This window comes from Bos javanicus, chromosome X (assembly GCF_032452875.1).
Source record: "Bos javanicus breed banteng chromosome X, ARS-OSU_banteng_1.0, whole genome shotgun sequence".
NCBI lineage: Eukaryota > Metazoa > Chordata > Mammalia > Artiodactyla > Bovidae > Bos > Bos javanicus.
The window spans coordinates 85,317,184-85,461,362 of record NC_083897.1 but is presented as its reverse complement, the minus strand read 5'-3'; the positions used below and the strand labels follow the sequence as shown (position 1 = coordinate 85,461,362).

Here is a 144,179-nt window from a genome sequence, read left to right as displayed (position 1 = left end):
TGAGGCAACTGACAAAGAATTAAGCTCTAAAAGTATACAAATAACTCATGTGGCTCAATATCAAAAAACAAAACAACCCAAAGATCTAAATAGTTATTTCTTCAAAGAAGACAACCGGCACATGGAATGTTTGACTTTGCTAATTATTAGAGAAATACAAATAAAAAATGCAAAGAAATATCACCTCACACCGGTCAGACTGAAAATCATCAAAAAATTCACAAACAATAAATGCTTGAGAGGATGTGGAGAAAAAGGAACACATTTACACTGTTGGTGAGAATGTAAACTGATGCATCCACTATGAGAACAGTATGGCGATTCCTCAAGAATCTAGGAATAAAACTACCATATGACCCAGAAATTCCTCTACTGGGCATATACCCTGAGAAAACCACAAATCAAAAAGACACATGTACCCGCAATGTTCATTGCAGCACTATTTACAATAGCCAACACATGGGAGCAACTTAGATGTCCATCAATAGATGAAGGGATAAAGAAGTGTTCAGTTCAGTTCAGTTCAGTCACTCAGTCGTGTCCGACTCTTTGCGACCCCATGAATCACAGCACGCCAGGCCTCCTTGTCCATCACCAACTCCCGGAGTTCACTCAGACTCATGTCCATAGAGTCGGTGATGCCATCCAGCCATCTCATCCCCTGTCATCCCCTTCTCCTCCTGCCCCCAATCCCTCTAAGCATCAGAGTCTTTTCCAATGAGTCAACTCTTCGCATGAGGTGGCCAAAGTATTGGAGTTTCACTTCAGCATCAGTCCTTCCAATGAACACCCAGGGCTGATCTCCTTTAGGATGGACTGGCTGGATCTCCTTGCAGTCCAAGGGACTCTCAAGAGTCTTCTCCAACACCACAGTTCAAAGCATCAATTCTTCGGCGCTCAGCTTTCTTCACAGTCCAACTCTCACATCCATACATGACTACTGGAAAAACCATAGCTTTGACTGTATGGACCTTTGTCAGCAAAGTAATGTCTCTGCTTTTCAATATGCTATCTAGGTTAGTCATAACTTTTCTTCCAAGGAGTAAGCATCTTTTAATTTCATGGCTGCAGTCACCATCTGCAGTGATTTTGGAGCCCAGAAAAATAAAGTCTGACACTGTTTCTACTGCTTCCCCATCTATTTCCCATGAAGCGATGGGACCAGATTCCATGATCTTCGTTTTCTGAATGTTGAGCTTTAAGCCAACTTTTTCACTCTCCACTTTCACTTTCATCAAGAGGCTTTTCAGTTCCTCTTCACTTTCTGCCATAAAGGTGGTGTCATCTGCATATCTGAGGTTATTGATATTTCTCCCAGCAATCTTGATTCCAGCTTGTGCTTCTTCCAACCCAGTGTTTCTCATGATGTACTCTGCATATAAGTTAAATAAGCAGGGTGAGAATATACAGCCCTGACGTATTCCTTTTCCTATTTGGAACCAGTCTGTTGTTCCATGTCCAGTTCTAACTGTTGCTTCCTGACCTGCATATAGGTTTCTCAAGAGGCAGATCAGGTGGTCTGGTATTCCCATCTGTCTCATAATTTTCCACAGTTTATTGTGATCCACACATTCAAAGGCTTTGTCATAGTCAATAAAGCAGAAATAGATGTTTTTCTGGAACTCTCTTGCTTTTTCGATGATCCAAAGAAGTGTGGTACATATATAAAATTTAATATTACTCAGCCGTTAAAAGGAACAAAATCGTGCCATTTGCAGAGGTGTAGATAGAATTGGAAGCACTGCACTTTAAATGTATTATCTAATTTAATCTTCACAATTGCCCTAAGAGGTAAATTCTTTATTAACATCATTTTACAGTTGAGAACTTTAACGTATAGAGACTGAGAAATTTACTTAAGGCTACTCTTGCAGGATAAGAAGTAGAGCCTGGACTGTTTATTACAAAATTCCTCTTCTTAACAATGTTACTGTATGTTACCACAGAATAGCAATGTCTCTAATTAAGAAATACTATTTTCCCCTAGGTTTCTAGTTTGGGAGTAAACTCTACTTTGTTAATTCTTTTGGACATTCACAGGGCCATTTCATTTTTAGCTTTATTTTTAAATTTTTAATAGTGGATGACAGAAATGCTAGGAACAATTTAGAAAATTTCTGTCAGGATGCTCCAGTAATATACAAAATTTTCTTCTGTTCCTATACCTCCTGCCTCACCACAAATTCACCTAAATTTTAGACCTTGGCACAAATACTGGATCTACCTCTCCTTTCTGACTCTATTTCTACATCTATATACTGATAATAATTAACCTTCCTAATGATAAATGTTATACAATATCATGTTAAGGTAGAGGCTGGGGGAAGTTCATTCTTTTATTCACATCTTCCTCAACCCAAAGTGAAAGGTTGAATTAGAAACATGCTGAGGGACCCCTAACTGTTTGTTAGTTAGTGTTCCTCAAGCATTAAGGGTTTGTGTCACACTTCCAAAAATACAAGAATTTTGAATTATACACTTCAAAGACTTCAAATGGACATGAGTTTGGAAAAAACAAGATTTAGAAAACTGAAATGAAGCTTTTAATTTATCAAAGAATATAAACATATAAGTTGCACATATATGCTGCTGCTGCTGCTAAGTCGCTTCAGTCGTGTCCGACTCTGTGCGACCTCAGAGACAGCAGCCCACCAGGTTCCCCCGTCCCTGGGATTCTCCAGGCAAGAACACTGGATTGGGTTGCCATTTCCTTCTCCAGTGCCTGAAAGTGAAGTTGCTCAGTCGTGTCCGACTCTAGCGACCCCATGGACAGCAGTCCACCAGGCTCCCGGTCCCTGGGATTCTCCAGGCAAGAACACTGGAGTGGGTTGTCATTTCCTTCTCCAATGCATGAAAGTGAAAAGTGAAAGTGAAGCTGCTCAGTCGTGTCCGACTCCTAGCGACCCCATGGACTACAGCCTACCAGGCTCCTCCATCCATGGGATTTGCCAGGCAAGAGTACTGGAGTGGGTTGCCATTGTCTTCTCTGTGTACATATATATGTATATGTAAAATTAATAATTTTTATTCTGAAAGAAATATAAATATGAAAGAATAATAATTTCAAACAGTTATATAAATTTTTATTTTAACATGACTCTTGAGTCTTATTTTCCCTTGCTTTACCATTACAAAAATAGAGCATAAAACTACTCATTTGGTATTCAAGTTCACTAATTATATTATTCCTTTTCTGCTTTTAATGTATGGGAGAATCTGTCATCTTACTTTTTGGATAGGGCATTGAAAATTGCAGATGAACCATTATACATATTAAAGTGGTTGCATCTCATCCATGTTTCAGTATTTCAGTAGAAATATCACTCTCTTGACCATACTGTATAGAGTATACTTGTGTGAATAAGTTCAAATGTGCATGAGTAAAAGTACAACCTTTCATTGGAAATCATGACACTACACCATACATCTTCTATCTTATTCTCAGCAGGTAATAATTGCAAAAGCTAATACAAATTCTGTTTGGAAAACACACTTTGAAGTCTTGTCTCACAAAATTCACAATAAAGAGAAACTTATAAGAAACATGAGTTCTTGGTATTCAAAAAGCATGATAAAACTCAGAGGCATAACAGCTTTCAGAAGCAAGAGTCAGTAGAAAAAAACTATAGACACAAATTCACAAAGATCTTAGATTTACTAGAAATAAAGTGAGAAATAAGTAAATTTAAAATGTTTATAGAAATAAAAATATGATGTTAGAACAAAAGACTATCAAAAATGAACAGACATTATTAAAAGAAAATATAAGCTTGAAGGGGAATTATCCCCTAAAATGAGAAATCAAAGGACAAAACTAAGAAGAAAATTAGTTAACTAGAAGTCACATGAGAATTACCTAAAATACATCACAAAGACACTGTGAGATAAAACGTAAGTTTATTTTTTTTTATTTTATTTAACTTTACAATATTGTATTGGTTTTGCCATGTATCAAAATGAATCTGCCATAGGTATACATTTTTTCCCATCCTGAACCCTCCTCCCTCCTCCCTTCCCATACCATCCCTCTGGGTCGTCGGAGCGCACCAGCCCCAAGCATCCAGTATTGTGCATCAAACCTGGACTGGTGACTCGTTTCATATATGATATTATACATGTTTCAATGCCATTCTCCCAAATCATCCCACCCTCTCCCTCTCCCACAGAGTCCAAAAGACTGTTCTATACATCAGTGTCTCTTTTGCTGTCTCATATACAGAGTTATCCTTACCATCTTTCTAAATTCCATATATATGCGTTAGTATACTGTATTGGTGTTTTTCTTTCTGGCTTACTTCACTCTGTATAATAGGCTCCAGTTTCATCCACCTCATTAGAACTGATTCAAATGTATTCTTTTTAATGGCTGAGTAATACTCTATTGTGTATATGTACCACTGCTTTCTTATCCATTCATCTGCTGATGGACATCTAGGTTGCTTCCATGTCCTGGCTATTATAAACAGTGCTGCAATGAACAGTGGGGTACACATGTCTCTTTCAATTCTGGTTTCCTCAGTGTGTATGCCCAGCAGTGGGTTTGCTGGATCATAAGGCAGTTCTATTTCCAGTTTTTTAAGGAATCTCCACACTGTTCTCCATAGTGGCTGTACTAGTTTGCATTCCCACCAACAGTGTAAGAGGGTTCCCTTTTCTCCACACCCTCTCCAGCATTTATTGCTTGTAGACATTTGGATCGCAGCCATTCTGACTGGCATGAAATGGTACCTCATAGTGGTTTTGATTTGCATTTCTCTGATAATGAGTGATGTTGAGCATCTTTGCATGTGTTTGTTAGCCATCTGTATGTCTTCTTTGGAGAAATGTCTATTTAGTTCTTTGGCCCATTTTTTGATTGGGTCATTTATTTTTCTGGAATTGAGCTGTAGGAGTTGCTTGTATATTTTTGAGATTAGCTATTTGTCAGTTGCTTCATTTGCTATTATTTTATCCCATTCTGAAGGCTGTCTTTTCACCTTGCTTATAGTTTCCTTTGTTGTGCAGAAGCTTTTAAGTTTAATTAGGTCCCATTTGTTTATTTTTGCTTTTATTTCCAATATTCTGGGAGGTGGGTCATAGAGGATCCTGTTGTGATGTATGTCAGAGAGTGTTTTGCTTCTGTTCTCCTCTAGGAGTTTTATAGTTTCTGGTCTTATGTTTAGATCTTTAATCTATATTGAGTTTATTTTTGCGTATGGTGTTAGAAAGTGTTCTAGTTTCATTCTTTTACAAGTGGTTGACCAGTTTTCCCAGCACCACTTGTTAAAGAGATTGTCTTTAATCCATTGTATATTCTTGCCTCCTTTGTCAAAGATAAAGTGTCCATATGTGCGTGGATTTATCTCTGGGCTTTCTATTTTGTTCCATTGATCTATATTTCTGTCTTTGTGCCAGTACCATACTGTCTTGATGACTGTGGCTTTATAGTAGAGCCTGAAGTCAGGTAGGTTGATTCCTCCAGTTCCATTCTTCTTTCTCAAGATAGCTTTGGCTATTCAAGGTTTTTTGTTTTTCCATACAAATTGTGAAATTATTTGTTCTAGCTCTGTGAAGAATACCGTTGGTAGCTTGATAGGGATTGCATTGAATCTATAAATTGCTTTGGGTAGTATATTCATTTTCACTATATTGATTCTTTCAATCCATGAATATGGTACATTTCTCCATATACTGGTGTCCTCTTTGATTTCTTTCACCAGTGTTTTATACTTTTCTATATATAGGTCTTTAGTTTCTTTAGGTAGATATATTCCTAAGTATTTTATTCTTTCCGTTACAATGGTGAATGGAATTGTTTCCTTAATTTTTCTTTCTATTTTTTCATTATTAGTGTATAGGAATGCAAGGGATTTCTGTGTGTTGATTTTATATCCTGCAACTTTACTATATTCATTGATTAGTTCTAGTAATTTTCTGGTGGAGTCTTTAGGGTTTTCTGTGTAGAGGATCATGTCATCTGCAAACAGTGAGAGTTTTACTTCTTCTTTTCCAATTTGGATTTCTTTTATTTCTTTTTCTGCTCTGATTGCTGTGGCCAAAACTTCCAAAACTATGTTGAATAGTAGTGGTGAGAGTGGGCACCCTTGTCTTGTTCCTGACTTTAGAGGAAATGCTTTCCTTTTTTCACCATTGAGGATAATGTTTGCTATGGGTGTGTCATATATAGCTTTTATCATGTTGAGGTATGTTCCTTCTATTCCTGCTTTCTGGAGAGTTTTTATCATAAATGGATGTTGAATTTTGTCAAAGGCTTTCTCTGCATCTATTGAGATAATCATATGGTTTTTATTTTTCAATTTGCTAATGTGGTGCATTACATTGATTGATTTGCGGATATTGAAGAATGCTTGCATCCCTGGGATAAAGCCCACTTGGTCATGGTGTATGATCTTTTTAATGTGTTGTTGGATTCTGATTGCTAGAATTTTGTTAAGGATTTTTGCATCTATGTTCATCAGTGATATTGGCCTGTAGTTTTCTTTGTTTGTGGCATCTCTGTCAGGTTTTGGTATTAGGGTGATGGTGGCCTCATGGAATGAGTTTGGAAGTTTACCTTCCTCTGCAATTTTCTGGAAGAGTTTGAGTACGATAGGTGTTAGCTCTTCTCTAAATTTTTGGTAGAATTCAGCTGTGAAGCCGTCTGGACCTGGGCTTTTGTTTGCTGGAAGATTTCTGATTACAGGTTCAATTTCCGTGCTTGTGATGGGTCTGTTAAGGTTTTCTATTTCTTTCTGGTCCAGTTTTGGAAAGTTGTACTTTTCTAAGAATTTGTCCATTTCTTCCACGTTGTCCATTTTATTGGCATATATTTGTTGATAGTAGTCTCTTATGATCCTTTGTATTTCTGTGTTGTCTGTTGTGATCTCTCCATTTTCAGTTCTAATTTTACTGATTTGAGTTTTCTCCCTTTGTTTCTTGATGAGTCTGGCTAATGGTTTGTCAATTGTATTCATCCTTTCAAAGAACCAGCTTTTGGCTTTGTTGATTTTTGCTATGGTCTCTGTTGTTTCTTTTGCATTTATTTCTGCCCTAAATTTTAAGATTTCTTTCCTTCTACTAACCCTGGGGTTCTTCATTTCTTCCTTTTCTAGTTGCTTTAGGTGTAGAGTTAGATTATTTATTTGACTTTTTTTCTTGTTTCTTGAGGTATGCCTGTATTGCTATTAACTTTCCCCTTAGGACTGCTTTTACAGTGTCCCACAGGTTTTGGGTTGTTGTGTCTTTATTTTCATTCGTTTCTATGCAAATTTTGACTTCTTTTTTTATTTCTTCTGTGATTTGTTGGTAATTCAGCAGCGTGTTGTTCAGCCTCCATATGTTGGAATTTTTAATAGTTTTTCTCCTGTAATTGAGATCTAATCTTACTGCATTGTGGTTAGAAAAGATGCTTCGAATGATTTCAATTTTTTTGAATTTACCAAGGCTAGATTTATGGCCCAGGATGTGATCTATCCTGGAGAAGGTTCCATGTGCACTAGAGAAAAAGGTGAAATTCATTGTTTTGGGATGAAATGTCCTATAGATATCAATTAGGTCTAACTGGTCTATTGTATCGTTTAAGGTTTGTGTTTCCTTGTTAATTTTCTGTTTAGTTGATCTATCCATAGGTGTGAGTGGGGTATTAAAGTCTCCCACTATTATTGTGTTATTGTTGATTTCTCCTTTCATACTTGTTAGCATTTGTCTTACATATTGTGGTGCTCCTATGTTGGATGCATATATATTTATAATTGTTATATCTTCTTCTTGGATTGATCCTTTGATCATTATGTAGTGACCTTCTTTGTCTCTTTTCACAGCCTTTGTTTTAAAGTCTATTTCATCTGATATGAGTATTGCTACTCCTGCTTTCTTTTGGTCCCTATTTGCATGGAAAATCTTTTTCCAGCTCTTCACTTTAAGTCTGTATGTGTCCTCTGTTTTGAGGTGGGCCTCTTGTAGACAACATATGTAGGGGTCTTGTTTTTGTATCCATTCAACCAGTCTTTGTCTTTTGGTTGGGGCATTCAATCCATTTACGTTTAAGGTAATTATTGATAAGTATGATACTGTTGCCATTTACTTTATTGTTTTGGGTTCGAATTTATACACCATTTTTGTGTTTCTTGTCTAGAGAATATCCTTTAGTATTTGTTGGAGAGCTGGTTTGGTGGCGCTGAATTCTCTCAGCTTTCGCTTGTCTGTAAAGCTTTTGATTTCTCCTTCATATTTGAATGAGATCCTTGCTGGGTACAATAATCTGGGCTGTAGGTTATTTTCTTTCATCACTTTAAGTATGTCTTGCCATTCCCTCCTGGCTTGGAGAGTTTCTATTGAAAGATCAGCTGTTAGCCTTATGGGAATTCCCTTGTGTGTTATTTGTTGTTTTTCCCTTACTGCTTTTAATATTTGTTCTTTGTGCTTGATCTTTGTTAATTTTATTAATATGTTTCTTGGGGTGTTTTGCCTTGGGTTTATCCTGTTTGGGGCTCTCTGGGTTTCTTGGACTTGAGTGATTATTTGCTTCCTCATTTTAGGGAATTTTTCAACTATTATCTCCTCAAGTATTTTCTCATGGTCTTTCTTTTTGTCTTCTTCTGGGATCTCTATGATTCGAATGTTGTAGCATTTAATATTGTCCTGGAGGTGTCTGAGATTGTCCTCATTTCTTTTAATTTGTTTTTCTTTTTTCCTCTCTGATTCATTTATTTCTACCATTCTATCTTCTAATTCACTAATCCTATCTTCTGCCTTTGTTATTCTACTATTTATTGCCTCCAGAGTGTTTTTGATCTCATTTATTGCATTATTTATTATATATTGACTCTTTTTTACTTCTTCTAGGTCCTTGTTAAACCTTTCTTGAATCTTCTCAATCCTTGTCTCCAGGCTATTTTTCGGTGATTCCATTTTGATTTCAAGATTTTGGATCAATTTCACTATCATTATTCAGAATTCTTTATCAGGTAGATTCCCTATCTCTTCCTCTTTTGTTTGGTTTGGTGGACATTTATCCTGTTCCTTTACCTGCTGGGTAATCCTCTGTCTCTTCATCTTGTTTAAATTGCTGAGTTTGGGGTGTTTTTCTGTATTCTGGCAGTTTGTGGAGTTCTCTTTATTGTGGCGTTTCCTCACTGTGTGTGGGTTTGTACAGGTGGCTTGTCAAGGTTTCTTGGTTAGGGAAGCTTGTGTCTGTGTTCTGGTGGGTGGAGCTGAATTACTTCTTTCTGGAGTGCAATAAAGTGTCCAGTAATGTGTTATGAGATGTCTATGGTTTTGGGGTGACTTTGGGCAGCCTGTATATTGGAGATCAGGGCTGTGTTCCTGTGTTGCTGGAGAATTTGCTTGGTATGTCTTGCCCTGGAACTTGTTGGCCATTGTGTGGTGCTTGGTTTCAGTGTAGGTATGAAGGCCTTTGATGAGCTCCTGTCAATTAATGTTCCCCGGAGTCAGGGTTTGGACTTAAGCCTCCTGCTTCCAGTTATCGGTCTTATTTTTACAGTAGTCTCAAAACTTCTCCTTCTATACAGCACCACTGATAAAACATCTAGATTAAAGATGAAAAGTTTCTCCACCGTAAGGGTCACCAAGAGAGGTTCACAGTGTTACATGGAGAAGAGAAGAGGGAGGAGGGAGTTAGAGGTGACCCAAGTGAGATGAGGTGGAATCAATAGAGGAGACAGTGGGCTAACCAGTAATCCCTTCCTTATGTGCACTCCACAACTGGACCACTCAGAGATGTTCACAGAGTTATACAGAGAAGAGAAGAAGGAGGAAGGAGACAGAGGTGGCCAGGAGGATAAAAGGGGGAATGAAAAGGAGAGAGACAGATCCAGCCAGTAATCAGTTCCCTAAGTGTTCTCCACCGTCTGGAACACATAGAAATTCATGGAGTTGGGTAGAGTAGAAAGGGGTTAGGGAGGAGACACAGGCAACCTGGTGGAGAAAAAGGAGAGTCCGAAGGGGGAGAGAGCAGTGAAGCCAGTAATCTCGCTCCCTAGTAAAAAATGGGTACTGAAGATTGGGTTCTTAAAGGTACAAAATTGGTAACAAATACCAAAAAGCAAAAGTTAAAAATCTAGAGTAGAGTTTGGAATTTCAAAAATACAATGTTAAAGAAAAGAAGAAGAAAAAGAAAGAGAGAAAAAAAAACAAAGTCAAAAAGAATTATAAAGAAGATATAGGTACAAAATTGATAACAAATACCAAAAAGCATAAATTAAAAATCTAGAGTAGAGTTTGGAATTTCAGGAATACAATGTTAAAGAAAAGATGAAGAGAAAGAAAGAGAGAAAAAAAAGTCACAAAAGTTATAAAAAATATATAGGTACAAAATTGATAACAAATACCAAAAAGCTAAAATTAAAAATCTAAAGCAATGAACATTGGGGTACACGTGTCTCTTTCCCTTCTGGTTTCCTCAGTGTTCATCGCAGCACTGTTTATAATAGCCAGGACATGGAAGCAACCTAGATGTCCATCAGTAGATGAATGGATAAGAAAGCTATGGTACATATACACAATGGAGTATTACTCAGCCATTAAAAAGAATACATTTGAATCAGTTCTAATGAGGTGGATGAAACTGGAGCCTATTATACAGAGTGAAGTAAGCCAGAAGGATAAACACCAATACAGTATAGTAACGCATATATATGGAATTTAGAAAGATGGTAACGATAACCCTGTATACGAGACAGCAAAAGAGACACTGACGTATAGAATAGTCTTATGGACTCTGTGGGAGAGGGAGAGGGTGGGAAGATTTGGGAGAATGGCATTGAAACATGTAAAATATCATGTATGAAACGAGATGCCAGTCCAGGTTCAATGCAGGATACTGGATGCTTGGGGCTGGTGCACTGGGACGACCCAGAGGGATGGTATGGGGAGGGAGGAGGGAGGAGGGTTCAGGATGGGGAACACATGTATACCTGTGGTGGATTCATTTTGATATTTGGCAAAACTAATACAATTATGTAAAGTTTAAAAATAAAATAAAATTAATTAAAAAAAAAAAAGTCTGTCTTCAACCAAAAAAAAAAAAAAATCTAAAGCAGAGTTTGGAATTTCAAAAATACAATGTTAAAGAAAAGAAAAAAAAAGAAATAAAGAGAAAAAGAAAAGAAAAAAATGTCACAAAAGTTATAAAATATATATATATGAAATTTGCTTTTTTTTAAAAAAAAAGGGGTCTTTTTTTCCTTTTTTTTTTTTTTTTTTTGCAAAGTAATAGTAGGTTATAAAAGTGAAAATTAAAGGTGTAATAGAGGACTTAAAAATGTTAACAAAATTTTAAGAAAAAGAAAGAAAGAATGATCGTAAAAATAGGAAAAATATATATAAGACTTTCTCTCATGTTGTTGTGGGGTCAGTTCATTTTCGGCTAGTTCCTTGTTCCGGCATATATTTCTCAAGATCTATAGGCCCCTTCCTGTGTAGTCGGTACTAACCACGGGGTTTTAATCTATTGCCTGTCGCTTCCAAGGCGGTTCCCTCTGTTACAGCTTCTTCTGTTTGCTGGTCTCTTCAGTGTCTGATTTCCGCCCTGATACAAAGGGAGCGGTGGTGGACACTTTTTTTTTTTTTTTTAAGGCTCACTTGTTCAGTCGCGCTGTGGGGAGGGAGGGACACTGCAAACAAATAATACTGGCGTGTGCTCGCAGTGCCTCAGCCACACTGGGCCTGCCCCCGCTCATGGCGTGTGTAGCCTCCCTGCCCACACTCCTCAGGCTCTAGGTTGCTCCACCAGGAACCATCCGTGGCCGGCCCTGGGCTGCTTGCACCTCCCAAGTCTAAGCTGCTCAGGTTCAGGCACTCGGGTAGTCCTCAAAGGCACAGATTCGGTTGGGCCTGCATTTTGTGCCCTTCCCAGGTCCGAGCAGCTCAGGTAGTGAGATGTTTGGCGAGTGTAGTTGCTGCCACTTATCGCCTCCCTGACGCTCAGTTATCTGGGTGTACAACCAGTGCACCTTCTCAGGCGGATGTTGACTGTCCAGAACCCCCAGAAGTTTTAGTTAGCAAAGAAGCATGCTTACAGTTTTGTAGATAATGTCTCTCAGGGGCTGCGATTGCCCCCTTCTGGCTCTGGCTGCCTGTCACCGGAAGGGGACGCCGGCTATCTCTGTACAGTCCTTTGTTCCGTGCGCAGGCCTGGCAGTGTCTTAGGTTAGGGCTGGCTTTTCACATAGATATCCCACAGTCTGGTTTGCTACCCCAAATTATTTTGCTCAGGTAGCGCTCGGGGTATTCAGGCCAGATCCTTACTCTAAGCGAAGCAGCCCGCGCTGCACCTTCCTACCCAGACCCTGCTTGCTAAAGGCAGATGCAGGCGTCTGCACTGCTTTTCCACCGGGGGAGTTACCATAGGGCTTGTAATCTGTGGGTTTTAATTGTTTGTTTATTTTTCCTCCCTGTTATGTTGCCCTCTGTGCTTCCAAGGCTCAGCACAGACTCGGCACTGAGAATGTTTCCTGGTGTTTAGAAATGTCTCTTTTCAAGACTCCCTTCCCAAGATGGAGATCTGTCCCTCCCTCTTTTGTCTTTTTTTTTTTGTCTTTTGTATTTTTTCTGACCTCCTTTCGAAGACAATGGGTTGCTTTTCTGGGTGCCTGATGTCCTCTGCCAGCATTCAGAAGTTGTTTCGTGGAATTTACTTGGCATTTAAAAGTTCTTTTGATGAATTTGTGTGGGTGAAAGTGTTCTACCCGTCCTACTCCTCCGCCATCTTAGATCTTCACCCATAAGAGAAGTTTAAATGTATGGTGTATAGACTGAAAGGTCTAACATATTTAGTCATAATTCCAGGGTGAAAATAACACAGAAAATGAGGAAGTGACAATATTTGCAGAGATCATAATCAGGAAAATACCAAAGTTTATAAAAGATATCAATGCATAGAGTAAGAAACCCCCCAACAAACCCCCCTCCAAATTTTCAAATAAGATAAATAAGATAGACAAAAGTCACACTTAGAAATATTGTTATGAAAATAAAAAAGCTTTAAGAATAAAAATAAAATCTGAAAAACCTCCAAAGAGAAAAGGCAGATTACATAAAAAGTAATGACAATTAGACTTATAGCTCTTTTATTAAAACCAGCAAAGTAATCCACAAGAGAAGGCAAAAGAATATTGCCAATTTAGCATTACAAACCAAAAGAAACCTTGAAGAACAAAGGAGAAATAAAACCCTCCAATAAAGAAAGATGATCAGAGAATTAAGTCTGCATCCAAGAGGGTATGTTGAACCAAACAAGAATGATGAGGATTAATGGATAAAGAAGTTGTGGTACAATGTAACATTACACAGTTATAAAAATGAATGCATTTGGGTCAGGTCTAATGTGGTGGATAAAGCTAGAGCCTAGTACACAGAGTGAAGTAAGTCAGAAACAGAAAAACAACTATCGTATATTAACACACACATATATATACGGAATCTAGAAAGATGGTACTGATGAACCTATTTGCAGAGCAACAAAGGAGATACCAACACAAAGAGCAGACTTCTGGACAGTGGGGTAATGAGAGAGTAGGTTGAATTGAGAGTAGTATTGAAACATGTACATTATCTTATGTAAAACAAATAGCCAGCGGGAAATTGCTGGAAGATGCAGGGAGGTCAGATCCAGTGCTCTCTGACAATGTAGAGGAGTGAGATGGGGCAGGAGGTGCAAGGGAAATTGGAGATGGAGGGGACATATGTATACCTTCACTGAGTCATTTGGATGTATGGCAGAAACCAACACAATATTGTAAAGTAATTATTCTCCAAATAAAAACAAATAAATTTTTAAAAATAAAGAATAATGAGGAAAAATACTTTAAATGTCATAAATTTAAATAAACATTTATTCTATAGAGCAATATCATGATATCTAATACATTAATACAATTAATAAAAGAGAACTTAATTCAGAGACATTCACTTCAGTTCAGTTACTCAGTCTTGTCCGATTCTTTGCGACTCCATGAATTACAGCACGCCAGGCCTCCCTGTCCATCACCAACATCCAGACTCATGTCCATTGAGTCAGTGATGCCATCCAGCCATCTCACCCTCTGTCGTCCCTTTTTCCTCCTGCCCCCAATCCCTCCCAGCATCAGAGTTTTTCCAATGAGTCAACTCTTCGCATGAGGTGGACAAAGTACTGGAGTTTCAGCTTTAGCATCATTCCTTCCAAAGAAATCCCAGGGCTGATCTCCTTCAGAATGTTTCTCCCAGTCCTGTGGAAATCCTGTAATCAAATCCTGCTGGCCTTCAAAGGCAGATTCCCTCGGGATACCCAGTCCTTTTTCTCTGTATCCCCAGGTTGAGAAGGCTGACATAAGGCTCAGAATCTTCACAACAGCGGGAGAACTTTGGTATTTTTTTTCTCCAACTTGTGGGTCGCCCACCCAGCTGGTATAGGATTTGATTTTATTGTATTTGTTCCCCTCCTACCATCTTGTTTTGGCTTTTTCTTTGTCTTTGGATATGGGATATTTATTTAATGGGTTCCAGCATTCTGCTGTCAATAGTTGTTCAACAGCTAGTTGCAATTTTGGTGCTCTTGCAGGAGAAGATGAGCACAAGTCCTCCTACTCCATCATCTTGAACCCTAGGGATAGAAATCTTATGTATCTTATCTGTATCCATGTCAATATCATGGTTGTGATAATTATATGGCAATTTTTCAAGATGTTACCTTTGGGGAAACTGAGTAAAAGAAACTTGCAATGTCTGAGATTTCTTAAAACTGTATGTGAATATGTTATTATCTTTTAATAAAAAGTTCAATATATATAGCTTTTGAAAACATAAATTTTGTCATCTAAAGAAGATTTTTTGTAAAAGTGAAAATCCATTATTTTAAAAATTATACAACTTTACTGAAAAGAATTGCAGAAGATGTCAATAGACAGATGCATTTGTTGTGATAGCTGGTCATTGGTATTGAATTTGAGATGGAAGTTCTTTAGAGTATGCCAAATCTCTATAATTTAACATATGCATCAAATATAATTTCTGTAAAACTTCATTCAGTTATTTATATAAGCTGGTTGTATGACTTGACTTTACATAGAGAAATGATTGACCAAAAACAGACAAGATACTCCTCATGCAGTACAAAGTGGAGATATTAAGGCATGTTTGTAGGTGATGGAAATAATGAAGTGTGAAAGACCATGAGAAGTAGATATTGTTGCAAAAGGGAAGTTTTGTGAATGTTAAAGTGGAGCATAGGTGTAGGGTTTTACTTCTACCCAATGTAACAGCAGGAGGAAAGGCAAAGAGTGTGGATAGAGGGTAACCTAGGTGAGTCAGTTTGGTGGTGAGATGTGGAGGGCAAAGATAAGATGTGAGGACGGAGTTGCTGGATCTTTGAGGAGACAGAATTCTTGATTACACATGTCTGTCAATTATTTGTGCCCTCCACTACTCAGGAATCTCTATAAGAGCAGATGCAATATATGATGTATCTTAGAAGAAATTTGGTATATTAGTATGCAACTTACTGGTTATGTGACTTTCAACAAGTCATTCACCTCTCTAAGCCTCAACTTCCTCATTTTAAAAATTGCAATAAAACACGTGCCTCCTCATAGATTGTTCTGAGTATTAAATGAAACAATCTATGTTATGGTGCTTAAAAGGGTGCTTCTATGTATGCTAAGTCAGTTCAGTCATACCTGACTCTGTGTTAACCTATGAACTATAGCCCCCCATGCTCCTCTGTCCGTGGGGATTATCCAGACAAGAATACTGGAGTGGGTTGCCACGTTCTTCTCTAGTGGATCTTCCCAGCCTAGGGATCGAACCCACATCTCTTATGTCTCCTACATTGGCAGGTGGGTTCTTTACCACTAGTGCAACCTGGGAAGCCCAAAGTGGTGCTTAACACATGGTGAAAGTGACAGTGTTAGCCACTCAGTCGTGTTTGACTCTTTGCAACCCCATGAACTGTACACCACCAGGCTAGAGTGTCCAGGTAGACACCAGGCTACTCTGTCCATGGAATTCTCCAGGCTAGAATACTGGAGTGGGTAGCCATTCCTTTCTCCAGGGGATCTTCCTGACCCAGGGATTGAATCCAGGTATCCTGCTTTAAAAGCAGATTCTTTACCATCTGAGCCACCAGGGAAGCCCATTTGGCACATAGAAAGCATTCAGTTATTTTTAGTTATTTGTGCAGTGCAGGCTAGTTTTTACAGCATGACTGAATACATTAAATATGCTCAAGATCTCCAATTAGAACTGCCCTTAAGACAGGAGAAGTTTTAGCTTCAAGGATCTGGGTGCTAGAAAAATTATCCATAGTAAGTAAACAAGCTTAAACTCACTTTTTCCTACTCTCAGGCATAATGGGTCTGGATTCCAAAAGTTTTGGAGACATTCCTGAGCATACTCAGATCATGGAGTTCAGGAAATTAAGAAAGAATTCAGATAATGTCTCAAGCTCAGAATGAAGTGTCAGTAAGAAGTAGAACATCAGAAGTCTAAGTGAATTTTGTGAGGATAGTATCTGAGATTGGATTAACATCAGACAGCACCAGAAAGATACCATTTCTGGCACTGTATTCAGTGGACCAATAAGAATACATTTTAAATCATAAGCCTTTTCATTTTTTTATGTTATTGATTTCTTTTTAAATTTCTTTTATTTCTTTTTTTTACTTTTTTTTTTAAATTTCAATTGGAGGCTAATTACTTTACAATATTGTAGTGGTTTTGTCATACATTCACATGAATCAGCCATGGGTGTACCTGTGTTCCCCATCCTTAGTCTCCCTCCTGCCTCCCTCCCCATCTCATCCCTCAAGGTCATCCCAGTGCACCAGCCCTGAGCACCCTGTCTCATGCATCAAACCTGGACTGGCTATCCATTTCACATATAATAATATACATGTTTCTATGCTATTCTTTCAAATCATCCCACCCTTGCTTCCTCCCATAGAGTCCAAAAGTCTGTTCTTTACATCTGTGTCTCTTTTGCTGTCTCTCATATAGGGTCATTGTTACCATCTTTCTAAATTCCATATATATGTGTATTCATGTTTTTCTTTCTGACTTATTTCACTCTGTATAGTAGGCTCCAGTTTTACCCACCTCATTAGAACTGACTCAAATGCATTATTTTTAATACCTAAGTAATATTCCATTGTGTATATGTACGACAGCTTTCTTATCCATTCGTCTGCTGATGGACATCTACGTTGTTTCCATGTCCTGGCTATTGTAAACAGTGCTGCAATGAACGTTGGGGTACACGTGTCCCTCTTAGTTCTGGTTTCCTCGGTGTGTATGCCCAGCAGTGGGATTGCTGGGTCATATGGCAGTTCTATATCCAGTTTTTAAAGGAATCTCCACACTGTTCTCCATAGTGGCCGTACTAGTTTCCATTCCCAGCAACAGTGTAAGAGGGTTCCCTTTTCTCCACACCCTCTCCAGCATTTGTTGTTTGTAGGCTTTTTGATAGCAGCCATTCTGACTGGCATGAAATGCTACCTCACTGTGGTTTTGATTTGCATTTCTCTGATAATGAGTGATGTTGAGCATCTTTTCATGTCTTTGTTAGCCATCCGTATGTCCTCTTTGGAGAAATGTCTGTTTAGCTCTTTGGCCCATTTTTTAATTGGGTCATTTATTTTTCTGGAATTGAGCTGCAGGAGTTGCTTGTATATTTTTGAGATTAATTATTTGAAAGTTGCTTCATTTGCTATTATTTTCTCCTATTCTGAAGGTTGTATTTTCACCTTGCTTATACTTTCCTTATTGTACAAAAGCTTTGAAGTTTGATTAGGTCCTAGTTATTTATTTTTGCTTTTATTTCCATTACTCTGGGATGTGGGTCATAGAGGACCCTACTATGATTTACGTCAGAGAGTGTTTTGCCTGTTTTCCCCTAGGAGTTTTAGAGTTTCTGTCTTACATTTGGGTTTTTTATGTATGTTGAGCTTATTTTTGTGTATGGTGTTAGAAAGTGTTCTAGTTTCATTCTTTTACAAGTGGTTAACCAGTTTTCCCAGCACCACTTGTTAAAGAGATTGTCTTTTCTCCATTGTACATTCTTGCCTCCTTTGGCAAAGATAAGGTGTTCATAGGTGCGTGGATTTATCTCTGAGCTTTCTGTTTTGTTCCATTGATCTATATTTCTGTCTTTGTGCCAGTACCATACTGTCCTGATGAGTGTAGCTTTGTAGTATAGTCTGAAGTCAGGCAGGTTGATTCCTCCAGTTCCATTCTTCTTTCTCAAGATTGCTTTGACTATTTGAGTTTTTTTGTATTTCCATACAAATTGTGAAATTATTTATTCTAGTTCTCTGAAAAATACCACTGGTAGCTTGATAGGGATTGCATTGAATCTATATATTGCTTTGGGTAGTATACTAATTTTCACTATATTGATTCTTCCAATCCATAAACATGGTATATTTCTCCATCTATTTGTGTCCTCTTTGATTTCTTTCATCAGTGTTTTACAGTTTTCTATTCATAGGTCTTTTGTTTCTTTAGGTAGCTTTATTCCTAAATATTTTATTATTTTCATTGCAATGGTGAATGGAATTGTTTCCTTAATTTCTCTCTCTGTTTTCTCATTGTTAGTGTACAGGAATGCACGGGATTTCTGTGTGCTAATTTTATATCCTGAAACTTTACTATATTCACTGATTAGCTCTAGTAATTTTCTGGTGGAGTCTTTAGGGTTTTCTGTGTAGAGGATCATGTCATCTGCAAACAGTGAAAGTTTTACTTCTTCTTTTCCAATCTGGATTCCTTTTGTTTCTTTTTCTGCTCTGATTGCTGTGGCCAAAACTTCCAAAACTATGTTGAATAGTAGTGGTGAGAGTGGGCACCCTTGTCTTGTTCCTGACTTTAGGGGAAATGCTTTCAATTTTTCACCATTGAGGATTATGTTTGCTGTGGGTTTGTCATATATAGCTTTTATTATGTTGAGATATGTTCCTTTTATTCCTGCTTTCTGGAGGGTTTTTATCATAAATGGATATTGAATTTTGCCAAAGGCTTTCTCTGCATCTATTGAGATAATCATATGGTTTTTATTTTTCAATTTGTTAATGTGGTATATTACATTGATCAATTTGTGGATATTGAAGAAACCTTGCATCCCTGGGAGAAAGCCCACTTGATATGATGTATGATGTTTTTAATGTGTTGTTGGATTTTCTTTGCTAGAATTCTGTTAAGGGTTTTTGCATCTATGTTCATCAGTGATATTGGCCTGTAGTTTTCTTTGTTTGTGGCATCTTGGTCTGGTTTTGGTATTAGGGTGACAGTAGCTTCACAGAATAAGTTTAGAAGTTTATCTTCCTCTGCATTTTTCCGGAAGAGTTTGAGAAGGATAGGTGTTAGCTTTTCTCTAAATTTTTGGTAGAATTCAGCTATTAAGTCATTGGGTCCTGGGCTTTGTTTGTTGGAAGATTTCAGATTACAGTTTCGATTTCTGTGCTTGTGATGGGTCTGTTAAGATTTTCTATTTCTTCCTGGTTCAGTTTTGAAAGGTTATACTTTTCTAAGAATTTGTCAACTTCTTCCAAGTTGTCCATTTTATTGGCATATAGTTGCTTATAGTAGTCTCTTATGATCCTTTTTATTTCTGTGTTGTCTGTTGTGATCTCTCCATTGTCATTTCTAATTTTGTTGATTTGATTCTTCTCCCTTCTTTCCTTGATGAGTCTTGCTAATGGTTTGTCTATTTTATTTATCTTCTCAAAGAACCAGCTTTTAGCTTTGTTTATTTTGGCTATGGTCTCCTTTGCTTCTTTTGCATTTATTTCTGCCCTAATTTTTATTATTTCTTTCCTTCTACTAACCCTGAGGTGCTACATTTCTTCTTTTTCTAGTTGGTTTAGGTGTAGAATTAGGTTATTTATTTGATTTTTCTCCTGTTTCTTGAGGTAGACTTGTATTACTATGAACCTTCCCCTTAGCTCTGTGTTTACTGAATCCCATAGGTTTGGGGTTGTGTTTTCATTTTCACTCGTTTCTATCCATATTTTGGTTTCTTCTGTGATTTGCTGATTATTCAAAAGTGTGTTGTTTAGCCTCCATATGTTTGTATTTTTAATAGTTTTTTTTTTTTTCTGTAGTTGACATCTAATCTTATTTCATTGTGATCAGAAAAGATGCTTGATATGATTTTAATTTTTTTTTGAATTTACCAAGGCTAAATTTATGGCCCAGGGTGTGATCTATCTTGGAGAAGGTTCCATGTCCACTTAAGGGAAAGGTGAAATTCATTGTTTTAGGGTGAAATGTCCTATATATATCAATTAGGTCTAACTGATCCATTGTATCATTTAAAGTTTGTGTTTCCTTGCTAATTTTCTGTTTAAGTGATCTATCCATAGGTGTGAGTGGGGTATTAAAGTCTCCCACTATTATTGTGTTATTGTTAATTTCCCCTTTCATACTTGTTAGCATTTGCCTTTCATATTGTGGTGCTACTATGTTGGGTGCATATATATTTATAATTGTTATATCTTCTTAGATTGATCCTTTGATCATTGTGTGGTGTCCTTCTTTGTCTCTTCTCCTGGCCTTTATTTCAAAGTCTATTTTATCTCATATGAGTATTGCTACTCCTGTTTTCTTTTGATCTCCATTTGTGTGAAATATCTTTTCCCAGCCCTTCACTTTCAGTCTGTTATGTGTCCTTAGGTTTGAGGTGGGTCTCTTGTAGACAGCATATATAGGAGTCTTGTTTTTGTATCCATTCAGCCAGTCTTTATCTTTTGGTTGGGGCATTCAATCCATTTGCATTTAAGTAATTATTGATAAGTATGATCCCGTTGCCCTTTACTTTGTTGTTTTGGGTTCGGGTTTATAAACTTTTTCTGAGTTTCCTGTCTAGAGAAGATCCTTTAGCATTTGTTGAAGAGCTGGTTTTGTGGTGCTGAATTCTTTCAGCTTTTGCTTGTCTGTAAAGCTTTTGATTTCTCTTTCATATTTGAATGAGATCCTTGCTGGGTACAGTAATCTGGGTTGTAGGTTTTTCTCTTTCATCACTTTAAGTTTGTCCTGCCATTCCCTTCTTCTTGAAGAGTTTATATTGAAAGATCAGCTATTATCCTTATGGGAATCCCCTTGCAAGTTATTTTTGGTTTTCCCTTGCTGCTTTTAATATTTGTTCTTTGTGTTTGATCTTCATTAATTTGATTAATATGTGTCTTGTGTGTTTCACCTTGGGTTTATCTTGTTTGGGACTCTCTGGGTTTCTTGGACTTGGGTGGCTATTTCCTTCCCCATTTTAGGGAAGTTTTCAACTATTATCTCCTGAAGTATTTTCTCATGGTCTTTCTTTTTGTCTTCTTCTGGGACTCCTATAATTTGTATGTTGGGGTGTTTAACATTGTCCCAGAGGTCTCTGAGATTGTCCTCATTTCTTTTAATTCTTTTTTTTCTTTTTTCCTCTCTGCTTCATTTATTTCCACCATTGTATCTTCCACCGCACTTATCCTATCTTCTGCCTCATTTATTCTCCTTTTGGTTCCCTCCAGAGTGCTTTTAATCTCAGTTATTGCATTGTTCATTATTGATTGACTTTTTTATTTATTCTAGCTCCTTGTTAAATGTTAATTGCATCTTCTTAATCATTGTCTCCAGACTATCTGTAACTCCATTTTGTTTTAAAGATTTTGGATCATTTTTACTATCATTATTCTGAATTCTTTTTCAGGTAGACTCCCTATCTCCTCCTTGTTTGTTTGGTTTGGTCGGCTTTTATCATGCTCTTTTACCTGCTGAATATTTCTCTGCCTTTTTATCTTGTTTAGGATGCTGTGTTTGGGGTGGCCTTTCTGTATGCTGGAAGTTTGTGGTTTCTCTTTATTGTGGAAGTTCCTCCCTCTGGGTGGAGTTGGACGAGTGGTTTGTCAAGGTTTCCTGGTTAGGGAAGCTTACATTGGTGTTCTGGTGGGTGGAGCTGGATCTCTTCTCTCTGGAGTGCAATGAAGTGTGCAGTAGTGAGTTTTGGGGTGTCTCTGGGTTTGGTGTGATTTTTGGCCACCTGTATTGTTCCTGCGTTGTTGGAGAATTATCTTAGTATGTCTTGCTCTGAAACTTGTTGGCTTTTGGGTGGAGCTTGGTTTCAGTGTAGGTATGGAGGCTTTTAGATGAGATTTTGTCAATTAATGTTCCCTGGAATCAGGAGTTTTCTAGTGTTCTCAAGTTTTGGATTTAAGCCTCCTACCTCTGCTTTTCAGTCTTATTCTTACAGTAACATCAAGACTTCTCCTTCCATACAGCACCAATGATAAAACATCTAGGTTAATGGTGAAAATATTCTCCACGGTGAAGGGCACCCAGAGAGGTTCACAGAGTTACAGGGAGAGGAGAAGAGGGAGCAGGGAGATAGAGGTGACCAGGAGGAGAGGAGGGGGAGTCAAAAGGAGAGAGACTAATCTAGCCAGTGATCAGTTCCCTATGTGTTCTCCATAGCCTGGAAAACCCAAAGAGATTCACAAGGTTAAGTAGAGAAGAGAAGGGGAGGGAGGAAGAGAGGTGACCTGGGGAAGAAAAAGGAGCGTCAAAAGGGGAGAGAGCAATCAAGCCAGTCATCATACTCCTAAGTAAAAATGGGTACTGAAGATTGGATTCTTAAAGGTACAAAATTTATAACAAACACCAAAAAAAAAGAAAAAAAAAAGATTAAAAATCTAGAGTAAAAGTTAGACTCTCAAAAATACAATATTTAAAAAATTGCAAAAATTATAAAAATATATATATATATGAAATTTGATTTATAAACAGAATTTTTTTGCAAGGTAATAGTAGGCTTTAAAAATTAAAATTAAAGGAGTAATAAAGCTTAAAAATATTTTTTTTAATGATAATAGTAAAATATATCTAGGAATTTTTCTGGAGCTGTTGAGGGCAATGAGTGTTCATTTCAGTTTCAGATAGTTCTTGTTCCAGCTTATACTTCTTCTTAAGGTCTATAGGTCCCTTCCAATATAGCCAATACTAACTACAGGGTTTTGTTGTTGTTGTTATTTATTTATTTATTTTTACTTTACAATATTGTATTGGTTCAGGATGGGGAACACATGTACACCCGTGGTGGATGCATGTTGATGTATGTATAACTACAGGGTTTTAATCCTTTGCACCTGTCACTTCCAAAGCAGTTCTCTCTTCTTTGTTTATTTTGGCTTCCACTGTTTGCAAATCTCTTCAGTATGTAACTTCTGCCCTGACACAAGGGGGCAAAGGTGGTCATTTATTTAGGCTCACTTGTTCAATTGTGCTGTGGGGAGGGAGGAACACTGCAAACAAATATCACTGGCGTGTATGGGAGTGCTTGGAGTGCCTGGGCTGCACTGGGTTTTCCCCTCATTCATGGTGTGTGTGCTTTCCCATTCTACACTGCTCAGGCTCCAGTTTGCTCTGTAGGGGAACTCTCTAAAGTGGGCCCTGGGTTGCATGCACTTCCCAGGTCTAAGCCACTCAGGTTCAGGTTCTCAGGTACTCCACAAAGGCACAGACTCAGTTGGGCCTGCGTGTTGTGCCCTTCCTGTTTCCGAGCAGCTCAGGTGACCAGGTACTTGGCCAGCACACTCTCCCCAGGCAGGGCATTGCTTCTTATCACCTCCCCAGTCCCAGCCACTTGGTTTCCCGGGTGCACAGTGGGAGTGCTTTCTCAGGTGTGCCATGTGTCTCCTCTGGGGAGCTGATTTCTGGCTCTGACCCTCCTGGCAGATGTCAATAGTCCAGGATCCCAGGAAGACTTGGTTAGCAACTGGGAGCCTGCTGGCAGTTGGTAGAAGATGCCATTTCTGGGGCCGAGTTTGCCCCTTGCCTTCAGGCTCTGGCTGTCGCCCGCCTGCCTCCCTGCTTCCAGTGGGAGATAGGTTGGTCCACTGCTGGCTAGCTCTCCTCTAGTATTCACTCAGTCCTTTGTTCTGTGAATGAGCCCAGCAGTGTCTTAGGTTAGAACTTTTCATGGGAAAGTTCTCTCTCTCTCTCTCCTCATTTTTTTTCCTCTCTCTTTCTCTCTCTCTCTCTCTCTCTCTCTCTCTGGCTATCCCAGGGTTTGAGTTGCCAACTCACATTAGCTCCCTCAGATTGTCCTCAGGGCATTCAGGCCCGGTCCTTACCCTAAGCAATGCAGCCCGTGCCTCCCTGTTCAGCCCTTGCTTGCTGGTGGTGGACAGGAGCCTCTGGGCTACTTCTCTGCTGGGAGTTGCAGTTAGGCATGTAATCTGTGGGTTTTATTTATTTATTTTTTCTTCCCGGTTATGTTACCCTCTGAGATTCCAAAACTCCCCACAGACCCGCTGGTGAGAGGCTTTCCTGGTGTTTGGAAACTTCTCCTCTTTTATGACTCCCTCCCCAGGACAGGTCTCTGTCCCTAACTCTTTCGTCTCTCTTTTTATCTTTTATATTTTTTCCTACCTCCTTTTGAATACAATGTGCTGCCTTTTTGGGTGCCTGGTGTCCTCTGCCAGTGTTCAGAAGTTGTTTTGTGGTGTTTGCTCAGTGTTCAAATTATCTTTCGATGAATTTGTGGGGGAGAAAGTGGTCTCCCTGTCCTATTCCTCCACCATCTTAGGACCGTCCTTCATAAGCCTTTCAAAAGTGACAACTACTCAGTTTGGATTGGCTGTAACTATTCCCACTTGCTGAAATGAGATGTCCTGTGATTATGCAGAGGGAAGAGATGATAGTACTTTGGTTTAAGAATGGAAGAGGGAGAGAAATATATGTGGGAAGAAGGAGGCAAGATTCTGATGGATGAAAAAGAAAAAATTCAGTGTCTGCAGAAGGTCATTCAGACAACTACCATACCCTGAATAAGAGAGTCAGTGTGATGGGGCTCTGTTGATTTCTAGATAGCCAGGTTGCAACTGTTTTAATTGGGTGAGTAAATGAGTTTCTCTCTGGCACTGACATCCAGCAAGATGATTAGAATAGGTAATCAGTTTAGAAATTCCACTCTGTACAAAGAAATCATTTAGCTATATTATGACCTAAGCACAAAGGGCCCTTACCTCTTGTCATAGTGACTGTTGGTGGATTGGAACCACCCAAGACCACGGGGTAACCAGATGTCACAAGGATCCTGTGGGCAAGATTTTCAGTTTCAGAGCATCATTTCTGACTAGAATAATGGATTACACATCACCAGTATATTTCTCAGGCATTTCTATCTGTGCACCTTCAACAGAGGTACAGGGCAGTGAGAGAGAAGAAAAGAAGAAAGGAAACTAAGTGAATGCCTACTAAGTGCCAGGCACTTTCACATCTATGATTTAAACCTCACAGCTATATTTTGAAGACAGTATTATTTCTAATTTTTGTCTGGATTCTATCCTGTCTTGGAAACTCACAGCATATATTAGCACTTCAGAGGCTCTAATGTGTCCTACAATATATAAATACTTTTAACCTGGTTAAACTGTTTAATCACTCATCTGGTGATGGAACCCTTGTTGTTTCCCAGAGTACCCTTTGATATTTCAGTGAGCAAGTGCCTCTGCTTTCTTGGTCCTCAAATCTCTCATCTAAAATGTGTAGTGTGTAGTACTTTAGAAGCAATGTATGGTAACATATGTCATTTTACTTAGCCTGTAAAAATAATCCTGTGAGATGAGCATTTTTAACATACCCATTTCACACTTATGGAAGCCAAGATTTATTGAAGCTAAATGACAAGCCACAAGTTATACAGCTAGTCATTGATAGAGCCAAGACTTGAATCCAAGTCTTCCTTGTTCATTAAGTTGAATAAGTTTTTCATGAAGCTTTCAACTAACAATCTATGAATTTATGAGATGTATGGCCTTCAGCAAATTCTTTCCTTTCCTTTAGGCTATTTTCCCTGTGAAATGAGTAGATGAGATTTGTTAATTTCTACAGGTCTTATGTAGTCTCTCTTGGAGTTTAAGGTCCAACCATAAGTATCTCAGGTCAAGTTGAAATGGCATTCAAAAGTCTAGATTACCAAATCCAGGGGAGATGAAGACATTCATCACCATAAATATGGTGATAATTTTAGTCAGAAATATCATTAGGGCCTTAAATTCCTGGGAGGAATAAATTCCTGAATTTGGGCTCTCAGATAAGTTAGAGAAAGTTTCCCTGTGATCCTTATCATTCCCATTTAGCTAGTATCTCAAGAAAGGATAGCAACAACTGTCTTGTCAAAGAATCTTGATAGGCTTCTCAAGAGTGTGTATTGACCTGGGAGTATGGATGGTCCCACATATATTAATGACCTTTTGTCTTGCCAGTATAGAGCTAATTCACATGTTCATGTCTCATACCCTCATACACAAGTCTACTCTTACTCCTGAATCCTTCAGCTCCTCACTAGGGCCCATATTTCTAACCCCATCAACAAAGATTAGATCTCCAATATAGTCCAGTTCAGGGGGATTCCCAGAAAGTATGGAGTGTACTAAGCACACACTTCAGAGTGTGCTAAGCACAGGAGAGCTTGTAGCTTCATTGCAACGTCCCACCTAATACAAGAATCTCTTTCATAACACCCTAGTCAGATTCTTCTAAAGCAAAATGCAGAATATTTCTTCCTTCTTTTTTCACTGCTTTCTTCATTTTTTTCTATCCTTCCTTTCTTCTTTTTGTTCATTCATTATACAAAAATTTTGAAAGCCTGGATATCGTTTCAAATACTATAGACACAAAGAAGTGAGGCCAGGTACCTGCTCTCAGGAAGTTTATACTTCCCCCAAAACCTTGATATCTGAGGCTAAGCTTTTTGGACCCGATCTTTTCTGTTTTTGCAAAAGCTTCACTCAAGTGAATATTATTTTTCTTATACATCTTCATGCTTCTTTACTATAGATTCCTATCACTTGGCCTTGAAATATGGTTCAAGTCTGCTTCATCTTTAACATTTTCTGCATCCCATATCCCACTCCAGCTACTGCCTTATCTCTCCCCTTTTCTTCAAACCAAATCTTTTGAAGGAGTTGGTTGTACTTTTATAATGTCTATTTTCTTACCTCAAGCTCATTTCTCAACACACTCTGGGTTGGCATCAACTCACACCAATTCATTGAAATTTCTCTTGCTAAGATGACAAGTTATGTCCTGCTCAGTTTAGTCAATGAATGCTGCCCATCTTGTTCATCAATGTTCTCCCAGTAACTAGAACAGTGTCTGACACTAAGAAAGTGCCCAATATATTTATTGGGTGAATGACTACTGACTTTCCAGGCTTCATTTCAATAATTCTGGGATGATTTGAACACTTTGCCTTGCAATGTTTCCTTCCACTGGCTTCTCTGACATCACATTCTGTATTTTCTTATCTTTCTGGCTTCTGAAAGTTTTGAATACTGATGTCTCCTCTATTATCAACGTTTATAGCAGACATCCAGGACACTGCCTTATGCATTTTTTCTTTTCTGACTCTACACATTCTCCCTGGCAAACCTGTCAGTGGCCATGGCCTTTCTGTAATGATTCTTGTCCAATTGACTCCTCAAGTTCAGACCTTTCTCTTGAGTTTCAAACTGGTACATCTACCTGCCTAGTTAACATCACCACTGGATATTCTACAGTCATCCAAACTCAACATGCTTAAAATCAAAATCTTATAATCCATCACTCACCCCAAAATAAAGAAATCTATGTCATCTGTAATTCTCCTGGATTGGTAAATGCCACTTTTATCTCCCAAATGTTCAAACCAGAAATGTGGCTACTCTTTGCACTTAAAATTAAATTAAGCCTGAAAAACACTATTTTATCCAGAAGATCAACATCGACAGTAATGAGCTATATTAATAGTATGTATTTTTATATGATGTGTTAGAGATACCACTTTTTATTACCACTACTACTTTTCACCTAGAAAACTGTTAGTTATATTTCAAGTCTCAGCTTGTATGTCACCTCATTGAGGAAGCCATCCTTGACTCCACAGACTAAGTTAAATTTCCTCATTTTTTGTTTTTGTTTTTATAATACCAGATGATTTTTCTCAGAGAAGATTCTTAACTCCTGTAATGATGCACTCAACGTACATATCTCTCTGCTAGATTGTAAGTGCCTTATAGATGGAGACTTATTTCATAGGACTACACATTCCCCTGTACAACCAATATATTTCTTTAATCAATAAAAATGATAACACAAGCTAATTATTGCTTAGTAAATGTTCTTTATTAAAAAGAAAAATCATCTCAAAATGGGAGTAAAGCTAAATCCAAAACCTTTTTTAGAAGTGAGGAGGTTGGGAAAACATGGAAATAGGTAATCTCAAAGGTCCTTTCCAGTTCTTACTTGGTCCTATGATCTTATCTTATCCAACTTCTGAGAACAAAACAAACCTGCCTTTTATTTATTTATTTATTTATTTTGACTGTTACCTGAAGTTTTTTTAATATAAATTTATTTATTTTAATTGGAGGCTAATTACTTTATAATATTGTATTGGTTTTGCCATACATCAACATGAATTGCCTTTTAAAGGGCAAGAAATATTGTTGGAAAATTGGTGTAAGTGGAAAGAGAAGAAACCTTTAAAGTCAGAGGTACCAGAATCCAAATCCACCTTTGTTACTTTGGTGAGGTCATTCCAACTCATTTCACTTTCTCCAACACCATGCTGGAGATAAGCAGAGTCCTTAGATGATTTCCCTCTCTTCCCTAGTCTATCTCTCTCCCCCTACTATCCACTGTCATATAATTCTTCTATTGGCCAATGGCAGGTAGAACAAGAGGAAGTAGGGACCCACTTAATAAGCCAAACTTATAGTCTTTCTAATAGGCTTTATCTATTTTCTTGTAGCTCATACTGGCATTAGTAGCAGTACATGAGGTCATGGAAAAGGTACTGGTTTAAGAACTGGGAAGCCTAGATGAGTCCATTTCCATCTCTGTGAAATATGAAGTTGTTTGTACATGAACAGTGGACAAGCTAGCATTGAAAGAGATGGTTTATAATGTTTTTCTAGCAATATTTCATGGCTCAAAAGACTGGTGATCTATATCAATTAAGACTTGGGCACTGGAACCAGAGTATCCAATGAGAATTTCACTTCTCATTAATTTCACAGGACCAGTTCCTAGGCACTTCCTCCTTGAGAAGGAACTCTGCTCTGAATAATTCAGAACAAGAAGAGAGTAAATGAATTTGAAATAGTGATTTATTTAAAGCTTAAAAAAAAAAAAAACACACAGAGAGAAAATATTCAAACTGCTCTAGCTATTTCAGGAAAATAAAACTGCTTAGGATTTGTGTTTATCTGTCTGAAGTTATGGATGTTTGTTCCAGCTAAGAAGGATGCTGATGTGTATAAAATTCATGGTGATGTACTGCCATTCTCTCTGGCAACATGTGTTGCCAAGATCAATTTTATTACATGAGAAATTGTGTAAAGTTCAACAGGACCTTATTCCATGGAACTGTAAGCTTGAGGATACTAACAATAATAAAGATTTTTATCTAGGCATCTAGTGATCATTCACTTACAAAAGGTTGGATTTATTTTCTTTATTCCATTTAGCCACTCTTCTTTTTCCCTTTTCACAATCTCTACTTCTCCTTATCTCTTCATCTTCCTTTGTCTATGTGTCTTCTGCTTTCTTCTTTTATCTTTCTAGCCTTCTCTTCCTCTTCTATCTCCTCCCTTTCTTTTGTATTTTCCTCTCTTCCTTCTTTTCTCATGTCCTCTACTCCCTTCTAACTTCTTTTACTCCATTTTATCTTCATTTGTTCTTTTCTTCCTTATCTAATTAAAAATGATGTCAAGTTACAAACTTACTTATGGCAACTTTCCTCTTTCTAAGAGGACTGAGACTCCAACTAGACATATAGAAAGAAATTCCACAGACATAAAAAGGTTCAAGTAGCCACCCCAGTATATCCCACCAAATTATAGTCAGTACACTCCCACTAGCCATCTTTTTGCTTCCCATGTTATCCTTAATTCCTTCATTGCTTGTTATCCACTCACTATATGGCTGTTGTTACTATCAAATGTTCTATAATTAAGAACTAGCAGTGTGTGAGCTCTGTACCAAAATAATACTCAGGTCCCTTCACCTAGGCAACTTATAGGCCATGACAGAGAACACTTGATACAAGCAGATGAAAAGAAATAAAATGTTAAAATCTCAGAGCAGGAGACCACAAGTTTAAACATAAAAGTTTAAACTTCTCATGTTATGGTATTGGAAAGTAAGGAAGTATCCTACAGCCATCAGTGGTCATATCATGTAGGGACTGGTAAGCCTTAGCATGACTTAAGATTATGTTTTAACTGCAATGGTCAAACTGTTATTGGTCATACTTCTCTCAGCAAGAAACTAAGTCTCATTTATTTCTGTAATATAACATTTAGTTCAGTGCCCTCTCCTGTGAAAGTATTGATTGACCTCCAGTTTAGGGCAGAATGCTCAATTGCACTTCTAGAAACTTCTTTTTGCTCAAATTTAAAATAAGGTTAATAATAGTAACTCCTTCATGGAGTTAATGTGAGTATTTAATGAGATACTCTATGTAAAACATGGCTCATGAAGTCTAAAATATATACCATCTAGCCCTTTACAATAGACCATTTGCCCATGCCTAGCCTAAAAGAGTACTTAGCACATGATGTACCCTCAATAAATATTTTATGCCTGGCACATAAAAAAAAAAAAATTCTGTGTAATCTTTCACTATTATTATTAGCACATGTATTCCCAGAAGTGGTAGCTCAACTGTAGTTTTCTGAATAAGCCAAAAATCATGGAGCATATTGGGTAGTGTTAGGCCTATCTTGATCCTGGCCCTACGCCAAAATAAGATTTCTCAGGCTTTAGCACTATTGATAAATTTGTTGTCTGTGAGTGGGTAGATAGTGGGAGTGTTTTCCTGTGTGTTGTAGGATGTTTAGCAGTTCTCCATTCACCAGATGCTAATAGCACTCCCACCCCTTGTTTGGCAACCAAAAATGTCTCCAGGCATTACCAAATGTTCCTTGGGGGTGCAATATTGCTCCCATTATGAACCACTGATCAAAAGGGATAACAAAATACAATACAATGTGTTGGCCATTTGAACTCATGAGACCCAGAGAAGCTGATATTTTCATTTAGGTGTCAGTTTTGGGTGAGGAGGAGGGAGAATGTGAGGTTATGGAGTTTCCAGTTTAAATCTAAATTAGAATTCAGACAGATGTAGCATGTTTAGTAAACCAGTGGGCTGTCTTGTCAGAGGTCTATGTGCAACAGGGTCAAGGAGGCAGCTCAAATCACATTCAATCTAAAGGAAGAAGGTGGCAGTTTGGAAGAATTTGTGAAAGATCTCTTTTGCTGAAAACTAAATAAGTGTTCAGTAGTCCTGATTAGTGGCATTTTTGAAAATACAGAGCACAAAGGGAAGCACTTTCAAAACTCTTCTTTGACATAGGCCTTCTAGTAGCTCTGGCATAATGAGGGCTCCAGTGGTGTTGCATAGGAAAGGCTACAGGACCAGACATAATAGAGGTAGCAAAAGGAATAATGAACATAAATACATGTGAAACATATGAAAGCCTTAGAAATATTTAAAGGATAGCTTGCCAGAAATTGGAGTATTTAGTTATGTAGGGCCAAGAATCAGTATAAATAATATTCCTATATTCACCATGTGCCCTTATTTAATATCACAAGTTGGTGAAGACTAAAGAAATACAGGACACTGGCAAATATTGATCAGTAAAAAGTTGTTTAATGAAGTGATTAAACCCATTTGGATGGGTCTCCAGATGATGAGCTTCACAACACATCACTATGAATGTTTGGGAGTTAGGAAACCCTGCTTCCAATTCCTCTATTTGACCTTATAAAAGTCATTTCCCTTCACTTGGCCTCAGTTTCCTCATCTTTGAGGTAGGGAGGTTGGACTTGACTATCTTTCAGATTCTTTCTGTCCCTGACATTCTAAGCACCAATGATTATACAAACAGGTTTGGTTCAGTAAAAATACCCATTTCTTTTCTAGAACTTTCTCTGTAAACCAGATATGCTGAAGCAGAGAGGCATAGCCAGATCTTTAGCCCCCCTCTAGTCCTGATCCACAGCCCTGAAGTAGATGGGTTTCTATAACATATCCTTCTTTCTCTCTAATCTGCTTTTAAAGGCAAAATAACTCTATGCTTCCCATTTTACATCTTATGTCTATTGAGTATCATCCTATTGATGCTTAATGACTATATGATCTTTTATATGGTTAAAAAGGGTTTTCAAACTATTTTCTAAATTCTTTTATCAGACCATATACTTCAATATTTAGTCTCCCTAAAGATTTATTTTCCATCATTTTAAGACATACTTATTTTCCTCAGAATGCTTTCTAGTACTGGACTGTGACTGAATATTGGGGATTTAAGTCCTAACTCTTCTGCTATAACTTTCTGTGTTACTATGGGCATACTGTTTAAAAAAATTTTGGAGATATGATGCTAATTCCTTTACTTTCTATGGATTGGAAGGGAGCTTCCATATCTGAAAGACTCAGAATAGGCAGAAATGTCTAAATAATGACTTTGAAAGCAGCAGAGAATCAGAAAATATGTCATTCCCAAGAACTGAACATAAAATACCAATAATACAGTCAATCTGAAATGTAAAAATAAATTAAGGTATATCGACATAATGGAATGCTATCCAAAACTAAACACTAGATACAAAAGACCACTTATTGAATGGAGAGAGTAGCATGGAAGCATATACAATCTGTTCAGTTCAGTTGCTCAGTCGTCTCTGACTGTTTATGACACCATGGACCGCAGCACGCCAGGCATTCCTGTCCATCACCAACTCCCAGAGCTTGCTCAAACTCATGTCCATTGACTCGGTGATATCATCCAACCATCTCATCCTCTGTCATTCCCTTCTCCTCCTGCTCTCAATCTTTCCCAGCACCAGGGTATTTTACAATGAGTCAGTTCTTTACATCAGGTGGCCAAAGTATTGGAGTTGCAGTGTCAGCATCAGTCATTCCAATGAACATTCAGGATTGATTTCCTTTTGGATTTACGGGCTTGATCTCCTTGCAGCCCAAGGGACTCTCAAGAATCTGCTCCAACATCACAGTTCAAAAGCGTCCATTCTTCAACACTCAGCTTTCTTTATAGTCCTACTCTCACATCCATACATGACTACTGGAAAAAGCATGGCTTTGACTAGTCAGATCTTTGTCGGCAGTGATGTCTCTTCTTTTTAATATGCTGTCTAGGTTGTCATAGATTTTCTTCCAAGGAGTAAGTGATTTTTAATTTCATGGCTGCAGTCACAGTCTGCATTGATTTTGGAGCCCAAGAAAATAAAGTCTGTCACATTTCCATTGTTTCCATATCTATTTGCAATGGCGTGATGGGTCATGAAGATCTTTGTTGTATAGTTCTTTGTATTCTTGTCATCTCTTGTTAATATCTTCTTCTTCTGTTAGGCTCATAACATTTCTGTCCTTTATTTTGCCCCTCATTGCATGAAATGTTCCCTTGATATCTCTAATTTTCTTGAAGACATTTCTAGTCTTTTCCCATTCTACTCTTTTCCTTTATTTTTTTGCATTGATCACTGAGGAAGGCTTTCCTATTTCTCCTTGCTGTTCTTTGGAACTCTGTATTCAAATGGGTATACTTTTCCTTTTGTCCTTTGCCCTTCACTTGTCTTCTTTTCTCATATTTATAAGGCCTCCTCAGGCAACAATTTTTCCTATTGCATTTCTTTTTCTTGGGGGTGGTCTTGATCATCATCTCCTGTACAATTTCATGGACCTGTGTCCATTGTTCTTCAGGCATTCTGTCTATTAAATCTAATCTCTTGAATCTATTTGTCACTTCTTCTGTAAAATCATAAGGGATTTGATTTAGATCATACCTGGCAGAAAGAGAAGAGGAACTAACAGGCCTCTTGATGAAAGTGAAAGAGGAGAGTGAAAAGTTGGCTTAAAGCTCAACATTCGGAAAACGAAGATCATGGCATCTGGCCCCATCACTTCATGGGAAATAGATGGGAAACAGTGGAAACAGTGTCAGACTTTATTTTTGGGGGCTCCAAAATCACTGCAGATGGTGACTGAAACCGTGAAATTAAAAGACGCTCACTCCTTGGAAGAAAAGTTATGACCAACCTAGATAGCATATTGAAAAGCAGAGACATTACTTTGCCGACAAAGGTCCGTCTAGTCAAGGCTATGGTTTTTCCAGTGGTCATGTATGGATGTGAGAGTTGGACTGTGAAGAAAGCTGAGCACTGAAGAATTGATGCTTTTGAACTGTGGTGTTGGAGAAGACTCTTGAGAGTCCCTTGGACTGAAAGGAGATCCAACCAATCCATTCTGAAGGAGATCAGCCCTGGGATTTCTTTGGAAGGAATGATGCTGAAGCTGAAACTCCAGTACTTTGGCCACCTCATGCGAAAAGTTGACTCATTGGAAAAGACTCTGATGCTGGGAGGATTGGGGGCAGAAGCAAAAGGGGACGACAGAGGATGAGATGGCTGGATGGCATTGAAAGGTTGTTGTTGAATCACACGAATACACCGGGATTCTTGGCCCCCAGAGGAGAAGAATTCAATCCCGGGCCAGAGATGAGGCTTGATCACTCAGAGCTTTTGTGTAACAAAGTTTTATTAAAGTATAAAGGAGATACAGAAAGCTTCTGACATAGGCATCAGAAGGGGGCAGAAAGAGTACCCGCTTGCTAGTGTTAACAACGAAGTTATATAATCCAAAGATTGTCTGGAGGTTGTAAAGACCTCATCAGACCTACTCCCATAATTTACATTTTAAGATAACAGAAGGTTTAATCCAGATACTGTCCTTAGGCAGGATACATTATTGTTATATAATCCTAAGGAATGTGGAGAAAGAAAAAAAATTTGTCCTTTCTTCCTCCTTGAGAATTCCAGACCCCTCTCTCCTTGGGGACCCCTAGACTCCCTATCAACCTGCCTAGGAAATGACTCTCTCAGCATCACTGACTCAATGGACGTGAGTTTGAGAGAACTCCGGGAGTTGGTGATGGACAGGGAGGCCTGGCGTACTGTGATTCATGGGGTCGCAAAGGGTCGGACATGACTGAGTGTCTGAACTGAACTGAATGGGCTAGTGGTTTTCCCTACTTTCTTCAATTTAAGTCTGAATTTGTCAATAAGGAGTTCATTATCTGAGCCACAGTCAGCAGACCGTATAGAACTTCTCCATCTTTGGCTGCAAAGAATAAAATCAACCTGATTTCAATATTGGCCATCTGGTGATGTCCATGTGTAGAGTCTTCTCTCATGTTGTTGGAAGAGGGTGTTTACTATGACCAGTGCATTATCTTTGCAAAACTCTGTTAGCCTTTGCCCTGCTTCATTTTGTACTCCAAGGCCAAATTTGCCTGTTACTCCAAGTGTTTCTTGACTTCCTACTTTTGCATTCCAGTCCCCTATGATTAAAAAGTTCATCTTTTGGGATATTAGTTCTAGAAGGTCTTTTAGGTCTTCATAGAACCATTAAATTTCAGCTTCTTAAGTATTACTGGTTGGAGTATGACTTGGATTACTGTGATATTGAATACACTACCATATGTAAAATAGATAAACCAGGGCTGTGTAACAACCTAGATGGGTGGGAGGTGGGACAGCAGTTCACAATGGAGGGGACATATGTATTCCAATGGCTAATTCACGTTGATGTATGGCAGAAGTAAAATCAATATGGTAAAGCAATTATTTTTCAATTAAAAATAAATAAATTTTTTAAAAAAAATTTCAAAAAAGGCTTCTTATTTAAAGGTTTATTTTCATGAGATTTTAGAAAGGCAAAATTATTAGGAATGAAAACACATCATGGATTGTCAGAAGTTAGAAGTACAAGAATTGGCTGTCAAAAGTATAACACAAGAGGACTTTTGGGGTAATGGAGCTATTCTCTATGAAACTGTGATAGTAGACACTCAGTGCTATATATTAAGTTGGTGCAAATATAATTATAGTTTTGGACAGTGAATTTTAAATCAATGTAACTGGACTCAACCGTGTCTTTATTAATCAAAATAGGAGCCATTAAAATCAACAAACTTTTGCCAATGAGAAACAATTTTGCTTATTCTTGTAGCATAAAAATCTGTGTTTTGGTATTTGAAGAATTCTTACAAAGAATTTTTTGCATCCTGCTATTTGTGGAAGTGTTTTCCCTGCAAACATTTGTTGAGATGCTTGAGGAAGTGATAGTTGGTTGGTGAGAGGTCAAATGAATATGGCAGATGAGGCAAAACTTAGTAGTTCAATTTGTTTAACTTTTGAAGTGTTAGTTGTGCAATGTGCAGTCAAGCATTGTCCTAGAGAAGAATTGCACCTTTTCTGCTGACCAATGCTGGCTTGAAGGCAATGCAGTTTTGAGTGTATCTCATTGATTTGCTGAGCATACTTCTCAGATGTAATGGTTTCACTGCAATTCAGAAAGCTGTAGTGGATCAGACCAGCAGCAGACCAACAAAAAGTGACAATGAACTTTTTTTGGTGAACATTTGGCTTTGGGAAGTGCTTTGGAGCTTCTTCTTGGTCAAAACACTGAGCTGGTCATCACTGATTGTCATAATAAAATCCACTTTTTTGTAGTACATCACAATCCATTTGAGAAATGGTTCATTGTTGTTGTGTAGAATAAGAGAAGATAACACATCTAAATGACAACTTTTTTGTTTTTCATTCACCTCAGGAGGCACCCACTTATTGAGCTTTTTCACCTTTCCAATTTGCTTCAAATGCCAAAGGACCATAGAATGTTCGACACTGAGTTCTTTGGCAACTTCTCACATAGTCATAAGAAGATCAGCTTCCATGATGACTCTCAGTTGTCATTGTCAGCTTCCAATGGCCAGCCACTACACTGCTCCTCTTCAAGGCTCTCATCTACTTTGTAAAACTTCTTGAGTCTCCATGCACTGTTAGCAGTTCCTTGGCCAAATGCGTTATTGATGTTGTAAGTTGTCTCCACTGCTTTAACTTCCATTTGGAACTCAAATAAGAAAATCATTCAAATTTGCTTTCTGTCTAACATCATTTATATAGTCTAAAATAAATATAAAATAAACAAGTAACATATCATTAGCAAAAAACCTAAAGCAAGAAATGTGCATTAAAATGATGTGTGATATAACCACATTTATTTAGAATGTATTCCAATAGGAAATGGAAATTTCAACAATGCAAAAGCTGCAAATATTTTTGCATCAAACTAATAATTTCCAAAACCCACAGAATTGAGACTTATGGTCCATACAAGATGATGGCAGAATCTTGTCTTTACCTTCTCTTTCCCACTACCGTTGTTTTTTCCTTCAGTCACTCAGTCATATCTGACTCTCTGTGACGCTATGCACTACAGCAAGCCAGCCTTCTTTGTCCATCACCATCTCCCAGAGCCTGCTCAAACTCATGTCCACTGAGTCAAGGATGTCATCCAACAATCTTATCCTCTGTCATCACATTATTCTCTTGTTTTCAGTCTTTCCCAGCATCAGGCTCTTTTCCAATGAGTTAGTTCTTTGCATCAGGTGACCAAAGTATTGGAGCTTCACTTCAGCATCAGTCATTCCAATGATATTCAGGATTGATTTCCTTTAGGATTGACTGGTTTGATATCCTTGCACTCCAAGGGAGTCTCAAGAGTCTTATCTAATACCACAGTTTGAAAGCATCAATTATTTGGCACTCTTCCTTCTGTATGGTCCAATTCTCACATCCATACATGATTTCTGAAAAAAATCAGAGCTTTGACTAGACAGACCTTTGTCAGCAAAGTGATGTCTCTGCTTTTTAATATGCTGTCTAGGTTGGTCATAGCTTTTTTTCCAAGGAGCAAGTGTTCTTTAATTTCATGGCTCAGTCACCATCCATAGTGATTTTGGAACCCAAGAAAATAAAGCCTGTCACTGTTTCCCCATCCATTTGCCATGAAGTGGGGGGACTTTATACAATAACCTTTTTTTTTAAATGTTGAGGTTTAAGCCAGCTTTTTCACTTTCTTCTTTCACCTTAATCAAGAGGCTCTTTAGTGCCTCTTCACTTTCTGCCATAAAGGTGGTGTCATCAGCATATCTGAGGTTATTGATATTTTTCCTGGCAATCTTGATTCAAGCTTGTGCTTTATCCAGCCCAGCATTTTGCATGATGTACTCTGAACACAACCTAAATAAGCAGAGTGACAATATACAGCCTCATGTCCTCCTTTCCCAATTTTGAACCAGTCCCACTAAATAGAACTGTAAATCTTGGAAATAAGACACAGTAAAAAGAGGATGGTAAAAGCTTGAAAAAGGAAATAGAACTTGTTAGTGAACCCAGAATCAGAGGAAAACACATCAGCAGGGTATCTCACTTTCTCATTCAACAGAAGATGGTGACCCAGGCCTGGCATTTACCCCAAATTTAACAACAGATAGTGGCACAGGTAGGTATAACAACCCCCCTGATCTAAAGGGATTGTTACTTAAAAACACTAGGCAAGGTAAATCAATTGGAAGCCTTATTAATAATAAGGCAGTGTTCTCCTTATTGGGTTTGAGATACCCCTCTCCTTACCAAACATGAAAACTCATTCTCCACACAATTAACATACGGATGCTGTGGGTACCAGCAGAGGTGTTCTTACCACAAAAAGTGCCAAACTAGGAAGTGTTCTCCTTCCCTGCAGGTCCTGACATCCCCTCCCCCCAAATAGAAACACAAAAAAACTAGGTGCAAGGGCACAGAGTAAAATGGCATCAAAAGCAACATCAGCCAGGGAAACACTCTTTTTCTCTGCCAGACCTCATTCTCTCAGAGACACTGGTGCTGCGTGTGGAAGGAGTCATCTGCGAGGGACACAACATCAAAAAAGTGACCCTAATTCAGGAAAATCTCTCTATTCCCAAGTTACTGGGCAGCAACAACAATAACTGTCCAGCCTGGAAAAAAAAGCTTTATTTTCAATGGAAGAAGGCTCCTTTCCCCCATCTACAAGCACAACTTTGTGGAAGCTCCTTATACTTCATCAAGCAACATCAGTAGGAATCAATGTGAGACCTAAAAGTATGATATTAACCAAGCAGACCAAGGCTCAGATGATGAACTGCTTACTGCCAAATTCAGACTTAAATTGAAGAAAGTAGGGAAAACCACTAAACCTTTCAGGTATGACCTAAATCAAATCCCTTACTATTATACAGTGAAAGTCACAAATAGATTCAAGGTATTAGATCTGATAGACACAGTGGCTGAAGAACTATGGACGGAGGTTTGTGACACTGTACAGTAGACAAGGATCATCCCAAAGAAAAGATCATCCCCAAGAAAAATAAATGCAAAAAGGCAAAATGGTTGTCTGAGGAGGCCCTACAAATACTTGTGAAAATAAGAGAAGCAAAAGGCAAAGGAGAAAAGGAAAGTTAACCCATTTGAATGCAGAGTTCCAAAGAATAGCAAGGAGAGATAAGAAAGCCTTCCTCAGTAATCAATGCAGAGAAACAGAGGAAAACAATAGAATGGGAAACACTAGAGATCTCTTCAAGAAAATTAGACATACCAAGGGAATATTTTATGCAAAGATGGGCACAAGAAAGGAGAGAAATGGTATGGACCTAACAGAAGTGGAAGATATTAAGAAGAGGTGGGAAGAATACACAGAACTATACAAAACATATCTTCATGACCCAGATAACCACAATGGTGTGATCACTCTCCTAGAGCCAGACATCCTGGAGTGTGAAGTTAAGTGGGCCTTAAGAAGCATTACTACGAACAAAGTTAATGGAGGTGACAGAATTCCAGTTGAGCTATTTCAAATCCTAAAAGATGATGCTGTGAAAGTGCTGCACTCAATATGCCAGCAACTTTGGAAAACTCAGCAGTGGCCACAGGACTGGAAACAGTCAGCTTTCATTCCAATCTCAAAGAAAGGCAATGCCAAAGAATGCACAAACTACCACACAATTGCACTCATCTCACACACTAGTAAAGCAATGCTCAAAATTCTACAAGCAAGGCTTCAACACTACATAAACCAAGAATTTCCAGAAGTTCAAGCTGGATTTAGAAAAGGCAGAGGAACCAGTGATCATCAAATTGCCAACATTTGTTGGGTCATAGAAAAAGCAAGAGAATTCCAGAAAAACACCTACTTCTGCTTCACTTACTACACTAAAGCCACTGACTGCATGGATCACAACAAACTGTGGACCATTCTTCAAGAGATGGGAATACCAGACCACCTGACCTGCCTCCTGAGAAATCTCTATGCAGGTCAATAAGCAACAGTTAGAACTGGACATGAAACAACAGACTGGCTTTTAATAGGGAAAGGAGTACATCAAGGCTGTATATTGTTACCCTGCTTATTTAACTTATATGTAGTGTACCTCATGAGAAATGCCAGGCTGGATGAAAGAGAAGCTGGAATCAAGATTGCCAGCAGAAATATCAATGACCTCAGATATGCAAATGACACCACCCTTATGGCAGAAAGCAAAGAAGAACTAAAGAGCCTCTTGAAGAAAGTGAAAGAGGAGAGTGAAAAAGTTGGCTTAAAACTCAGCATTCAGGAAACTAAGATCATGGCATTTGGTCCCATCACTTCATGGCAAATAGATGGGTAAACAGTGGAAACAGTGACAGACTTTATTTTTTTTTTGGGCTCCAAAATCACTACAGATGGTGAATGCCACCATGAAGTTAAAAGAAGTTTCCTCCTTGGGAGAAAACTTTTGACCAACCTAGACAGCATATTAAAAAGCAGAGACATCACTTTGCCAACAAAGGTCCGTCTAGTCAAAGCTATGGTTTTTCCAGTAGTCATGTATGGACGTGACAGCTGGACTATAAAGCTAACTGAGCACCAAAGAATTGATGCTTTTGAATTGTGGTGTTGGAGAAGACTCTTGAGAGTCCCTGGACTGCAAGGAGATCCAACCAGTCCATCCTAAAGGAAATCAGCCCTGAATGTTCATTGGAAAGACTGATGCTGATGCTGAAACTCCAATACTTTAGCTACATGATGTGAAGAGCTGACTCATTGGAATAAACCCTGATGCTGGAAAAGACTGAAGGCAGGAGAAGGGGCTAACAGAGGATGAGATGGTTGGATGGCATTACCAACTTGATGGCCATGAGTTTGAGTAAACTCCAAGAGTTGGTCATGGACACACATAGTGACTGAACTGAACTGAATTGATGCAGACCAAAAAGCCATCATTAAGCTTCAGAAAAATTAGAATGTCATTGAAATACATCCCACAAGTAGGTTCAGGACCTGTGTGTTATACTTAAACAGGGTGGCTACTTTATAAAATGGAAGATTTACATAAGACTCAGGCTTCCCTGATAGCTCAGCTGGTAAAGAATCCACCTGCAATTTCAGAGACCTGGGTTTGATCTCTGGGTTGGGAAGATCCCCTGGTGAAGGAAACAGCTGCCCACTCCAGTATTCTGGCCCAGAGAATTAATTCCATGAACTCTGTAGCCCACAGGGTCACAAAGAGTCGGATATGACTGAGAGACTTTCACTTTCTCCTAGTATACTCAAATTGTACAGTATACAAAAAAATCATGCATTATAACAAAAAGCTGGAAAATTATAACTTGAATGCCAAGAGGCTCTTAATTGACACGAGTTTATCTGAGAGGATTAGATATTGGAATGACTTGACAGGAATTTCAACTCGGGCATCATATATGTTTAAATAAGAAATTACAAGTTCTCATGAAACATGTTCAAAAGTAGAAAATACCAACAAAGAACTAGAAGTTAAAATATGATCATTTGGAAATTAAAGAGCTAAAATATACAATAATTTCAATTTTTTAAATAGTCACTCGATAAGCTCAGTAATGTAGTAGATATAGGAAGGGACAGAATCAATGAATTTGAGGAAACAACAGTATTCAATCTGAACTACAGAGAAAAAAACATATTAATAAAATAGTGAACAAACATAAGGACCTGTAGGACAATAATAAACGATACAGCATTCATATGATCAGAGCCTAAGAAGGCAAGGAGGAACAGTGAGGCTCTAAGTGCTGAAAATTTCCCAAATTTAGTAAAATACAGAGGACTAAAGCCTGGGCTTCCCATGTGGCTCAGTGGTAAAAAATCCACCAGAAAACGCAGGAGACGTGGGCATGATCCCTGGATCAGGAAGATATCCTGGGGAAGGAAATAGCAACCCACTCCAGTATTTTTGACTGGAAAATCCCATGGACAGAGAAGCCTGATGGGTTACAGTCCATAGGATCATAAAGAGTCAGACACGACTGAGCGACTGAGCAACTTAGCATGCACAAAGTTTGAAGAAACTGAACAAACTCAAAATAGGACTAACTCAAATAAATACATATCTCTGTTCAGTTCAGTTCAGTAGCTTGGTCGTGTCCGACTCTTTGCAACCCCATGAATTGCAGCACACCAGGCCTCCCTATCCATCACCAACACCCAGAGTTCACTCAAACTCACATTCATCAAGTCGGTGATGCCATCCAGCCATCTCATCCTCTGTCATCCCCTTCTCCTCCTGCCCCCAATCCCTCCCAACATCAGAGTCTTTTCCAATGAGTTAATTCTTCACATGAGGTGGCCAGAGTATTGGAGTTTCAGCTTTAGCATCAGTCCGTCCAAAGAACACCCAGGACTGATCTCCTTTAGAATGGACTGATTGGATCTCCTTGCAGTCCAAGGGACTCTCAAGAGTCTTCTCCAACACCACAGTTCAAAAGCATCAATTCTTCAGTGCTCAGCTTTCTTCACAGTCCAACTCTCACATTCATTGCTGAGACTACTATCAGCAATTATATGCCAATAAAATGGACAACGTGGAAGAAATGAACAAATTCTTAGAAAAGTACAACTTTCCAAAACTGAACCAGGAAGAAATAGAAAATCTTAACAGACCCATCACAATCACGGAAATTGAAACTGTAATCAGAAGTCTTCCAGCAAACAAAAGCCCAGGTCCAGACGGCTTTACAGCTGAATTCTACCAAAAATTTAGCCAAGGGCTAACATTTATCCTACACAAACTCTTCCAGAAAATGGCAGAGGAAGGTAAACTTCCAAACTCATTCTATGAGACCATCATCACCCTAATACCAAAACCAGACCAAGATGCCACAAACAAAGAAAACTACAGGCCAATGTCACTGATGAACATAGATGCAAAAACCCTTAACAGATTTCTAGCAATGAAAATCCAACAACACATTAAAAAGATCATACATCATAACAAGTGGGCTTTCTCCCAGGGATGCAAGGTTTCTTCAGTATCCACAAACTGATCAATGTAATACACCACATTAACAAATTGAAAAATAAAAACCATTATGATTATCTCAATAGATGCAGAGAAAGCCTTTGGCAAAATTCAATATCCATTTATGATAAAAACCCTCCAGAAAGCAGGAATAGAAGGAACATATCTCAACATAATAAAAGCTATATATGACAAACCCACAGCAAACATAATCCTCAATGGTGAAAAATTGAAAGCATTTCCCCTAAAGTCAGGAACAAGACAAGGGTGCCCACTCTCACCACTACTATTCAACATAGTTTTGGAAGTTTTGGCCACAGCAATCAGAGCAGAAAAAGAAACAAAAGGAATCCAGATTGGAAAAGAAGAAGTAAACTCTCACTGTTTGCAGATGACATGATCCTCTACATAGAAAACCCTAAAGACTCCACCAGAAAATTACTAGAGGTAATCAATGAATACAGTAAAGTTTCAGAATATAAAATCAACACACAGAAATCCCTTGCATTCCTATACACTAATAATGAGAAAATAAAAAGAGAAATAAAGGAAATAATTCCATTCACCATTGCAACAAAAAGAGTAAAATACTTATAAATATATCTACCTAAAGAAACAAAAGACCTATATATAGAAAATTATAAAACACTGGTGAAAGAAATCAAAGAGGATACAAATAGATGGAGAAATATACCATGTTCATGGATCGGAAGAATCAATATAGTGAAAATAAATATACTACCCAAAGCAATCAATAGATTCAATGCAATCCCTATCAAGCTACCAATGGTATTCTTCACAGAGCTAGAACAAATAATTTCACAGTTTGTATGGAAATACGAAAAACCTCAAATAGCCAAAGCAATCTTGAGAAAGAAGAATGGAACTTGAGAAATCAACCAGCCTGACTTCAGGCTCTACTACAAAGCCACAGTCATCAAGACAGTATGGTACTGGCACAAAGACAGAAATATAGATCAATGGAACAAAACAGAAATCCCAGAGATATATCCACGCACCTATGGATACCTTATCTTTGACAAAGGAGGCAAGAATATAGAATGGAGAAAAGACAATCTCTTTAACACGTGGTTCCGGGAAAACTGGCAAAACCACTTGTAAAAGAATGCAATTAGAATACTTTCTAACAGCATACACAAAATAAACTCAAAATGGATTAAAGATCTAAACATAAGACCAGAAACTATAAAACTCCTACAGGAAAACAGAGGCAAAACACTCTCCAACATAAATCACAGCAGGATCGTCTATGACCCACCTCCCAGAATATTGGAAATAAAAACAAAAATAAACAAATGGGACCTAATTAAACTTAAAAGCTTCTGCACAACAAAGGAAACTATAAGCAAGGTGAAAAGACAGCCTTCAGAATGGGAGAAAATAATAGCAAATGAAGCAATGGACAAAGAATTAATCTCTAAAATATACAAGCAACTCCTGAAGCTGAATTCCAGAAAAATAAACCACCCAATCAAAAATGGACCAAAGAACTAAACAGACATTTCTCCAACCAAGACATACAGATGGCTAACAAGCATATGAAAAGAGGCTCAACATCACTCATTATCAGAGAAATGCAAATCAAAACCACTATGAGGTACCATTTCATGCCAGTCAGAATGGCTGCGATCCAAAAGTCTACAAGCAATAAATGCTGGAGAGGGTGTGGAGAAAAGGGAACCCTCTTACACTGTTGGTGGGAATGCAAACTAGTACAGCCACTATGGAGAACAGTGTGGAGATTCTTTAAAAAACTGGAAATAGAACTGCCATACGACCCAGCAATCCCACTGCTGAACATACACATCGAGGAAACCAGAATTGAAAGAGACACGTGTACCCCACTGTTCATCGCAGCACTGTTTATAATAGCCAGGACATGGAAGCAACCTAGATGTCCATCAGCAGATGAATCAATAAGAAAGCAGTGGTACATATACACAATAGAGTATTACTCAGCTATTAAAAAGAATACATTTGAATCAGTTCTAATGAGGTGGATGAAACTGGAGCCTATTATACAGAGTGAAGTAAGCCAGAAAGAAAATCACCAATACAGTAAAATAACACATATACATGGAATTTAGAAAGATGGTAAGGATAACTCTGTATATGAGACAGCAAAAGAGACACAGATGTATAGAACAGTCTTTTGGACTCTGTGGGAGAGGGAAAGAGTGGGATGGTTTGGGATAATGACATTGAAACATGTATATTATCATATGTGAAATGAATTGCCAGTCCAGGTTTTATGCATCATACAGAATGCTTGGGGCTGGTGCACTGGGATGACCCAGAGGGATAGTATGGGGAGGAGGTTTGAGGGGGGTTCAAGATGGGGAGCACATGTACACCCGTGGCAGATTCATGTTGATGTATGGCAAAACCAATACAATATTTTAATGTAATTAGCCTCCAATTAAAATAAATAAATTTATTTCAAAATTTAAAAAAAAATAACTTTTGTATATCAATGGAAACCATCGTCAAAATGAAAAGAAAACCTATAATATTGAAGAAGATATTTACAAATGATGTGACTCACAATAAGTTAATATCCAAATGTATATAAAATCTCATAAAACTTAATATCCAATAACAGAGCAACTCAATAAAAAATATGCAAAGTTCCTAAATAAGTATTTTTCCAAAGAAGACATAGACAGGGATAACAGGCACATGGAAATATGCTCAACACTGCTAATTGCTAGAGAAATTCAAATCAAACAACAAAGTATCACCTCTCACCTGTTAGGGTGGCTATCATCAAAAAGTCTACAAATAAAAGATGAAGAGAATGTGGAAAAAAGGGAACCCTTATATATTGTTGGTGGGACTTAAATTAGTGCAGTCACTATGGAAAACAGTACAGAGGTTTCCAAATTTTGTTTTTAAATAAAACTACCATATGATCCATAAATTTCACTTCTATGATTTTGGAAAATACAGAAACATTAATTTGAAAAGATACATGCACCAAAATACTCACAGAAACACTGTTTACAGTAGCCAAGACAACGGCAGCAAGTTAAGTGTCCATCAACAAATGAATGGATAGAAAAAATGTGGTATATATTTACAATGGAGTATTACTCAGTTATGGGCTCAGTTGGCAAAGAATCTGCCTGCAATGCAGGAGACCTGGGTTTGATTCCTGGACCTAGACGATACCTTGGAGAAGGAAATGACAACCCACTCCAGTATTCTTGCCTGGGAAATGCCACAGACAGGGGAGCCTGGCAGGCTATATAGTTAATAGGGTCTCAATGATTTGGACATTACTTAGTGATTAAACCACCATCACCACCATTACTCAAGCATAAAAAGATTTAAATTCTGCCATTTTCAGCAATATAGATGGACTTAGAGAATATCATGCAGAGTGAAATATGCCAAAGACAAATGTTGTATATCATTTATATGTAGAATACAAAAATAATATAAATGAATGTACATGGAAAACAGAAATAGACTCACAGATATACAGAACAATTTTGTGTTGGGGGAGCAGAATTCAGGGAATGGGATTAAAGATACAAACTCTATGCATAAAATAGATAAGGAAAAAGGTACATTTTATAGCAAAGGGAATTTTAGCCATTTTCTTGTAATAACTTATTATGCAGTATTAAAATGTTGGCTTAAAGCTCAACATTCAGGAAACGAAGATCATGGCATCCAATCCCATCACTTCATGGCAAATAGATGGGGAAACAGTACAAACAGTGGCTGACTTTATTTTGGGGGGCTCCAAAATCATTGCAGATGGTGATTGCAGCCATGAAATTAAAAGATGCTTAGAAAGAAAACCACCAATACTAACACATATATATGGAATTTAGAAAGATGGTAATGATAACCCTGTATGTGAGACAGCAAAAGAGACACAGATGTATAGAACAGTCTTTTGGACTCTGTGGGAGAGGGAGAGGGGGGGATGATTTGGGAGAATGGCACTGAAACATGTATAATATCATATAAGAAACGAATCGCCAGTCCAAGTTCGATGCAAGATACAGGATGCTTGGGGCTGGTGAACTGGGATGACCCAGAGGGATGGTACAGGGAGGGGGGTGGGAGGGGGATTCAGGATGGGGAACACATGTACACCCGTGGCAGATTCATGTTGATGTATGGCAAAACCAATACAATATTGTAAAGTAATTAGCCTCCAATTAAAATAAATAAATTTAAAAATTAAAAAAAAATAAAATAAAAGATGCTTACTCCTTGGAAGGAAATTTATGACCAACCTGAACAGCATATTAAAAAGCAGAGACATCTGTGTCTCTTTTGCTGTCTCACATACAGGGTTATTGTTACCATCTTTCTAAATTCCATGTATATGCGTTAGTATACTGTATTGGTGTTTTTCTTTCTGGCTTACTTCACTCTGTATAATAGGCTCCAGCAAAAGAGACACAGATGTATAGAACAGTCTTTTGGACTCTGTGGGAGAGGGAGTGGGGGGGATGATTTGGGAGAATGGCATTAAAACATGTATAATATCATATAAGAAATGAATCACCAGTCCAGGTTCAGTGCAGGATACAGGAGGCTTGGGGCTAGTGCATTGGGTTGACCCAGAGGGATGGTATGGGGAGGGAGGTGGGAGGGGGGGTTCAGGATGGGGAACACATGTATATCTGTGGCAGATGCATGTTGATGTATGGCAAAACCAATACAATATTGTAAAGTAATAATAATAATAATAATAAAATAAAAATAAAAAGCAGAGACATTACTTTGTCAACAAAAGTCCATCTAATCAAGGCTATGGTTTTTCCAGTGGTCATGTATGAATGTGAGAATTGGACTATAAAGAAAGCTGAGTGCCAGAGAATTCATGCTTTTGAACTGTGGTGTTGGAGAAGACTCTTGACAGTCCCTTGGACTGCAAGGAGATCCAACCAGTCCATCCTAAAGGAGATCAGTCCTGGGTGTTCATTGGAAGGACTGATGTTGAAGCTGAAACTCCAGTATTGTGGCCACCTGATGCAAAGAGCTGACTCATTTGAAAAGACCCTGATGTTGGGGAAAATTGAGGGTAGGAGGAGCAGGGAATGGCAGAGGATGAATTGGTTAGATGGCATCACCAACTCAATGGACGTGAGTTTGGGTAAACCTTGGGAGTTGGTGATGGACAGGGAAGCCTGGCGTGCTGCAGTTCATGGAGTCGCAAAGAGTAGGACACGACTGAGTGGCTGAACTGAACTGAATCTGCAGAAATACTGAATCGCTATGCTGCACACCTGAAATGAATATAATATTGTAAATCAACTATAATTTAATAAAAATAATAAAACTTTAATTAAAAAGTTAAAATAGAGTATAGGGACCTAAATGGAAGTAATGTTTCATATTTCACTCAAAGTAGTAACACCTGAACACAAACAGACTGAAAAGTCACATATATTTTTATATCTAGAACATCCAGTAAGAAAATTATGCAATACAAAGCACTCAAAATTATGAATAAATTTATTTCAAATCTTAAAAAGAGATTGAATTAACCTCTAGGAGAGTAAAAATGGAGGAAAAAAAATAGAAAAAGCAAACTGGCATAATTAAGCCTAAGCAGTGATGACTGCCTTATATGTACATCATCTAAATATGCCAAGTAAAGGCAAAGATTGGTAGCACAGACTTAAAAAAAAACTTTCTAACTATATGCTATTTCAAAGAGGCTCACTTCAACAGTATAGATACGGCACACATGTCTAACAGTATAATCCATAAAAAGCAATAGAACCATATCAAAAATTAAATACCCTTGCTCTGTGAAATGCTATGAAAGAGAATAAAAATACATACTATAGAAGAAAAGTTTGCAAGCCATATATTTAAAAAAGAATGATTATGTTTAGTATATAATGAAAACTCTAAAAATTCAACATAAAAAATCCCAAACATTACAACTAGAAATAGAAAAAAAGAAAAAAAACAATTGTTTTACTGAAGGAGATATAAAGATGGTAAATAAGAACATGAAAATGGATTCAATATCCTTAGCCATAAAGGAAATTCAAATTTAAACTACAATGCAATATCACTAAACAATTATCAGAATAGCTAAAATAAATAGCTGTGATACCAATGTTGGCAAGGCTGAAGATAAACAGTATAACTCATATATTACAGATGGGAATGTAAAATGCTACAATTCTGGAAAACAGCTTAGTACTTTCTTATAAAATTAAACATACAGACCCCCAATGAGCAAGTTTCTACTTTTTACTTCTCTGATTTCTATTCCTTATTAAGCAAATCTTTAGATTCTAGATCATAGTTGTCAACTTCAGAGTCATTTATTGTAACTACAAGTATATTAAGCTAAAAAAGAAGTGAGAAGTTGAGTTCCTCTGACAAATGGATAACAGTTGCAAGGGGACACCTTAGGCCACCTAGTTTTTTTGAAGTGATGGTGGACAAAGCTAAGGCTACAGTTTGAATAAGTATATATAATCCTGAATTATATACTGAAATAGAAAAATAATTTTAATAGAAAAACTGGAGAAATAAAACAGTTTCTAGTTAAGTTAGTAGCATTCAACCAATATGAATTCTTTAGTTTTGATCATATCATACCACAGTAATATGAGGTTAACATTACTAGAAGCTAGGTAAAGTGTGTATGTGAACACCATACTATCTTTTCAATTCCCTGTAAGTTTAAACTCATTTCAAAACAAAATATTTTTAATAGTTAACCTAGAGTTCTGTTTTCAGCTTTGACATATAAAGGGCTTGGAAATATCACTCCAATCTTACTAGAAGAGAAAAACTGAATAAACTGAAAACCAATAACTTTTCTTAGACTAACTGAAAACTGAGGTCACATGGTGTTGAGATATAGTTGAATGTAGAAAATTAAAGTCGATGTCAGCTTACATAGAACAGAAGCCATTGGAGCCTCAAATTGGTAGGAACACTTGAATGTTGATTTTGACAAATTTCTAGTGACAGAGTATGGACTACCATGAGGAAAACTCAGGAGGGCTGAAGTCTTGGAGAGTGTGCTCCACACATACATGGATTGTACTTCCAATAAACCTACCACATTCTCAAAGTACAGAACCAAGAAAAATCTTCTGTTTCTGGAAGGAAAATGTAAATATTTTTAAATGCATGCAGAGTATCCTCCATAAAAAAAGACCTACTCTTCAGGGGAAAGTTCTTTATCAAGTTTGTATTCTACTTGAAGAAAGGACATTTACCCAAATCCAGGCCCCTATACCTTCCTGTCTCACCTACAAATAGAAAAAAAATACTAATAAATACCTTGTAAAATGACATAGAGTCACAAAGAGAATAAGCAATTTTTAGATTATAAAATTTCTCTTACTCCATAGCTTACCATCATACCAAAAGTAGTTCTGTATAGTAATAGTGTATTACAGCTGAAGGAACTATAAGTCACTTACTGTATTTAAGAAGAAATTCATAGGGAAAACCCAAAATGATAAGGGATGCCAAAATAAGGACAATAGAGTAAATTTAAATCTCTGATCCCTACAGCTACATCAAACATTAAATACAGTCCACCCCTTCACATAAATATAAAATCTCACAATTAAGTCCTGTTTACTTCAGTTTCTATTACCTAATAGGAACTTGAGTTACGATATCACATTGGGCTTATAACAACAAAGGTGCAAGTCATGCTAAATAGCAAGAAACCAATTTCAAAAGAGAAAGGACTCATTTGAACCAAACTCAAGTATAATGGAAGACTTTAGAATGAGCAGACAAGAAACTTAAAATTACTATGGTTACTATATTTGGGACTCTAATGAAAAACATGGTTAACATGGAACTATAGATGAATAATATAAGCAGAGATATGAAAATCTCAAGACAGTATTTTAAAGATAACATAAATGAAGAATTCTTTTAATGAGTTCATCAGTAGAGTGGACACAGTTTAAGAATCAGGAACCCTAAGTCAATAGAAACTTCCCAAACTGAAATGCAAGGTAAAAAGTAATTTAAAAAAAAACCTAAATATTCAAGAACTGTGGGATAATTTCAAAGGTGTACCATAACTACAAATGGGATACCAGAAATAGAAGAACAAAAGAAGATGCATGTGAAGTATTTGAAGTAGTCATGATGGAAGATTTACTCAAAATTAATTACTGACACTAAATTACAGATTCAGGAACCTGAGAGAACATCAAGCAGAAAACATCAAAAATATAATTCCAAGCATGCATAATAAATTGAGAAAACAAAAGACAGAAAAACTTAAAGGAAGCTAGGAAGGCAAGGGAAAAGCTTTACCTATAGAGGAACAAGCACCACACTAGATTTGTCAAAACCAGGCAAGCAAGAAGAGAGTGGAATGAAATATTTATACTGATGAAAGTAAAACAAAACAAAATAACATAAGATACCAGAAATCTAGAATTTTATAGCCAGCAAAATTATCTTTCAAAGGTGCAAGACAAATAGAGACATTCTCAGTGAACAAAAACTAAAGGAATTAGAGTTATGGACATGCATAATGGGGAGGAGGGGGTGGGATGTATGGAAAGAGTAACATGGAAACTTACATTATCATATGTAAAATAGATAGCCAACAGGAATTTTCTGTATGGCTCAGGAAACTCAAACAGGGGCTATGTATCAACCTAGAGGTGGGGCATGAGGGAGGGAGATGAGAGGGAGGTGCAAAAGAGAGGAGACATATGTATAGTTATGGCTAATTTCATTTTGAGGTTTGACAGAAAGCAGCAAAATTCTGTAAAGCAATTATCTTTCAATAAAAAGTAAATTAATTAAAAAATCTTACATAAATGAGGAAGAATGGCAGAAGATGAATAAATATAAATTAATACATTTTATCCCTCTTGTTTTTTAATTGACATAATAGTTTATAGTTTGTTCAGATCATAATCTTAACACTGTGTTGTTTGATTGGAGCATATGAATACATTAAATGAATGACATTAATGTTAAAAGGGAGGGGAAGGAGGACTTTGAAATACTATGCTATAACTACACTACTCATAAAGTGTTACAATGTTATCTGAAAGTGGGTTTAGATTAGTTGGAATTATACATTATTACAAACACTAAGTAAACCACCAACATTTTAAGGTGTATAATATGTGATAAGGAGAAAGAACATGGAATTTATAAAATGTTCAACTGAATCTAGAGAAAGTATTCCATTATATTAAAAGGTTTCTGCTCAGCACAGAAAGCCATCAACAAATGAAAGACAACCTTAAAAATGGGAGAAAATATTTGAAAATTATATATATGATAAGAGGTTAATATCCAAAACATGTAAATAAGTTACACAACTCAGTAGCAAAAAAAAAAAAAAGATTTAAAAATAGGCAGGGGATTTGAATAGATATTTTCCCAAAGACACATAGATTGCCAAGAGTAAATAAAAAGGTGCTCAACATCATCACTCATGATCAAAATGCAAATAAAAACCACAATGATATCTCACTTTGGTGGTGAAATTGTGAAGAAAAGGAAACCCCTGTGCAGTGTTGGTAGGAGTGTACGTTGGTACAGCCACTATGGAAAATATAATGGAAGGCCCTCAAAAAATTAAAAATAGAACTCTTTATGATCCAGCAATTCCATTTGAGTCTTTATTTGAAAGGAAAAAAAAAAAAAAACCACTAATTCAAAAAGACATGTGAACTCACATGTTATGTTATGTTATTTGCATCAGTTTAGTTCAGTTCAGTTCAGTCGCTCAGTCGTGTTTGACTCTTTGCGACCCCATGAATAGTAGCATGCCAGGCCTCCATAGCCAGACATGAAAGTAACATAGGCGTCCATTAGTTGGATGAATGGATTAAAAAAATGTTTTATATATATAATGGATTATTATTCTGTCTTTAAAAAGAGATCATGTCATTTGTGACAACATGGATGGATCTTGAGGGCATAATACTACGTGATATGTCTGACAAAAAAAAATTGTATGACCTTATTTATATGTGGAATCTAAAATAATCAAGCTCACAGATACAGAGAACTGATTGGTGGTTGCCAGAGGTGGAGATGGCAGTTTGTTGAAATAAGTGAAGGTGGTCTAAAGATATAAACTTCCAATTATAATTTTAAAAAATACTAGCATTTATATTTATTAACAGTAAATTTTCTGAAAAAGAAAGATATTGATCCCATTTACAATAGCATCAAAATATTAAAATATTTAAGAATAAGCTTAACCAAGCAGGTGAAATCTCTCTACTCTAAAAACTACATGATACTGAAGAAAAAATTAAAGGAAGACACAAATAAACACAAAGGTATCTCACTTTCATGGATTAGAAGAATTAATTTTATTAAAACAGCAATACTAGCAAAAATAATTTATAGAATCATTATAATATCTATTAAGATTCCAAGGGCATTTTTAACATAAATAGGAAAAAACACTCCTAAAATTTATATGTAACCACAAAATATCCTGAATATACAAATAAATACTGAAAAGAACAAAGCATAAAACTATATTATAAAGCTATAGTAATTAAAACAGTACAGTAGCAAAAAACAAAGAAACAAACAGACTTATAGACCAACATAACTGAACTGAAAACCCAGAAATAAACCCAAGAATATGCTACCAACTACTATTTAACAATGGAGTCAAGAATACTCATGAAGAAAAATTAGTCTCTTTAATCAATGGTGCTGAGTTTAAATACAAAGATATAGATAAGTTAAAAGTGAAGTGATGGGTAGCATAACTGAAAATGGTGGAATAAGGTGCTCCAAAAATCAGTTACTCAATTGCAGCAACCATTAATGTGGTGAAAATTACCAGAATTTTTGGAATTATTTAGAATTTAATAATGATCTTAAAGCAAATCACTTATCTAAGGAAGAATCCACTGCAATATGGAAAGAAAGGACTCTGGCATTTTCTCTCACCCACCTACAACCACCCATTCCCCAGTTTGGCGGGCATCTCCCATTCCTGGTATGGTTTGCTCATGCCAGAGGGGTAAAATGGACTTTGTTCATTGAAAAAAAAAAAAAAAAACTGTGTAAGTACACTTTTACCTATCTGATAGTTCCCTAAGAGACCAGAAAAAAGGCTGGATTTTAATTGACTCTCCACAAAATTCTTTCAGGGCTCTAACGACTTTCCAGGCAACATTTCTTGAAAGAAGTAAAAGAAATATACCAGTGTCCAACTGGTTCAAGGGCCAGTGGAAACAGAAGACAGAAGACAAGCCCTGGAATAGAAGAAGTTGAAAAGGAAGATACATGGAAGAATAAGAGCTTTGGAAATTTCTCATATATACCAAGGAAATTTTAGTGCAATATGCATGCCTAGAGCCACACACATGTTCAGAAAAGACCAGATGACTCCAGAACTTGCTATGTACCCCACAAATTCAAGAGATAAAGACAAAGTAGAGTAGTAGGTGGCCAGGCTAAGTGTTTAAGGAGTTTTCTAGGTCAGAGCCATTTTGAAAAGACCAGGGGAGTATTATTTACAACTTTTTCTTATTTTTGTTTCCAGGCATTTAAGAAAATCTTTGCCAGAACACCAGATAGACTAAAACAATGGAATAGAAACTTCAGTCTTCATGCTCAAATAATTCAGCTTTGGAAAAATAACTTGAAAAAGTCACTAAGCAGACAATTCAAACCTCAAACAAGCAACAATGAAACCTATGGAGGAAGAATTGCCAGGGACCAGCCCCGGCTGATCCAGGGAATTCGAAGCGGGGACAGCGTTGGCGAGGATCAGGAAATAACTGCTTAATTAAACGTTTATTAAGGATATAAAGAGTGGTGAAATAAGGATAGCTCAGCGAAGAAATTCAGTGAAGAAAAGAGGCTGAATAAAATTCCAAAGCAGGGAATTTACGTCACCTACGAAGGCCGCAGGCGTCCTCCCGTTCTCCCGAAGGAGAGGAGACACTAAGGCCTCCCCGGTCAGATCTTAGAAGGCCAGGCAAAATTAGTAGGCTTGACGAGCTTCCCTGCCTCAGAGGAAAAGTTAAGCTAGAAGGTGAAAGAAAGAACGACATGGGGAGACCAAATTCCGGTGAACAAGGCCCGCACTTTATTTTCCAAAGTAGTTTTTATACCTTAAGTTATGCATAGAGGATAATGGGGGAAGGGGTAGAGTCATGCAGTAAGCCAGGCTTTCTTCCTGCAAACTTATCATATGCAAAAGTTTAGATGATTTGCATCATCTTCTGGCCCGGAGGCCTTTTTCTCTAAAGGTGATTATTCTAAAGTCAGGCGCCAGCCTCCAAAAAGCATTAGATAAATTTGCATTCCTACAGAGCAAAGGTGTGGTGGGCTATAACAAGAAAAAGAATTAACTCAAGGGTCCCAGGTTACAAACATTAAAGCTACTACTTACACCAATTATATTAATCAATACACTGCCAGGGACACAGCAGGTAAGGGATATGGAGACTTAGCAGCAAATATTGGCCCAACAAGTGAAAATCCCTTCACCAATACAATTTCTAATCAATCTTTTAACTGCTCAAAGGAATCTGTATTTAGACAGTTTAGAACATCTCATGCCTCTCACAGTTGGGAGGCTCTGAACAATCACGTGTGGCTGGAAAAACCTATTCAGGCAGGCTAGAGGATTTCCAAAGGAGTTTGTAGGTTGAAACACTGTCGCACCCAGAAATTATTAACTGGAGCTGTAAGCTAACATTTTTTTCAGCGAGGTAGTGGGGGACAACCCCCCGTAAAGTCAGAGGTGTAGGTGAAAGCACAAAGCAGAAAGTAGGCAGACTCTGGTTTTGGGGGTAGATTGCTCGAGAATTTCCTGGGAGACTCCTGAGGCTTGATCCCGCCTTTGCGTATGCCAAGCCTCCTTCCTCATGACCTTTGCCAGGGGCGGAGCTCGCTCCCTGCAAAGAATGATCTAATTTCCAGAGATTCCACATTAGTAGTCTAAGTTCATGCTGTGATCCCTGCCCCACCCCAGGTACTGGAAAAGGGTCCTGCCAATGGGGCCCTAGTGCACCTGCTGCCAGGCACTAGAAAACCCCCTACAGTGCTTATCCTTTCACAACCGTTGTTGGACATTAGGAACAGCTCCCACTAGGGCCAAATATCTCATGCCTGAGGCCATTGACTCATGCATTTGTCTCATTGATAGGACCAGATCTCTGGCTGCTGCCAATCCTCTCTCCACAGTTTTTGACACTACCAAGGCTCCCGTGACACTGGCAGATGTTCCACTTCCATGCACTGTCCTCACGCAAGCAGTGATCCAGGGCAGCCTCAGGAACAGACCCCTGTCAGTGGCCCACATGAAGAGGTGGGGATAAACCCACAGCTGAGCCTCAGGGCAAGGCAACTAAGGAAGAGGAATAAAAATCTTTCCTTGTAGCAACACAAGCCACAGATTAAATGCCCACAACTGAGTTGGTAAACCCTGCATATGTGGAATATCTGAATGGACAATAATGTTTTCAAAACTGAGATCAGTCTATGGGGGCAAGTACAAGTGAGAATTGGGACAGGTCAGAGTCTGAACTGCCTCTTTAGTGTTCAAAGTGGATACAGAGACCTATGTAGAGGTATCAGAAGGCTTCCTGGGAAGGCAGAGATTGGCTATGGCAAGGACACTCACAACTGAGGGGCAAGGACACTGACAACGGAGACTCCAGAGAAATATTATTATTACTATTATTTTCATGTTTTGTCCTGTTGTTTTAAAATTATTATTATTTTAATTTAAAAATTTTATGATATATTTTTATTTCTATTTATCAATCTTTACGTTTACATTGCTTTCTGTTTTTACCTTGTTGTGTTATGCTTTGTTTTTAATCTCTTTATCTTTTTTGTGTTCTTGTTTTATGTATTTATTATTTTTTAGTTTGCATTCTGATTTTGTTTTGTTCTTGTTTTTGTTAGTTTTATTCTTGTTTTTGTTAGTTTTATTCTTAATTGTTTGATTTCATTTTTGTGTTCTTTTTTATTTGTTTGATTATTTTCTTGTTTTTGTTTTCTTTGTTTTTTATTTTGCTTCTTTTGTTTTTATGTGTATCTTTTTAAAATATAAATTAATTTATTTTAATTGGAGGCTAATTACTTTACAATATTGTATTGGTTTTGCATCTTTTTCTTTGTGATGGGCTTGCCTGGTAGATCAGCAGTAAAGAATCGAACTGCAATGCAGGAGATGTGCAGACACAGGTTTGATCCCTGGGTTGGGAAGATCCTTTGGAGGAGAAAATGTCAACCAATTCCAGTAATCTTGCCCGGAAAATCCCATAGACAAAGGAGCCTGGCAGACTAAAGACCATGGGATTTCAAATGAGTTAGAAATGGCTGAGTAACTAAGAAAGAAAAGCAACTTTCTTTGTCAGGTTTTGTTTGTTTGGTTTTGCTTTTACCATTTGTCTTGGGTTGCATTTATTTGTTTTCTTTGTTTTTGTCTTTGTTACTTTTCTTGGGTTTTATTTGTCTGTTTGCACCCACCCCCCAATTTATTTTTTTTCTACAGCATGCAGCTTTCTGAGTCTTGGTTCTCAAGGTGAGGGTTGGGCCCAAGCCCAGTCTGGAGTGGGAGTACTAAGTCAAGAATGCTGGACAACCAGAGAATTTCTGGCTGTGGGGAATATTAATTGGCAAGTGCTCTCCAAGAAGTCACCATCTTAACTCTAAAACCCAGCTCCACCCAAATATCTACAAATACCAGTGATGGAAGCCTTATGCCAAACAACAAGCAAGATAGGTACACAAAATCATCCATCAGAAAACAGGCTGCCATAAGGGGTACTAAACTCACAGTCACCCCAAAACACCACCAGACAGTCCTGGCAATCATGACAAGATCCTACTCTGACCACCATAGTTCATACAACAGACCCTCCCACCATTAAGCCTACATAAGCCACTGAACCAACCTCACCCAACTGAGGACAGATGCTAGAAGATTGAGGAACAATGACCTGAAGCCTGTAGAAAGGAGATCTCAAACACAGTAAGTTAAATAAAACGAGAAAGCAAAGATATATTTTGCAGTTAAAGGAGCAAGTTAAAAACCCCACAAGGCCAAATAAATGAAGAGAAAATAAGCAATGTATCTGAAATACAATTCAGAGTAATGATAGTAAAGATCCAAACTCTCATAAATAGAATAGAGGCACAGATAAAGAAAATACAAAAAATGCTTAATAGGAGCTGTTAAAACTAAAGAACAAACAATTATGAACAACAAAATAACTGAAATTTAAAATACATTATAAGGAAGCAATAGCAGAATAACTGAGACAGCAGAACAGATAAGTGAGCTGGAAGATAGAATGGTGGGAATAACTGCTGCAGAGCAGAAGGAAAAAGAATGAATAGAAATAAGAACAATATCAGAGACCTCTGAGACAATATTAAACACACCATTTTTAGAAATATAGGGCTTACAGAAGAAAAATTATATGGGTCCCAACTCACTGGAAAAGACCCTGATGCTGGGAAAGATTTAAGGTAGAAGACCCATATATATGCTGTCTACAAGAGACCACTTCAGACCTAGGGACACTTACAAACCAAAAGTGAGGGGAAGGAAAAAAGGTATTCTATCCAAACAGAAATCAAAAGAAAACTGGAGTAACAATACTCACATCAGACAAAATAGAACTGAAAATAAAGACTGCTACAAAAGACAAATAAGGACACTACATAACAAACAAGGGATCAATCCAAAAAGAGGATATAACAATTAGAAATATTTATATATCCAACATAGAAGCACCTCAACACTTAAGGCAAATGCTAACAGCCATAAAAGTGGAAACCAAGAGTCACATAATGGAGGACTTTATCACACCACATACACCAGCAGATAGATCATTCAGACAGAAAATTGATAAGAAAAGAAAAGCCTTAAATGACAAAATAGACAAGATAGAATTAATTGGTATTTCTAGGACAGTCCACCCCAAAGCAGCAGAATACACTTTCTTCTCAAGTGCACATTGAACATTCTCCATAATACATCATATCTTGGTTCACAAATCAAGCCTCAATAAATTTAAGAAAACTGAAATTTTATCAGATATCTTTCCTGACCACAAAGCTATGAGATTAAAAATGAATTACTGGGGAAAATAACCTTTAAAAAACACAAACACATGGAAGCTAAACAGTATGCTACTAAATAACCAAGAGATCAAAGAGGAAATAAAAAATAATACCTAGAAAAAAAATGAAAATGATGACCAAAAGTGTATGGGATACAGCAAAAGTAGTTCTAAAAGGAAGCTTTTAGCAATAGAATCTTACCTCAAGATACAAGAAAAATCTTGGAGGAGACAAGATGGTGGAGGAATAGATGGATGTGGAGTACATCTCTCACAACAGATACATCAGAAATACATCTTCAGATACAGAAGATCTCACATAGCACCAGCTGAGAGCTGGCAGGAGTCCCTGGCCACCAGAAAAGAATACGTAGTTCCATGCAAAACTCAGTAGGAAGAAAGATGAAAGGAAAAAAAAAAAGAAGGAGAGTAAGCTGGACCAGATCTGCACCCGGAGTGTGGGAAAGCTGAAGCAGGAGTGAAAGCCACACATCAGGGCAATCAGTTGAGACAGAGGGGAAGCATTTGAGGCTGTCAGAAAGTGAAGTAGCTGATCTCTGAGAGTCTTTATGAAGAGAGAATCACACAGACAATTCATGCCATGGCCTTTCATACATCAGACAAGGATGTAAGTTCACTGGAACATACATTGGCTGGGAACTAGAACATGTGTCTGCTGTACTGAGAAATAGAGAAGGACTAGCCAGGGAGACCATTTGAACATCAGCTGTAAGCAGCTAGAAAAATACTCTAAGAGCACCATATTTCATGTGTCTGTGGCCGCTGGCTTCTCTGGGCACTTGGTGCAGTCAGGGTCTCTGCAGTCCAAACAGCTGTGCCACCTCCACTCTCGATCCTCACTGGAACAGAGCTGCCAGAGGCTAGGGAAAATAACCTAAATAGCACCATATCTTCTGCACCTGTGGCCACTGCCTTCACTGTGCACTTGGAACAACCAGTTTTCTAGTGATCCAAGCAGCTGCATCACCTCCAGGTTTAATCCTCACTGGAACAGAGCTGCCCAGACTCTAGAAAAAAAAAAAAAAGAGAGAGATGTATTTTCTGCACCTGTGGTCACTGGTTTCTCTGCATACCTGACACTTCCAGAGAACATGCAATTCAAGCAGCCACATCACCTCCACACTCAGTCCTCACTGGGCAGACTCAAGTACTCCAGGATAGCCTCAGGAACAAAAATCTTATGGATGACACACAAGCAGAGGTGGGAATAAAACCACAACTGAGCTCTAGGGGCAGTGACTAAAGAAGAAGATAAAAAATCTTTCCACCAGATGTACAAGTTAGAGATTAAATCCACAAAATCACAGAGTTAGACTCTGTGTCTATGGAAAATATAAAAGAACAATGAATGTTCTCACAGAAGAAAAAGCCTGGGTTCTGGCATCTGTGGACATTGGAGGAAAGAACATGCAGGAGTAGGGCCAGATAAGAGTTTGAGCTGACCCCACAGCAGGTCCAGAGCAAGAACAGTATTGGAGGGCATCCTAGGGAGGCAGTTAGACTGTGACTCTCAATGGAGGGAAAAAACTCTGACAGTGGAGGCCTGAGGAAAACATTTATTATTATTTTATATTTTGGTTTCTTCTGTAGTTGATTCTGGATTTTTTTCTCTTCGTCTTCTCTTTGTCCTTATGGTTGTTGTGGTTATTATTATTATTTATTTAAGCTTTTTAGAATATTTAAATAACACTTTTTATTTCCTTTATATATTTCTATCTCTACATTGTGTGTGTGTGTGTGTTTGCAGTTCCATGGGATTCCAAAGAGTAGCAAGAAGACATATGAAACCATTTTTAAATGAACAATACAAAGAAATAGAGGAAAATAATAGAATGTGAAAGATTAGAGATCTCATCAAGAAAATGTGATACCAAGGGTATATTTCATGCAAATATGGGCACAATAAAGGACAGTAAAGGTATGGACCTAACAGAAGTAGAAGAGATAAAGAAGAAATGGCAAGAATACACAGAAGACCTCTACAAAAAAAGCTCTCAATGACCCAGATAACCACAATGGTGTGATCACTCACTTAGAGTCAGACATCCTGGAGTGTGAGGTCAATGGAGCCTTAGGAAGCATTTCTAAGGGCAAAGCTAGTGGCTGCCATCACAAAGTCTATAAACAATAAATGCTGGAGAGGGTGTGGAGAAAAGGGAAACCTCTTACACTATTGGTGGGAATGCAAACTAGTACAGCCACTATGGAGAACAACATGGAGTTACCTTAAAAATCTGGAAGTAGAATCCCACTGCTGGACATACACACTGAGGAAAACAGAATTGAAAGAGACACGTGTAACCCAATGTTCATTGCAGCACTGTTTACAATAGCTAGAACATGGAAGCAACCTAGATGTCCATAGGCAGATGAATGGATAAGGAAGCTGTGGTACATATATATAATGCAATATTACTCAGCTATAGAAAAGAATGCATTTGAATCAGTTCTAATGAGGTGGATGAAATTGGAGCCTATTTTACAGAGTGAACTAAGCCAGAAAGAGAAACACCAATACAGTATATTAATGCATATATATGGAATTTAGAAAGATGGTAATGATGACCCTATATGTGAGACAGTGAAAGAGACACAGATGTAAAGAACAGACTTTTGGACTCTGTGGGAGAAGGTGAGGGTGGGATAATTTGAGAGAATAACATTGAAACATGTATATTACCATATGTAAAATAGATGACCAGTGCAAATTCAATGCATGAAGCAGGGCACCTAAAGCTGTTGCTCTGGAACAACCCAGAGGGATGGGATAGGGATGGAAGAGGGAGGGGTTTCAGGATTGTGGGACAGATGCATACCCATGGCTGATTCATGTTGATGTATGGCAAAAAAAAAAAAAAAAAAAAAAAAAACCCACACAAAACACTGGAATATTGTAATTAGACTTCAATTAAAATAAATGAATTTTAAAAATGCTAAAGGTACTTCTATAGGCAGGTAACACGAGAAGGAAAAGAACTATAAAAATAGACCAAACACAATTCAGATAATGCCAATAGGCACATATATACATCAATAATTTCTTTAAATGTAAATGGATTAAATGTGCTCACCAAGACACAATGGCTCAGTGGATACAGAAAGAAGATCCATATATATGCTGTGTACAAGAGACTCACTCCAGACTTAGAGATATATACAGACTGAAAGTGAGAGGATGGAAAAATACATTCCATGCAACTGTATATTTAAAAAAAGTCAGAGCAGCAATTCTTTTATTAAAATTAATTAAACCTTAAAATAAAGAGTATTAGAAGAGAGAAGAAAGGACATTACATAGTGATCAATGGATCAATCCAAGATGACATAACAATGGTAAATATGCACCCAACACAGGAGCACCTCAATATATAAGGGAAACACTGACAGACATAAAATGGGAAGTTGACAGTAACAAAATTATAGTAGGGGACTTTAACACCCCACTTACACAAATGGAGAGATCATTAAAAAAAAAATTAATAGGGAAACATAAGCTTTAAATGACACTTTCAACCAGATGGGCATAATGATATCTTCAGGATATTCCATCCAAATACAGAAGAATACAATTTCCTCTCATGTGCACATCGAACATTCTCCAGGATAGATTACATCTTGGGTCACAAATCAAGCCTTGGTAAATTTAAGAAAACTGCAATTGTATCAAGCATCTTTCCTGATCACAATGCTACGAGAGTAGATATCAGTTACAGGGGAAAAAGCTGTAAAAAACACAAACATGTGGAGATTAAACAGTAAATTTCTAAGTAACCAATAAGTTACTGAAGAAATAAAAGGGGAAACAAAAATACCTGGATACAAATGGCAATGAAGATGCAATGACTCAAAACATATGGGATACATCAAAGTAGTTCTAACATGAAATTTCATAGCAATGCAACCTACCTAACATCAAGAAATAAGAAAAACATCAACTAGATAACAACTTCACAACTAAAGCAACAGGAAAAAGAAAAAGAAAAAAAAATCCAAAGTTAGCAAAAAATAAAATCATGAAGATCATAAATGAAAAAGAAATAAAGAAAACAGTAGTAAAGATCACTAATTTAAAGCTGATTCTTTGAGAAGATAAACAAAATTGACAAAATACTAGACTCATCAAGAAAAAAGGGGGAAAACTCAAACCTTCAAAATGAGAAATGATAAAAGAGAGCTTAAAAGAGACAACATAGAAATACAAAGAGACTACTCTTTGTATATATGAGTATATATATGCTACTCTTTTTGAAATATAAGAGAATACTGTGAGCAACTATATGCCTATAAAATGGACATTCTGGAAGAAATTGCTGCATCCTTAGAAAAGTTCAAACTTTCAAGGCTGAACCAGGAAGAAACAGAAATTATGAACAAGCCAATCACAAGCACTGAAATCAAAACTGTGATCAAAAATCTACAAAAACAAAACAAAACAAAAAAACAGGTCCAAATGGCTTCACAGGTGAATTTTAACAAATATTTAGAGAAGAGCTATCTCTCTTAAACTCTTCCAAAAAATTGCAGAGGATGGAATACTTCCAAACTCATTCTAAAGGGCCACCATCACTCTGATATCAAATCCAGATAAAGACATCACAAAAAAAGAAAAGTACAGGCCAATATTACTGATGAACATCAATGCAAAATTCATCAACAAGCACTAGCAAACAGAATCGAACAACACATTGAAAGTATTATAAACCATGATCAAGTTGGGTTTATCCAAAGGATGCAAAAATTATTCAATGTATGCAAATCAGTCAATGTGATACACCATATTGACAATTTAAAAGATAAACATCATATGATAATCTCACTAGATGCAGAAAAAACTTTCAACAAAATTCAGTACCCATTTATGAAACAAACAAAAAACAAACTCCAGAAGATAGGCATAGAAGGAACTTATCTTGATATAATAAAGGCCATATATGATAAACCAACAAGAAGGAACTTATTTCGATATAATAATGGCCATATATGACCAACAGCAAACATTATTCTCAATGGTGAAAATATGAAAGCATTTCTTGTAAAATCAGGAACAAGACAAGGGTGCCCACTCTCACCACTATTGTTCATCATAGATTTGGAAGTCGTAGCCATGGCAATCAGTGAAAGAAAGAAGTAAAAGGAATCCAGACTGGAAAAGAAGTAAAACTCAGTCCTTGCAGACAACATGATACTATATATAGAAAAACCTAAAGACACTATTAGAAAATTACTAGAGCTAATAAGTGAATCCAGTAAAGTCACTGAAAACAGAATCAATACTTAGAAATCTCCTGCATACCCATACACTAACAGTGAAAAATCAGAAAGTGAAATTAAGGAATCAATCACAGTCACTAAGGCAACAAAAAGAAAAAAAATATTTAGCAATAAGCCTACCTAAGGATACAAAGTTTTATATACAGAAAACTATTAGACACTGATTAAAGAAATCAAAGACAACATAAACAGGTGGAGAGATATACCACTTTCTTGGATTTGAAGAATCAAAACTGAAAATGACTACATTTCCCAAAGCAATCTACATATTTCATGCAATCTCTATCAAATTACCAAAAGCATTTTTCAGTGAACTAGAACAAAAAATTTCAAAATTTCTTTGGAAACACAAAAAAGCTAGAATGGGCAAGCAATCTTAAGAAATAAGAATGGAACTGGGGGAAGAAACTTTCCTGACTTCAGACTATACTACAAAGCTACAGTCAAAAAGACACTATGGTACTGGCACAAAACAGGAATATAGACCAATTTTTATCTCAGGATAGAAAGCCCAGAGATAAACCCACATAACTACGGGCACCTTATCTTTAACAAATTAAGCAAGAATATATGATGGGGAAAAGATAGTCTCTTCCATAAATGGTGCTGGTAAAACTGGACACCTATGTGAACAAGAATAAAATTAGAACACTTCCTAGTGTCCAGCTCCTTCTGACCTCATGGACTGCAGCAAAACAGTCTTCCCTATTCTTCACCATCTCCCGGAGCTTGCTCAAACTAATATCCATTGAGTCAGTGATGCCATCCAACAATCTTGTTCCCTGTCATCCCCTTCCACCCTCAATCTTTTCCAGAATCAAGGTCTTTTCTAATGAGTTGGCTGTTTGCATCAGGTGGCCAAAGCATTGCAGCTTCAGCATCAATCCTTCTAATGAATATTCAGGGTTGATTTCCTTTAGGAGTGACTGGTTTGATCACTATGCAATTCAAGGGACTCTCAAGAGTCTTCTCCAACAATAAAGCTCAAAAGCATCAATTCTTCAGCGTTCAGCATTATTTGTGATCCAACTCTCACATCCATACATGCCTACTGGAAAAACCATAGCCTTGACTAGATGGACCTTTGTCAGCAAAGTAATGTCTCTGATTTTTAATAAGCTGTCCAAGTTGGTCATAGCTTTTCTTCCAAGGAGCAAGCATCTTTTAATTTCGTGGCTGAAGTCACCATCTGCAGTGATTTTGGAGTCCAAGAAAATGAAATCTGCCACTGTTTCCATTGTTTCCCCATCTATTTACTATGAAGTGATGGGACCTGATGCCATGATGTTCACTTTTTGAATGTTGAGGTTTAAGCCAGCTTTTTCACTCTCCTCTTTCATTTTCATCAACAGGTTATGTAGTACTTCTTCACTTTCTGCCATAAGGTGGGGTCATCTGCATATCTGAGGTTACTGATATTTTCCCCAGCAATCTTGCTTTCAGCTTGTGTTTCATCCAGCCCAGCATTTTGCATGATGTGGTCTGCATATAAGTTAAATAAGCAGGGTGACAATATATAGCCTCCACATACACCTTTCCCAATTTGGAACCAGTTTGTTGTTCCATGTCTCGTCCTAACTGTTGCTTCTTGATCTGCATACAGCTTTCACAGAAAGCAAGTAAGGTGGTCTGGTATTCCCATCTCTTGAAGAATTTTCCACTTTGTTGTGATCTATGCAGTCCTGGAAAAGGAAATAGCAACCCACTCCAGTATTCTTGCCTGGAGAATCTCATGGATGGAGGAGCCTGGTAGGCTACAGTCCACGGGGTCACAAAGAGTCGGACACGACTGAGCGACTTCACTTTCACTTTCACTCTTATGCAGTCAAAGGCTTTAGCGTAGTCAGTGAAGCAGTTGATGTTCTTTCGGAATTCTCTCGCTTTTTCTATGATATCACAATGTTGGCAATTTGATCCCTGCTTCCTCTGACTTTTCTAAATCCAGCTTGAACATCTGGAAGTTCATGGTTCACATACTGTTGAAGTCTGGCTTGGAGAATTTTGAGCATTATTTTGTTAGCATGTGAAATGAGTGCAATTGTGCAGTAGTTTGAAGATTCTTTTGCACTGCCTGTTTTTGAGATTGAAATCAAAACTGACTTTTTCCAGTCCTGTGGCCACTGCTGAATTTCCCAAATTTGCTGGCATATTGAATGAAGCACTTTGACAGCATCAGCTTTTAGGATTTGAAATAGCTCAGCTGGAATTCCATTATCACCACTAGCTTTGTTCATAGTGTTTCTTCCTAAGGCCCACTAAAATAAACTAAGGACTTAAATGTAATCCCAGAAACTATAAAATTCTTAGAAGAAAGCATAGGCAGAACACATTTTGAAAAAAATCATAGCAAGATCTTCTATGACCCACCTCTTAGACTAATCAAAATAAAAATAAAGATAAATCAATGGGATCTAATTAAGCTTAAAAGCTTTGCACAGCAAAGGAAACCATAAACAAGACATAAAGACAACCCTCAGAATTGGAGAAAATAATTACAAATGAAGTAACTGACAAAGGATTAATCTCCAAAATAGATAACAACACATGCATCTCAATATCATAAAAACACTCATCTCATTTTAAAAATTGGCAGAAAACCTAAACAGACATTTCTCCAAATTAGACATAAAGATGGCTAATAAACACCTGAAAAATGCTCAACATCACTTATTATTAAAGATGCAAATCAAAAGTATAATGTTGTATCACCTCCCACCAGTCAAAATGGTCATCATCAAAAAAAAAAAAAAAACAGTAAATGATGAAGAGGATGTGGATAAAAGGCCAACATCTTGCATTGTTGGTGGGAATGTAAATCGATGCAACTATTACACAGAATAGTTTGGAGACTTCTGAAAAAAACTGGGAATAAAACTTCTGTATGACCTAGCAATCCCACTACTGGGCATATATCCTGAGAAAACCATATTGAAAAAGACACATATACCCAGTGTTCATTGCAGCACTGTTTACAATAGCCAGGACATGGAAGCAACCTAGATGTCCATCAACAGATGAATGTATGAAGAACTTCTTCATATATACAATGGAATACTTTTCAGCCATAAAAAGGGATGGATTTGAGTCAGTTGTAGTGAGGTGGATGCACCTAAAGCTTGTTACACAGTTAAGAAAGTCAGAAAGAGAAAAATAAATATCATATATTAATGCATCTAAAACTGATACTGATGAACCTATTTTCAGGGCAGGAGTAGAGACTCAGACACAGAGAATAAACTTATGAACACAGTAGGGGAAAGAGAGGATGGGATCAAATGAGAGAGTAGCACTGAAATATAAACATTACCATATGTAAAATACATAGCTAGTAGGCATCTGCTGTATAACACAGGGAACTCAACCTGGAGCTCTGTAACAATTTATAGAGGTTGATGGGGTGAGAAGTGGGAAGAAGGTTCAAGAAGGAGAGAATATATGTACGCCTATGGCTGATATATGCTGATGTGTGGGAGAAACAAACACAACATTGTAAAGCAATTATCTTCCAATGAAAATAAATGCATTTTTTTTAAATCTCAAATAAACAATCTTGCATCTAAACCAACTAGAGAAGTAAGAACCAAAAATCCTCAAAGTTAGTAAAAAGAAAGAAATCAAATTAGACATGAAGAAAACAATTGCAAAAATCGATAAAATTCAAAGCTGGTTCTTTGAGAACATAAACAAAGCAGATGAACCTTTAGGCAGACTGATTAAGAAAAAAGGAAGAGGACACAAATCAATAAAATTATAAATGAAAAAGAAGAAGTTAACAGTGACATCACAGGAATAGAAAGGATCATAAGAGACACTGAAAGAACTTATATGTGAAGAAAATGGACAACCTGGAAGAAATAGACAAATTCTTAGAGTGGTACAACATTCCAAGACTGAACCAGGGAGAAAAAGAGAAAAAAATGCACACAATAATCAGAAGTAATGAAACTGAAACTGTGATTTTAAATCTTCCAACAAAATCCAGTACAAGATAACTTCACAAGGAAATTTTATCAAACACTTAGCGAAAAGCTAACACCCAACCTTCACAAACTCTTCCAAAATAAACTACAGAGGAAGGAAAATTCCCTAACTCATTCTATGAGGACACCATCACCCTGATACCAAAACCAGACAAAGATATCACAAGAAAAGAATATTACAGACCTATATAACTGATTTATATAGACACAAAAATCTTGAGTAAAATACTGCTGCTGCTGCTGCTGCTGCTGCTGCTGCTGCTAAGTCACTTCAGTCGTGTCCAACTCTGTGCGACCCCATAGACAGCAGCCTACCAGGCTCCCTGTCCCTTAGCACACCAAATTCAACAACACATTAAAAGCATATGAAAGTGAAAGTGTTAGATGCTCAGTCGTGTGTGTCTGACATTTTGTGACCCTGTGGACTCTATCCTGCCAGGCTTCTCTGTCCATAGAATTATCTAGGCAAGAATACTGGAGTGGGTTGCCATTTCCTCCAGGGGATCTTCCCAACCAAGAGATCAAACTCAGGTCTCTTACATTGCAGGCAAATTCTTTACCATCTGAACCACCAGGGAAGCCTGTATCATACACCATGACCAAATGGGACTTTTCCCAAAGATGCAAGGATTCTTTAATATACACAAGTCAATCAATGTGATACACCATATTAACAAATTGAATTAAAAAACACATGATCATCTCAACAGATGTAGAAAAAACTTTTGACAAACTCAACACCTGTTTGTGGTAAAAACTCTCTAGCAGTCTTCTTGCAGGAAACCTACCTGAACACAATAAAAGCCATACATGACAAACTCACAGCAAACATTATTCTCATGGTGTAAAACGAAAAGTATTTCCTCTAAGATCAGGAGCAAAACAAGAGTGTCCACTCTTGCCACTAGTATTCAACACAACTTTGGACGTCCTAGTCATGGCAATCAGAAAAGTAAAATGAGTAAAAGGAATCCAAATTGAAAAAGAAATAAAATTTTTAGTGTTTGCAGATGACATAATACCTTATATAGAAAATCCTAAAGATGCCACCAGAAAAATACTAGAGCTATCAATGAATTTAGTAATGTTGCAGGATTCAAAATTAATGCACAGAAATCTCTTGCATTCCAATATACTAACAACGAAAATAAGAAAGAGGAATTAAGAAAACAATTACATTTACCACTGGAACAACAACAAAAAAAAACTAGATGTAAACCTACTTAGGGAGGCTAAAGATCTGTTACTAGAAAACTGTCAGATACTGATGAAAGAGGTCAAAGTTGACACAAATAGGTGGTGAAATATATATTCTTGGATTGAAAGAATCAATATTGTGAAAATGACTCTACTACCCAGAGCAATCTACAGATTCAATGCAATCCCTATAAAATTACCAAAGGCATTTTTCACAGAATGTATCAGAAAAATGTATAATTTACATCAGACCCAGAACCAGAATACCCAAAGCAATCTTGAGAAAGAATACCAGATGAAGGAATTAGGCTCCCTGACTTCAGATTATACTACAAATCTACAGTAATCAAGACAGTATGGTACTGGCACAAAAAGAAAGAAAGAAAGAAAAATCAATGGGACAGGGATGGAAAGCCCAGAGATAAACGAATGTACATATGTCACCTAATCTGTGACAAAGGAAGCAAGAATATACAATGGAGATAAGAAATTCTCTTATATAAATGGTGCTGGGGAAACTGGAGGGCTATATCTAAAAGAATGAAATTAGAACACTCTCTAATACCATACACAAAAATAACCACAAAATAGATTAACCACCTGAATGTAAGGCCAGGGAATTTGAAATTTTTAGAAGAAAACATAGGCAGAGCACTCTTTGACATAAATCACAGCAGGATCTTTTTTGACCTATTTCCTAGAGCAACAAAAATAAAAACAAAAATTAACAAAGTGGACCTAACTATCTTATAAAGCTTTTGCACAGCAAGGGAAAACATAAACATGACAAAAAGACTAGCCTCAGAATGAGAGAAAATAATCTATAAAATACAATGTATTTTATAATCTACAAAATACAATGTATTTTATAATCTACAAAATACAATGTATTTTATAATCTACAAAATACATTGTATATATTTTATAATCTATAAAATACAATGTATTTTATAATCTATAAAATACAACTATATTTCAAAAAACACAAATGAAGCAACCACAAAGAATTGACCTCCAAAATATAGAAACAGTTCATAAAGCTCAATATAAAAGAAATTAACAATGGGCAGAGGAACATGAAAAGATGCTCAACATTTCTCAGTATTGGAGAAATGCAAATCAAGACTACAATGAGGTATTATCTCACATCCGTCAGAATGCCATCATCACAAAATCTACAAGCAGTAAATGCTGGAGAGGGTGTGGACAAAATGGAATCCACTTGCACTTGTCAATTTGAGGATGCAAATTGACACAGCCACTATGTAGAACACTAGGCAAGTTCCGTAAAAAAATACTAAAAATAAAACCCCCATAAGACTCAGGAATCCTATTATCGGGTTTATACCAAGAGAAAACCATAATACAAGTTATATTCTCCCCAAATGTTCTTTGTAGCACCATCTGCTGCAAGCACACTTGGCAGCACAGACATGGAAGCAATCTAAATGTCTATTAACAGAGGAATGGATAAAGAAGATGTGGTACAAACATACAATGGAAAATTAGTCCGCCAAAAAAAGAATTAAATTTTTTCATTTGTGGCGACGTGCATGAACCTAGAGACTGTCATATTGAGTTAAGTAATTCATAAAATTAAAAACAATTATTATATATTAACACATATATATTAAATCTAGAAAAATGATATCAGTTCAGTTCAGTCGCTCAGTCATGTCCGACTCTGCGACCCCATGAGTCACAGCATGCCAGGCCTCCCTGTCCATCACCAACTCCCGCAGTCCACTCAGACTCACGTGCATAGAGTTAGTGATGCCATCCAGCGATCTCATCCTCTGGCGTCCCCTTCTTCTCCTGCCCCCAATCCCTCCCAGCATCAGAGTCTTTTCCAATGAGTCAACTCTTCGCATGAGGTGGCCAAAGTACTGGAGTGTCAGCTTTAGCATCATTCCTTCCAAGGAAATCCCAATCCTTCAGAAAGGACTGGTTGGATCTCCTTGCAGTCCAAGGGACTCTCAAGAGTCTTCTCCAACACCACAGTTCAAAAGCATCAATTCTTTGGTGCTCAGCCGTCTTCACAGTCCAACTCTCACATTCATACATGACCACAGGAAAAAACAAAGCCTCGACTAGATGGATCTTCGTTGGCAAAGTAATGTCTCTTCTTTTGAATATGCTATCTAGGTTGGTCATAACTTTCCTTCCAAGGAGTGTCTTTTCATTTCATGGCTGCAATCACCATCTTCAGTGATTTCTGAGCCCAGAAAAATAAAGTCAGCCACTGTTTCCACTGTTCCCCATCTATTTCCCATGAAGTGATGGGACCAGATGCCATGATCTTCGTTTGCTGAATGTTGAGCTTTAAGCCAACTTTTTCACTCTCCTCTTTCACTTTCACCAAGAGGCTCTTTAGTTCTTCACTTTCTGCCATAAGATTGATGTCATCTGCATATCTGAAGTTGTTGGTATTTCTCCTGGCAATCATGATTCCAGCTTGTGCTTCTTCCAGTCCAGCGTTTCTCATGATGTACTCTGCATGTAAGTTAAATAATCAGGGTGACAATATACAGCCTTGAGGTACTCCTTTTCCTATTTGGAACCAGTCTGTTGTTCCATGTCTGGTTCTAACTGTTGCTTCCTAACCTGCATATAGGTTTCTCAAGAGGCAGGTCAGGTGGTATGGTATTCCTATCTCTTTCAGAGTTTTCCACAGTTTATTGTGATCCACACACGCGAAGGCTTTGGCATAGTCAATAAAGTAGAAATAGATATTTTTCTGGAACTCTCTTGCTTTTTTGATGCTCCAATGGATGTTGGCAATTTGATTTCTGGTTCCTCTCCCTTTTCTAAAACCAGCTTGAACATCTGGAAGTTCACAGTTCATGTATTGCTGAAGCCTGACTTGGAGAATTTTAAGTATTACTTTACTAGCATGTGAGATGAGTGCAATTGTGTGGTAGTTTGAGCATTCTTTGGTGTTGCCTTTCTTTGGGATTGAAATGAAAACTGACCTTTTCAAGTCCTGTAGCCACTGCTGAGTTTTCCAAATTTGCTGGCATATTCAGTGCAGCACTTTCACAGCATCATCTTTGAGGATTTGAAATAGCTCAACTGGAATTCCATCACCTCCACTGGTTTTGTTCGTAGTGATGCTTCCTAAGGCCCACTTGACTTCACATTCCAGGATGTCTGGCTCTAGGTGAATGATCATACCATCGTTATTATCTGGGTCATGAATATCTTTTTTGTACAGTTCTTCTGTGTATTCTTGATACCTCTTCTTAATATCTTTTGCTTCTGTTAGGTCCCTATTTCTGTCCTTTATCGAGCCCATCTTTGCATGAAATTTTCCCTTAGTATCTCTAATTTTCTTGAAGAAATCTCTAGTCTTTCCCATTCTACTGTTTTCCTCTATTTATTTGCATTGGTCACTGAGGAAGGCTTTCTTATCTCTCCTTGCTATTCTTTGGAACTCTGCATTCAAATGGGTATGTCTTTCCTTTTCTCCTTTGCTTTTCAGTTCCCTCTTTTCACAGCTTTTTGTAAGGCCTCCTCAGACAGCCCTTTTGCTTTTTTGCATTTCTTTTTCTTGGGGATGATCTTGATTCCTGTCTCCTGTACAGTGTCACGAACCACCATCCATAGTTCATCAGGCACTCTGTCTCTCAGATCTAGTCCCTTTAGTGAAATGCAAATCAAAGTCCCACTGAGATATTACCCCATACCCATTAGGATGACTGCTATCAAGAACAACAACAACAACAAAAAAAAAAAGTAGAAAAATAACAAATGTTGATCAGGGTGTAGAGAAATTGAGACCCATGGGCACTGTTGGCAGTAATGTAAAGTGGTGCAAATGCTATAAAATGCAATGTGGTAATTCCTCAAAAATTAAAATATAAAAAAAATTAAAAATATTGTCACCATTTAACCCACACAATGCTGGCTTCCCTGGTGGCTCAGCTGGTAAAGAGCTTGCCTGCTAATGCAGGAAATGCCTGGGTTGGCAATATCCCCTGAAGAAGGAAATGGCAATCTGCTCCAGTATTCTTGCCTGAAAAATTCCATGGACAGAGTAGCCTGGAGGGTTATAGTCTATGGGGTTTCAAAGAGTTGGATATGACTGAGCACTTATGCACAGGACAGCACAACTCATACAATACCATTTCTTGTTATATATATAAAAGCATTGAAAGTAGAGTCTCAAAGAGATATTTGTGCATCTGTGTTCATAAAAGCATTATTTACAACTGCTGAAAGGTAGAAGAAATTGAAAGTATATTGGCCAATGTATTGATAAACAAAATGTGCTACATGTATACAGTGGAATATTAAATTTAAAGTATAAACTACAAAGGGAGGAAATTCTAACATAGGATACAATGTGAATGTATATTGCAAACATTATCTTAATTGAAATAACCCAGTTACAAAAAAGTCAGGTACTATGTTTCATTTATATGAGGTATTGAGAAACATCAAACTCTTAAAAATAAAAATTAGAATTGTGGTTGCCAGGAGCTAAAGGAAGGGGGAAATTGGGTGTTGATGTTTAATGAATATAGAAATTAAGTTTTGAAATATAAAATTTTTCTGGATATTGGTTTCACAGTAATGTAAATTTACTTAAACTTCTAAACAGTACATTTAAAAATGGTTAAGATGGTAAATTTTATATGCTACATGTATTTTATCTCAAGTTTTAAAAAGAAGAAAAGTCTCAAAACAACAACCTAACTTTTTGGCTGAAGTAACTAGAAAAATCTCAAAACAACAACCTAACTTTTTGCCTGAAGTAACTAGAAAATGCAAATCTGGCAGGGAAAAAAAATAAATATAAGAAAAAGAATAAATGGAAAAGAAAATAGAAACAGAAAAAACGGACAAAAATCACTGAAATATAGTTAGTCTTTAGAAAAGATCCACAAAATTGATAAATCTTTAGCTAATTAAGTGTAAGATCCATAGTTATGTCCCAGCTTTTCTAGTTTTAGTTAAGTATGTTTTTTTTTCATTTCTTAAGTCATTCTAAGCTAATTGCTCTACAACTGTGCTGATCTTTTCAGAGTCATCATTCTTTTTAACCCATTCTATTAATATTACCCTAACACCAAAATCAGGTAGAAACAACACAAATAACAAACTACTGAACAGTACTGGCTTCCCAAGTGTTGCTAGTTGTAAAGAATCCCTCTGCCAGTTCAGGAGACATAAGAGATGTGGGTTAGATCCCTGGTTCAGGAAGATCCCCTCCAGTATTCTTTACTGGAGAATTCCCATGAACAGAGGAACCTGGTGGGCTACAGTTCATGAGGTTGCAAAGAGTCAGGCATGTTTGAAGCGACTGAGCATGCTCACACACACTGACCAACATCCTTTATGAACCCTTGAACAATATGGGCTTGAACTCCAGTTTGGGCCCATTTATATGCAGATATTTTTTCAATAAACATTATAGTACTACCTTATTTGCAAGTGGTTGAATCCATGAATGCAGGGCCATGGATTCAGAGTGCCAACTATGAGATTTAATCTTTCATGGATTTTGGTACCTGCAGATTAATTTTGGAACCTGCAGATTAATTCTGGTGCCTGAGGATTAGTTTTGGTATCTGAGGTTAATCCCCTGTGGATATCAAGGGATGACTGTGGATACAACAGTTCTTAACAAAATTCTAACAAATGGAATCCAACAGAATATTAAAGGATAATAAACCATGACAAGTGAGATTTATCCCAGGATTGTTAAGGTCATTCAAAATATGAAAATAAAAGTAATATTGGACATTAATAAAAGGAAGGGAGGAAACAAACAATCATCTCAGTTGACACACAAAAAGGCATTTGGCAAAATCCAACATGTCTTCCTAATAAAAACAGTCAGAAACCTAGCAGAACCAAAAAAAAGTAAAACGTCTTCCTTGATAACAGACATTTTAATGAAAAGCACATAGTTAACATCACATTCAATTCTGAAAAACTAAAAGCTTTTCCTTCTAATACCAGGAGCTTATTAAAGGAGTCTTGCTTTTGCCACTGCTATTCGACATTGAAGGCAGAAGAAGACAACAGAAGATGAGATGTTTGGATGGCATCATTGATTGAATGTACATGAATGAACTTAGGCAAACTCCAGGAGATGGTGAGGATTAGGGAAGCCTGGCATTCTGCAGTCCATGGGGTCCCAAAGTGTCGGACACAACTTGGTGACTGAACAACAAAATTTGACATTGTACAGGAACTTCTAGCCACTGTACTTAGGCAAGATAAAGAAAAGAGATATTAAATTTTTGAATAAAGAAGTAAAAACTCTCTCTATTCACAGATTACATTGTACTATATATTTGAAATCATAAGGAATATACACACAAATGTCTATCAATGTTAATACATGGATTCAGAAAAAGTTTCAGGGTATAAGATAAACGTGCAAAAATCAGTTGTATTTCAATACACTGACAATGAACAATCTGAAATGAAAACTAAGAAAATACCTCTACTTACAATAGCATAAAAAAGAATGAAATACTTAGGGATACACTGAATAAATGAGGTGCAAGACTTAAAACTATAATACATTGCTGAAATAATTTAAAGAAAGGCTATGCAAATAAATTGGAAAACAATATTTTAAGATGGCAATCCTTCTCCAAAGTAATCTGCAGAGTCAATGTTCTCCCTATCAAAATTGTGAACTCAATGGACATGAGTTTGTGCAAACTCCAAGAGATAGTGAGGGACAGTGAAGCCTGGCATGCTGCAATCCATGGAGTTTTAAAGATTTGGAAATGACTGAGCTACTGAACAGTGCATCAAAATCCTAAAAATGTGTTTTTCAGAAATTAAAAAGTTGATTATACATTTATGTGAAATTGCAAGAGATCCTAGGTAGTCAAAACATTCTTGAGAGGAACAAAATGGAAGGACTCGTGTTTCCCAATTTCAAACTTTACTATAAGGACACAATAAAAAAAATAGTGACCTAAATAAAATCCCTTATGATTTCACAGTGGAATGACAAATAGATTCAAGAATTAGATCTGATAGACAGAGTGCCTGAAAAACTATGGATGGAGGTTTGTAACATTGTACAGGAGGTGGTGATTGAAACCATCCCCAAAAAAAAAGAACTGCCAAAAGGTAAAATGGTTGTCTGAGGAGGCCTTGAAAATGCATGAGAAAATAAGAGAAGCTAAAGGCAAAGGAGAAAAGGAAAGATATACCCAACTTAATGCAGAGTTCCAAAGAATAGCAAGGAGAAATTTAAAAAAAAAAAAAAAAAAAAAAAAGATTTCCTAAGTGAACAATGCAAAGAAATAGAGGGAAACAGCAGAATGGGAAAAACTAGTGGTCTCTTCAAGAAAAGGGAACAGTTAATGCAAAGATAGGCACAATAAAGAACAGAAATGGTATGGGCCTAACAGAAGCAGAAGATATTAAGAAAAGGTGGAAAGAATACAAAGAAAACTATACAAAAAGAGATCTTTATGACCCAGATAACCATGATGGTGTGATCACTCACCTAGAGCCAGACATTGTGGAATAGGAAGTCAGTGGGCCTTATGAAGCATCACTAGGAACAAAGCTAGTGGAAGTGATGGAATTCAGGTTAAGCTATTTCAAATACTAAAAAATGATGCTGCTAAAGTGCTGCACTCAATATGTCAGGAAAATTGGAAAACTCAGCAGTGGCTTCAGGATTGGAAAAGGTCAGTTTTCATTCCAATCTCAAAGAAGGGCAATGACAATGAATTTTCAAACTACCACACAGTTGCAATCATTTCACATGCTAGCAAAGTTATGCTCAAAATTCTCCAAGCCAGGCTTCAACAGTATGTAAACTGAGAATGTCCACATGTTCAAGCTGAATTTAGAAAAGGCAGAGGAACCAGAGATCAAATTGCCAACATCTGTTGGTCATAAAAAATGCAAGATAAAAAACTGAAGGCAGGAGAAGGGGATGACAGAGGATGAGATGATTGGATGTCATCACCGACTCAATGGGCATGAGTTTCAGCAAGGTCTGGGAGATAGTGAAGAACAGGGAAGCCTTGCATGCTGCAGTCTATGGGGTTACAAAGAGACGGACATGACTAAGTGACTGAACAACAAAACCTAGGGTGGACATATAGATCAATAGAATAGAGAGCCCAGAAATAAACCCAAACATTGATGATCAATTAATTTTTGACAATGGTGTGGAGATACTTCAATGGGGAAAAATAGTCTTTTCAACAAACGTTTTGGGGCAAATGGATATCCAGATTAGAGAATAATGTTGGATCTCACCTTATTCCATATAAAAATTTAAGTAGCTCAACTAAGTAGAAGAGCTAAAATAATAAAACTCTAATATCACTAGAAAAAATGGGTGTCCACATGTAAAAGAATGATGCTGGATGCTGAAATTACACCATATACAAAAAAATTCTGAAAGCTCTCAAAGTGGATCAAAATTCTAGACAAAGGGCTAATTATATACATATATAGATATATATATATATACACATACATATATATGTATGTATATATATATATATATATATCAGAAAAGGGCTAAAATATAAAACTTTTAGAATAAAATATAGCAATATGTTCTCATAACTTTGGATTTGTTGATGGTTTCTTAGATATGACATCAAATGAATAATGGGACTATCAGGCCACATTACCTGCCTCCTGAGAAATCTGTATGCAGGTCAAGAAGCAATAGTTAGAATTGGACATGAACAACAGACTGGTTTCAAATCAGGAAAGGAGTAAGTCAAGGCTGTATATTGTCACCCTACTTATTTAACTTTATGCAGAGTACATCATGTGAAATGCCATGCTCTATGAAGCACATGCTGGAATCAAGATTGCCAGGAGAAATATCAGTAACCTCAGATATGCAGATGACACCATACTTATGGCAGAAAGTGAAGAAGAACTAAAGAAGCTGTTGATGAAATTGAAAGAGGAGAGTCAAAAAGTTGGCTTAAAACTCAATAGTCATAAAACTAAGATCATGGCATCTGGTCCCATCACTTCATGGAAAATAGATGGGGAAACAGTGGAAACAGTGTCAGACTTTATTTTTGGGGGCTCCAAAATCACTGCAGATGGTGACTGCAGCCATGAAACTAAAAAACCCTTGCTCCTTGGAAGAAAAGCTATGACCAAACTAGGCAGCATATTAAAAAGCAAGACATTACTTTGCCAACAGTGGTCCATCTAGTCAAAGCTATGGTTTTCCCAGTAGTCATATATGGTTGTGAGAGCTGGACTATAAAGAAAGCTGAGTGCCAAAAATTGATGGCTTTTGAACTGTGGTGTTGCAGAAGACTCTTGAGAGTCTCTTGGACTACAAGGAGATCCAACCACTCAATCCTAAAGGAAATCAGTTCTGAATATTCATTGAAAGGACTGATGCTGAAGCTGAAACTCCAATAATTTGGCCACCTGATGCAAAGAACTGACTCTTTGGAAAAGACCTGGATGCTAGAAAAGATTGAAGGAGGGAGGAGAAGGGGAATGCAGAGGATGAGATGGTTGGATGGCATCACCGACTCAATGGACATGAGTTTGAGTAAACTGGAGTTGGTGATGGACAGGGAAGCCTGGAGTGCTGCAGTTCATGGGGTCACAAAGAGTCAGACACGAATGAGTGGCTGAACTTAGTTGAACAAGTAAAAAAGGAAAAATAGATAAATTGTGCATCCTCAAAATTAAAATTTTTCGTGCTGCAAAGAATGCTACTGAGAAAAATAGAATATAACGCACAGAACTGAACAACATACTTTTAACTCTATATCTGATAAGTGTGTAGTACCCAGCATAAAGAACTCTTACCACTCGAGAAAAAAGACAAACAACTCAATTTAAAAATAAGCAAAAGACTTGAATTGACATTTCTCAGAAAAAGGTACAAGTGGCCAATAAATACATGAAAATATTCAATGTAATTTAGTCATAAGGGAAATGCAAATCCAAATCACAATGATATACCACTTCACATACACCAGAATGACAATAATAAAAAATAGAAAATAGCGAGTATTGGCCAAGATATGAGGACACTGGAATCACAATACATTGCTGGTGGGAATGTAAAATAAAGCAAGTGCAGTAGAAGACAGTCTGGGTTCTTCAAAGGGTTAAACACAGCATTTTAAGTGTTAAACTTAGGCTTCCCTTGTGGCTCAGCTGGTAAAGAATCCACACACAATACAGGCAACATGGGTTCGATCTCTGGGTTGGGAAGATCCCCTAGAGAAAGGAAAGGCTACCCACTCCAGTATTCTGGCCTGGAGAATCCCGTGGACTGTATAGTCCATAGGGTCGCAAAGAATCAGACACTACTGAGAGACCTTCATTTACTCACTCAGCATTTCCACACTTAGATATATATCCATAAGAATTAAAACAGGCATTCGAGATAAATGTGTGCACAGATGTTAACTGCAGCATTAGTCACAATTAGCAGTGTCAGAGAATGTTCAAACAATCACACAATTGTTCTCTTTTCACATGCTAGCAAAGTAATGCTCAAAATCCTCTAAGCCAGGCTTTAACAGTACGTTAACCGAGAACCCCCAGATGTTTAAGCTGGATTTTAAAAAAACCGAGGAACCAGAAATTAAATTGCCAACATCCATTGGCTCATTGAAAAAGCAAGATAATTCCAAAAGAACATCTACATCTGCTTCATTGACTACACTAAATCCTTTGACCATATGGATCACAACAAACTGTGGGAAATTCTTAAAGAGACGGGAATACCAGGCCACCTTACTTGCCTCCTGTGAGACCTGTATGCAGGTCAAGAAATGACAGTTAGAACCAGACATGGAACAACACACTAGTTCCAAATTGGGAATGGAGTACGTCAAGGCTGTATATTGTCACCCTGATTATTTAGCATATATGCAGAGTACATCATAAGAAACAGTGGGCTGGAGGAAGCACAGGCTGGAATCAAGATTGCCAGGAGAAATATCAATAACCTCAGATATGTAGATGACACCACCTTTATGGCAGAAAGTGAAGAGGAACTAAAAAGCCTCTTGATGAAAGTAAAAGTGGAGGGTGAAAAACTGGCTTAAAAATCAATATTCAAAAAATGAAGATCATGGAGATCGGTCACTTCATGGCAAATAGATGGGGAAACTATGGAAACAATGACAGACTTTATATTCTTGGGCTCCAAAAATCACTGCAGATGGTGACTGCAGCCATGAAATTAAAAGACACTTGCTCTGTGGAGGAAAAGTTATGACAAACCTAGATAGCATATTACAAAGCAGAGACATCACTTTGCCAACACAGGTGCATCTATTCAAAGCTATGGTTTTCCCAGTAGTCACGTATGGTTGTGAGAGTTGGACCATAAAGAAGGCCAAGTGCTGAAGAATTGGTGCTTTTGGGCTATGGTGCTGGAGAAGACTCTTGCGAGTCTCTTGCACAGCAATAAGATCAAACCAGTCATTCCTAAAGGAAATCAACCTTGAATATTCATTGGAAGGACGGACGCTGAAGCTAAAGCTCCAAAACTTCAGCCACCTGATGCAACGAGCTGAACATTACAAAAGACCCTAATGCTGGGCAAGATTGAAGGCAGGAGGAGAAAGGGATGACAGAGGATGAGATAGTTGGGTAGCATCATTGACATGACTGAGCGACTGAATAGCATTCAAAACCAACCCAAATATTTGTTAACAAATGAACCAAAAAATATGGTATATTCAGGCAGTAGAGTATTTTTTTAATAGCAAGGAATTAAGTAATGATACATGCTTTAACATGGATGAACCTTGATAACATCAATCTAAGTGAAAGAAACTGGATACCAAAAGCCACATATAAGATTCCACTTATGTGAAATATTCAGAAGAGGTAAATCCATATAGACTGAAAGTGGATTAATTGTATATGGGGCCAGAAGGAGGGGGGTTGTGAAGTGACTACTTAATACATAGTTTCCTTTTAGAGTGATGAAAATGTTCTGGGACACCATAGTTTTGATGCTTGCACAGCACTGTCGGTATACTAAGTGTACTGAATTGCACAATTTAAAGTGGTTGTATGGTGAATTTTATATTGCAAATATACAGCCATAACAACCAAAAATGTTAAGGAATATAGAAAGATTCACATGCTAATACTAATCAAAGGAAAGTTCGAGTAGCTACTTTAATTTCAGACAAAGCTAACTTCAGAGAAAGGAAAATGTTCAGGGATGTAGAAGAATATTACATAATGCTAAAGGGGTCAATTCTCCAAGGAAATAAAACAATCCTTCATACTGTTTTCCTATGCTAGTAATGATCAAAATTCTCTAAGCCAGGATTCAACCATGTGTGAACCGCGAACTTCCAGATGTTCAAGCTGGTTTTAGAAAAGGCAGAGGAACCAGAGATCAAATTGCCAACATCTGCTGGATCATCAAAAAAGCAAGAGACCTTCAGAAAAACATCTATTTCTGCTTTATTGACTATGCCAAAGCCTTTGATTGTGTGGATCACAACAAACTGTGGGAAATTCTTCAAGAGATGGGAATACTAGACCACCTGACCTCCCTCTTGAGAAATCTGTATGCAGGTCAGAAAGCAACAGTGAGAACTGTTGTACATGTAAAAACAGAGTGGTTCCAAATAGGCAAAGGAGTACAATGAAGGCTATATATTGTCACCCTGATTATTTAACGTATATGCAGAGCACATCATGATAAGTGCTGGGCTGGATGAAGCACAAGCTGGAATCAAGATTGCCGGGAGAAGTACCAGTAACTTCAGATGCACAGATGACACCACCCTTATGGCAGAAAACGAAGAAAAACTAAAGAGCCTCTTGATGAAAGTGAAAGAGAAGACTGAAAAAGTTGGTTTAAAGCTCAACATTCAGAAAACGAAGATCATGGCATCTGGTCCCATCACTTCATGGCAAATAGATGGGGAACAGTGGAAACAGAGGCAGTGAGGGAGTCTATTCTTAGCCTGGTTGATAAGAAGTCCAGGGGTCCCCAAGGATATAGGGGTTTGGAATTCCCAAGGACGAGGAAAGCACAAACTTGTTTTTCCTCAACATTCCTTAGGGTTATATAACAATAATGTATCCTGCTTGAGGACGGTTTCTGGAAAAAACCTTCTGGGTAATCCTGTTATCTTAAAATGTAAATTATGAGAGTGGGTCTAGTAAGATCTTTACAACCTCCAAACATTCTTTTAATTCATTGTAATAGCTAATTAAAAGGTATATAACTCCATTGCTAACACTAGCGAGGGGGCACTCTTTCTGACCCCTTCTGATGTCTATGTCAGAAGCTTTCTCTATCTCTTTTATACTTTAATAAAACTTCATTGCACAAAAGCTCTGAGCGATCAAGCCTCTTCTCTGGCCTCGGATTAAATTCTTCTCCTCTGGAGGCCAAGAATCCTGGCATCTTTCATGGTTCAGATAGCTCAGGTGGTAAAGAACAACCTTTCAGCAGACTTTATTTTGGGGCCCTCCAAAAATCACTGCAGATGATGACTGCAGCCATGAAATTAAAAGATGCTTACTCCTTGGATGGAAAGCTATGACCAACCTAGATAGCATATTAAAAAGCAGAGACATTACTTTGCCAACAAAGGTCCATCTAGTCAAGGCTATGGTTTTTCCAGTAGTCATGTATGGATGTGAGTGTTGGACTATAAAGAAAGCTGAGTGTCAAAGAATTGAACTTCTTTTGAACCGTTGTGTTGGAAAAGACACTTGAGAGTCCCCTGGACTTCAAGGATCAAACCAGTCCATCCTAAAGGAGATCAGTCCTGAATGAACATTGGAAGGACTGATGTTGAATCTGAAACTCCAATACTTTGGCCACCTGATTAAAACTGACACATTTGAAAAGACCCTGATGCTAAGAAAGATTGAAGATGGGAGGAGAAGGGGACGATAGAGGATGAGATGGCTGGATGGCATCACCGACTCAATGGACATGAATTTGAGTAAACTCCAGGAGTTGATGATGTACAAGGAGGAGGCCTGGCATGCTGCAGTCCATGGCGTCATAAAGAGTCAGACACGACTGAGTGACTGGACTGAACTGAACCACCAAAAAAAAAAAAAAAAAAAAATCAGATTACTTGAGACAAAAGCTAATAGAACTGCAAGGAAAATATACATAGCTACTATTATAATTCAAGTCATCAGCATTCTTTTTTCAGTAATCAATAAATCAAGCAAGCATAAAATTCATAAGGACACAGTTGAGCTCAATAGCCCCGTTAATCAGCTGGATCTCATTGACATATCTAGAACATTTCATCCAACTACAGCAATAGCTGTTGAGAAGCATTTCTCTCAAGCTCACATGGAACATTCACCAAGACAGATCACATTTTGAGCCATACAAAATACCTTTACAAATTTAAAAATTATACATTCTCAAAGTACAAAGGAATAAAACTAGAAAGCAATAACAAGAAAGATAGCTGGAAATCCTCAAAATATTTTGAGATGAAACAAAACACTTTCAAATAATGTATGGGTCAAAGAAGAAGTATTTTTTAGAAAATATTCTGAACTAAATGAATATGGAAATACAACTTATGTGGGATACCAGCAGAAATAATATTTAGTGGGGAATTTATAGCATTAAATTCATATATCAGAAAAGATAAAAGATAATAATAACCAGTAATCTAAGCTTTCAACTATGAAACTAGAGATGGAAGAGCAATTTAAGCATGGAAGAAAAGAAATCGAACTGAAAACAGGAAGACAAAGAAACAGGAAAACAGAGAAACAGAGAAAAGATTAGTAAAATTGTTAACACCTAGACAGGCTAACTCAAAGAAGGCAATGACACCCCACTCCAATACTCTTGCCTGGAAAATCCCATGGATGGAGGAGCCTGGAAGGTATAGTTGACAAATATCTTGAAGAAAATACTTTGATACTATGCAAGTCCTTTTTCTCTTTAAACATTCACCCACTAATTTTAACATTCATTAATGGATCTTGAGAGTCCCTTGTACTGCAAGTAGATCCAACCAGTCAAACCTGAAGGAAACCAATCCTGAATATTCATTGGAGAGACTGATGCTGAAGCTCCAATACTTTAGCTACCTGCTGAGAACAGCCAACTCATTGGATAAGACCTTGATGCTGGGAAAGATTGAAGGCAGAAAGAGAAGGGGATGACAGAGGATGAGATGGTTGGATGGCATTACCGACTCAGTGGATATGAGTTTGAGCAAGCTCTTGGATACGGTGAAGGACAGGCAAGCCTGGCGTGTTGTCCATGGGGTAACAAAGAGTCAGACACGACTGAGAGTGACTAAACAACAAAATGATCTTTTCTGCAACACCTATTACTGTGGTACTTTCTGGATGGTGATGTTTTATTTCTCTCTTCATTTCCATATGTAATAGTTAAAAGCTTGCTGTAAAGAGAAGGTAGTGATGGACAAGGAAACCTGGTGTGCTGTTGTCCATGGGGTAACAAAGAATTGGACACAACTAAGCGATTGAACTCAACTGAACTGAAGGAGAAGATATTCCACCCATCCCATTTACTTAATTATTGAATTATTTATTTAAATCAGGGCTTCCTTGGTGGTTCAGCTGGTAAAGAATCCACCTGACAATGCAGGAGACACAAGAGACATGGGTTCAGTCCCTGGGACTTGAAGATGCCCTGGAGAAGAAAAATGGCAACCCATTCCAGTATTCTTCCCTGGAAAATTCCATGGACATGGAAGACATGACTGAGCATGCACACACATGCACGTATATTTATATTGGTAAAGAATAATAGGTATTTAATGTATTCAATGGGCTAAAATTCCTCCCTCAGAGTGGTATAATATAACTCCTCACTCCTTAAGTATGGGACATCCTTCCAAAGTGGACAACATAGAGTCAGGTGTGGAAATAACAGGGAGAAACCTGACAAATACTGCTCAATCCAGACGTTCACAGTAAACATCAATTGAAAGTATGTATCATTGATACGATGTGTTGTGAGGTGTGCTTCATCTCTTTGTCTGCTTTACCAAACTTATATCCCAGTTTAATCATGAAAACATGGTTTTCCAAACCTAAATTGAAGGACAGTCTATAAAATATCCAACTGATACTCCTTAAAATTACTAAGGTCATGAGGAACAAAGTCTGAGAATCTGTCACAACCAACATAAGGAGACAAGACATATGTAATGTGATATCTTAAAGGAGGTCCTGGAACAGAGGAGGACATTACATAAAATCTAAGAAAATCTGAATGGACTTTAACTAATAATAATGTACCAATATTTGTTTCTTAATTATAACAAATGTTCAGTGTTAATGTAGAACATTAAGAATAAGGAATCCTGGGTGCTGGCTATACAGGAGCACTGTATTATCTTCTCAATTGTTTGTAAATCCAAAATAGTTTAAAAATGAAGTCTAGTGGGATAGCTAGGAGTTTAGTATGGACATGTACACAATATTATATTTAAAATGGATAACCAACAAGGACCTACTGTATAGCACACACACACACAAAAATAAAATAAAGCTAATATTCTGGAAAAAATACAATCTAATGGAGGTGGGGAATAAATGGGAAATCTCTGTACCTTCTGCTGAATCTTGCTGTGAATCTAAAACTGCTCCAAATAATGTTCTCTATTAATTTTTTAAAGTCAAGTCAATCAAAAGAAATTAACTCAAGACCACAAATGAGTCTTCCCCATGGAAATGTATGTGATGTGCCTGGGGTTTCTGAAGGCAGTAAGTGATAGTAGTTATGCTTAAGGAGCTTCCAATAAAACAGAGGAGAAACATGATAAAGGCAATATAAGGCAGATTATGACAAGTTCTGGGTGTCCACATGTTTGAGAGAGAATAAGAGAGTAGTTTGACATAGACTGGATTTCAAAATATCTCTAGCTGGGGGGAAGTCCCAAGATGGTGGAGGAATAGGACGGGAAGACCACTTTCTCCCCTACAAATTCATCAAAGATCATTTGAATGTTGAGCAACTTCCACAGAAACAACCTCTGAACGCTGGCTTGAGGACACCAGGCACCCAGAAAGGCAGCCTGTTTCTTCAAAAGGAGGAATTTGATCACTGGCTCTATTGATCTCTCCCCTTTTGACTCTCTTTATTCTCCTCCAGGTCACCCATATCTCCTTCCCTCTTCTCTTCTCTACATAACTCTGTGAATTTCTATGGGTGTTCCAGGCTGTGGAGAGCATTTAGGGATTTAATTACTAGCTAGAATGTTCTCTCCTCTTTTGATTCCCCCTTTTCTCCTCCTGGTCACCTGTATCTCCCACCTCCCTCTTCTCTTCTCTATATAGCTCTGTGATTTCTCTGGGTGTACCTGGTTGTGAATAATTGTTTCACCATTAACCTAGGAGTTTTATCTTCTGTACTGTATGGATGGAGAAGTTTGAGGTTACTGTAAGAGAAGGACTGAAAGCCAGAGGCAGGAGGCTTAACTCCAGAACTTTAGAACATCAGAGAATTCATTACTCCCAGGGACATTAATTGATGAGAGCACACCCAAAAGTCTCCATACCAACACTGAAACCAAGCTCTACCCAAACGCCAAGTTCCAGTGCAAGACACACCACACTAATTCTACAGCAAAATAGGAACACAACAGTGAAAATTGAAAGAAGGGCTGCCAAAAGCCATGCCAAACCTATTGACACCACAAAACTCACTACTGGACACTTCACTGCATTTCAGAGAGAAGAGATCCAGCTTTATCCACCAGAACACAGATATAGATTAGATCAGGCCAGTTGCTCAGTTGTGTCCGACTCTTTGCTACCCCATGAATCACAGCACGCCAGGCCTCCCTGTCCATCACCAACTCCCAGAGTTGACTCAGACTCATGTCCATCGAGTCAGTGATGCCATCCAGCCATCTCATCCTCTGTCGTCCCCTTCTCCTCCTGCCCCCAATCCCTCCCAGCATCAGAGTCTTTTCCAATGAGTCAACTCTTCACATGAGGTGGCCAAAGTACTGGAGTTTCAGCTTTAGCATCATTCCTTCCAAAGAAATCCCAGGGCTGATCTCCTTCAGAATGGACTGGTTGGATCTCCTTTCAGTCCAAGGGACTCTCAAGAGTCTTCTCCAACACCACAGTTCAAAAGCATCAATTCTTTGGTGCACAGCCTTCTTCACAGTCCAACTCTCACATCCATACAAGCTCCTCCAAACAGGAAATCTTGACAGTCCACTGCTCCAACCCCACTCACAGGGAACAGAGTCCACAATTAAGAGGAACCAGAAGCTTCAAGCCTTCAGAAAGGGCACTCCAAACACAGAGATCTAAACAAAATGAAAAAGCAGAGAAATATTCAGCAGGTGAAGGAACATGATAAAAACCCACCAAACCAGACAAAAGAGGAAGTGATAGGGAGTCTACCTGAACAAGAATTCAGAATAATGATAGTAAAGATGATTCAAAATCTTGAAAACAATATGGAATTATATAGACTAGAGACAAGGATTGAGCAGATGCAAGGAAGGTTTAATAAGGACCTAGAAGAAATAAAGAAGAGGCAATCAATAGTGAACAATACAATAACTGAAATGAAAAACACTCTGGAGGGAACCAACAGTAGAATAACAGAGGCAGAAGAGAGGATAAGTGAGGTGAAAGATAGAACACTGGAAATAAATGAAGCAGAGGGCAAAAAAGAAAAAAAAAAGAATTAAAAGCAAAGAGGACAACCTCAGAGACCTCTGGGAAAACGTTAAACACCATAACATTCGAATCATAGGTAGGTGTCCCAGAGGAAGAAGACAAAAACAAAAGGCATGAGAAAATCCTTGAAGATGTACTAGTCAAAAACTTCCCTAAAATGGGGAAAGAAATAGCCACTCAAGTCCAAGAAACACAGAAAGTCCCAAACAGGATAAAGCCAAGGTGAAACACCCCAAGACACATACTAATGAAACTAACAAAGATCAAACACAAACAACAAATATTAGAAGTAGCAAGGGAAAAGCAACAAATAACACACAAGGGGATCCCCATAAGGATAATAGCTGATCTTTCAATAGAAACTCTTCAGGCCAGAAGAGAATGGCAGAACACACTTAAAGTGATAAAAGAGAAAACCTACAACCAAGACTACTCTACCCAGCATGGATCTCATTCAGATATGAAGGAGAAATGAAAAGCTTTACAGACAAACAAAAGCTGAGAGAATTCAGCACCACCAAACCAGCTCTTCAACAAATGCTAAATGATCTTCTCTAGACAGAAACATAGAAAAGATAAAAATGAATCCAAAATAAAAAAGTAAATGGTAACAGGATTATCAGTTCAGTTCAGTCACTCAGACATCTCTGACTCTTTGCAACACCATGGATTGCAGCAAACCAGGCCTCCTTGTCCATCACCAACTCCAGGAGTTTACTCAAACTCATGTCCATTGAGTCGGTGATGCCATCCAACCATCTCATCCTCTGTTGTCTCCTTCTCCTCCCTCCTTCAATCTTTCCAAGCATCACTTATCAATAATTACCTCAAATGTAAATGGGCTAAATGCTAAAACCAAAAGACAAAGACTTGCTGAATGGATACAAAAACAAGACCCCTATATGTGCTGTCTACAAGAGACTCACTTCAAACCTAGGGTCACATACAGACTGAAAGTGTGTGTTAGTCACTCAGTCGTGTCTGACTTGTTGTGACCCCACAGACTGTAGCCTGCCAGGCTTCTCCATCCATGGAATTCTCCAAGCAAGAATGCTGGACTGGATTGTCATTCCTTTCTCCAGAGGAACTTCCCAACCAAGGGATCAAACCCTGGCCTCTAGCCTCATAAGCAGATTTTTTACCATTTGAGCTACAGGGAAGTCCTAGCCTGAAAATGAGGGGTTGGAAAAAGATATTTCATGCAAATGGAGAACAAAAGAAAGCAGGAGTAACAATACTCATATCAGATAAACTAGACTTTGAAATAAAGGCCATGATAAGAAACAAGGAAGGACACTACATAATGACCAAAGGATCAATCTGAGAATTATAAGTATATATGCACCCAACATAGGAGCACCTAAATACATGAAGTGAATGCTAACAAGCATGAAAGGGAAATTAACAGTAACAATAATAGTGGGAGACTTTAATATTCCACTGATACCTATGGATAGATGAACCAAACAGAAAATTAGCAAGAAAACATAAGCTTTAAATGATACAATGAACCAGTTAGACCTAATTGATATCTATAGGATATTTCACCAAAAAACAATGGATTTCACCTTTTTCTCAAGTGCAGACAGAACATTCTCCAGGATAGATCATGTCCTAGGCCATAAATCTAGCCTTGGCAAATTAAAAGAAATTGAAATCATTTCAAGCATCTTTTTTTATCACAATGCGGTAAGATTAGATGTCAACTACAGGGGGAAAATATTAAAAATACAAACATGTGGAGGCTAGAAAACACCTTTCTGACTAACAAACAGATGATGGAAGAAATCACAAAGGAAATCAAAGTATGCATAGAAACAAATGAAAACACAACAACTCCAAACCTATGGGTTTCAGTAAAAGCAGTGCTAAGAAGGACATTCAGAGCAATGCAAGCTTATCCCAAGAAACAAGAGAAACATCAAATAAACAACCTAACTTTACACTTAAAGCAACAAGAAAAAAAAAAAGAGAGAAAAAGAAAACCAAAGTTAGTAGAAGGAAAGAAATCATAAAAATCTGAGCAGAAATACATAAAAAAGAAAAGAAGGAGACTATAGCAAACAACAACAAAACTAAATCTGGTTCTTAGAAAAAATGAATAAAATAGACAAACCATTAGCCAGACTCGCCAAGCAAAAAGAAGGGAGAGAATCAAATCAATAAAATTAGAAATGAAAATGGAGAAATCTCAACACAGAAATACAAAAGATCGTAAGAGACTACTATGAGCAGTTATATACCAATAAAATGGACAACTTGGATGAAATGCAAAAATTCTTAGAAAAGTATAACCTTCCAAAATTGAATGAGGAAGAAATATAAAGTTTTAACTGACCCATCACAAACATGGAAATTGAAACTGTACTCAAAAATCTTCCAACAACAAACAAAATCCCAGGACCAGACGGCTTCACAGGTGAATTCTACCAAAAATTTAGAGAAGAGTGAACACCTATCACACTCAAATTCTTTAACCCTGTGTACGAGACAGCAAAAGAGACACCAATGTATAGATCAGTCTTATGGACTCTGTGGGAGAGGGAGAGGGAGAGGGTGGGGAGATTTGGGAGAATAGCATTGAAACCTGTATACTATCATGTATGAAACGAGTCGCCAATCCAGGTTCAATGCACAGTACTGGATGGTTGGGGCTGGTGCACTGGGACGACCCAGAGGGAGGATAGGGGAGGGAGGAGGGGGGAGGGTTCAGGATGGGGAATTCTGGTATACCTGTGGTGGATTCATTTTGATATTTGGCAAAACTAATACAATATTGTAAAGTTTAAAAATAAAATAAAATTTAAAAAAAAATTGCAGAGGAATGCAAACTCCAAAACTCATTCTATGAAGCCAACATCACCCTAATAATAAAACCAGACAAAGATGCCAAAAAAAAAAAAAAAAGAAAGAAAACTACAGGCCAATATCACTGATGAACATAGATGCACAAATCCTGAACAATATCCTAGCAAACTAAATCCAACAACATATTAAAAAGATCATACATCATGCCGAAGTGGGCTTTATCCCAAGGATGCAAGGATTTCAATATTCACAAATCAATCAATACTATACACCATATTAATGAATTGAAGTATAAAAACCATATGATTATCTCAATAAATCCAGAGAAAACTTCTGACAAAACTCAACATCCATTTATGATCAAAACTCCAAAAAGGAGGCATAGAAGGAACATACCTCAACATAATAAAAGCTATATATGACAAACCAACAGCAAACATTATCCTCAATGGTGAAAAATTGAAAGCATTTCCTCCAAAATCAGGAACAAGACAAGGCTGCCCACTGTCACCACTACTATTCAACATGGTTTTGGATGCCCTAGCCAGAGCAATCAGAGAAGAAAAAGAAATAAAAGGAGTCCAGATTGTAAAAGAAGAAATAAAACTGTCACTGTTTGCAGATGACATGCTCCTCTACATAGAAAATCTTTAAATCCACCAGAAAATTACTGGAGATAATCAATGAATATGGTCAAGTTGTGGGATATAAAATTAATACACAGAAATCCTTTGTATTCCTATACATGAAAATTGAAAAAAAGAAAAGAAGCATTAAGGAAACAGTAACATTCACTATTGCAACAAAAAGAATAAATTACTTAGGAATAAATTTTCCTAAATAAACAAATGACTTATATATAGAAAACTATAAGACGCTGATGAAAAAAATTAAAGATGACACAAATAGATGGAGAAATATACCATGTTCATGGATTGGAATAATCCAGTGAAGATGAGTATACTGCCCAAAGCAATCTATATATTCAAAGCAATCCATATCAAGCCAACAGTGGCATTTTTCACAGAACTAAAACAAATAATTTCATAATTTATATGGAAACACAAAAAACTTCAAATAGCCAGAGCAATCTTGAGAAAGAAGAATGGAACTGGAGGAATCAACCTGCCTGACTTCAGACTATACTACAAAAACAGTTATCAGGACAGTATGGTACTGGCACAAAGACAGAAATATAGATCAATGGAACAAAATAGAAAGTCCAGGTATAAATCCACACACCTTACCTTTGACAAAGGAGGCAAAAATACACAATGGAGAAAAAACAGTCTCTTTAACAAGTGGTGCTGGGGAAACCGGTCAACCATTTGTAAAAGAATGAAACTAGAACACTTTTTAACACCACACACAAAAATAAACTCAAAATGGATTAAAAATCTAAATGTAAGACCCAAAACTATAAAACACCTAGAGGAAAACATAGGCAAAACACTCTCTAACATAAATCACAGCAAGATCCTCTATGTCCCACCTCCCAGAGTAATGGAAATAAAAGCAAAAATAAACAAATGGGACCTAATTAAACTTAAAAGCTTTTGCACAACGATGGAAGCTATAAGCAAATGGAAAAGGCAGCCTTCAGAATGGGAGAAAATAATAGCAAATGAAACAACTGACAAAGAATTATTTTCCAAAGTATACAAGCAGCTCATGCAGCTCAATACCAGAAAAATGAACAACCCAATCAAAAAGTGGGTCAAAGAACTAAACAGAAATCTCTCCAAAGAAGACATACAGATGGCTAATAAACACATGAAAAGATGCTTAACATCACTCATTATCAGAGAAATGTAAATCAAACCCACATTGTGGTACCATCTCAGGCAAGTCAGAATGGCTGCTATCAAAAAGCCTACAAACAATAAATGCTGGAGAAGGTGTGGAGAAACTGGAACCCTCTAACACTGTTGGGGGGAATGAAAACTAATACAGTCACTATGGAGAATAGTGTGGAGATTCCTTAAAAAACTCGAAATAGAACTGCTGTATGACCCATCAATCCTAGTGCTGGGCATACATATTGAGGAAATTGGAATTGAGAGAGACACATGTACCACAATGTTCATTGCAGCACTGTTTACAATAGCTAGGACATGGAAGCAACCTAGACATTTGTCAGCAGACGAATGGATAAGGAATTTGCGGTGCATGTACACAATTGATTATTACACAGCTATAAAAAAAGAATACATTTGAGTCAGTTCTAGTGAAGTGGATGAAACTGGAGCCTATTATACAGTGAAATAAGTCAGAGCAAGAAACACCAATACAGAATATTAACGCATACATGTATAATTTAGAAAGATGGTAATGGCGACCCTATATGTAAGACAGCAAAAGAGACAGATGTAAAGAACAGACTTTTGGACTATGTGAGAGAAGGCAAAGGTGGGATGATTTGAGCGAATAAAACTGAAAGATGTATTGTACCATATGTAAAATGACCAATGCAAGTTCAATGCATGAAGCAGGACACTCAAAGCTGGTACTCTGGGACATCCCAGAGGGATGGGATGGGGAGGGTGGTGGAAGGGGGTTTCATAATGGGGGACATATGTACACCCCTGGCTGATCCATGTGAATGTATGGCAAAAACCACCACAATATTGTAAAGTAACTAGCCTCCAATTAAAATAACTAAATTAATTTTTTAATTCAAAATAAAGAATGATAATGGGAACTCACAGTACCATATGTTTAAAATTATCATAGTGTTAAACATTATTATAATGTTATACTAATTAAAGACTTTTGATACTGATAAAAGAATAAACAGACACAGTTAGAAATACATAAAAAAGACTAGAAGCATACCTTTAGCTTTATAAAAATATAATATATGTAAATCTGGCATTTTGAAAATGCCATTAGAACAACTGACTAAATTTGTAAGAATGTTGGTTAAATGTTCCCTAACTCAAGTAATAAATCAAAATAAATTCCAGAGTTATTAAAAGAAACAATGAAACTAAAAAAACAGGTAAAAGAAAACACAGAGGAATATTTATTTAGTCATCAGAAAGTAAAGGAGAAACTTATAAAAGAAAATATTGATAGATTTAATTTCATGGTAAATTTAGATTTTCTAACATTAAAATATATCCTGAAGAAAATTAAATGGCAAATGACAAACTCACGGGGAAGGTGTTTTAAATAATATACTATAAACAAGAGGTGTATATGATATGTAATATATATAGCTTATAAGAATGTGGAGCTCTACTAAATAAATACAAAAGAAATGTTAATAGAAAAATCAACCATAATTTACAAGTAAATTCATAAGTAAAAAATGCACGTGCCAATAGTTACCTTATAAAAGGTTAGCCTAAGAGTATTTTTAAGAGGGCAAATTAAAAAAAAATGAGATACCAATTTTACTGTTCAGAATGATGTATCCATTTTCTTAATTACCTAGTTTTTGTGAGAATAAAACATGCCTTCTTATTTTTGGCAAACAAAGTGGCAAGAACTTTCTAGAGTGATATTTAACAATCTATAAAAAGCCTTAAAGCTCACACTTTTCCTTTAACTTAGCAATTCTACATCTAGATGTTCTAAGGTAATAGAGATGTATACAAATATATACATATACTGTATTGAATTACTATTCATGAGAATGAAAAATAAGAAACAATCTAAATGTTCAATAATAGAGAATTCATTACATAAATTTTAAATAACGGTATGATAGACAATTATGCAGCATTTAAAAATCCTATTATAGAGGAAAATAAACACAGAGAAATGCTCACAGTGAGCATTATAATAAAAGTATGTATATTATTATGTTCAGTAAAATTTTTTTCTTTTTTTTTTATTTTATTTTTAAACTTTACATAATTGTATTAGTTTTGCCAAATATCAAAATGAATCCGCCACAGGTATACATGTGTTCCCCATCCCGAACCCTTCTCCCTCCTCCCTCCCCATACCATCCCTCTGGGCCGTCCCAGTGCACCAGCCCCAAGCATCCAGCATTGTGCATCGAACCTGGACTGGCAACTCGTTTCCTACATGATATTTTACATGTTTCATTGCCATTCTCCCAAATCTTCCCACCCTCTCCCTCTCCCACAGAGTCCATAAGACTGTTCTATACATCAGTGTCTCTTTTGCTGTCTCATACACCGGGTTATTGTTACCATCTTTCTAAATGCCATATATATGCGTTAGTATACTGTATTTATGTTTTTCCTTCTGGCTTACTTCACTTTGTATAATAGGCTCCAGTTTCATCCACCTCATTAGAACTGATTCAAAAGTATTCTTTTTAATGGCTGAGTAATACTCCATTGTGTATATGTACCACAGCTTTCTTATCCATTCATCTGCTGATGGACATCTAGGTTGCTTCCATCAATAAAAATTTTAAAAATTAAGTCTAAGTATATATAAAGACTGGAAGGAAATACATTAAAAAAAAAAAAAAAGTATCTCTAGCTCATGAAACAAGAATGATGACAGTATCCTGGACAAACTGGAAATAAAACTAAGTAACTGATACCTATTTTTAAAAAATCAAGATAAATAAAATAAAGCTAACAAAAACTGGAAGAGAAAAAAATAATCTTAGAAACCTTTTCATTGTAAAGGGACTAAAGCATATTTCTGGCACTGCTATTGGGTACCTTTTGTATTTGTCATCCTAAATCCCAAAGTAAAACTTTCAAAATGGGATATTTTTAGGGCAAGGGAGAAAACAAGTATACTTAAAAGGCTGTATATTGTCACCCTGCTTATTTAACTTATATGCAGAATACATCATGAGAAACGCTGGACTGGATGAAGCACAAGCTGGAATCAAGATTGCCAGGAGAAATATCAATAACCACAGGTATGCAGATGGCACTACCCTTATGGCAGAAAGCAAAGAAGAACTAAAGAGCCTCTTGATGAAAGTGAAAGAGGAGAGTGAAAAAGGTGGCTTAAAACTCAACATTCAGAAAATTAAGATCATGGCATCTCATCCATCACTTCATGACAAATATATGGGGAAACAGTGGAAACAGTGGCAGACTTTATTTTCTTGGGCTCCAGAATCACTGCAGATGGTGACTGCAGCCATGAAATTAACAGATGCTTTCTCCTTGGAAGAAAAGTTATGACCAACCTAAACAGCTTATTAAAAAGCGAAACATTACTTTGCCAACAAAGGTCCATCTAGTCAAAGCTATGGTTTCTCCAGTGGTCATGTATGGATGTGAGAGTTGGACTATACAGAAAGCTGAGTGCTGAAGAATTCATGCTTTGAACTGTGGTGTTGCAGAAGACACTTGAGAGTCCCTTGGACAGCAAGGAGATCCAACCAGTCCATCCTAAAAGAAATCAGTCCTGAATATTCATTGGAAGGACTGATGCTGAAGCTGAAACTCCAATACTTTGGCCACCTAATGTGAAGAACTGACGCATTTGAAAAGAGTCTGATGCTGGGAAAGATTGAAGGTGAAAGGAGAAGAGGCTGACAGAGGATGAGATGGTTGCATGGCATCACGGACTCAATGGATATGAGTTTGAGTAAACTCCGGGAGTTGGTGATGGACAGGGAGGCTTGGCGTTCTGGAGTCCATGGGGTCGCAAAGAGTCGGACACGACTGAGTGACTGAACTGAACCGAATTGAAAGGGGTGAAAAACAATTGGAATCCATACCTTAAGATTTACAAATTAAACAGTGTATGAATGTGGAAATACATACTGCCAAAGTCTCAAGAAGAGGTGACCTTGAGAGAGTATGTTTCATTTAAGCCAAGTATTGAGGTTGAGAAGCATCTGTCTAGAGACAATGGGTACTCTGGATCCTGGTTCTCTGTTCTACCTAGGAGATTCTGCTATACTCCTTGATATACAAAGCAAACAGTTAACAGTCAAATAAGAGAAATCTTCAAGTATCATGAACTGAGCTACCTAGATTACTTAGCAAACTTGACCCTGAAGAGCCATTGACCAAACTCACAAAATTCTTCTTTCAGACTAACAAGGAATAATAAAGGGGGAAAAAAAGGTAGATTCATGGTTTGCCTCAGAATTTGAGTGAATTTGGTCACTCATATTGAGTCCATATGCAGAAACCAGATCATGTGCAAAAGAAAAATAAGCAGACTTAAGGTCTACAAAATTATGAATAAATGAATATAATTGTAAAAGTTCTGCGTGGAGCTAACACTTGAATACATCTTATTCTCCTAAAGATCCAAAAACACTTTTATTTATTTATTTTTTTTGTCCTTTTATTTTATTTTATTTTTTTTTAAATCTTCCAATTTTATTTTATTTTTAAACTTTACATAATTGTATTAGTTTTGCCAAATATCAAAATGAATCCGCCACAGGTATACATGTGTTCCCCATCCTGAACCCTCCTCCCTCCTCCCTCCCCATACCATCCCTCTGGGCCGTCCCAGTGCACCAGCCCCAAGCATCCAGCATCATGCATCGAACCTGGACTGGCAACTCGTTTCCTACATGATATTTTACATGTTTCATTGCCATTCTCCCAAATCTTCCCACCCTCTCCCTCTCCCACAGAGTCCATAAGACTGTTCTATACATCAGTGTCTCTTTTGTTGTCTCGTATACCGGGTTATTGTTACCATCTTTCTAAATTCCATATATATGCGTTAGAATACTGTATTTATGTTTTTCCTTCTGGCTTACTTCACTCTGTATAATAGGCTCCAGTTTCATCCACCTCATTAGAACTGATTCAAAAGTATTCTTTTTAATGGCTGAGTAATACTCCATTGTGTATATGTACCACAGCTTTCTTATCCATTCATCTGCTGATGGACATCTAGGTTGCTTCCATGTCTTGGCTATTATAAACAGTGCTGCGATGAACATTGGGGTACACGTGTCTCTTTCCCTTCTGGTTTCCTCAGTGTGTATGCCCAGCAGTGGGGTTGCTGGATCATAAGGCAGTTCTATTTCCAGTTTTTTAAGGAATCTCCACACTGTTCTCCATAGTGGCTGTACTAGTTTGCATTCCCACCAACAGTGTAAGAGGGTTCCCTTTTCTCCACACCCTCTCCAGCATTTATTATTTGTAGACTTTTGGATCACAGCCATTCTGACTGGTGTGAAATGGTACCTCATAGTGGTTTTGATTTGCATTTCTCTGATAATGAGTGATGTTGAGCATCTTTTCATGTGTTTGTTAGCCATCTGTATGTCTTCTTTGGAGAAATGTTTATTTAGTTCTTTGGCCCATTTTTTGATTGGGTCGTTTATTTTTCTGGAGTTGAGCTGTAGGAGTTGCTTGTATATTTTTGAGATTAGTTGTTTGTCGGTTGCTTCATTTGCTATTATTTTCTCCCATTCCGAAGGCTGTCTTTTCACCTTGCTAATAGTTTCCTTTGATGTGCAGAAGCTTTTAAGGTTAATTAGGTCCCATTTGTTTATTTTTGCTTTTATTTCCAATATTCTGGGAGGTGGGTCATAGAGGATCCTGCTGTGATGTATGTTGGAGAGTGTTTTGCCTATGTTCTCCTCTAGGAGTTTTATAGTTTCTGGTCTTACGTTTAGATCTTTAATCCATTTTGAGTTTATTTTTGTGTATGGTGTTAGAAAGTGGTCCAGTTTCATTCTTTTACAAGTGGTTGACCAGATTTCCCAGCACCACTTGTTAAAGAGATTGTCTTTAATCCATTGTATATTCTTGCCTCCTTTGTCGAAGATAAGGTGTCCATATGTGCATGGATTTATCTCTGGGCTTTCTATTTTATTCCATTGATCAATATTTCTGTCTTTGTGCCAGTACCATACTGTCTTGATAACTGTGGCTTTGTAGTAGAGCCTGAAGTCAGGTAGGTTGATTCCTCCAGTTCCATTCTTCTTTCTCAAGATCGCTTTGGCTATTCGAGGTTTTTTGTATTTCCATACAAATTGTGAAATTATTTGTTCTAGCTCTGTGAAGAATACTGTTGGTAGCTTGATAGGGATTAAAATAAATATAATTCATTACATATTGTGATATAGTTTATTATGTAACAATGATAATTTTATCATTCTAACAACATAAAAGGAAAAAGTGTAAACAAAACCATAATCCTGGGCTGCCCTGGTGGCTCAGTGGTAAAGAATCCTCCTGCCAGTGCAGGAGACATAGGTTCAATCCCTGATCCAGGAAGATCCCACATGCGGTAGAGCAAAGAAGTCTGTGCACCATGACTTCTAAGCCTGTTGATCATTATGTAGTGTCCTTTTTTGTCTCTTTTCACAGCCTTTGTTTTAAAGTCTATTTTATTGGATATGAGTATTGCTACTCCTGATTTCTTTTGGTCTCTATTTGCATGGAATATCTTTTTCTAGCCCTTCACTTTCAGTCTGTATGCATCCCCTGTTTTGAGGTGGGTCTCTTGTAGACAACATATATAGGGGTCTTGTTTTTGTGTCCATTCACCCAGTCTTTATCTTTTGGTTGGGGCATTCAACCCATTTACATTTAAGGTAATTATTGATAAGTATGATCCTGTTGTCATTTACTTTATTGTTTTGGGTTCGAGTTTATACACCTTTTTTGTGTTTCCTGTCTAGAAAAGATCCTTTAGCATTTGTTGGAGAGCTGGTTTGGTGGTGCTGAATTCTCTCAGCTTTTGCTTGTCTGTAAAGCTTTTGATTTCTCCTGCATATTTGAATGAGATCCTTGCTGGGTACAGTAATCTGGGCTGTAGGTTATTTTCTTTCATCACTTTAAGTATGTCTTGCCATTCCCTCTTGGCATGAAGAGTTTCTATTGAAAGATCAGCTGTTATCCTTATGGGAATCCCCTTGTGTGTTATTTGTTGTTTTTCCCTTGCTGCTTTTAATATTTGTTCTTTGTGTTTGATCTTTGTTAATTTGATTAATATGTGTCTTGGAGTGTTTTGCCTTGGGTTTATCTTGTTTGGGACTCTCTGGGTTTCTTGGACTTGGGTGATTATTTCCTTCCCCATTTTAGTAAAGTTTTCAACTATTATCTCCTCAAGTATTTTCTCATGGTCTTTCTTTTTGTCTTCTTCTTCTGGGACTCCTATGATTCGAATGTTGGGGCATCTAATATTGTCCTGGAGGTCTCTGAGATTGTCCTCATTTCTTTTAAATAATTTTTCTTTTTTCCTCTCTGATTCATTAATTTCTACCATTCTACTTTCTACTTCACTAATCCTATCTTCTGCCTCCGTTATTCTACTCTTTGTTGCCTCCAGAGTGTTTTTGATCTCATTTATTGCATTATTCATTATATACTGACTCTTTTTTATTTCTTCTAGGTCCTTGTTAAACCTTTCTTGCATATTTTCAGTCCTTGTCTCCAGGCTATTTATCTGTGATTCCATTTTGATTTCAAGGTTTTGGATCATTTTCACTATCATTATTCAGAATTCTTTATCAGGTAGATTCCCTATCTCTTCCTCTTTTGTTTGGTTTGGTGGGCATTTATCCTGTTCCTTTACCTGCTGTGTATTCCTCTGTCTCTTCATCTTGTTTATATTGCTGAGTTTGGGGTGGCCTTTCTGTATTCTGGCAGTTTGTGGGTTTTTCTTTATTGTGGAGTTTCCTTGCTGTGGGTGAAGTTGTATGGGAGGCTTGTCAAGGTTTCTTGGTTAGGGAAGCTTGTGTTGGTGTTCTGGTGGGTGTAGCTGGATTTCTCTCTGGAGTGCAATGAAGTGTCCCGTAATGAGTTATGAGATGTCAATGGGTTTGGAGTAACTTTGGGCAGCCTGTATATTGAAGCTCAGGGCTGTGTTCCTGTGTTGCTGGAGAATTTGAGTGGTATGTCTTGCTCTGGAACTTGTTGGCCCTTGGTTGGTGCTTAGTTTCAGTGTAGGTATGGAGGCGTTTGATGAGCTCCTGTCGATTAGTGTTCCCTGGAGTCAGGAGTTATCTGGTGTTCTCAGGATTTGGATTTAAGCCTCCTGCTACTGGTTTTCAGTCTTATTTTACAGTAGTCTCAAGACTTCTCCTTCTATACAGCGCCATTGTTAAAACATCTAGGTTAAAGATGAAAAGTTTCTCCACAGTGAGGGACACCCAGAGAGGTTCACAGAGTTACATAGAGAAGAGAAGAGGGAGGAGGGAGTTAGAGGTGATCCGAATAAGATGAGGTGGAATGAAAAGAGGAGAGAGCAAGCTAGCCAGTTATCACTTCCTTATGTGCGCTCCACAATCTGGACCACTCGGAGACGTTCACGGAGTTATACAGAGAAGAGAAGAGGGAGGAAGGAGATAGAGGTGGCCAGGAGGATAAAAGAGGGGAATCAAAAGGAGAGAGACAGATCCAGCCAGTAATCAGTTCCCTAAGTGTTCTCCACCGTCTGGAACACACAGAGATTCACAGAGTTGGGTAGAGAAGAGAAGGGGGAGGGTGGAGACAGAGGCGATCTGGTGGAGAAAAAGGACAGTCCAAAGGGGGAGATAGCAGTCAAGCCAGTAATCTTGCTCCTAAGTAAAAATGGGTACTGAAGATCGGGTTCTTAAAGGTACAAAATTGATAACAAATACCAAAAAGCGAAGATTAAAAATCTAGAGCAGAGGTTGGATTTTCAAAAGTACAATATTAAAGAAAAGAAGAAGAAAAAAAACAATCACAAAAAAATTTTTTAAATATGTATATGAAGTTTGCTGTAAAAAATAGGGTCTTTTTTTGCAAAGTAATAGTAGTTTATAAAAATGAAAATTAAAGGAGTAATAGAGGACTTAAAATTTTTTTTTAATTTTTAAAAAAAAGAATGATTGTAAAAATAGTAAAAATATATCTAGGACTTTCTCTGGTGTTGTTGTGGGCAGTATGGGGTCAGTTCATTTTCGGATAGTTCCTTGTTCCGATTTATAGTTCTCAAGATCTATAGGCCCCTTCTATGTAGTCAGTACTAATTACAGGGTTTTAACCTATTGCACTTGTCACTTCCAAGGCACTTCCCTCTGTTTTAGCTTCTTCTGTTTGCTGGTCTCTTCAGTGTCTGATTTCTGCCCTGACACAAGGCGGGCGGTGGTGGACACTTTTTTTAGGTTCACTTTTTCAATCATGCTGTGGGGAGAGAGGGATGCTGCAAACAAATAACACTGGCATGTGCTTGCAATGTCTCAGCCACACTGGGCCTGCCCCCACTCACGAAGCATGTGCCCTCCCTGCCCAGACTGCTCAGGTTCTAGGTTGCTCCGCCAGGAACTGTCCGAGGCCTGCCCTGAGCTGCATGCACCTCCCAGGTCTAAGCCGCTCAGGTTCAGGCACTTGGGTAGTCCTCAGAGGCACAGACCCAGTTGGGCCTGTGTTTTGTGCCCTTCCCAGATCCGAGTAGCTCAGGTGATGAGGTGTTTGGTGAGTATGGTTGCTGCAACTTATCACCTCCCCTGTCCCTTCTGCTCAATGTGTACAACCAGCACACCTTCTCAGGCAGATGTTGACTGTCCAGAACCCCAAGAAGTCTTAGTTAGCAAAGAAGCCTGCTTGCAGTTTGGTAGATAATGTCTCTCTGGGGCTGCGATTGCCCCCTTCTGGCTCTGGCTGCCTGTTACAGGAGGGGGATGGTCTGCATCCGTCTAGTTCTGTTCAGTCCTCTCTTCTTTGCATGGGCCTAGTGGTTTCTTAGGTTAGGGTTTTTCGCATGATAGCTATCCCGCAGTCTGGTTTGCTAGCCCAGGTTAGTTCCCTCAGCTTGCCCTCGGGGCATTCAGGCCCCGGTCCTTACTCTAAGCAGTGCAGCCCTCGCCTCCCTGCCCAGCCCCCGCTTGCTAGTGGCGGGTGCAGGCGTCTGCTCTGTTTCTCCACTGGGGGAGTTACTGTTGGGCTTGTAATCTGTGGATTTTGATTATTTATTTATTTTTCCTCCCTGTTATGTTACCCTCTGTGCTTGCAAGGCTAGCCACAGACTCTGCAGTGAGAGTGTTTCCTAGTGTTTGGAAACCTGTCTTTTTAAGACTCCCTTCCCGGGACAGAGCTCCGCCCCTACCTCTTTTGTCTCTTTTTTTCTTTTATATTTTTTCCTACCTCCTTTTAAAGACAATAGCCTACTTTTCTGGGTGCCTGATGTCCTCTGCGGGCATTCAGAAGTGGTTTGGTGCAATTTACTCAGCGTTTAAATGTTCTTTTGATGAATTTGTGAGGGAGAAAGTGGTCTCCCCATCCTATTCCTCTGCCATCTTAGGACTGCCCCTTCTGGTAGTATCTTTAAGATTTTCTATATATAGAATCATGTCATCTACAAAACAGTGACAGTCTTATTACTTCTTTTCCAATTTAGATTCCTCATATTTCTTTTTTCTTGTCTAATTGCTGTGTCTAGGATGTCCAAAATGTGCTGAATAAAAGTAGGGAGTGCACATCCTTATCTCATTCCTGATCTTAGAGGAAGTGTTATGAGCTTTTCAAAATTGACTATGATATTAGCTGTAGGTTTATCATATATTGCCTTCATTATGTTTAGGTATGTTCCCTCTATGCCCACTTTCTGGAAAGTTTTTCTCATAAACAGGTGCTGAATTTTGTCAAAGTTTTTGCTTCATCTACTGAGATGATCATATGCTTTTTTTTCTTTAATTTTTCTATATGTGGTGTATCAAATTGATTGATTTGAGGATATTGAAAAATCTTTCCAAATAGGACATACAGATGGCCAACAGACACGTGAAAATATTCTCAACATTACTAATTATCAGAGAAATGCAAATCAAAACCACAATGAGGTATCACCTCACACCAGTCATAATGACCATCAACAAAACTCTACAAATAATAAATGCTGGACGGTTGTGGAGAAAAGGGAAGCCTCTTATACTGGTGGTGGGAATGTAAATTGGTGCAGTCACTATGGATAACAGTATGGAGGTTCCTTAAAAAGCAAAAAAAAACAGACTTACAATATGATCTAATGGTCTCACTCCTGGGCATGTATCTGGAGAAAAACATATATATATCAAAAAATATATATGCACTCCAATGTTCACAGAAGTACTATTTACAGTAACCAAGACATGGAAGCAGCCTATGTGCCTATTGACAGATGAATGGATTAAGAAGATGTGATATACATACACAATGGAATATTATGCAGTCATAAAAAAGAATTAAATAAGTCCATTTGTAGCAACATGGATTGGCCTAGAGATTATCATATCAAGTGAAGTAAGTCATATAGATAAAGAGGAGTATAATATGAAATCACTTGTATGTGGAATATTTTAAAAATAATACAAGTGAACAGATTTACAAGACAGAAATAAACTCGTAGACATAGAAAAGAAACTTATGGTTACCAAAGAGGAAAGGGATAAATTAGGAATTTGAGATTACCATATATACATTACTATATATCTTGAATAACAGCCTTGTCTAACTCAATGAAACTATGAGCCATGTCTTGTTGGGCCACTGCAAACGGGATCATGGTGGTGAGTTCTGACAAACATGGTCCACTGGAGAAGGCAATGGCAAACCACTTTAGTATTCTTGCCTTGAAAACCTCATGAACTGTATGAAAAGGCAAAAAATATGACACTGAAATATGAACTATCCAGGCTGTAGGTGCCCAATATTCTACTGGAGAAGAGTGGAGAAATAACACCAGAAACAATCAAGAGATGGAGCTAAAGCAAAAACAACTCCCAGTAGTGGATGTGACTGGTGATGGAAGTAAAGTCCAAGGCTGTAAAGAACAATATTGCATAGGAACCTGGAATGATAGGTGCATGAATCAAGGTAAAGTGGAAGTGGTCAAACAGGAGATGACAAGAGTGCACATCGACATTTTAAGGATCAGTGAACTAAAATGGACTGGAATGGGCGAATTTAATTCAGATGACCATTATATCTACTACTGTGGGCAAGAATCCTTTAGAAGAAAGGGACTAGCCATCATAATCAACAAAAGAGTCTGCCGGGGACCAGCCCCGGCTGAACCAGGGTATTCGAAGGAGAGACGGCGTAGGCGAAGATCAGGAAACAATTGCTTAATTAAACGTTAATTAAGGATATAAAGAGTAATAGAATGAGGATAGCTCAGTAAAGTTCAGTGGAGAAAAGAGGCTGAAATAAGGATAGCTCAGTGAGGAAATTCAGTGGAGAAAAGAGGCTGAATAATTCAGCCAGAAGGTAAGAGAAAGAACGACATGGTGAGACCAAGTTTCGGTGAACAAGGCCCGCACTTTATTTTCCAAAGTAGTTTTTATACCTTAAGTTATGCACAGAGGATAATGGGGGAAGGGGTAGAGTCTTGCAGCAAACCAGGCTTTCTTCCTGCAAACTTATCATATGCAAAAGCTTAGGTGATTTGCATCATCTTCTGGCCCGGAGGCCTGTTAACATTTTAAGACCTTTTCTTCAGAAAACTTATTTTTCTCTAAAGGTGATTGGTCAGGAGCCACCCTCCAAAAGCATTAGATAAAGTTGCATTCCTACAGCGCAAATGTGTGGTGGGCTACAACAAGAAAAAGAATTAACTCAAGGGTCCCAGGTTACAAACATTAAAGCTACTATTTACACCAATTATATTAATCAATACACTGCCAGGGACACAGCAGGTAAGGGATATGGAAACTTAGCAGCAAACATTGGCCCAACAAGTGAAAATCCCTTCACCAATACAATTTCTAATCAATCTTTTAACTACTCAAAAGAATCTGTGTTTAGACAGTTTAGGCCATCTCCTGCCTCTCACAGTTGGGAGGCTCTGAACAATCACATGTGGCCGGAAAACCTATTCAGGCAGGCTAGAGGATTTCCAAAGGAGTTTGTAGGTTAAACACTGTCACACCCAGGAATTATTAACTGGAGCTGTAAGCTAACTTTTTTTCAGAGAGGTAGTGGGGGACAGCCCCCCGTAAAGCAGAAAGTAGGCAGACTCTGGTTTTGGGGGTATATGCTCGAGAATTTCCAGGGGGACTCCTGAGGCTCGATCCCGCCTTTGCGTATGCCGAGCCTCCTTCCTCATGACCTTTGTCATGGGCGGAGTTCCTCACGCTGGCTACCGGCAGTGATAGAATTCCAGTTGAGCTATTCCAGATCCTGAAAAGTGCTGCACTCAATATGCAATATGCACTCAATATGCAATATGCCGGCTCCCGGCAAGAGTCCAAAATGCAATACTTGGGTGCAGGCTCAAAAATAACAGAATGATCTCTGTTCGTTTCCAAGGTAAAACATTCAATATCACAGCAATCCAAGTCTATGCTCTGAAAAGTAATGCTGAAGAAGCTGACGCTGAACCGTCTAATGAAGACCTGCAAGACCTTTTAGAACTAATACCCAAAAAAGATGTTATTTTCATTATAGGGGACTGGAATGCAAAAGTAGAAAGTCAAGAAACACTGGGAGTAACAGGCAAGTTTGGCCTTGAAGTACAAAATGAAGCAGGGCAAAGGTTAATAGGGTTTTCTCAAGAGAACGCACTGGTCATAGCAAGCACCCACTTCCAACAACACAGGAGATGAGTCTACACATAGACATCACCAGATGGTCAATACCAAAATCAGATTGATTATCTTCTTTGCAGTCAAAGATGGAGAACTCTATACAGTCAGCAAAAACAAGACCAGGAGTTGACTGTGGCTCAGATCATGAACTCCTTACTTCCAAATTCAGACTTAAATTGAAGAAAGTAGGGAAAACCTCTAGACCATTCAGGTATGACTTAAATCAAATCCCTTATGATTATACAGTGGAAGTGAGAAATAGATTCAAGGGACTAGATCTGATAGAGTGCCTGAAGAACTATGGATGGAGGTCCATGACCTTGTACAGGAGGCAGTGATCAAGACCATCCCCAAGAAAAAGAGATGCAATAGGCAATATTGCCTAATAAGTTTCCTGGAGAAGTCTTAAAAATATCTGAGAAAACAAGAGAAGCTAAAGGCAAAGGAGAAAAGGAAAGATATACCCATTTGAATGCAGAGCTCCAAAGAATAGCAAGGAGAGATAAGAAAGCCTACCTCAGTGATCAATGCAAATAATTAGAGGAAAACAGTAGAATGGCAAACAGTAGAGATATCTTCAAGAAAATTAGAGATACCAAGGGGCTTTTTCATGTAAAGATGGGTTCAATAAAGGACAGAAATGGTATGGACCTAACAGAAGCAGAAGATATTCAGAAGAGGTTGCAAGAATACACAGAAGAACTCTACAAAAAAAGATCTTCATGACCCAGATAACCACAACGGTGTGGTCACTCACCTAGAGCCAGACATCCTGGAATGTGAAGTCAAGTGGGGCTTAAGAAGCATCACTATGAACAAAGCTAGTGGAGGTGATGGAATTCCAGTTGAGCTATTTTATATCCTAAAAGATGATGCTGTGAAAGTTCTGCACTCAATATGCCAGCAAATCTGAAAAACTCAGCAATGGCCACAGGACTGGAAAAGATCAGTTTTCATTCCAATCTCAAAGAAAGGCAATGCCAAAGAATTTTCAAACTATCACACAGTTGCACTCATTTCACATGCTAGCAGAGCAGTGTTCAAAATTCTCCATGCCAGGACTCAACAGTATGTGATCTGTAAACTTCCAGATGTTCAAGCTGGATTTAGAAAAGGCAGAGGAATCAGATACCAAATGGCCCACATCTGTTGGATCATCATGAAAGCAAGAGAGTTCCATAAAAATATCTATTTCTGCTTTATTGACTATGCCAAAGCCTTTGACTGTGTGGATAACAACAAACTGTGGAAAATTCTTCAAGACATAGGATTACCAGACCACCTTAACTGCTTCCTGAGAAATCTGTATTCAGGTGAAGTAGCAATAGTTAGAACTGAACATGGAACAACAGACTGGTTCCAAATAGGGAAAGGAGTACGTCAAGGCTGTATATTGTCACCCTGCTTATTTAACTTATATGCAGAGTACATCATGAGAAATGTCATGCTGGATGAAGCACAAGCTGGAATCAAGACTGCCAGAAGAAATATCAATAACCTCAGGTATGCAGATGACACCACCCTTATGGCTGAACATGAAGAAGAACTAAAGAGCCTCTTGATGAAAGTGAAAGAGGAGAGTGAAAAAGTTGGCATAAAACTCAGCATTCAGAAAACTAAGCTCATTGCATCCAGTCCCATCACTTCATGGCAAATAGATGGGGTTTCAATGGAAACAGTGACTTTATTTTGGGGGGCTCCAAAACCACTGCAGATGGTGACTGCAGCCATGAAATTAAAAGACGCTTGCTCCTTGAAGAAAAGCTATGACCACCTAGGTAGCCTATTAAAAAGCAGAGACATTACTTTGCCAACCAAGTTACATGTAGTCAAAGCTATGGATTTTCCAGTAGTCATTTATGGATGTGAGAGTTGGAATATAAAGAAACCTGAGCACCAAAGAATTGATACTTTTGAACTGTGGTGTTGGAGAAGACTCTTGAGAGTCCCTTGGACTGCAAAGAGATCAAACCAGTTGATCCTAAAGGAAATAAGTCCTGAATATTCATTAGAAGAACTGATGCTGAAGCTGAAACTCCAATACTTTGGCCACTTGATGCAAAGAACTGACTCATTGGAAAAGACCCTGATGCTGGGAAAGATTAAAGGTGGGAGGAGAAGGGTATGACAGAGGATGAAATTGTTGGATGGCATCACTGACTTGATGGACATGAGTCTGAGTAGGCTCCAGGAATTGGTGATGGACAGGGAAGCCTGACGTGCTGCAGTTAATGGGATCACAAAGAGGCAGACACGACTGAGTGACTGGACTGAACTGAACTGATGTGTAAAATGCATGCTCAGTCATTAAGTCATGTCTAACTCTTTGTGATTCCAAGGACTGTAGCCTGCCATCCTCTTCTGTCCATGGTTTTTTTCAGGCAAGAATACTGGAGTGGATTGCCATTTCCTTCTTGAATATATAAAATAGATTACCAACAAAGACCTATTATACAGCACAGGGAACTATATTCTGTATCTTGTAATAATGGAAAAAAAAATCTAAAAAATGTATCTGAATCACTCTGTGTATACATGAAAATAACATTGTAAATCAATTATATTTCAGTAAAAATTTAAACAAACAAGGAACAACATGACAAAATATTAATTCTGAATAAATTGGAACCATTAAGTATATATATTGTTTTTCAATATATAAATAAATAAACAACTGTAGAACATCCTTATAGTGGAAAACCAATCAGCAATAAAAGCAATGAACTGTTGATTCAATAACTTAAATGAGTCTCAAAGGCATTATGGTGAGTAGAAGACACTTTCCATTGGTGATATATTTTATCTTCCATTTATATAGCAATGTTGAAATAAGAAACTTAAGGAGATGGGAAGAGACTAGTGATTGCCAGGGGTTAGAGATAGTGAGATGAGGAAAAGGCTGAGTAAATACAAAGGATCAGCACAAAGGAGATCTTTGTGGTAATGGAATAATTCTGTATCTTGATTGCCATAATGGCTATACAAATCTACACATATTATCAAATGACACTGAACTATATTTACACATTCTACCAGTGTCAAATTCTTGATTTTTGCGTCAATACTATAATTATGTAAGATGCAGTCATTTGAAGAAATCGGATCAAAGGTATAGTCTTCCTTTGAAGAAACGTATCTTAGAAAGCTAATGTCTCTCATAAGTTCACCACTCTGAGGTTATAAATGTTAATGGTACAGAATATATTTCTCTCAATCAGGAACCCAGAAACTTTTTATGTGGAGTCAAATAGAAAATATTTTAGGCTTTGTGGATCATATCATGAGAGCTATCAGAAAGAGTTCATAAACAAATGGTCATGGTTGCTTTCCAATAAAACGTTACTTACAAAAACAGGTGGTGCTGCTGAATTTGGCCAATGAGTTGTCATTTGATGAGCTCTGCTCTAGATTAAATATATATTACATGTGTGCCTTCTCTGATATAATTATTGGACAAGTACTATAGATAATTATATAATATTTACTTACTACATACTATTTTATATATACACCTAGACACATTTTGTGCCTGTTCCCTGGTGGCTCAGCGGTTAAAGCGTCTGCCTCCAATGCGGGAGACCTGGGTTTGATCCCTGGGTCGGGAAGATCCCATGGAGAAGGAAATGGCAACCCACTCTAGTGTTCTTGCTTGGAGAATCCCATGGACGGAGAAGCCTACAGTCCACAGGGTCGCAAAGAGTCAGGCATGACTGAGCGACTTCTCTTTCTTTCTTTCCTAGACACATTTTATTGTTTATTTTATGTATGTATGGACATACATACCTAATGTTTTACCATTTTCCTTTTTCACTTAATATATTATACATATCTTTCTTTGTCAGCACATATAGATCAACCTTATTACATTTCAGTGACTTCAGAATATTTCATTGTAAAGAAGTATAAATTTGAGTAACCTCTACTGATAAATGTTTATGGGAATTCCAATTTTTCATGAATATAATAAATGCACATTAAACATATATATATATGTTAATATATACATATATTACTTTTGTCTCACTTGGACTGGTTCTTGTTTTAGTTTTAACATCTTTGGAACCTACATAACAAATATGGTTAATACTCTTAAAGATAAAGGGACAAACGATAGAAAAAAGATCTTGACAAAAAAAAATAGAAATAGCCATTAAGTATATGAACAGATTCTCAGTTCATATCTATAATTTCAAACTAAAATGGCAATTGCACTTTTCACCAATCAAATGTATAAATTAAAAGATGTATGGAATTCAGTTTGCATACTGACTGACAACTGGGGTGAAAACTGGACAATATGCTAGACTCAATGAGAATTTGAAATGTCCATGCCGTTTGATCCAGAAATTGAAAAGAAATTTGTCCTACAGAAATACCTAGAAAATTACAAAAAGATAGACACACAAATCCACACATGGAGGGAAAGGATACAGAGTAATTTCTAATTGCAAAATTGTTTGACATTGTGAAAATTTGGGAACAATGTAAATACAGATCAATAAGGAAATGATTTAAAGGAATACTATGATTTTTTAAAAGGAATAAAGGCAATTGTTTATACTCGAAATATATTCAAGATGTATTAAGTGGATAAAGGAAATGGCAATATATTATAATGGTATAATCCCATTCTTACAAACTGATATCTATGAAGATATATATACTGCTCAGCAGGTAAAGAATCATCTCCTGCACTGCAAAATGCAGGAGACACAAGAGATGTGGGTTCAATCCTGGGGCTGGGAAGATCCCCCTGAAGGAGGAAACAGCAACACACTCCAAATTCTTGCCTGAAAATCCCAAAGACAGAGGAATCTGATGGGCTACAGTCCAAAGGGTCACAAAGAGTCAGACACGACTGAGCGACTAAGCATGCACCCACTTATTTTTTGTGTATTAGGAATAAAATAAGTCGGAAGAAAATATTCCAAAGTCTTAACAGTAATTATATGTGGGAAACTGTTATATGATATAAGAAAATGTTTGCATCGCTGTGTCCTGAATCAAAAACATTGAGGAAGACCATACAAAGAGAAGGCAGAGGAACCAGAGATCAAATTGCCAATATCTGTTGGAACATAGAAAAAGAAAGAGCATTCCATAAAAACATCTACTTCTGCTTTATTGACTATGCTAAAGCCCTTGACTGCATGGATCACAATAAACTGAAGAAAATTCTGAAAGACATGGGAAAGCCAGACCACCTTACCTGCTTCCTGAGAAATCTGTATGCAGGGCAAGAAACAACTGTTAGAACAGGACATGGAACAACAAAGTGGTTCAAAATTGGGAAAGGAGTACATCAAAGTTGCATACTGTCAGCCTGATTCTTTAACTTATATGCAGAGTACATAATGCAAAGTTGACTTCCCTGGTGGTGGCTCAGACGGTAAAGCATCTGTCTACAATGCGAGAGACCTGGGTTCAATCCCTGGGTTAGGAAGATCCCCTGGAGAAAGAAATGGCAATCCACTCCAGGACTATTGCCTGGAAAATCCCATGGACAGAGGAGCCTGGTAGGCTACAGCCCATGGGGTCACAAAGAGTTGGACATGACTGAGTGAATTCACTTCCTTTCTTTAATGCAAAATACCATGCTGGATGAAACACAAGCTGGAATCAAGTTTGCCAGTAAAAGTATCAATAACCTCGGATATGCAAATGACACCATCCATATGGCAGAAAGTGAAGAACTAAAGAGCCTCTTGATGAAAGTGAAAGAGGAGAGTGAAAAAGTTGATTTAAAACTCAACATTCAAAAAAGGAAGATCATGGCATCTGGTCCCATCACTTCATGGCAAATAGATGAGGTATCAATGGAAACTGTGACAGACTTTATTTTCTTGGGCTCCAACATCACTGCAGATGGTGACTGAAGCCATGAAAATAAAAGATGCTTGCTCCTTTGAAGAAAAGCTATGACCAACCTAGACACCATATTAAAAAGCAGAGACATTATTTGCCAACAAAAGCCCATCTAGCTAAAGTTATGGCTTTTCCAGTAGTCATGTATGGATACAAAAGTTGGACTATAAAGAAAACTGAGCACCAAACAATCGATGCTTTTGAACTGTGGTGTAGGAAAAGACTCTTGAGAGTTCCTTGGACTGCAAGGAGATCAAACTAGTCAATCCTAAAGGAAATCAGTCTTGAATATTCATTGGGAGGACTGATGTTGAAGCTGTGACTCCAATACTTTGGCCACCTAATGTGAAGAACTGACTCTTAGAAAAGACTGTGATGATGGGAAAGATTGAAGGCAGGAGGAGAAGGGGGTGACAGAGGACAAGATGGTTCGATGGCATCACTACTCGATGGACATGAGTTTGAACAAGTAAAGGGAGTTGGTGACGGACAGGGAAACCTGGTGTCCACGGGGTCACAGAGAGTCAAATGACTAGGCGAGACTGAACTAAACAGATGCAAAGAGAATCTAGAGTTTAGAGATCATTCACAAAAATGGAAACATACATGTCCAGTGACTGACACAGCCAGTGGGGAAATAAAACTCAGTTTCCCCAAGTAAAGAAGGATGGTGTTTTAGTTGCAAAAGCAAGCTAACCATCTTCTGCCTCCACCCTATAAAGGCACTTTAAGTAAGACATCCTCAGTTCAGTTCAGTTCAGTCACTCACACGTCTAACCCTTTGCGACCCCATGGACTACAGCATGCCAGGCCTCGCTCTCCATTACCAACTCCTGGAGTTTACTCAGACTCACGTCCACTGAGTTGGTGGTGCCACCCAACCGTCTATCCTCTGTTGGCCCCTTCTCCTCCTGCCTACAATCAATCATTCCGAACATCAGGGTCTTTTCCAATGAGTCAGTTCTTCGCATCAGGTGGCCAAAGCGTTGGAGTCTCAGCTTCAACATCAGTCCTTCCAATGAATATTCAGGACTGATTTCCTCTAGGATGGACTGGTTGAATATCTTGTTGCAGTCCAAGGGACTCTCAAAAGTCTTCTCCAACATCACAGTTCAAAAGCATCAATTCTTCGGTGCTCAGTTTTCTTTATAGTCCAATTCTCACATCCATAATGACTAATGGAAAAACCATAGCCTTGACTAGATGGAACTTGTTGGGAAAGTAATGTCTCTGCTCTTTAATATGCTCTCTAGGATGGTCATAACTTTTCTTCCAAGGAAGAAGCGAATTTTAACTTCATAGCTGCAGTCACCATCTGCAGTGGTTTTGGAGCCCAAAATACAAAGTTTGTCACTATTTCCACTGTTTTCCCATCTATTTGCCATGAAGTGATGGGACCAGATGCCATAATCTTACTTTTCAGAATGTTGAGCCTTATGCCAACATTTTCACTCTCTTCTTTCACTTTCATCAAGATGCTCTTTAGTTCTTCAATTTCTGCCACAAGGGTGATGTCATCTGCATATCTGAGGTTATTGATATTTCTCCTGGCAATCTTGATTCCAGCTTGTGGTTCATCCAGCCAAGTGTTTCTCGTGATGTACTCTGCATATAAGCTAAATAAGCTGGGTGACAATATATAGCCCTGACTTACTCCTTTCCCTATTTGGAACCAGTCTGTTGTTCCATGTCCGTTGTTCCATGTTGTTGCATCCTGACCTGCATACAGATATCTCAGAAGGCAGGTCAGGTGGTATGGTATTCCCATCTCTTTCAGAATTTTTCAGTTTATTGTGATCCACACAGTCAAAGTCTTTGGCATAGTCAATGAAGCAGAAATAGGTGTTTTACTGGAACTCTCCTGCTTTCTTGATGATCCAACAGATATTGTCAATTTTATCTCTGGTTCCTTTGCCTTTTCTAAAACCAACTTGAACATCTGGAATTTCACAGTTCATGTACTGTTGAAGTCTGGCTTGGAGAATTTTGAGCATTACTTTACTAGAGTGTGAGATGAGTGCAATTGTGCAGTAGTTTGAGCATTCTTTGGCATTGCCTTTCTTTGAGATTGGAATGAAAACTGACTTTTTCCAGTCCTGTGGCCACTGCTGAGTTTTTCAGATTTGCTGGCACCTTGAGTGCAGCACTTTCACAGCATCATCTTTTAGGATTTGAAATAGCTCAACTGGAATTCCATCACCTCCACTAGCTTTGTTTGTAGTGATGCTTCCTAAGGCCCACTCGACTTCACACTCCAGGATGTCTGGCTCTAGGTGAGTGATCACACTGTTGTGATTATCTGGTTCATGAAGATCTTTTTTGTAGAGTTCTTCTGTGTATTCTTGCCACCTCTTCTGAATATCTTCTGCTTCTCTTAGGTCCATACCATTTCTGTGCTTCATTGAGCCCATCTTTGCATGAAAAAGTCCCTTGGTATCTCTAATTTTCTTGAAGAGATCTCTAGAATAGAATTTCCCATTCTATTATTTCCCTCTATTTCTTTGCATTGATCACTGAGGAAGGCTTTCTTATCTCTCCTTGCTATCCTAGGAGCTCTGCATTCAAATGGGTATATCTTTCCTTTTCTCCTTTGCTTTTCACTTCTCATCTTTTCACAGCTATTTGTAAGTCTTTCTCAGACAGCCATTTTGCTTTTTGCATTTCTTTTTCTTGGGGATGGTCTTGATCACTGCCTCCTGTACAATGTCATGAACCTCCATCAATTTTTCATCAGGTACTCTGTCTATCATATATAATCCTCGAATCTATTTCTCACTTCTGCTGTATAATCGCAAGGGATTTGATTTAGGTCATACCTGAATGTTCTAGTGGTTTTCTCTACTTTCTTAAATTTAAGTCTGTATTTGGCAATAAGGAGTTCATGATCTGAGCCACAGTCAGCTCCTGGTCTTGTTTTTGCTGACTCTGTAGAGCTTCTCCACCTTTGGCTCCAAAGAAGATAATCAATCTGATTTTGATATTGACCATCTGGTGATGCCCATGGGTAGAGTCATCTCCTATGTTGTTGGAAGAGGGTGTTTGCTATGACCAATGCATTCTCCCAGCAAAACTCTATTAGCCTTTGCCCTGCTTCATTCTGTACTCCAAGCCCAAACTTGCCTGTTACTCCAGGTATTTAGTGACTTCCTACTTTTACATTCCAGTCCTCTATAATGAAAAGGACATCTTTTTTGGATGTTAGTTCTAGAAACTCTTGTAGGTCTTCATAGAACAGTTCAACTTCAGCTTCTTCAGCATTACTGGTCACGGCATAGACTTGGATTATCGTGATATTGAATGGTTTGCCTTCAAAACAAACAGAGATCATCTATTGTTTTTGAGATTGCATCCAAGTAGTGCATCCTGTAACACATCCTGGGAAGTGTCATAAATGACCAGAATTAACATGATACAATCAATACAAATTCAATCATCATTAAGAGTGCATTTAGTATATGCATTTACTGTTGCATTCAGCTTTCCAAGAACTCTGTCAAGAAAGCAAAACAACTATTCTTATTCATGTGAGGAAACTGAGATACCAAGTGGGCAAGCAAATTGTCCCAATGTCACACAGCTAGTTCAGTGGCAAAATCAGTGCTAGAATTCAAGACTCTGGACATCAAACCACATAGTCTCTTTGCTATTCATCTATGGGTCAATTTAACCACTAAGTTATTAGAGTTCTGGCTTCCTTCAAGTAATGAGGGGAGGTCCATTAGCAGAACTGGAGAGAAAGAACAGGCCTGTTATTTTATAATTTTTGAATAATCATCTTCATTTATCCTCCATATATGCAATCCCAGTTAAGAACTATGTAATGACAGATACACTGGGTTAGAAGAGGTCACTACCTCTCTGAGTTACCTAAGCCAAATTTCTTTTCATCAATAAGACTCATTTTCCTATAAAATTGGCAGTTTTCTGGTTTGAACATTTAGATTCTCTGGAATTCCTTTCAATCCACATATAGTAGAGTGGACTAACTTCTTTTCCAGATCTGACATTATGTTTTTCTACAAAACTTTCTGATTATTATTAATAATTAATAGTTATTACATGCTTACCATGTGTCAGGCATTATACTTAATACTTTACATGTACCATATCATTTCATTATCACAACAAATCTATGAGGTAAATACTATTATGATTCTCATTTGACTAATGAGGAGGCTGAGACACAGAGATTAAATGACCTGCTCAAGTTTACAGTTAGGAAGTGTCAGAGACAAGTTATGGATCAAGGTAGTTTGACTCAAGATCCTGTGGTTTGAACCACTGAGCACACTGCTGCTGCTAAGTCACTTCAGTCGTGTCCAACTCTGTGCAACCCCATGGACTGCAGCCCACCAGGCTCCTCCGTCCATGGGATTTTCCAGGCAAGAGTACTGGAGTGGGGTGCCATTGCCTTCTCTGGCTGAGCACACTAGAAAGGGCCATTTCTTCTATTCTTGTCATTTGACAGGGAAATTATAGGAGACATCTTGTTCAGACAGGATAGTGGTCCCATTTTTAACATCTGAATGCCTTTTCTGAATAATTATTTCAAAATAAAAATAAATTGATCTATTTTACATGGAATTAATATTTATGTTAATCTCTATGAGACAAATGTTACATAGACGAACTTTTTTGAAAGCACAGATATAATGTCAAGAAATTAAGATGGAAACTGAATTCCATGTCCCAAGCCAACCTTTAGCAACATTGATTTAGGGAAGTTTTGACAGCACCCTTGTCTTATCTATTGGTGTTTCTTCTTCTCCTCACAGACAGGACTCACTGTGTGCCATTTTGTAAGTTATTCACTGCACAAGGGAGCCTGGTGAAGAGCATGAGGGAGGGCTGAAATCCAGCTCCTATTCCTCTTGTCCTATGTGCCCTGGTTTCAAGCTACATCATCTCCCCAAAGGAAGTTTTCTCTTGTGTAACTGGGACTGTTAGGGGTATGATGGGTAAAGGAGAGTGTGAAAATGACTTTTTCTAATTCACAAAATTTTGCTGCATGGAGCAGCAGCCTCCCTATTGATAGACTATTAGAGAAAATTTTCAGAGATTTTATAGACTTGTTACACTATCTTACAGCTCAGGGTACTGCACTCTTCAGGGAGACAACTAGCTAATCTGAGAAATTACTTCCTACTTCCAGCACTAAATAAAGTGACAAGGAGAATGGTCCTCAGGCCTAAATATGAACATTGGTTAGACATGAGCCTAGACATAAACATTGCTTAGAAGTATTTGAAATACAAATGATATGATGTGACTGTAAAAGAAGATGTAATTACTTTAAATGAGTTCAAGGCTCCTAAATAGGAAAAATCACATACCACGAAATTGTGAGAAAGATTAAACCAATGAGTATTAAATAGTCCTGGAGGATTGCAGAGAAGCTTGAAAGCTAAAGATAGTTTACCAGAGTAAGCATTATCACAAAGAGGAATAGGGTGCTTTTGATAAAACACAAATGAACCTTTTGAATTCAGGTGAGATTCAAACAATGGCTTGTTTAAGGAATGATCCTTGAAAACTTATAAAAAGTATATACTTGAAGCCAATACACATTCACTAAAAACAACTGATGATAAATCAACTTTGTTTTTGCTTGTGTTATTAACAGGGTATCTATGCAAGAGAATAGAGTGTGAGACTTCAGTAAGCTTTCTCATTCTAATCTTTTATAGATAGAGGCTATAGTGGAATATGGCTGGCTCACAAATGACTCAGGGCCAACTATTAAAGGTGATGAGTAACTAAATAAAAGGCTGACATAAATATAAATTAAAAGCCTCATCCTTTTCCCATTCACTGATTTATCAATGGTCTAAGTGAGGAGTGGGAAGATATACTGGTATAATTTGCAATTTGGGATATGGCAAGAGGAAGCAAATGACTCAGTTTTTTTAGAACAGCCTTGATTTCAGATATCATCTTCCAAGACACCAGCAAAATGGTCAAAATGTCCAAGAAATTCCAAAATTTTGGTAACCAGAATATATCCACCAGACTTCCTTTTTACAACTGAACATAGCACAAAATCCCTTTGTAGACTGTTTGTGCCAATTCAGAATTAGGAAAATACCATTATTAGTAAGGGAAATGATCATGTCACCAGTTACGTGTCATGCTGTGCTTAGTCTCTCAGTCATGTCTGACTCTTTGCAACCCCATGGACTGTAGCCTGACAAGCTCCTCTGTCCATGGGGATTCACCAGGTAAGAATACTGCAGTGAGTTACCATGCCTTCCTCCAGGGGATCTCCCAACCCAGGGAGGTCTCCCACATTGCAGGTGGGTTCTTTACCATCTGAGCCACCAGGGAAGTGCAAAGAAGCCCATCACCAGTTATATGGAAGGACAAATCAGAGGAGCAAGAGTGCCAGCAGGAAAGCTGACTTTCCTAGTAGTGATCGGGAAATGTTAGGTGGAATGGAAAGCTACTTGTATTGAATTTTCTCCATTGCTTTTGTTTCTCAAGTTTCCCACCCTTTCTAGCTTGCAAAATCAGAGCTTACTTCATAATCGTGGAAATTTTACTTACATTTAAGGGCTTTATTTTAGTCATTGAGGCAGATATTGAGAAAGAAATCAAGGAAGAGTTCAGGTATTTGGTGCTGGTTAGAGTTGAAAAGGGTGATCTAAGTCATTCTCTGAAACTATGGAGAAAAATGGAATTAACACGGGCTTAAAGGGTCAGACAGGCCCTGTTTCACATTCCAACTTTGCCACTTGTTTAGCTATGCCACCTTGAGAAAGTTATTTAACCTCTCTAAGCCTTGATTTCATAATCTTAAAAAGACTAATTAGTGTAAAATGATAATGCTCATCTCACAGGACTGCTAAATATTCATAATGCATACAAAGTATATAATATGATACCTAGCACATATTAATAAATCAGCAACAGAACTCATTTATTTTCCTTATGAATTACCTTCTCCATCATAGTTTTATCTACTTAGTGTAAGGTCTCATTATTCATCTAGTTACTCAAAGTAAAAGACTTGGATATTATCTTTAATTCCTCCATCTCTCTCATCACTACCTTTCTCACTGATAAATACACACACACACACGCTAAATTACTTAGCTCTTAAGCTATTTATGCAATTTCTACCTCTTGAATATTTCTCAGATCTATTCAAGTCTCTTCATTCCAGTTGATATTATGAATCAGTTGAGTCATTCCTTATTTCCAGTCACCATAACTTTCATCTGTATATTGCCATTGCCTTTTAACTAGTATCTTTATTTCTAGCTTTCTCCCATTCTAATCTATTTTCATTTCAAACATGAATAGCACAGGAAACTCTACTCAGTGATCTGTGGTGATGTAAATGGGAAGGAGATCTAAAAAAGAGTGTATATATGTATAACTGGTTCACTTTTTTGTACAGCAGAAACTAATACATCATAAATCAACTATACTCCAATAAAAATTAATTAAAAAGTGACTTTTCCAATATACAAAGTTTATCATACCACTCATCCACTTAAAACATGTCAATGGCCTCCCATTACTTTATGACAAAGATCAGTCTGTTTAAACCAGCTCTCAAGAACCTGGCATCACAAACTCCTACTGTTCTTTCAGAAGTGTCAACTTTCATGTCCCTTCTTTTAAAAAGGTTTCCCTAATGCAGATCTTAGCTTAATCATCACATCCTCAGGAATCTTTTCCTAAATTCCCAAACCAGGTTGTCCCTTCCCCTTGTTATATGCTATGTGCTTCCAAGTCTCACAGTATTTCTTCTTTTCTGTACTTTGTGTGTAAATACCTATATATCACTTGCTATGGGCTAGGAACTATTCCAAGCACTTTAGATTATTATTCAATGCAATCCTCATAACAATCCAATGAAGTGGGTGCTATTTTTATTCCCATTTTTCAGATGAAGTACAAAGTACAAAGAAGTACAAAAAAAGTTATTTACATAAAGTCATATATCTGGTAAGCAGTAGAACTGGGGATTTGTAACCAGATAGTCTGGTCTTAAAATCCATGCTTTTAAAGCACTATATTATGTTGACACTCACTTTTAATAAATTACTTAATAACTTGTAATTATTCAATTATTTTAGACACTACGCTCCATGTCTGTGTGATTTACTATTGAAATTCCCAATGTGGATGCCAGAAATATGATCAACATTCAACAATTGATCATTAGATAAGTTGGTCAGTATTTATTGAATGAATATTAGGGAATAATAGTGCCTATTACCATCATTATCAAGTCTGGCCTAAAATATCATCTGCTTTGTCAAGATTCTCTTATCTCACACCTCACTCTGGACATATTTAGTTGTTTCTACCTTTTTGCTTTCAAATTTATTATGAATAATTAGTCTTATCCAAGGCCATGAGAAGTCTTTGAAGGCAGCAGATATTTAATTCATTTTTGGATCTCTAATATCCACATCAAGAATGCCTGGTATATAGTAGGTGCTTGATTAATGTTAAGAAATAGGGAAAACAGAAAAAAAGGCACTTAAGTAGATGATACATGATAGATAAATAGATTATTATATAACCAACAGAGAATCCAAAAATAAGCTTAAATCTAATGAGATAAAATTTAATTGTAATAACTATATAGTTCTGTTGAGGAGCCCAATAACTAATTGCATGAGATGGCAGGAAAATGGTGCTTTCCAGCAATACATACTAAAAGACTTGGTTTTAGTGAATAATGGTAAACTGCTTGTTAATCAACAATGTGCTATCGCTGGTAAATGCAATGTGACGTTAGGCCATTTCAAAGGAAACAGTGTCCAGAAAGAGAGTTGACACCTATATCTTATGTGTTAATCTGCCCATGAAAGAAAAGAAAGTGAAAGTGAAGTCACTCAGCTGTGTCCGACTCTTTGCAACCCCATGGACTGTAGCCTGCCAAGCTCCTTTGTCCATGGGATTTTCCAGGCCATACCAACATTATATGCTCAGTTCTGGGCCCCAATCTCTAAGAAGGAAGTTACATGATTAGGAGTGTCGCTATGGCTACAGTTCTTCATAAACATAAACTCATTTTTGGAAACAAATAACCATTCCTTCATTTGTTAACTTTTACAAGTTAAGATTGTCATATCCTTTCTTTTTCTGTATAATAGCAATAATAATAGCACTCCTCCATATAGGTGCTATGAGGACTAAATGAGATAATATTTGTGGAACACTTTTGCCCATGCCTGGCTGTCTGACTCTAAAGTTATTAAACACTACCTTGTATAACACAGATACATCACATTATTTGATTGTCACATCACATTCAATTGTCACAGCACATCTGTGAAATGCATCTTTTTATGGTCACTTTTGTTGTTATTGTTCAGTCGCTCAGTCATGTCCAACTCTTTGTGACCCCCATGGACTGCAGCATGCCAGGCATCCCTGTCCTTCACCATCTCCCAGAGCTTGCTCAAACTCATGTCCATTGAGTCAGTGATGCCATTCAACCATCTTGTCCTCTGTCATCTCTTTCTCCTCCTGGCTTCAATTTTTCCCAGCATCAGGGTCTTTTCCAGTATGTTGGCTCTTTGCAGCAGATGGCCAAAGTATTGGAGCTTCAGCTTCAGCATCAGTCCTTCCAATGAATATTCAGGACTGATTTCCTTTAGGATTGACTGGTTTGATCTCCTTGCAGTCCAAGGGACTCTCAAGAGTCTTTTCCAACACCACAGCTCAAAAGCATCAGTTCTTCGGCACTCAGCCTTCTTTATGGTCCAACTCTCACATCCATACATGACTATTGGAAAAACCATAGCTTTGACTATACAGACCTTTTTTGGCAAAGTAATGTCTCTGCTTTTTAATATAATGCCTAGGTTCGTCATAGCTTTTCTTCTAAGGAGCAAGTGACTTTCAATTTCATGGCTGCAGTCACCATCATCTGCAGTGGTTTTGGAACCCAAGAAAATAAAATTTGTCACTGTTTCGTTTCCCCAGTAAAAATTGGTCATTTTATTGATGATAAAACTGAGGATCAAAAAACACAAGAACACTCTAGTAAGTGACATTAAGTGATAGCTCTGAAATTCAAACCCAGTTCCAGAGTCCATGGCCTTTCCACTAAACCACACTGTCACCCTGGCAGATATATAAATTGTCATTTAGAAATCCATTATGAAGGAGATAGAGAACATGTGCACCTATCCTTCATTCTCCAACTGAAAAAAAAATTACAGCTCTATAAAGAATTACTGACTTCTGTGAGTGAACAGCATATCTATTGAGCAACTAGGAAGTCTCTTGCTTTTTGAGCATATGGGAAGATTACTTTTGGTCTCTAGCCACAGGTATTCACAGAGTATTTTTTCAACAGTTAAACTGCTCTAGGCCTTTGTTCCAGGAATCATACACACACACACACACACACACACACACACACTTACACACACACATAAGCCCCTTCACCTTCCCCTCACTGGAAGTCCTGTTTCTCAACAGGTCACTACTTAAGTTTTGGAAATGTAAATCAGTCTTGAGGAATCCTCGGGCCAAAGGAGGTTTTTCACTGATTAAGTGTTATTCAAGTCACTGCTAGTCTACACCGTTTAATATATAACATCATTGATGTTAAGTCCATAAAAGCTAGAGACTTCATTTATCCATCCTTTTATTTACTCAACAAATATTAATAATAATAGCTAATACAGATAGCACCTACTAAGTTCCTTTTCACCATTTTATGGACTTTGCACCTATTAACTCATTTATTTCATATAACAATCCTATGAGACAGGTACTATTATTATCTTTTTTTAAAGAGGACACTAATAGATGGAGAAATATACCATGTTCATGGATTGGAAGAATCAATATAGTGAAAATGAGTATACTACCCAAAGCAATTTATAGATTCAACGCAATCCCTATCAAGCTACCAACAGTATTCTTCACAGAGCTAGAACAAATAATTTCACAATTTGTATGGAAATACAAAAAAACTCAAATAGCCAAAGCGATCTTGAGAAAGAAGAATGGAACTGGAGGAATCAACCTACCTGACTTCAGGCTCTACTACAAAGCCACAGTTATCAAGACAGTATGGTACTGGCACAAAGACAGAAATATTGATCAATGGAATAAAATAGAAAGCCCAGAGATAAATCCACGCACATATGGACACCTTATCTTTGACAAAGGAGGCAAGAATATACAATGGATTAAAGACAATCTCTTTAACAAGTGGTGCTGGGAAATCTGGTCAACCACTTGTGAAAGAATGAAACTAGACCACTTTCTAACACCATACACAAAAATAAACTCAAAATGGATTAAAGATCTAAACGTAAGACCAGAAACTATAAAACTCCTAGAGGAGAACATAGGCAAAACACTCTCTGACATACATCACAGCAGGATTCTCTATGACCCACCTCCCAGAATATTGGAAATAAAAGCAAAAATAAACAAATGGGACCTAATTAACCTTAAAAGCTTCTGCACATCAAAGGAAACTATTAGCAAGGTGAAAAGACAGCCTTCAGAATGGGAGAAAATAATAGCAAATGAAGCAACCGACAAACAACTAATCTCAAAAATATACAAGCAACTCCTACAGCTCAACTCCAGAAAAATAAACGACCCAATCAAAAGATGGGCCAAAGAACTAAATAGACATTTCTCCAAAGAAGACATACAGATGGCTAACAAACACATGAAAAGATGCTCAACATCACTCATTATCAGAGAAATGCAAATCAAAACCACTATGAGGTACCATTTCACACCAGTCAGAATGGCTGCAATCCAAAAGTCTACAAATAATAAATGCTGGAGAGGGTGTGGAGAAAAGGGAACCCTCTTACACTGTTGGTGGGAATGCAAACTAGTACAGCCACTATGGAGAACAGTGTGGAGATTCCTTAAAAAACTGGAAATAGAACTGCCTTATGATCCAGCAATCCCACTGCTGGGCATACACACTGAGGAAACCAGAAGGGAAAGAGACACGTGTACCCCAATGTTCATCGCAACACTGTTTATAATAGCCAGGACATGGAAGCAACCTAGATGTCCATCAGCAGATGAATGGATAAGAAAGCTGTGGTACATATACACAATGGAGTATTACTCAGCCATTAAAAAGAATACATTTGAATCAGTTCTAATGAGGTGGATGAAACTGGAGCCTATTATACAGAGTGAAGTAAGCCAGAAGGAAAAACATAAATACAGTATACTAACGCATATATATGGAATTTAGAAAGATGGTAACAATAACCCAGTGTACGAGACAGCAAAAGAGACACTGATGTATAGAACAGTCTTATGGACTCTGTGGGAGAGGGAGAGGGTGGGATGATTTGGGAGAATGGCATTGAAACATGTAAAATATCATGTAAGAAACGAGTTGCCAGTCCAGGTTTGATGCACGATACTGGATGCTTGGGGCTAGTGCACTGGGACGACCCAGAGGGATGGTATGGGGAGGGAGGAGGGAGGAGGGTTCAGGATGGGGAACACATGTACACCTGTGGCAGATTCATTTTGATATTTGGCAAAACTAATACAATTATGTAAAGTTTAAAAATAAAATAAAATTAGAAAAAAAAAAGGTAAAAACCTTAGGCATAAGAGAGGTTTATATAAATCATGTAAGGTCACACAGTTTAAAAAAATGATAGCTAGGATTAAAACACAGGCTGTCTGGCTTTAGCACATGTCTCTCTAAACTTCCCTAAATACATACTGAGCACTAGAATAGTTTAAGTGTTCAACTGACTCCAAAATAAATATTGAGCACCCAATATGTGCTTTACACAGTAGTAATCACTATATTGAGGATAAAAGAAACAGACACTGTCTTTGCTTTCAAAGATCCTACAGACTATCAAAGGAGAAAAAAATGAACACATGTAAAACAACATATAAAGACATGGTCACTAGAGTACTGGATAATACTGACTGCGAATAGTCTCTCCTAATATCTCTATAAACCCTTGAATTGTACCAGAAATTCAATATTTTATCATCCAAACTGTACCACCCAAACCACATGTCAACCCTTTCTCCCACATCTGAAGTGGCATAGAACTTTGGTGACACATACGTGCTCAAATACATCAATAACCTTATTTTGACTAATTTTGAGATAAATTCACAAATCATTTCCTGGACTGACCCTGGTGAGACTCTCATAAGGAAATATAAAGCATAGTATTGCTATTTGGCCTGAATGAGCACCAGGAAATACCAAGGGCTTTTTGAAACTGATGTTTTTCTTCTACTTTCACTTGGCATTCTGTGTAATTCATATAAGCCAGAGCCTACAATAACAGAAGGATTGTGACACACAAGGCAAGACTAGGTATGGGTGTGTAAACTTTATCATAAATTACACCATTTATCTATCAGGAAATGGTGTCAGAAGATAATTTAATTAAAATGCAGAATTGTTTCCAAAACTATACATTTAAAATATTTTCCCTTTTAAATGTTTAAAACTAAAATACTTTGATGGTATTTATAACTACTGAGCATTTTGCTAAGTATTCTATATTTTAAGAGTTTATTATCAACTATTTCAGGGTTTGGTGATCTACAGGCACTGCTTGTTTTATACATAAAGGTTCATTGGAATACAGCCACACTCATTTTTTTACATATTGTCTCTGACTGCTTTTGTGCTGCACTAGTAGTGTTTAGTATTTGAAACAGAGACTGAACAGCCCAAAATATTCAAAGCCTAAAATATTAATTGTTGAGCCCTACACAGAAAAAGTTTGCCAGCTACAGAACTATTTCATTGAAAGTGTTATTATAAATCTAATAGTAACAAGAATTAAAGGCAGAAAAAGCACTGAAAATTTATCAGGATATATATATACACACACACACATATATATACTGACAGCTCATTTTTATTAAATAAATTTATTTGAGGGTTAAGTCCTATAATATTGAACTGGGCAAACATTACAAAATGTGTCCATAGATATTCAATTTTATTTTTTTTAAATATTATTGTACACTTAGGGAAAAAGTCTCAAATATTTTGAACACAGTTATTTAAATCAATCTGAGTCCTACTCTGATTCTGGGCAGTGCTCACACATACACATTTACAGAATTACTCATGTACATGTGAATTTTATGATCTGCTTTCTTCATTTAACATTATTGCACAAATTCAAAGGATGTCAGTGCTTAGAGGTACTCATAGATTCTTGAGTTCAACCCAACCCCACTCCCACTCCAGTGTCACAATGAGGACAATGAGGCTCAGAGAGGGGAAGGGACTTGCCCAAGACCTAACTGTAACAGACTGAAGTGAACTCCATGTTTCCACTGCAATTACCTCAACTCTGTTTTTTATATATATATTCCTTATACTGATAGATCATTTGAATTTAGACTTTAATGAAATTTCTTGCTTAATCATTCTCTTACTTTTGTAACACACTTGGTTTCCAGATGAGAAAAATAAAAGACCCAGAAAGGCAAAGTATCTTGTCCAAGATCTCACAATAAATTAGAGGTAGAATTGGGACTAATTGCTTATCTATCATCTGCAGAAAATGACAAAAGGTGACATTTGGTCCAAGCCTGCTGAGAAGAAACTAGTGGCACTCTGAGACCCATCATGTTCACAAATGAGTGTCCATTTTTCATGTGATATTAAGAAAACTATAGATTGTACTACTCAACCTGTCTTCTTGCCTCCTTGTGGGCAGAGTAAGTGAGGAACAGGTAGTTCCCAGGCAGGCATGAGTGAAACAGACAAACGGAAGGCCTGATGACTATAGGAATCATGAGATGGTACAGGATTACTATTGCTCCATGTTTTTTCTAAAGTCAGGGCATCTCTCATAGCTCAGTTGGTAAAGAATCTGCCTGCAGTGCAGGAGACCCTGGTTCGATTCCTGAGTCGGGAAGATCCCCTGGTTAATGGAAAGGCTACCCACTCCAGTATTCTGGCCTGGAGAATTCCATGGACCGTATAGTCCATGGGATTGCAGAGAGTTGGACATGACCGATCGAGTGACTTTCACTTTCACTTTCCCTAAAGCCAGGGATCCAGACAGTAAGAGAGAAAAAACTGGGTAGTTGAAGAGTTTCTGACATATTGGCTTTGGCTTTGTGACTTGGAACAAGTCTGGCCTTTCACTTTGTGCTCTGTCAGATCTGAATTCCCCAGTATTTCTCCCCATCTCACCCCATCTCTCCCTCTCTCTTTCATTCTCTCTCTCACATACAGACACACACACACTATCTATGCTTTCCAGAAGAGCCTACTCTTTACACAGTTACCCCTTGCCCCATCTTCTCCTGGATAACTCTGATCATTTTTCAATGTCAGCTTTAGTCTTCTTGCTCATGAAACCTTCCAAGATTCCTGCAGCTAAAAATAAGTTCTACCTCATGTGAAGCCTCATAGCTCTTTCTTCTATAATTCTTTATCCTTCAGCCCTATATTTCTAAGATTGTATCTTATACATGTGCATGTGTGCTCAGTCACTTCATTCATGTCTAACTTTTTGTGGCTCTATGGATTGTAGCCCACCAAACCCCTCTGTCCATGGGATTCTCCAAGCAAGAATACTGGAGTGGGTTGCCGTGCCCTCCTCCAGGGGATCTTCCCAATCCAGGGATCTAACCTGTGTCTCCTGCATCTCCTGCATTGCAGGCAGATTCTTTACTGCTGAGCCACTGGGGAAGCCCCTGTATTTTGTACAACTAGCTCTAAATGTTTATTGAAAAAAATAATGATAGTATTTCATCTTTACAAATACTGAGGTCATCAGTAGTACAAGGGTCATCATTCCCATCTGATAGATAACAAATTTGAGGTTTTGAGAGGCGAAAAGCCACATAGTTACTATGGGGCAGAGACTAGGCACAAGCCTAGTCTTTTATTTTTCTTTATCACTCTATCTGGAGATGAGCAGAAATAAGGTTTTTCTCTTCAGCAAAACCTTTGTCAAGATTATCCCAGAACTCTGAACACGCACTAGATCTCTTAAAATTTTGGAAATATGGCTTGGAACCCAAAACTTGGGTATGGACTCAGGGATTTTTCAAGCCAGGTTGTGTTTTCTTGTGATTATCTTTTTTACAGATAGTATCAGGGTTGCATGGCCTGAAATGACTCTCAAGGTTATCTAGGACAAGTTTGTAGATAGAAAAACTGTAAATTAAAACTGACAAAAAATGAAAGTTGTGAGAGTGTTAACTGACTCTCCTCCCTCTTCCTGCTACATGGAATAAAGCCTATATAACTACACTTCCAGGGGAAAATACCTTCAAACTTCCACATGAATTAATAGTTTCACTCCAAGAGATGGGAATACCAGACAACCTTACCTGCCTCCTGAGAAATCTGTATGCAGGTCAGGAAGCAACAGTTAGAACTGGACATGAAACAACTGACTGGTTCCAAATAGGGAAAGGAATACATCAAGGCTGTATATTGTCACCTGGATTATTTAACTTATATGCAGAGTTCATCATGTGAAATGCCAGGCTGGATGAAGCACAAACTGGAATCAAGATTGCCAGGAGAAATATTAATAACCTCAGATATGCAGATGACACCACCCTTATGACAGAAAGTGAAGAACTAAAGAGCCTCTTGATGAAAGTGAAAGAGGAAAGTGAAAAAGTTAGTTTAAAACTCAGCATTCAGAAAACTAGGATCATGGTATCCAGTCCCATCACTTCATGGCAAATAGATGGGGAAACAGTGAGAGACTTTATGTTTGGGGGCTCCAAAATCACTACAGATGGTGACTGAAGCCATGAAGTTAAAAGATGCTTGCTCCTTGGAAGAAAAGCTATGACCAACCTAAACAGAACATTAAAAAGCAGAGACATCACTTTGCCAATGAAGGTCCGTCTAGTCAAAGCTATGGTTTTTCTAGTAGTCATATATGGATATGAGAGTTGGACTATAAAAAAAAAAAAAAAACCTGAGTGCCAAAGAATCGATGTTTTTGAACTGTGGTGTTGGAGAAGACACTTGAGAGTCCCTTGGACTACAAGGAGATCAAACTAGTCGATCCTAAAGGAAATTAGTGCTGGATATTCATTCAAAGGACTTATGCTGAAGCTGAAACTCTGATACTTTGGCCAGCGAAGAACTGACTCATTGGAAAAGACCATGATTCTGGGAAAGATTGAAAGCAGGAGGAGAAGAGGACGACAGAGGATGAGATGGTTGGATGGCATCACTGACTCCATGGATATGAGTTTGAGCAAGGTCTGGGAGTTGGTGATGGACAGGGAAGCCTGACGTGCGGCAGTCCATGGTGTTGCAAAGAATCGGACACAACTGAGTGACTGAACTGAACTGAACTGAAGCCTCTCATTCTGCTGCTTTGTTGCCCTAGGAAATAAGCCAAGCAGCACTAGTTTAACTGACAAGTTTAGAATGAACATTTTCTGATGAAGAACTATCAACCATTGAGAGGCCTTGTGGTCAGGAACTAAAAGCTATGCAATTGGCTTCCCAGGTACCTCTTTCTTCTGAGGCCTGTTTAGAATCAGAGCTGCATACTTGACAAAAACTAATTTTGCAGCTGTTAGAAGCCAGGACAGCTGTGAAAAGAGTGAGCTGGATTGGGTTCTGCCTCGCGTACCACTCTAAAACTCTGCCAATGCCAGTTTCTAGAACCTTTCCCACAAATGAAAGTACAAAGAGGAAAGAGTCATGTGTGCTTTTCGCAGGCCTGGCAGAGACTAGAAGCTTGGCACTTAGGTACTTCTTGTTTCAACATGTACCCTGAATACATTCAAAATGGAATGGCTAGAGGTTAAATATGAGGCACTGGGGTAGTTTGTTTTGTTTAAAGATCCACTTTTTTTGGCCATCAGTTCCCTAAATTGTATCTAAATTCAAATCACCAACACCTGTTCTCTTGGCAGCATGCAATTTGGGAGAGATTTGCAGTGTCCTTAGACATGTCTTTAAAATTTAATAATACCAGTTCCTGTATTTCCCATGCTATATGGACTCAGAATTGTCAGTGTATGTTTTCAGAAATGCAGACATGTAAATGGGTCAGAGAGGATGTGAAGCTGCCAGGAGTGGCAGAAGCCCAGTACTATATAAAAATGTGTGACCCTTTCCTAAAATTATTACAGTTTCATGATTTAGACTACAGATCATTAAGCCAATCTTAGGTCCTTCTAAATATAGGGTTCTTTGTGACTGCACAGGTCACACACTCATGAAGCCATCCTTACTTCCTGTTTATACAGAAACCAGAACGTGTGATTCTCACATTTAAAATGTCCCTTGACAGAAAACTTGACAGGCATAATGGTTAATAAACTATCATCTCCTATGTGATGATTATATTTTGGAATGTTGCAAGAAGAGAAAATACAAGTCTCTTAATGATGCTAAAGAACCATTCAGAGACTTTGCTAGTTGAGACGGTGACTTCCTAGAGACAGAGGAATTGATTAAATGACCTTTTATCAATCTTTTAAAATGACACTATTTCTGTGATCCTCGTTGACTTCTGTGATACTGACAAAGTCCAGAATCTCTTTTGAACATAATTAATAACCCATATTGGCTTCTTGCCACTTCACATTTATTCACTGGATCAGTGCATGACTGCTCCTCTCATCCCACACAGTTGGGTCAAAGCCTTCACTAGTTAATATTTATAAAAATACTTTGAAGATGAATCCTTGGTGAAGAGAAGAAACACTAGAGTTGGATAGAACAGAGAGTTTTGGGGTCTGGGCCTCCTCTCAAAATTACCTCTACCACACAATGCAATCTTTGACAGATTTTTTGTAGCTGAGTGGCTGTACTTTCCTTTGGGTGAAATAGCAAAAGCCAAGTAAAGAGACTATAACAACTGGTGAGGCTTTCCCCAGCTCTAATACTGAATGCCTTGGTTGCTTTAGAAGAGAAGTGTTGGCTGTCTTGTCTCTCTAGCCCATAGTACCTACCCTCTTCCTTCCCCACGCACACACCATACTCTGAAGATGGTTCTTAGTAGGGAAGTACTTCATATTATTAAGTGAAGTATACTCAGCAATACCTTGTCTGTGGGCTGGCATTTAGTCTTTGTCTACACACAGAAACTGGTTTGACTGAAACCTGAAAAAAACAAACAGACACAGATCAAAAATAATAATCACAGTAGTTTTACACATACCTTTGGTTTTGATGGCTAAATAATTGATTTAACTGATTCTGTTAGCATTTTCTATCTTATTATTCTGATGATGTGACGGCACTTACTAGAAGCAGTGGTTGTGGGGGAATTAAGAAGTTGATTCTGAGCTTATTTCCCCCAAAACTTCTGAGGGGACACTATCTTCTCCCCTGAAAGGAAGGAGAAGGGGACCTACACTTTTAATTCCATGTAAGGTATGACTGTGGATTACTCAGAATGCCCCTCTTTTCAATAGTACCCTAACAGCAGAGAGCTACAGCAGTGTAAGCTAGACTGGGCTCTGCTTGGGGCTCTAGTTTCAGCCCGAGCCTTGGACTGGGAATATGTCCACTCAACTCTGGCTTGTCTCACCTCCCTGACCTGCCTCCTGTGTGAACTGTAGGCCAGGTTAAACCAGGCCACCTCAGTACTTGTGTCATGGGGCAAAGGTGAGGAATCTTTGTTTCTTCAGCTTCTGGATTTTTAGCAATGTCTGGCTGCCTGCATACTCTTGAAATTCAGCTGCTAGCTGTACCTTAACCAAAACCAGTTGATGCTCTTAAAATAATCTGATTTCAGAAGCTCCTCGGGCATGGCTTAAGGTCTTGTTTTGCCTTTGGCCCTTGGCTCTGGGGCACTGGAGACCTGAATTGATTTCAAAGTCATGAGAGCCTAAATAGGCTACTAAAGGCTTCTAACTGGCAACTCACAGCCTAGTTCAACATGCACTTATGGAGCCAATTGCTCTGTGCCAAGGTCAGTACCAAGAACTAAAGGTACAAAATGGACTGGACCTAGTCCTTGCCCTTCAGGAGTTCACAGCCTATTTACAAAGCCAGAGGAGTAAACAGATTATTTCAATGTATTGTGATTAATGATAGGCAAGCAATGAGAACTTGATGTCTTGAAAGCACTGAGGAGAAGCACCCAACCCAGCCTAGAGGCATCAGGGAAGATTTCCTCAAGGAGAGTTCAACATGCAGGTTTCAAAGGAGCTAGTGAGAAAAAAAAGATGAGAAATATATATTAAAAAATGGACAGCAATAGCAATGGCAAAGGAGTGTCTAATAGCACTCTATGCTCAGGGAACCATGGAGAGTCAAGAAAATTAAAATTTAAAGTTCAAAGTTTAGAGTGGTAAGAAACGAGAGTAGAGAGAGAGAGAGAGTAGAGATGGGGAAGTAGTCACGGAGTATTGAATATCACATTATGGAGTTTAGCTTATATCCTAAAGGGGAAGGGAGTTAGGAGTTAGGAGTTCTAAGCTGAGAAGATTTGTCAAAGATCACTTGGAGTACACTGAATATATGAATGAATAAACACATACATCTATGTCACAACTTTACCTGAAAATGTGCAGTTTTCCCAGGAGCCCACAGAAGAAAGCCAGAATTCATTTGCTTGGTTCTCACCAGGCTTCTCTAATCTGTTTCTATTCTCAACTCACTCTGTTCTATAGCCACATAAAAGTCTGTCTTTTTACTCATTTAAAGCTCATGCTATTCCTTATTACTAATTGGTACCTTTATGCATCCCTTCTCTGGTGAATTCATATAATTCTTTGAGAATAAGGCCAATTAATATTTTCTCTAAGAAGCATTCCTTGAGTACTACTCTATTTTTCCTCTGTTTTCCTGTAGGACCCTACTCATGCTTTATAGCTTTTTTTAATTTTATTTTTTAACTTTACAATATTGTATTGGTTTTGCCATATATCAACATGAATCCGCCACAGGTATGCAAACTAGTACAGCCACTATGGAGAACAGTGTGGAGATTCCTTAAAAAAACTGGAAATAGAACTGCCTTATGACCCAGCAATCCCACTGCTGGGCATACACACTGAGGAAACCAGAATTGAAAGAGATACATGTACCCCAACATTCATCACAGCACTGTTTATAATAGCTTTATAGCTTTTAACACAAAGTGATGTAACATCGCTGTTTCCCTGAGTATTCCCCACTTGGCATGAGCTTCCTGAAAACAAAGAAGATGCCTTAATTATTTCTACATTCTCGACTTTACATAATTATCACTAAATAAATGTTGATTGAAAGAATGTAAAGATTAACCAGTTAAAATAGAAGGTTAGAAACAGACCTTTTTAATAACTTTGGCACTGAAAGGATTTAATTGTGGGATGTAGCAGAAAAAGCACCAATCACCAAGGTGTAAGATGTGAGATAGGACTTGAGATTTCACTTCATGTCCTGATGTCTACTTACTGTAGTTGTCTTTTTCTATCTCTGTACCTTGGTAGTCCCAAGCTATGTATGTATCCCAACTGAATCCCTAAAAGTTTATCAATCTCTCTCCCAATCCAGATCCAATTCTCTAGGATTATATTATTCATATTATCTGCATTCCTGTATCTTAGAGGTCTAAAGAGGATATGGCAAGGGGATATATAAAACACCTGGGTTGAGAAGAAAAAAAATGTAAAGTACTGTGATAAATGAACACTAGGAAAAGTATCTAAGAGATACTTTAGAAAGCCTCACTCAAAATGGAAAAAGCTTCCTCTCCCTTTCCATCACATCTAAAGAATGATGCACAGTGGCATTTAGAGTTGTGTTGAGTTGACTTTGCTTAGCTGCAGTAGCCCATGAAAGCCTATACAAAATAGTGCACAAAGTGAGTCTTGTAAATTAAATTCCAATAGGGTACATACTTATTCATTTGCAGCTTTCTAACATCAAGAGATCTGCTGATATACTCCAGTCTAAAAAAGCTAGATGTTTTCCTGGATTTGGTTGTGAAATCAAAGCCACAGTAACACAAGCCAGGCAAGAAAAAAGAAGGAATTAAACATATTAACAGGACCTTTCCTAGCTGCCTGGAAGTAAAGGGGAAAAGCTTAATAACATTTGCAAAAGGATGACTAATAGAATGTGTTGCTATTTAATTTGCATATTTTTTTTATTTAATGTGAAAATGGAGTCCTGATTCTTTTCTGATTCCTTTATTACTACTTCCAAACTGTAACTCTAGCCCATTTGCCCTCCCAAGTTTGGACAATATTGTTTTGGCTGAGCCCAGAGAAGTGAATGTCAGAGTTCCAGGACAGAGTGTGAAGATAAATAATAATGACAATTTAAAATGATAGTATTTGCATAGTGCTTTACTATGAAAAATCCCTTTTTTGCACAAATTATCTTAACTGATTCCTATAATAACTATGCTCAAGTGAACCTCAAGGCTTTTGCACCTGCTTTTCTTTTTGTTTGAATAGTTCTTCCCACTTATTAATATCTTTGCCTAGTTGTACTAATACTTCAGGTCTCAATGATTACTTTAAGGTAACTTTTCTTGACTTCATTGTTTATGTTAATCCTCTCTGTTACACACTCATGACAACTGGTATCTTTCTTTGTTTCTCTTACCATAATTGCAATTTTACATGAGTGGGCATGAGTATTTAATTATGATAGGTCTATAATATAAAGTTGTTGAGAAGTGGCTGCCTAGCCAGAGACTATGTTTATCAGCTCTCCTAACATCCTGGGGAAAGGAAAGGTTCGTATGACCAGTTCTTACTAATGCAATATGAACAGACATATGTCATTTCTGGGCCACAGAAGTTAAAAAGCAGGTATGCCTTCTTTATCTTCTCTTTGTACTCTTCCTGCCTAGAGTCTTCTGAGGCCCTAGGGCAGTGGTTTTTTAAGCTGACTGCAATGTTAGAATCACCTAGAAACTTAAAAATTTCTGATAGCCAAATCAATTAAATCTCTGTATGTGGACAGCCAGGCATCAGTACTTTCTAAGCTCCTTAGGATATTCTAGTGGGTAGTCAAAGCTGAGAACCACTGCCTAGGCATGGCTTCTGAATCACTGAAACACTGTGGAGAAACGCTCTCTGTTGAGTAAGAATATCTGTATTTCTCTCTTATGTGAACAAAAAGTAAGCTTATGTTGTTGGTGGTGAAAGCCACAGAAATTTGGGTAGTTTGTTATATCAGCTATTTTACTGTAGCTAATATATTCCTCATTGTATCTCTAGTGCCTAGCACAGAGCCAAAACACGGTATTATCTTTCTCACCTTCACACTGAAGCTCAAAGTGGTTAAATAAGTTACCCAAGTTTGCACAGCTAGAAAGCAGAAGCCTGATTTTGAGCCCCGGTCTCCTTGATTATAAAATGGATATTCTTCCCACTCTATTATGATATTCCATTTTGCAGATGAGGAAACCATAAGTTTTCAGAAACACAGGCACTAACTTTACTATCCTTTATAAGTAGCAATTAGTGATGGCCTCAGGGTGGTGGGGCTACTAGTACTTAATTAGTGGTAAAAGAACAAAAAGACACTGATGGGAGTTGGTAGAAGTTGGTAGGTGTTAGGACCCTTATCTGGATCTTAGGTTGCCTGTTTCAAGATCAAGCCTGAAACTTCAAGACCCTTTTTCATCAGATGAAAAAAATTAGAATATAGTATTTTGTGGTAAAAAAAAAAAAAAAAAAGAAAAACAAATTTGCCCCTAGACCAAATTAAGATCTGCTTAAGGAAATGGCAGTCCACTCCAGGACTATTGCCTGGAAAATCCCATGGACAGAGGAGCCTGGTAGGCTACAGCCCATGGGGTTGCAAAGAGTCGGACACGACTGAGCGACTTCACTTTCACTTTAAATGATTTCATTGACTTCAGTTTCCCTGTATCTTCCAACTTTGTCTAACATCGCTTTCTAAAGACCATGTGCATCCTATCACCTCCATAGCTCAAAAATAAGTAATGACTTCCTTTCCCTCCCCATATTAATTCCACATCATTCTGCCCAAACCGCTACAAGACTCTCCATAAACTGTCCCTGTCATATCCAGCCAACTTTTTCTGTCAGCCCTCCTCTACACAGACTTTTCTTAAGCAGAGTTCCCTTTTCACACTTTGTACCCCATCCATACCAACTTCAGCATTCCTTCAAACTTTTCTTTATGCTGAGGCTTGCTATCTACACCACTTTGCTCATGTTCCATAACTCCAAGAAGTCATTTTATACTACTCTGGTCCATATAGTATTTTTCTAGTTGCTATGTTTTGTGTGTTGATTCCATCTTCCTGAACGAGTTTGTCAACAACTTGGTTAGCCAGATACCATACCAAGTCTTCTTCATTTATGGAATTGTGGTCATTGATAATTTTTCTTTACAAAGGTAGTTAGCAAGGCACTCTTTAATACATGATCCCAGTTGACAGTTACACTCACCCTATGAAATATTTACCTATTTTACAAAATAATTACTGCAAGTCTGCTACCTGCCAGGCACTGTGCAAGGAAGTTATTTCTAGCCTCTGTTTATAGATGAAGAAACTGAAAACTTTTATAGAGACAGATAAATTCACACAGTTGAAAGACAACAGATCTAGGCCTCCTCAGGTTTATCATTATACATGAAAGGCTTTCTCTATCACATGTTAGATCTCCTCTATAGTAAGCATTCAGTATTTCTTAATTGAAATGAACTAAATTTTATTTTTATACATTTGGGGGAATTCAGTTCAATTCAGTAACTCAGTCATGTCCGACTCTTTGTGACCCCATGGACTGCAGCACGCCAAGCCTCCCTGTCCATCACCAACTCCTGGAGTTTACTCAAACTCATGTTCATTGAGTCAGTGATGCCATCCATCCATATCATCCTCTGTTGTCCCCTTCTCCTCCCACTTTCAATCTTTCCCAGCATCAGGGTCTTTTCAAATCAGTCAGCTCTTGGCATCACGTGGCCAAAGTATTGGAGTCTCAGCTTCTGCATCAGTCCTTGGAATGAATATTCAAGACTGATTTCCTTTAGGATTGACTGGTTGGATCACCTTGCTGTCCAAGGGACTCTCAAGAGTCTTCTCCAACACCACAGTTCAAGAGCATCAATTCTTCTGCACTCAGCTTTCTTTATAGTCCAACTCTCACATCCATACATGACTACTAGAAAAACCATAGCTTTGACTAGACGGAATTTTGTTGGCAAAGTAATGTCTGTGCTTTTTAATATGCTGTCTAGGTTGGTCATAATTTTTTGGGGGGGGGAATTGATGGTATATTATTAGGAGCATTCGGAGAAGGCAATGGCACCCCACTCCAGTACTCTTGCCTAGAAAATCCCATGGACGGAGGAGCCTGGAAGGCTGCAGTCCATGGGGTCGCTGAGGATCGGACATGATTGAGTGACTTCACTTTCACTTTTCACTTTCATGCATTGGAGAAGGAAACAGCAACCCACTCCAGTGTTCTTGCCTGGAGCATCCCAGGGACGGGGAGCCTGGTAGGCTGCCATCTATGGGGTCTCACAGAGTCAGACACGACTGAAGTGTCTTAGCAGCAGCAGTAGCATTAGGAGCATTAACAATATTGGACACCAATTGCTTGCTGGGTAGGAAAGATGTATACATAAAAATTAATAACATTGGTTATGCTCTGTTAAGTTCCAACTGAACGGCAGTTTCCCAGGCCTTCTGAAAAGGAGAAAAGCACTGTAGGAACTTTAGAAGGAATGTTCAAATCCTTGCCCTGTCACTTACTAACCATGAGAACTTATACTGAGGCTTGGAGAGAAAGAATAATCTGTACTTTGCAGAATTTTCATGAGGATTGAGTAAAGTATGTATCTATAATGCCTGGAATGTTTCTCACATATCAATTCTTGTTTGGTTCTTGGGCATTATAGAGCATACTTTTGAGGGTCAGAGAAGATATAGACTCAAGTGAAGACAAATTCATTGAGCAAATTGCAATTGAGTTCCTCTTAAGTGTCAGGCTCAGTGCTAGGAGCTGGAGAAAGAACAGTGAACAAAGCAAACAATACTTTTATTTTTACAGAGTGTACAGGCAAAGGCTTTATGAAATATAAGCTATGTGCCTATAATATTTAATTCCATTGAGCCTCAGTTTGCTCAATGGAATGGTAGTCATTCCCCAACATACTCTATCAGGAAGTTGTGAGAACCAGATTAGATGATGTACATGGAAGCATTCTTATGAACTGTAAATTATTGTACTAATAAGATTATTAGTATTTGTGTTCCTATTTGATAGCAAGAGGGGCTAAAAAACATAAGTTGGTAGGTGTAGATACCAGAGAATACATTATCACAAAATCCTGACCAGACTAGCAAGAGTTGCTACTTATGCATACCAGAGTGCATATTGCCACAGAATCCTGATCAAGAGCCTGACCAGACTGGAGTGACTATGAGAAAGTCATCAACATCAAGGGCCAGCTGTGGGAGGTACCCAGGCGCTTTGTACAGCCAGGGAGGTCTGGCTGTCTGTAATAGTGAAAGAGAAAGCCTTTGTCCTGGCATCTAGCCACTCTTTCTTCTACTCATGTTCCCACTTTCCCTGTCAGAAAGTCTATATCCCCATTGTCTTCCAAATTTTCCCCCTTTTCCCCACTCTAAGTGAATCTGCTCTAAGGACAATATCTGGTCAATGAATTCATACCAATGGGTCAATGACTGAAAGGTCTTCATGGATGACCACTTCCAAGGAAAGGGACATTGAGTTAGGGGCTAAGTGTTAAGATAAAGAAATAGAATACTAATTGGTAAAATTCTGAGGAGTATCAATAAAGCTTGAGTTCCTCTGAAATCAGGTGGATAGAAGACTTAACAATAATAGAACCAGAAAATATAGGCACTAAAAGATTTCTCAAGTATGTTCACTAGAACATTACTCATTCATCTGTTCTTCTAGAAGAGAATGGAGAAGTGATGGCTAATATCCCTGGAAATCTTCAAAGCATAGGTCTTTCAGGAACCATTGTTAGGATTGCGGAAGGAGCACATAGAGAACCATCTTTAAATATCACTAGTAAGGTCCTCAGGCTGCATTAGTTGGCAAAAATGTATATTCTTTGCTTCTGTAAAAAAAATATATTAATTTGATTGTTTTCCTGGAAACCCTCTTTGAAGGAAACTGTCACTTTTTCCAGAAGGAATATCCCAGGCACGTGTTATTGAGAGCTACTATGCTCCTACAATGTGCTTTCTCCCTGGGAACATTTAACTGACCAAAGGATGGACATGTAACACAAGTTTTTACAATCAATTTTTATCTTGGTTTTTGTAGATTCAAAGCCAGCTTGGCTCTTAACTTTAATTGTAGAGATGTTATCAGTATCCATTTTCTCCAGGGTGGACTTAGAATGAAGAAAGTGGTTTATAGAGAGGAGGAGGAAGAGGAAACATGACAAAAGAAGCAAAGACAGTAAAAAGAAAAGAGACCTGATAGTACTGAGTCTCTTGTTCTAATTGCTTGAGGCCTAGAAGAGTCCTGGTTCTGTAAGACATCCTTATACACTTAATTATTAATATAAATAGTTCTGTATGTTAAGTTATTCAAATTCTCTTTTTTTCCTTATTGACCTTAACTAGGTTTCTATTATTTGCAAACATACTCCAAACTAGTAAAGCCTCATACTTATCAAAAGCAAAGGTAACTCATTAGTGAGCTTTTATATTTATACAATCCTACCACTGTATAGGCCTTTTTTGCTTTTATTTTTATTATGACTTAATCAAATTTTTTAAATTGTTTTTGTTTTTTTATTTTGTTTGTTTAATTTAAATTTATTTATTTTAATTAGAGGCTAATTACAATATTGTATTGGTCTTGCCATACATCAACATGAATTCACCACGGGTGTACATGTTTTTTATGGTTTTTATTCTGCAATTTTCTGATGCAGTATATCACAGTGATTGATTTTCAGATACTGAAAAATACTTGCTTCTCTGGGATAAATTCCACTTGATCATGGTTGTATGATAATATTAATGTATTATTGGATTCAGATTACTGGCATATTATTGAGGATTTCTGCATCTATGTTTATTAGTGATATTGGGCTATAATTTTCTTTTTTGTGGTATCTCTGTTTGGTTTTGGTATCAAGGTGGTGGTGGCCTAATAGAATGAGTTGGGGAGTTTTCGTTCCTCTGCAATTTTTTGGAACAGTTTCAGAAGGATAGGTGCTAATTCTTCTCTAAATGTTTGATAGAATTCACTTTTGAATCCATCTGGTCCTAGGCTTTTGTTTGTTGGGAATTTTCAAATCACAGTTTCAATTTCAGTCCTTACGATCAGACTGCTCATATTTTCTATTTCTTCCTGGTTCAGTCTTGGGAAATTTTACCTTTCTAAGAATTTATCCCTTTCTTCCAGGTTGTCCATTTTATTGGTATACAGTTGCTTGTGGTAGTCTCTTATTATCCTTTGTATTTCTGTCCTGTCAGTTTTAACTTCTTTTTCATTTTTAATTTTATTGACCTGAGTTCTCTCTCTTTTTGTTTTTTTTGTTGAATTTAGCTAAAGGTTTATCAATTTTGTTTATCTTTTCAAAGAACCTTCAGCTTTTAGTTTCCTTGATCTTTGCTATTATTTTCTTTGTCTCTTTGTCATTTATTTCTGCTCTGGTGTTTATAATTTCTTTCCTTCCACTAACTTTAGGTTTTGCTTGTTCTTCTTTCTCTAGTTGCTTCAGGTGTAACGTTAGGTTGTTTATTTGAGATTTTCTTGTTTCTTGAGATAAGACTGTATTACTAAAAACTTCCCTCTTAGTACGGCTTTTGCTGTATCCCAGAAGTTTTGGATCATTGTGCTTTCATTTTAATTTGTCTCTAGGTATTTTTTATTTCCTCTTTGATTTCTTCAGTGATCCACTGATTTGTAGCATATTGTTTAATCTCCACATGCTTGTGTTTCTTAGTTTTCTTCTTGTAGTTTATTTATAATCAAATACTGTCGTGGTCAGACTAAGCCAAAGCCTTTGATTGTGTGGATCACAACAAACTGTGGAAAATTCTTAAAGAGATCAGAATACCAGACCAACTTAACTGCTTCCTGAGAAATCTGTATGAAGGTTAAGAAGCAACAGTTAGAAGAACTGGACATGGAACAACAGACTGGTTCCCACTTGGGAAAGGAGTATGTCAAGGCTGTATATTGTCACCCTGCTTATTTAACTTATATGCAGAGTCCATCATACAAAATGTCAAGCTGGATGAAGCACATGCTAGAATCAAGATTGCTGGGAGAAATATCAATAACTTCAGCTATGCAGATAACACCACACTTATGGCAGAAAATGAAGAACTAAAGAGCCTCTTAATGAAAGAGGAGAGTGAAAAAGTTGGTTTAAAACTCAATACTCAGAAAACTAAGATCATGGCATCCGGTCCCATCACTTTATGGCAAATAGATGGGGAAACAATAGAAACAGTGAGAAATTTTATTTTGGGGGCTCCAAAATCACTGCAGATGGTGACTGCAGCCATGAAATTAAAAGACGCTTGCTCCTTGGAAGAAAAACTATAACCAACCCAGACAGCACATTAAAAAGCAGAGACCTTTCTTTGACAACAAAGGTCCATCTAGACAAAGCTATGGTCTTTCCAGTAATCATGTATGGATGTGAGAGGTGGACTACAAAGAAGCTTAGCACCAAAGAATTGATGCTTTTGAACTGTGGTGTTGGAGAAGACTCTTGAGAGTCCCTTGGACTGCAAGGCAATCCAACCAGTCAATCCTAAAAGAAATCAATCCTGAATATTCATTGGAAAGAATGATACTGAAGCTGAAACTCCAATACTTTGGCTACCTGATGTGAAGAGCTGACTCACTGGAAAAGACCCTGATGCTGGGAAAGAATGAAGGCCAGAGGAGAAGGGGACGATGGAGGATGAGATGGTTGAATGGCATCACCGACTCAATGGACATAGGTTTGGGTGGACTCCGGGAGTTGGTGATGGACAGGGAGCCCTGGTGTCCTGCAGTCCATGGGGTCGCAAAGAGATGGACACGGCTAAGCAACTGAACTGAACTGAACTGTTGTCAGAAAAGATGCTTGATATAATTTCAATCTTCTTAAATTTACCAAGGTGTTATTTGTGGCCCAGTATGTGGTAAATCCAGGAGAATGTTCCATGTGCAATTTAGAAGAGTATATATTCTGCTGCCTTTGGATGGAATGCTCTATAAATATCTAACGTGTCATTTAAGGCCTGTGTTTCCTTATGGATTTTCTGGTGTATCCATCGATGAAAGTAGGGTATTTGTGTGTTACTGTCGATTTCTCTTTTTATATTATATTCTTATGTTGGGTGCATATATACTTATCTTCTTTTATTGATCCCTTGATTATTATGTATTTTCCTTCTTTGTCTCTTATAACAGTCTTTATTTTAAAATCTATTTCATCTGGTATGAGTATTGCTATGCCAGCATTTTTAGGTCTCCATTTACTTGGAATACCTTTTTCCATCCCCCACATATGATTTTAATGACAGAACTTGTAGACCAGGTGCTACTTGAATAGTTAAGAAATCTATAGAGACTGAGGCACATAGCAAGGCTAAGGCTTATCAAGGGTCAATATCAGAGCTAGAGCAGATATAAAAGTGTTATGATTTTGGATTATTCATTAATTTCATTGTCCCAGCCCAAACTGAGGGGGCTTGGGTTTGCACTGGTGAAAAATGCCATAGAGATGGCAGAGTAAAAGCCAAAGATTTCCTCTAACCACCTGAGTGACAGAATCTATGAGCCTAAAGCTGTTAAAGCATGTGAGTATAGTCATTCTGAGTCCACAGTGGTTGACACGTTCATTTTATGTGCCATGGCATACAGTAGTTAAGAGAGCATAATTTGTTGAGTCAGAAGATCTTTGAATCTTGTCTATATAACTTTCAAACTGTGTGGTTCTAAGCAAGAAACAAACTCTCTGAGCTCCAGTTCTCTCATTTGTGAAATGAGATGAAAAATACCTTCCTAGCTAAACTCACAGAGTTGTTAGGGTTAAGCATAGGAAAAAACTCTAAAAGTTCTAAATGCTAAACATGTCCTAATTGTTCTGACTTTTTAACAAAATAAAAGTTAATTCTACTAATGCTGAAAATAATATGTTTGGTTATTTTCTATTGAATATTTCTTGAGGGTATTCCTAGCACATAGTAGGTACTGAGAAAAAAGTCAGTTACTTATTAAGACTTTCTGGCATTTTATCAATGGGAAAAGGACCATACAGATGATATACAAATATCATTTAGTAGTCAGGATAACATAAGCAATGGTGCCAGGTTTCTAAACCTGACTCTATCCCTTGCTAGCTGTTTGATCTCAGATAAGTTGCTGTATTTCTCCAAGCTTTATTTTTCTTTTCTCATCTGTAAAATAAGAGTAATAATAGTAGTTTTCTCATAAGATTGTTGTGAGGATTAAATGATTTAATTCACATAAAGCTGTTAGAAGAATGGCTGAATACAGAGTAAGTGCTCTTAGTACTAAATGAATTAGTTCATGGAAGCTCTTTTAAAAGGATGGCTAGCACATAATACAGAGAAGGCAATGGCACCCCACTCCAGTACTCTTGCCTGGAAAATCCGATGGGCGGAGGAGCCTGGTAGGCTGCAGGCCATGGGGTTGCAAAGAGTTGGACACGACTGAGCGACTTAACTTTCAGTTTTCACTTTCATGCATTGGAGAAGGAAATGGCAACCCACTCCAGTGTTCTTGCCTGGAGAATCCCAGGGACGGGGGAGCCTGGTGGGCTACCGTCTATGGGGTCACACAGAGTTGGACACGACTGAAGTGACTTAGCAGC

The 144,179-nt window shown here is 37.7% G+C and overlaps 1 pseudogene; it reads right to left on the bottom strand.

Annotated features, from left to right (window-relative positions):
- Positions 1 to 35,960: 35,960 nt before the first annotated feature.
- LOC133242617 (histone-lysine N-methyltransferase SETMAR-like) lies at positions 35,961 to 130,723 on the bottom strand (annotated as a pseudogene).
- Between the last annotated feature and the right edge of the window lie 13,456 nt (positions 130,724 to 144,179).